Below are 143035 nucleotides of genomic sequence, written 5' to 3'. Positions count from 1 at the left end.
GTATGAGCTCACTGCCACCAGAAACTGCAGAAATGTGAGATACAAGAGTTGAGAGACCAAAAAAAGGCTCTAAGTGGATGTTAGACGACAGCCCAGAGGCATTTCAAGAATGGATAGGCTTAGGGACAGGGAGGATGCTAAGCTACATACATGAAAGTTCGAGAGGCCTCAACATGAAGAGTTGTTTGGGGGCTTAAGGCACAAAGATGGAAGCTTCTGGGCAGGAACACACTCAATTCCCTAGAACACACTTGATGAGCCATGCCAAATTCATGATCCATGACCTGGCAAAGACGGCTCTGCTTTATGTTCTGACAGAAAGAACCACAGCACTGCGCTCTTTTCCAGAGAATCACAGAAGGACTCTCGTGGCCTCAGAAGTCTCCAAAGTGAGTTGCATGAAATAATGTAAAGAATAAAGATGCAGTATAAAAAAAATAAATAAAAATTTAAAAAATTTAAAAAAAAGAATAAAGAAGCAGTGTGGAATTTCTGCACTACGTATACGATTTCTTGATGTTGGTGAAGCTCATTAGGAGTGGGAGAAACAGGGGCACCTGGGTGGCTCACTCGGTGAAGCGTGTGCCTTCGGCTCAGGTCATGATCCTGGGGGTCCTGGGATCGAGCCCCGTGTTGGGCCCTCTGCTTGGCAGGCCGGGAGCCTGCTTCTCCCTCTTCCTCTGCCCCTCCCCCTGCTCGTGCTCTCCTCACGCACCCTCGTGCCCCTCTCTCTCTCAAATAACTAAATAAAATATTTTTAAAAGAGTGAAAAAAAAAAGAGAGATTAGTCTTCAGCAGAACTGGCCCCAAAAATTCAGGCAAGAGACTCTGGGGTAGACCCGGGAAGCCAGAAGTGATGTAGGTGTGACCCATAGCCCTTGAAATTGGACCTCTGAGGCAGATGGGTAATTGTCCCCAACCTCCCCCATCCCCTTAGTAATAAAACTCCTGGTTCTTCACTGGGCTTGTGACCACCCAAGATGAGGGCTGCATTTCCCAGGCTCCTTTGCACCTAGAGATACCATGTGATTAGGTCCCAGTCAATGAAGTAAGCAAAACGCTATGTTTCCCTTCCAGAACGTGTCCTCAAACCAAGGGGACATGATCTTTTCCTCCCTCCCGCTGGCCAGAATTTAGATGTGACATTGAGAACGTAAGCAGCCATTTTATACCATGAATTGATGGAAAAGCAAGAAAAAAATGAAGCCAGGGTTCCTGATGATCACGGAGCCATTACACTAGTCCTTGGCTGCCTGCCTCTGGCCTTGTATGTGAGAGAAAAATGAACTTTGGTCTCTTCTAACGACTGGAATTATGGATAGTTTTTAGTTTTCTGTATTATGCAGTCCAAACTTAATCTGATCTGCTAAAACCCTCCACACACAAATTCCCTGAGAGTGAAAATCAGCAAATTCTCAAACCCAATTAGAAGACCCTCCAAGACTCTGCCTCGGGTCGGGAATGGACACCACGATATTACTATTACGTGTTTCAGAGGAGATGAGAGAGTCGCTCAGCCCCTTGCCCCAGGGTTAGTGACATTAACTCTGAAATGATGGGGACTGTCCCACTTTCCCTGGCTGTGGCACTGAGCAGCTTTGAGAGGCGGGCTTGCTCTCAGACTTCCCGCCCCCCTACCAGGGACTCTAACTTTGGAAGGGAGGTGGCTAACTGCTACAATGCAAGAGTTTGCATGCTTGCTCTTTGGAAATGTGCTTTCCCAGCCCCAGCATTTGTTAGAAGAGCCCCCCGCCCCGGGCTTGTCAGCACCTTCAGGGGCATCTGAGGGGGCGTGCATCTGCACAAGCAACAGAAGGGGGGGACGCCTGGGTGGCTCGGTGGGTGGCAATCTATCTGCCTTTGGCCCAGGTCATGATCCTGGGGTCCTGGGCTCGAGTCCCGCATCAGCTTCTCCCTCTGCCTATGTCTTTGCTTCCCTCTGTGTCTCTCATGAATAAATACATAAAACCTAAAAAAAAAAGTAGCAGAAAGGAACTAGAGAAGAAAGACATTAGCCCTGCAGTTCCCTAGCCTGTCCCAGCCTGTGTGCATCAGAATTACTGAAGGGCTTGTGAAAGCAGCTTGAAGCCCCAGGGGCCCAGAGCTTGTGATTCGGAAGGTCTGGGGTAGGGATTGGGGGAGGGGAACATCTGTGTTTCTAACAAGTTCTTGAACCACACTTTCAGAACCCCCACATTAGATTATATATAGAAATATAGAATAGATATAATATCCTTTCGATATTGGTCGTCTCTCTGACCAGGGGACCCGTCAGCAGACACAAATAATTAACAGGTGTCAAGGCACTCCACCCAAAAGCAGAACTGAAGAAGAGAGGGATGAATGCAAAGAGAAAGACTCCTTCAAAATGCATCTCTTTAAAAGCAAGGGGCGAGGGAGGAAAAAATAAAATAAAAGCAAGGGGAGCGGGACGGAAAAGGTCTTTGGGGGGAGCCGGGGCAGAGGCATGGCCCAAGAGACAAGGCCATCCTGGTGGAGCTGGGCCGCAGGGTGGGGAGGGGAAGGAGGCGTTTGGGGACAACGCTAAGGTGTCGCTCTGCTGCTGTGAGAGGGTGCGTAGGAATCACTGGGGGTCACTGGTTTGTTTTTTTTTTAAGAACAGTTGTGAAACTTTTAGCAGAAGCAGACACAAATCCTCTGCCATATGCAGCACTCGGGAAATTAGCACGGACACGGAGACTACCCGCATCCAACGTGCAAATAGCCTCCCCCACGGCTGAGCCTGAGGACGGCCCTGCTCTCAGGCCCGCCTCAGTTTCCCTCCTCTCCCAAGCCGCCCCCCGAGCGCTCTCCTGCATGTCCCAGCTGGGTCGGCAGGTGGAGCAGTTGACTCGCACAGTGAGCACGAGGCTCGTTCCCCCAAAGCAGCTGCCGGGGGCTGCTTCCACTGGGGTCAGGCCTACATTCCTTCTTGAATGTTCCTCGGGGGCAGGGCAACGGTCCAGGCTGGAGGCTGCAACCGCAGTTTCACTTAAACACCCCCGCAGAGCTGCCTGGGAGCCCCCCAGAGATGCAAATTCTGGTTTTTCACACCACCTGGCAGTTAAGCCAGGTGTGTGTTGCTTCCTGCAGGCAGGCCACAGAGGCACTTCCTTAGGGGCCATCTCCTTCCCACGTCAATATTCTGTGGGTAAGGAAGACTGTGAGTTGCCTGGGTTTAGGGAAGATTCTTTTTTTGTTTTTCTTTTGGAATCAAGGAGAAGGTGTTGGCTCTCCACTGCTTTGTCCGCTTGGGTGAAGGGTAGCTGATGTTCTAGGTCGGATATGAGACTAGAAGAGGGCCCGCAGAGGCAGTCCTCAGAAGTTCATGTGCTTGACTCTGGGGCCTGACTTTCCAGGAGTGGATACATACCGCCTGGTGGGCCCTGCTCCCAAAAGCTGGGTTAGCGCTGGGACAGTACAACATGTGGCAGATTCAGTCGGGGCACCTGTGTCACAGCAGCAGACTATCCAGCTCATGCACAGCCCCTGCAGTGTGTCAGAGCAGAGCCCACAGCAGTAATTATTCCAGAACACAACTGATGTCCATGGAATTGCCGTGCAGCGGAATTGCTGGGGGTTGCAAGTTCTATTTGACCAACACTTCCTGATCCCATCGGACTCAACGCCTACCCTTTTATAACAAATACTGTGCAATTTTGCCTATAGTTTCCTAGAATGAGATGTACAATTATCTACACAGATATTAATCACTCTAATGTCCTGATAATATATAACAAATAAATAAAAGAGAAGTTACCATAAATTAATATGTATTTCAACAGCGAGACGACATAAGGCAGTAAGTAGTCTGATGATTGCACCTGTTCACACACTCACCCAAATATGACAGCCACAGAGCAGAATGAGCGTTGGTGACTCAAATACCATGAGCTGCATTGTATCGGTGAATAACTCCCGGTAAAATTCCAACTAAATGTATAATGTGGATAATGTATGATCTTTCCTTAATTTACATAGAATTATAACGTAAAATTGTGCTTATATGTAAAGCAGAGTGAGGCTGTAGACTCTTCATTCCTTGTGACAGCAACCCCTTCTACACTTTCTGGAGGCACACACACACACACACACACACACACACCATACACCACACATCATTTCCTAAACAACCCCTAGGAGGCAGTATTGCCACTGTTGAGAACTACTGGAGTGGAGACCAGGCGTACCCACAAAGCAGGAGGAATGCCTCCAGCTGCCTTCGGTTACTCCTAGAAAGCATCCGGTTCTCCAGGTTGTTACCCAATGGCTATCTCAACTGCAAAATCCAAGACGTGCACACCTGGTACCAGATTTAATTACAAGGTAGAGACCTATCACAGGTCAGCCTGAGAGATGCAGGGGGAAAGGATATGAACACCTGGTCCATCCTCCTGAGCCAACTTCCACCCCACTCACCTTGCCAGGCTCCTGAGGAAGGGCCTGGAAGCTATGCCCACAGCAGCTCCTCGCAGAACAGGGTTGGCCCAGCTCTGTGCCAGCCTCTGGGATTATCTGGCAATCTGGGGTGTCAAGAAGCTCCTGGTTTGGGCTCTAGTTAATTGAGTGTTCTGGTTGCTTGATAGTTAATACACAATCCTATTTGCCTCAACGCTGTGAAAATTATCTAAAATTCATGAATTCACCCTTCACCAAAACAGCAATGGGTTAGTTAGCAGGCAAGATTCCTTCTTTCATCTCTTTTCCAATTTCCCATAATGGAATTATAATATTTCTGTACTAATAGAAATACATTCAGTAGGGCACCTGGGTGGTTCAGTTGGTTAAGCATCTGCCTTCTGCTCAGGTCATGATCCAGGGTCCAGGGTCCCCGGATAGAGTTCCATGTCAGGCTCCCTGCTCAGTGGGGAGTCTGCTTCTCCCTCTCCCTCTGGTCCTCCCCCCCTACACCTCCCGCCCTGTCTTCTCCCCTGCTCCCCCACCCTGCTTGTCCTTTCTCTCTTCCATTCTCTCTTTCTCTCTCTCAAAAATAAATAAAAATCTTGAAAAAAGGAAATGCATTCAGTAAACTCACAAGTGCAGTTTCCTAGCGTAATAAAAGTACATACTAGAGAACTGAGGTTTTAAGATTACTGCAACATCTGGGGCCCCTCTTTCCTCACCACCGATGGTACCTCTGTGGGCATCAAGGACTGTTTAACGTGGATTCAGATCGCAGGAAATATGAAGGCTTAATTGATTCTTTGTTTCAGTTGTTATATACTTTTCTACTACAGTAAATTTTTTCTACAATAAATGTAATGTGTGCTGTGTCAATTGGGGGGTCTTCTGAGACGCAGATGGAATCCGATGTGCATGGGTTCTATTGGAGGAAAGGCCTGTGCAAGACAGCGTGGAAGGAGCCAGGACTGGCTGGAAGCTGTCAGGCCATGATGCAAATGTAACCCTGAATGCCTGTTAGGGTACTGACGTAGCTGATAAAATATTGGATCTGTGAACAAGTGAGTACATAGAAAAAGAACACAAAATTGGATACTTTGAAGAGACTTGGTAAAAACAAATAATCATTAAATCATTAGCATATTTTTTATTAAAGCAGGTATCGTTAAGATTGCTATAAAAGTTTAGGGGAAGGGGCACCTGGTTGGCTTAGTTGGTAGAGCCTGCGACTCTTGATCTCGGGGTTGTGAGTTTGAGCCCCATGTTGGTCGTAGAGATCACGTAAAAATAAAGAACTTTGGGACGCCTGGGGGCTCGGCGGTTGAGCATTGCCTTTGGCCCAGGGCGTGATCCTGGAGTCTCGGAATCAAGTCCCTTGTCAGGCTTCCTGTGTGGAGCCTGCTTCTCCCTCTGCCTGTGTCTCTGCCTCTCTCTCTCTCTCTCTCTCTCTCTCTCTCTCTCTCTCTCATGAATAAATAAAATCTTTAAAAAATAAAAATAAATAAAGAACTTTAGGGGAAATGTATTAATATTTAGTAGAATTCTACACTTTTATTGTGTTACAGCATCTCTGCAATTTTAAAGAACTCAAAATTGGAAATTATGGTCAATGTGTTAAGGGTATGATTTGTGCCAAACAAATGAGAACTCTAACCAGTGGATCCTATCCAAAGAAAAGGCAGTAGGCTTTCATCTTCAGACTGGTGTGAATATACATTTCTATGTTTTAAGCTAAATGAGAATGTTTACTTTTTTAAAAGTCTGATGTGATGGGCTTTCTCTTCAACCAACTACTCCTGACCACAGAAGACTTCTCTACATTTGTTAAATACAATGCAGCTGCTTTTGCTACGAACTTTTACATGTGGGATAATAATGAAAAGAAAACAAGATGTGCCTAGGGTGGAGAGAGTTGGTGAAGGTCGATTTAGGGTCACGGTTAGGCTGTTTCATTTCAATATTTGTTAAGAATGGTGCTATAACCTTGTTGAAATCATAAATGGCCTGCTTTGATTTCACATCTGTATTTGGCAAAAATATCAATATATTATACATATATTTTATGGCTATATATATATATATATATGGCATAACTTTCTAGGCCCCAAGAGAAAAAGATCAGCCAAAGGGTTTCTCTACTGGCCCATATATTTTCTATCCAAGACATGTGAGGGAATAATGTAAGCTGTAATAATAATGTAATAATAATGTAAGCTGTCACTTACATTGTAGTTCAGCTCTCTGCTAAAGGAAGCATTGGTTTTGGGGGGTTTGTTTGGGTTTTTTAAAGATTTTATTTATTTATTTATTTATTTATTTATTTATTTATTTGAGAGAGAGAGAGTATAGGGAGAGAGCATGAGTGGAAGGGAGGGGCCGAGGGAGAGGGAGAAGCAGACTCCCTGCTGAGCAGGGAGCTGGATCCCAACCTGAGCTGAAGGCAGACACTTAACCAACTAAGCTACCCAGGCCTCCCAGAAGCATTGGTTTTAAAACTTGATTTGTCCAGACCTGTCTCCAACCCCAGGCTGTTCCAGAACTGCCTGCAAACACTTAACTGCCCCAGTCCCATCCCGTGGTATAGGGAAAGCACCTGCTCTGGAGCCACACAGGTCTCCATTTCACCTCTTCCTCCACCCACAGACATGTGATGGGAGCAAGCCCTGTGCCTCCCAGAAGCACCAGTTCCTCACCACTAAATGAAGGTCCTAATGTCTGCTCCCAGGTCTTGTCATGAGGCTCACTGGAGACAGGTCATTAAAGCTCCTGAGTTACACAGGACACCAGGAGTGGAGGTTCCCTCCTCGCTAGCTGCATCCTCACAGCACTGCAAAGTTCTGTTCTGGAAGAACCTTAGTCATTGTCCTTTGAGGACCTCTATTCTCAACACCCACCCTGCAAATACCAAATTTAATGACCTCTTTAATGACATGCAAATTATTCACCACTTTAACGTCTACAAAATCGAATGCACCTTACAAATCAAAGGCATTTTATAATTGCTGCCAACCAGGCGACAATCGTCATGTATTTACCATCACCTGTGCATCTTCCGATTATCCATAGCTGTTCCTATCATCATCACTTCCATTGAGTTATGTGCATTCTTGGTACTCACGTGCCCTTTAAGATGGCTTCATGAAAATTCCACTCTGATTCAACATTGAAACAAAATGTTATTGTGTCCACCAAGAGGCACAGAACTAGAACAACTGGATGTGAATTTGCGGTTTAGTAAAGAAAATATTCTTAACGTGGAAGTAAACCACAGTTCTATATATTTTCTTGCAAATCACTTCAAAAGATCTAAGAAATGTAGCTACCCAAGAGCAAGTGAAGCTGTGTCACCTTTTGTTTACTGAGATAGAATTGCTTACCAAGAAATGCAACAGAAGGCAGAAGAAAGGGACAAATCCTTCAGAATGGATGAAAGAAATGTCAAAGCAATGAGAGACCAGTGACATCAATTTGTGCCTTGCAAAGCACCATTGTTAACGATGGTGTCAGGGTTTAATGGGCAGTGGTTTTTCTTTTTTAGAGATACTTCAGCTAATGATGGGTCTTGTAATCTAAAGCATTTTAGGATTGGTAAGGCATAGTACTTTGCCTTTTTTAAAGAAAATGAGTGAAATCAGCGTAATGTGAGTATTGTCTCTATTCTGAGGTTGCCCTGATATCCCAAGATCACATGAGAGGCAAAGTTGTAGACCATGCTGCCTCAGGAGGAGTGGCAGGTGGAGGAGGGACCCCCGCCTTCCCTACTGGTGGCTTTGCCTTTCATGATTCCTCTTGCTTGCAAGGCCCACTGCTCCTCCAGCTCTGAGACACCCTTTCATCCTTGTATCGCTCACCCTACCTTTTTTATTTTCCTCATTGATTGGCTTCAGCTCTTACAATCATAATAGTCTTGCTAAGGCATGAGTGTTGTCTACATACCTTCACCCATTAGTCTACTCCTTCAATTTGGACTTAGTCTCTTTCTCAAGGAGTGATCATGAGCTTTACTGACTCACCCACTTCCTTGGGTGAGCTTCTAACAGACCAAGATACGCAGCTGGTGCTCCAGAGGGAGTGAGAATCTTCTGAATGAGAGATCAGTGTGCACACACTACCACAACCACCTGACTGTCCACATTGGTTGGCCTGTGATTTGGGGTAAGATAATTACATTTGGCATTTAAATAACCATTTAATATAAGGCAAAAAAAAAAAGTTGTCACAAGTGACTGAGTGTGGCATGATCTACTCAGATAAACATTCTGATTATTAGATAAATATCATACAGTCCATAAACAAAAAGACAAAGAACCATAACAGAACTCTTTATTCTGAGCTCAATTTAACTTTGCAAGACCTTACGGTTCTTTAAGTATCAACTGTCTTTATCCTATAGGGTTAAAACTCCACGTTTGATAAAGAAGTCTGATGAATAGAATCCTAAATAAACGAGCATTTCTTATCTGGGTTTGGGAGAAATTTCTGAGAAGCTAGTTATATATTCAGTGTGCCTTTCACTGGTTTCAAGTTTTATATCTCCTCTAAAAAGGATGAGGACAAAAGTAAAAAAGTCATTTCTGTTAACCTGTTCACAAAACCGAACAAGCTTAGAACACAACACCTACATCCCCCTCCTCTCTGAAGCCTGTTACCATCTTCAGGGGTGCAGGCTGCAGGCAGGATCTTCATTTCCAGGGAGTGTCCCCTGGATGCCTAACCATTATCTACAACTCCCCCCACCCCCCAAAATCAGCCAAGCTGCGGGTGCTGGGGTGCAAGCTGCTGCCCCGTCTTACTATTGGCCACTGCAATTCCAAGGGCAAGGGAGCAAGCCAGGGAATGACAGGGACTGGGGGCTCTTGGCCCAACTGCCGCTCACTGGGGGGTTTCAAAGCTTCAGGAATTAGGCTAGACCCACAGAGGAGCCTGGTGCTGGCAGGTCGGAGGATGTAAGAAAGCTGAGTGTTCTGGTGAAGCCGAAGATTGGGATTTCTGACCCTTGTATGAGGAAAGGATGTGGCTGAGTGTGGCACTGGGGCACGTTAATGCCCACATGCAGAGTGGATGTTTGAGAATTAAACCACCCATAAAGCAAGGCGTTATAAATGGGCTGTGACGGCGGCAAACATTTACTTTGAGCCACAGAGGTCCGGATTTGCTGAGCGTCACGGGTGAGTGCATGATGAGGGTCAGAGCCAGGAGGTTACGGGGACTCCTCAGTGCCCTGGAGTGTTTTCAAGTCAATAAAACCTACCCAGTGTGATCTGGTGGCTAAATAGGACAATATATATAAAAAAAAAAAAAAAACACAAAGAGACTCCAGCCTCATTCTCTTTTTAAATAAAATTGAGTGACCAGGGGCGGGGGATTCCTCTTAGGAAGTTTCATGGTACTTTCGTAGTGAATTATGAATTCCACTTTGGAACCAAACGGCACAGTTTGAACGTACCGCTTTCTGAAGCTAGGGTGACAGGCTGCCTGCCGGGGCTGGCTCTGCTCACCTCCCGAGCCAAGCCACCTACCTACTTGTGGGAGAGACAAATCACCCCTGCGGTCTTGCTGCCCTGGCTCACCCCTTGAGAACCTCCTTTTTTCCCCTTTCCTTCTTTCCTTCTTTTATGTACATTTAGTTCCCACAGGCTTCCTTTATCAATATTTCAATTGGTTGCCGCTGACCTATACTTGAATCCAAATATTTGCCCCATTCAGTGTGAATTGTGCATTCAGCCAAATGCTTGATGATGTGTGTGCTCTTTTGAGCAGACTGAATGGGCTACTTGACTAGGTGATGCCGATACAGCCTGGTCATTAGTCTATTTGTTAGAATTGACCAGATGCAACGAGGAAAGAAGGAGAGAGAAGAAGGGGTTTGTGTTTGGTTTTCCTTCCAGTGCGGCCACAGTGAAGAAAATGAAATTGTGTACTTTCCAGGGCATAATTACAAACTGTCTCTACATTCTTCAAAACAGACTCTTCATCGCGCATGAATCAAATAAGCCAGCCATCAAAGGAGATGAATACCCCTGAAGACTCACAGTTTTATTTGCTCATTGGAAAATTTACATCCCCTGTAAAATGAATACGGTATTTTTTATGGTGACTGGCATTCGTTTTTCCATTGTTCAGATGAGGACACAAAGAATGAAATAAAGCTTTTACACATCACTAGCCTTCAATTACTACCGGTCTCTACACTGCCATCTACAAGCTGACCTTTTATGAAAATCCAATGTCTCAGGACTGCACAATTTATAACTATGACCTGCTAAAGCATTATTCCTACAGTTATGGATGGGCTTACAATGCGCCCCATACTGAGTTAGGTTGTAAAAACACTTTGTGTGGAATAAAATCATGGAGTTAAAATTCTTGGCCTTGACCCAAGAGGGGAAACCAGCCCAGGTCCAAGAGGATGTTGCCAGAAACAAGAATGGCTTTGAAATAGACATGATTTTGGCCAGCACCCCAGAGCAGGAAATGGTGGTAAGAATGTACCTGTGTGTTTGCACTTGCCCTTGAGGGGTTCATAACTTATTGGAGAAGGCAAAACAAAATGTTGAATAAAAGGGCATCTTTCTTCCAGGAGTCTGTTAGAGGAGATCATTCCCAGACACAAATGAGCAGCATCCAAGGCAGACTGCTTAAAACAACAAGGCATCATGGATATTCAGAGCAGGAAGAGGTCACATCCAAGTATGCTGGGTACGACCAACCTATGTTTCTTAAAGCTTTGCTTGAAGCTCATGGCTCTGATGTACCTGCAAGCTCACACCATGCATATTTTAAATTTGTCTTAGAGTTTGCAAAATTCTTTGAGTATCTCCCACCTAGCTCGTTGATTAAAAGTGGATATGCTGGAGCCCCCTGGGTGCATCAGTAGGTGAAATTTCCCACTTTGGGTTTTGGCTCAGGTCATGGTCTCATGGGTCATGAGATGGAGCCCCACATGGGGCTCCACGCTCAGCACCAAGTCCGCTTGGGATTCTCTCCCAAGCACAAGTGCACGCAAGCGCTCTCTCTCTAAAATAAATAAATTTTTAAAGTGAATTTGCTGCCTGACTTCTCAGTTTCTATTACACTCATGCCCTGTTATACAAAAGAGGAGCAGGAAGGACGGAAATGGATATCTATTAAGCACTTACTATGTACCAGCCATTGAACTAGACACTTTCAACTTTGTTTCTCATTTATTTATGGGAAAGCTTTTCACTTACCCCATGTTTCCTGATTCTGTCAATGCTGTAAATATATGATTTCTCCTATAATTTTTGAAATGTACATATTATCTTCATTTTGACAATGAGAGATGAAAATGGCTTCCCTTCATGAGAAAGTCACCTTGACATCTGATGTTTCCCTGTGGTTGAGAACACCACAGAATAAAGGCAAGACATTGAAGTGGCCTATCCATATGATATTTTATTTGGAGGATGGGGAAGGGAGAGTGTCAGAAAAGGGCCTCAGAATTTTTTTCTTCTGGGGATCCCTGGTGGCGCAGCGGTTTGGCGCCTGCCTTTGGCCCAGGGCGCGATCCTGGAGACCCGGGATCGAATCCCACGTCGGGCTCCCGGTGCATGGAGCCTACTTCTCCCTCTGCCTGTGTCTCTGCCTCTCTCTCTCTCTCTCTCTCTCTCTCTCTCTCTCTCTCTCTCTCTCTCTCTGTGACTATCATAAATAAATAAAAATTTAAAAAAAGAATTTTTTTTCTGATAAATATCCAGAAGTGATCAAACTGTTACTGCTCGAAGATCTTTGGGAGAAAAGGATCATATGTACAAAAAACATATATAAATATTGTACAAAAGGATCATATGTACAAAAAACATATATAAATATTGTACTAATAAGAGCATATGGACATGATTTATATAATAAATCACTGTATTAGTAATACTTGCGATGACAGAAGAGTAAGGCTCATTACTTGCAATGAGGTTAAATAATCATTTCTAAGAACATTTGTATTGCACCTGTGTTCATTTCTTAGGGCTGCCAAAACAAAGTACCATTAAATGGGTGGCTTAAAATGCAGAAACATATTATCTCACAGTGCTGGAGGCAGAAGTCCAAAATCAAGGTGTTGGCAAGGCCATGCTCCCTCTGAAGGCTCTGGGGGAGGATCTGGTCCAGGTGTCTGTCCTGGTTTCAGGGGTGGCCAGCAATCTTTAGTGCCTCTGAATGTATCACCCCAATCTTCCATCTTTTTTTTCTCCAATCTTCCATCTTCACATGGGATTCTCCACACCTTCACATTGTCTTCCCTCCATGCATATCATTCCCTGTGTTCAAATTTCCCCCTTTTGATAAGGACACCAATCATAATGGATTAAGTCCACCCTGTTCCAGTACGACCTTGTCTTAACCAATTACCTCTGTAATGACCCTATTTTTAGATAAGGACCCATTTCCAGATATGGGGTGTTAGGCCTTTAAAGTATCTTTTTTTGTGGAGCACACACATCAACCCCTAACAGTACCTTATTTTCCAATGGCCTGTAAGCAGTTTGGTATCTTATGGAGAATACATCGCCAATATAATACAATATGTTTCTAATTCTAGAACTAAATTCCACTGGTGTAAATATTTATTGGTATCAGTGATGTGCCCACGGAAAGTCTTAAATGAAGAGGAAGGGCACCAAAAAGTGCTTTGCAAATCCTCCTCTTTAGGTATCAAAAGCCTGAGGTCATGTCTAAACATTGCCCTAATGGGGTAAGGGAAAGAGAGCAGCACTTCTGGACATGCCATTGTGTGGAACAACACTACATTTAATGAGGTGTGTTGTCCACGTCACTCTGCCTGACATGTCAGGAAGATAGGAAAGCTCACAATCCAAGCCAGCTGAGCGTTTAACCTTTCTCAGTATCACACACACACACACACACACACACACACACACACAGCAACCATAAATAGGGAAGGAGCAGGAAGCTGTGCTTATTTAAACAAAACAGCAGCCAACATGAAGGAAGATTTCCCTGTGAAGATCTGATGTTCCCAGCTATTCCAAACCCAAGAGTTTTATGTTTCCACATCAAAAAAAAAAAAAAAATCAAGGTCTTGATCCAAAACACACAGTGGCCATTTCAACAATGACCAAGCCTAGTGAATTATAACCAAAGGCCAGAAAAATATTGGTTCTCACATTGGCGTGATGGATTATTGGCTAAAACAATTAATATTATATTAATTAAGGGGGACACCTGAGTGACTCAGTGATTGTCTGCCTTTGGCTCGGAGTGTGATCCTGGAGTTCCAGGATCACCTCCCATATTGGGCTCCCTGCATGGAGCCTGCTTCTCCCTCTGTCTAGGTCTCTGCTTCTGTTTTTCTGTGTCTCTCGCGAATAAATAAATAAATAAATAAATAATCCTTTAAAATATTATGTTAATTAAGGGAGATATTTTGTTTTGCTGATGATTTTTTTAACAAATAATATGCTTGACTGTGACAACCAAGAAGATGTCAAATATTTGTAAATTATCTGATGGAGTTGAATGGACTTGATGTAAAAAATACATTTTCCCCATGGTCAATATTTTGTATAAGAGCAGAACTATTTGTATTTGATATTTGTTGCCAAAATATTTTGTGATCTCAAGTGTTTAGAAATGTACAAAGTATTATAATGGCATGCGTACTATCTGGTACTTTAAAAATAGTTACTACTTAAAATACTATCTTCTAAACCATAAATATTAAGCATGAATTAATACAAAAATATATGAATTGATGCATCATGAAGCTTATCCAAGACATGGAAGGCAGTTTGGTTCAATAAATGGTTATTATTTTTTTAAAGGTTTTATTTATTTATTCCTGAGAGACACAGAGAGAAAGGCAGAGACACAGGCAGAGAGAGAAACAGGCTCCACGCAGGGAGCCAGATGCGGGACTCGACCCCAGGTCCCCACTATCATGCCCTGGGCCAAAGGCAGGCGCCAAACCGCTGAGCCACCCAGGTGTCCCAATAAATGGTTATTATTAATACCATGTTTTCCTTATGATGGGGTCCAGAATAAGCTGCTGTGGCATAAAAATTATTTTAAGCTGAAAGCATTTAAGTTCTTGAAACCCCTTATCTGCCTAAAAGCAGGGTCTCCTAAAAGAACTCAGTTGTCATAAATCCTTTCCCCTCCAGCAATTCTAATCTCTTCCTGGAGAGGAAAAAACGTCTACACCACACCCAAATGAATGTACACTGCCACAAAACTATCACATCTCCTATCTATTCTCCCAAGGGCCCATTTATTATTCCAAAAAAATCATTTGTTTTTAAATGCCCTTTTCTTCCTCTTCCCCACCCTGTTTCTAAGAAGTCATTTGTTCTCCCAGAAGTGGTCCTCTGCCCCTCCCCATCTCCCATGGTATGTAATTCCAGATTTCTCCTTCTGTCACATTTTTCTGTGAATAAAAAATCTGTCTTGGGCAGCCCTGGAGCAGCGGTGTAGCACCGCCTGCAGCCCAGGGCATGATCCCGGAGACTCAGGATGGAGTCCCACGTCGGGCTCCCTGCATGGAGCCTGCTTCTCCCCCTGCCTGTGTCTCTGCTTCTCTCTCTTTCTGTGTCTCTATGAATAAATAAATAAATAAACAAATAAATAAACAAACAAATAAAATCTTTTTTAAAAAGAGAATTTCTTTAAAAAAATCTGTCTTTTCTCTTGTTAATCTATCATTCATCAATTCTATTTGCAGCCCTCAATCATAGAACCTCAGAGGGTAGACAAAAAGTATTTCCTCCCCAACACTTACTCTCTGAAACTTGCAAGACACTGTTTACACGTTTACTCTTTTCCTGTGTCATCTCATCCTCCCAAGTTGGTTTTGTGATGGAACGAATGAGGTGACTCAACTGAGAAAGCAGAAGACCTCTGTTCATAGGTAAGGAGAGATTTTTTAAAGCAGGTCTTATCTGACCCCAGGTCCCATACTCTTTCTATTGAGTTTCTATTTTGTTTTCATGGTTATGTCACATAAATTCAGGTTTTAAGAGAAGAAGCTACCCGATGTTGTTAGGATCTCTCTCTCTCTCATTGCTTAGTGACTAAACACTCCTGTGCATCCAAAGTGACCTACTCCATCCCATCCATTTGTGTTTCACAGACATATAATGAACCATGTGCTATAAATATATAACCATATAACTATAAATATATAAATATAGCACATGGTTATGATATATAGCATATTATTCATATATTATATAGTATATTATTCATCTATTACATATAATAGTATATAGTATATTAATAGTATAATATATATATATATATATATATATATATATAATCACCAGGGATAGTATTACCTGGTGATGTAGGCTTTCCTTTATATACAAATTGAGATTGAACCAATGTGTAAACACACTTGAAACTCTGGATGTCACAAAAAGGCAGCTCTGTCCTCAAACTTGGGAGTATTGTGTACTGTGTGCCCCCAACCTTGCAGTGTAGTGGCTGCTGGTCCTGCATTTGTCATTATCTGTGATTTTGTTTTTGTTTTTGTTTTGTTTTTAGTAAATGCCTCAGGCTCCCCAAACCTCCGCTTTTTCACCAGGCATATAGTATCTAAGCCTTTCTTCCCAGGATTGTTCTACCAAATGAGAAAATGTCAAGGAGAGAGGTTTTTAAAGGTTAAATCCCCACAGTGCTATAACTTTAAAAATCATTATGAAACATGTTATTAGAGTTCACGTAGCTGGGGCTGCCCTAGCCGAGGTGTTAGGTCAACCACCCTCTTGCTCCATCCATGCACTTAAGGGTTTGTTTTTCCCTAGAAACAGAGGCATGCATGGCGCCCTTCAGGACTCATGCTAGAAAGCACGGATAATAAATTATTAAGAGAACAAAGACTGAGCTCATCGAAAAGCTATTGCTCTGTGGGTAAATACAACCCCACTGTGTATTAAACAAAAATTAAACCCCATTTTCTTTTTTATAGTTAACTTGCCATCAATTCAAATAGAGAGAACAAGGCAGTGGACACAGTTAATAGTCTACAGACCGGCCAGGCCTGGCTTTGAAAGCATTTAAGCTTCCCTGAAGGGCTGCTTGTGTCCAATTATAACTCACTACTTACCATCTTCATAATTTAAATCTGTCCGCCCCTTAGGGGGGAAAATTTTTTGCTAATCAAAGCCATGAATGCACCTTTTTCCTTTTGACAGCATTAAATTAAAGCTAAATGGTCGGTTTTGAATGAGTTACTGTGAAGAATAAAGGCATTAATGAGGTAATTTCATTATGGAGACTCATCCAGGCCTATGTGAAAGCGAGGGAAATAAGTGGAGGGGAAAGCTGCGGAGGAAATTAGGGTTCCTTCCACCCTAATTAATGTTTGGGGGCATTTAGTACAGGCACCAAATTAACTGCTCCAAAGAACTCTCATTGGAAAAAAAAATACATTGTTGCCCTCCCGTGTAATTAGAAGACACTCCAAGGAGAGCCCTCTGTGAGTATAAAGCCCGGCTTTAACTAATTCGGCTGCTCCCAGAGAACTCGCCATTAGGGAGGCTGGAGTTTAGGGAAGCGCAGGGCAGACAATATAGGATTGTTTAGGTCCTCGGGGCTCCCGGGAGCTGTAAACAGGTAGCCCCTGAATAAGGAATTATGAGACTCCCGGGAGGCCTGTCTTCCCAGCAAAACAGTCTTAAATGCATCCAAAAGGAAGAAAGAAAGGTGAATAGGCCCAGCGTGGTTAGCAAAGAGAATGCTCAATGCTTGTCTTAAGTGATTACATGAGGTTGTGCCCGCCTCTCTCATTGAGTTATCTTTACACTGCTTTTGTCTGCTCTAATTGGAGCTGATGAGGTGCTAATTGGAGGCCTTTTTAAAAAGCCCACTACTTTAATCATTGGAAAATCTGGGGAGACTGAGGGAGTGAAGTTAATGAGAGCAAAAAAGAAAAAAAAGAGAGAGAACGATAAAGTGTAGCTGGACAGCAAATAAAGCTGTCATTTGTGTGTGTCCAGGAAAGGTGAAAAGGAAAGGTTTGGGGGGAGGGGGGCGGTGGCGCCACCAAGAGATTTGATTTTCCAATCTTTCCAGAGCATCTTCTCAGGTTAGCCCAGAACAGGGACCATCTGGGGTTAGTCCCTCCTTTCACTCCCACATTGGGCTGAATTCAGGCTCCAACCTTCATTTCCAACTCCCTGGCTCCCTTTCAGGACTGTGGGGAGAGACTGTATGGAGACAGGCATGCGTCATCCCGACCTTTGTCCCCCTTCTCAAGAAGAAAAAAGTTCTCATCCCTCCAGTGGGATGTGATGTGCCATTTCTTCCCACTGCGGAGAAGAGCCTTCATCAGACCCGCCCCTGCATCCCAGGCGTGCAGTGAAACGTGGTCAGGAAAAATTGCCTTCGAGGAATATGAATTGGGGAAAAGAAGATGGAATCGACTTCACCAACCTCTGAGAGTTGAATGTGTTTGGGTTTGTTTGTTTGTTTGTTTGTTTGTTTGTTTTCCTGCTTCTTCTTTAGACTTTTCTATGCTTCCAAACCTTTAGAATGAACCTGTGTAAACTTTTATCATCAGAAAAATGGCATCTGAATATCTTGGGTCAAGGTGACTGTTTAAAATTTTAAGTAGCAAAGAAGCAAGAGCGGGGTGTGTTGCAGGGAGGAGGGGTGTGCTGCGGGAAAGTGGGCTTCCAGAATCACCTTCTGGCAGGCAGGGCACCTGGCTTGTGTGCTCTTGCTGTGTAACAGGCCCGGCCAGAAAGGAGGGATGCCAGGGGGACCCGAAGATAAGCATCGAGCATGTGGGCTGCACAGGCTGCCAGTTGACGCTCCCTTCCCTGACCTCTTGGAGGATTTAGAAAGTATGCCAAGGGATTTAGCACTTTATATATTCTCTCTTATATAGTGTTGTCAAACACTCCTTGCAGGTTAATTTCCTGACACATTGTGACTTACTGTAGGGCACTGACCCTCCCATTTGTCTTCCACTCCCACCTAAATATTCAGATACTTAAGTTACCTTTCCATGCTGCCTTAATGTAAAATCCAGCCACGCCATAGCCACTGGCCCAAGAAACATGAAGTTGACATGCCACAGGTCAGCCTGTTACTATGAGCACATGACGTGTGCAAACCCTAGGGCGACTGCAGTTTATCCTTGTTGAAATGAGCTGATATGTGTCAAGTGCTTGGAACAGTGCCTGGCATGTGGTTAGGTGTCAATAATTTAAAGCCACTACAGGGAGACTACGCAAGAGACGGAAACCCGGGAAGCAAAGTCATAAAAGGCAACAATGATTGTGCAACATCAGGTCTGAAAGCTGTAAATCTAAGGAAGAGCTTGGTTTAGGCGGGGATATTTAGAATGAACAACACTTATGTCATTTGTGGGCTGAGTAGGCAGCCTGCTGGCACCCTGGCTCTGTGTCGGTGAGACACATTCCCCACGTGGACAACCTTAGCGCTAGTGCGGTGCTAGAAAGATCGCTACAGGTGCCAGTGTTGTGCAGATGAAGAAGTGGTGAGCTCACAATCACCCAGGTCACCGAGAGGGGCTGAGTGTGCACCAGACTCTAAATCTTCAACCTATCTGGTCAATGCTTTTTTTCCCTTTTTTCCCCTAATAACATGTAGCCCCACAGGACCAGAAACTGGCCAGTCTCCTCCTCTGAAGTCCCTGAGTATGTTAGATTAGAACAGGAGAGCCTTGCTGTCCATTGTATACACATGTATGCATTTGCACACGTATCCTGACACCTAGACCTACAGTGTCAGCCCCAGTTGGGGGAAAATCCTTCTTTAATCTCACATGGACAATTTGAAAATCAAGAGGAATGTCTCTGTTTGTCTGGGTGGCTCTCTATCAAACTGGTGCATTCAGTCACTCATGCAGCCATGCATTCAGCATCCAGTAAATACTATGAAGTGTCACACTCTGAGCTGAGCATGGGGCAAATGAAGGTGAACAAACCCCAGCACAATCTGCCCTCAGGGAGCTTCTTATCCAGAGTGGGAGGCAGGCATTGCACAAAGATTTACACAAGAAATGTTCTGATTCCTGACGCTGTCATAAACGCTATGGAGGAAAAGCAGTGAGTGATGCCAGGGTATGGATGTGGGAGGACCTATTTGCCAAGGTCTCCAGGTGACACTGAGGCAGGTGCTTTGAGCTAAGGTCAGCAGACAGTAAAACCTCCCCACAAGGGCTATTAAGGCAGCTTCCAATGAGTTAATGAGCAACCTGAGGATGGGGGGTGGGGGCGGGCGGCGGGTTGCGGGGAGGGAGGACACACCACAATCTGCGGAGCCTCAGCAGATGTTTCAGCAGGAGGCTGGGGAAGTTGTTTGCCAGCTGACTGCAGCTTCTGAAAGAGCAAGCAGAAGGGTCAATCAATGCGGTCTATATCAGTTCAGTGGCTATATTTTTTAATATTAAAAAAACAGAATGAGTAATCTGACAATGTTTTTGTTTTTCAGAGTTATTTGATAAAATGACTTGCACAGGCAAAAATTAAATTGCACTTAGTTATACAATTATTCAATTGACTTCATTGGAAAAATACCTTTATATGAGGTCTGAAACAGATGAGAGCCAAAAATTAAGATCTCAGCATTTTAGTGTGAGATGCAGTAATTTTTTAAATATAAATTTATTTTTTATTGGTGTTCAATTTGCCAACATATAGAATAACACCCAGTGCTCATCCCATCAAGTGCCTCCCTCAGTGCCCATCACCCAGTCACCCCCACCCCCCGACCACCTCCCCTTTCACCCCCCCCCCCAGTTTGTTTCCCAGAGTTAGGAGTCTCTCATGTTCTGTCTCCCTTTCTGATATTTCCCACTCATTTTTTTCTCCTTTCCCCTTTATTCGAGATTGGGTAATTTGAAGATTGCAGAGACACATCTCCCAAATGGACAAAGGAAGAAAGGATGATCCAGAAAGGTAAGTGACTTTCTTGCAGATCATGCCAATGGCAAGATTAGAGAACAGGGCTCCTGGATGATAAATGAAGTGGATTAAAACTCATCAAAAGCCATGAGTCCAAAACGGTACCATCAAATAGAAAAACAATGAAAGGCAACAACAAAAACATAGAGGTCACGTCTGGATGATGCCTGCGAACTAACTCTTTAGCGTGGAACTGTTTAATTGTATTGTCCAGAGGAGGAGAAGGATGTGATGCTCGTGTTAAGCAGGTTCTGAAGGGGGTGGGGGGAGGGTACATTTGATGCCAAAGGGCCTACAGATTGACCCGTGGGCATTTAGGAGGGACTAAAGCTGTTCTGGAGAAGAGAAGCTTTAAGGGCAGAGGGCAGAATTGGGAGTTCAGAGGCGATCCCAGTGCACACCGGAAGTGATGGGAAAAGCTTCTTGGAGAAGACAAAACTTGACTGAATTCACAAGGTTAATTGGTAGGCTTGGATAGACAGAGGGGACTTCCTGACATGGCCATCCAACCTCGACATCGTTTTAATATTCTTGCTTTTGATTTGTTATATTTCATTTTTCTTCTAGATTATTTTGGGAACATTTGCTTACCATATATTTGGGGTTTTCCCCAGTTTAATTTTGATCAAAGTATTTATTAAACATATTTTATGGGATCCCTGGGTGGCGCAGCGGTTTAGCGCCTGCCTTTGGCCCAGGGCACGATCCTGGAGACCCGGGATCGAATCCCACGTCGGGCTCCCGGTGCATGGAGCCTGCTTCTCCCTCTGCCTGTGTCTCTGCCTCTCTCTCTCTCTCTCACTGTGTGCCTATAATAAATAAATAAAAACAAACAAACATATTTTCTGTGCCAAAAAAAATACATCACCCATCTTATCAAACCCAATGTAATGATGGAGCAAAGAATTTTCAATTCTGGCTGCTAGAACCAGACACGATGCATCCAATAGAAGTACACATTCCTCACTGCCTATGAACTATTCTTGCCAAAAATTTTCAGGAGGCTGATGGGGCTTCCTGATGACTCAGCGTTCTCAGAGATGACCTTTGTCCAGGGCTCAGAAGTTCTCACTCTTTTGCAATAATCCCCTAACTGGTCCTCTAGCGTCCCATGGTCCTCCAGTCTCTTCATCTCAAACCCTTAGAATGATTCCATGTAAAATATGTGTTTCTTTGTATCTCTCCCCTGGTCTAATGGGCCAGGCCCTGATGTGGGTTGAATTATATCCCCGCCACCCACAACAAAAGTTCTAGCCCTGGCCATGAGAACACAGAGACTATAACTGGGGTGATGTAGCCACAGCCAAGGAATGCCAAAAATCACTGGCAACCATCAGAAGCTGGGAGGGCTAGCTTTCCTGCTCATCTGCAGGGATGACTCCCTCATACTCTCTGACCTCTGTCATATTGTCCCCTCTGGCTACAATGGCTGTTGTTCCTCTCCTGATCTACTCAGATGTCCCCCAGTCTTTGAACCCTCACATTTCCTCCCAGGCAGAACTAAAGTCCTTCTTGGCCCCCAAAGCCTTATGTGCCCACCTCTTATTTCGTGTTTGCCAGGCAGCACTGAGTGGATTCCCTACCAAATGTGGGCTCTATCATAGCTGGGAGAAGGTCTTACTCTCTCCATAATCCCAGCATCCTGCAGAGTAATGGTAGTCGCAGCTAATGGGATCAAGTGACTCAGGTTCCAAGCATTGCTCCAAGTCTTTTCCATGCATTGACTCAGTCCATTCTCATAACTCTGAATCATTATTCCCATTCTACAGATGAGAAAACAGAGGCACAAAAGGTTAAGTGACTTGCCCAGTATCATATACAATAAATGGTGCTCAAGACCACTCTAGACAGAGCTCTCACGCTTTACTGCCTCTCAGGACATGGAGTAGTAATAGGTGACCAGGAGATTGGACAAGGGTGGGGGCAAATAAATGAACGGATTTGCAAAACTTCTCTTGACAGGTGTTCATCATCTAAATCTAACCAATTCATTATTCTCCTATGCTTCCCAAGTTACCAAGCCCAGAGCTGGAAGCACAATTTGAGAATGTGTCTGGATGATGTTGAATGGCATGACAAGGGAACTGCATGGTTTCTATGCGATCTGTCATTCACCCAGACATGAATCCAGTTGCCAACACTGACTTTCTGTCCACGGCCTCTAACTCCTTGATTTTTTTTTCAAGATTTTATTTATTTATTCATGAGACACATACACACACACAGAGAGAGAGAGAGAGAGAGAGAGAGAGAGACATAGAGGGAGAAGCAGGCTCCATGCTGGGAGCCCGATGTGGGACTCTAGCTGGGGACTCCTGGATCACACCTTGGGCGGATGGCAAGCGCTAAACCGCTGAGCCACCCAGGGATTCCCAATTCCTTGATTTTTTATCTCTTGTACCTTTTGTCACTTTCCCCCTCAGCAACTATTCGTTTCCTTGGCTTGACCTTGTTGAACTGCATTCTGCTTGATTCCTACCTAATTTAGCCAAGCATATTCTCATTTTAACTTTCAACAAGGCACTATTAGGTCCATCAGCTTGATGTTTTCTCCAAGCAATTTCAAGTTTTACTATCCTAATCATTAATGAAATGTTACAAAATCAAAACAGCACTTTGCAACCACAGACCATACCCATACGTTGCCTGGAGGAAGTACTGTTTGATATGTTTTCCACTCTTGTTCTTTACAGTCCTTTTTAAAAAATGGTGGCACGTTACACATAGCATAAAATTTACCATTAGTGACATTTAGTACTTTTAAGGTGTTGTACAATCGTCACCACCATCTAGTTCTGAACATTTTCATCACCCCTAGTGGGATTCCTATACCTGGTAAGCAGCCTCTCTCCACCCTCCCACCCCTCTGACCCTGGGAGCCACTAGCCCCCTTTCTTGTGCCTCTAGATTTGCCTATTTTGAATACCTATTGCTTATTTTGAGTGACCTATTGTGTCTGGCTCCTTTAGCTTACATGTTTTCAAGGGTCCTTTGTATTGTAGCACGTATCAGCTCTTCACTCCTTTTATAGCTGAATAATATCCCATTATATGGATATAGCACATTTTTGTTTACGCTGCATCAGTTAATGGACATTTGTTGCCACCCTTCGGCTATGGTGAATAGGGCTGTTATGAGCCTTGTTGACAAGTTCTTTGAACACCTGTTTGCGCTTCTTTTGGACATGTATACTTAGGAGTGGAATTGCTAGGTCATATGATAACTTCTGTTTGAGTTATTACTGAGCAAAAGCCAAACTGGTTCCCATAACAACCGTACCATTTCGCATTCCCATTAGCAATATACAAGTGTTCCCACCTCTCCACCTCTCCACAACCTTACCAACACTTTCTTTTTTTTTTTTAATTATAATCATCTGACTAGGTGGGCCTTAGAGACTTTTCAAAGCACAAACGTGACAATAGCACTGCGTCTCAAAAGTTTCATGTGCATGTACAGCCCCTGGTGATCTTGTTAAGGTACAGATTCTGATTCCCTCAGTCTGGGGTGGGATCTAAAATCTGCATTTCTAACAAACTTCCAGATAACACTGGTGCCACTGGTCCATGAGACTGATTTAATGGCACAGATCACAGAGGAAGATGATATTAGTCACTTGCTGAAAACACTCCAGCACTTTGCATTTGTAATTCGAATAAGAATCAAACCCCTCACGATGTTCAGAAAGCCCCTGCAATCTCCCAGCATCTTCTCCTATCCCTTTCCAACACCGGACCACACCCTAGTCATTCTGGGTTTCTCTTCTGCCACAAGTCACAGCTTTCACGCCCCCAGAGACTTTGCACTTTCTGTCCCTTCTGCCCAGAACACTCTGTTCCCTGATCCTTACTTGGCTCCCTCTTGATCCCTCAATCCTCAGATCAAATGTCTCCTCATAATGAGGCCTTCCCAGAGCCCTCCACCTGCCCACCCAACCCCGCCAGTCGCTCTCAACCCCATTTCTGTTTGATTCAGGTACTGTTATTGAGTCTCTGCAGCATGTATCAAGCACCACAGTTTGAAATTTTCTTAAAAAATAAAAATCTGGGGATCCCTGGGTGGCTCAGCGGTTTAGTGCCTGCCTTCGACCCAGGGCGTGATCCTGGAGTCCCGGGATCCAGTCCCATGTCGGGCTCCCTGCATGGAGCCTGCTTCTCCCTCTGCTTGTGTCTCTTATGAGTGAATAAATAAAAATCTTTTTTAAAAAATCTGTTAATGGTTTTATTGTCTATCTCCTGTTATGAGCATGTAACGCACTATGAGACCCAGGTTTCCTCCTTCCGGCTCACTGCTCCACCCCCCCCCCCCATGCTTGGAGCACAATAAATGCGAATCAGATGAATTAATGAGTTGATTGCAGTTTGTGGCTCTTGTCATGGTTTTTAGATGTGATCATGTATATCTGAAATTTAACCCAGAGAAGACCATAAATCATGACCATAATTATAGGCACAGAGCACGTTCCTACATACTTCCAGACCATTTAAAGTCATCAAAGGGCTTTGGTTTATTTCTACCTCTCATCTGGCTTGTTCATTGTTTCTGCTCCCAAAACTACGTCCATCCCTCTCATCCCCTGTGCTTTTATATCTTTACAAATAGTCACAGAAAGGAAAATAAGAGCCCCCCTTACCTCCACCCATCCCATTGCCCTTTATAAATGTACATCGGGGGAAGGAGGTGAATATCTCAGCTGAGTTATCCTCTACGTCCCCAAGGAGCTCTCCCCAGCTCCATCTGATAAAGCAGATTTTCCGTCTCCACTGGACAAGGAAGTGTTTTCCATTTCCCTTGGTGGAGCTGGTATCTCTTTCTTCTCCTTTGCCTTTGGGCCTAAAGACTGAATTTCTTTGGACCTTCCTTGGGGCCCTGCTTCTCACTCAGCAATCTTATTTGGGTCTCAGCTCCCCAGAGTATCATGAGCTTTTATTCTATCAGGTTTCCTTTTGTCTTTCTTGTTTTTTGATCAACACTAGGCATTCGTTCCTTTATCGTGAAAGCAGTTTCCTAAATAAACACACAAGGTTCATAAATTCCATCAGCTTGCTATCTCTGTCATGTGGAAGTGAATTGTGTCTTTCCTCTTCGTGTCGTCTAAACCTGGTAAGTTTTGGATCACGTTCATCTCCCACAATACTCGAATCTGTCCTGATGATAGAATTCACTCAAAAATGTGCATATCTCAGCAGATGCTGAAAACACATCTTGCTGGGCTGATTTTCCTGGGAAGGAGGTTGTAGTAAATCTTTGCCAAAATATCTTCCTTGCTTGTTACTCTTTTCTACCTTAGCCCAGAAGTTCATCACCCTCTGCTTTTCCTCTGTCTCTTGATTTAGTGATTATGAGCTGAAATTTTCAATGCAATATTTCCTAAAATCCTTGCCTCAAGTGCTGGGTTTTGGTCTACCACCCCACTGGCCTTTGGGATAGATATCTTTCTCGCTGCTTTCTTACTACTAAGCATCTGACAATGTACAGCATCCCGTGTATGTCTGGCTGTGTTTCTCCCTTCCAGGGTTACACAACAGCTCCATTGCTCACCAGTCTCCTTCACCAGCCTGCAGATCCCTGCTATCAGACACCATATCTCATTTATCTTGGTATCTCCAGCATCCAACACAGTGCCTACCTCGTAACTGACTCTTGGTAAATGGTTATAGGATATTGCCAAACTCACAAGCAAAGAGTCCCAAAACCAAAGCAGGTGAGATGGAACATACAGTTGAGTGTGAAATGTGTTTCAGTAAGCTTTTGAAGGAGGGTTCATGGAGTTGTAGACAGCTTTGTGGAATTACTGTAAGACCCAGCCTTGGCCATTGGGGAAGACAAGGCTCCTTAAGGAGTCAGTGAGGTGCTGGAGGTCTCTACCCTGTCCAGCTCAGATTTCCTTGTGGGGCTTCCTTTGCATCACCACCTTCTCAGAGCACTTCCTCATTAGGTCCCTGGCACCCTCCCATTCCACCTTTACCAACCTGCTCAGAAATCCTCTTATGTGCTTATCTGTGCAACCTTATCTTATTTTTTAGCCCAGCATGAGCTATCAAAGCCTCTGATGGACAATGCCACCTTTGTCTCCTCTTCCAAAGGTCCCTTGGGCCAATCTCCCAGCCTGGTGTAGTTACTGAGGCTGCCCCTTTGGAGAAACTAGGCTGTGGGGTAATTAGGTCATAGGAAGCCCTGAAATCAGAGGATTCAGCTGGAGACGAGGCTAAAATTCATAAATAAAGATTGATGTAGCTTGAATTCAAGAGAAGCTAATTTTAGATCGGTAGCCTTGATCTTGCAGAACAGCGACAATTATATCCTTTCTCTAAATGTTTAGCCTGCTATAGCTTTTGAACCATTTATTTTCTATCACTAAATCATTCAATAGCAATATAATTGTTATTTCTATTTCCCTGGCTCAAATGGGCCTGGGAGCCAGTTACCATTCCCAGTTCATTAAGCGACTGGCCTTTGCATTAACAGCCCCTCCACTGGGGGTTGCCTTGGAGACAAAGCTTCCTGTGGGTAATCCAAGATTATCTAGCTCTTTATCCTGCATGTGACCCTTAATTACTTGCTAAATTAGAATGGTTTTCTGAAAATCACAAGCGGAGGTTAATATGTTCTTCCAGAGCTGGTCAAGCTAAGATGACACTGAATTCACAGGGAATTCAAGTTACATGATCCCTGAAGGCGTCTCTTTGAGTAAGAAGATGAACTCTCCCCCTGGGAGGCATTGCCCCCCCATAAAGCCCCTGTCACTCACTGTTCCTCCTCCTGCTTTTTTAGTTGTAGTTTAATCTTCTCGGGACAATTCACTATGTCAATATTGAGCAGATTCATTCTAGTGCGGAATCCTGCATCCATTTGTCTTTGATAACTAACTGCTTTAAATTTAAGTCCATGTTTTTACCATAATTGCAAGGTTTTACTCTATGCATTTCATCCGTGCAATCATCAAGCTTCATGTACCAATTTGGGACAAGCAAGGGAATGGAAGAAACTTTTTTTAAAAAAGAGAAAGTAAACATTTTTTGGGGAAAAGCTGGGGCACTATCGTGTCCTCCCTTATGAGGGCCTCAAAGGGAGATTAGTGGAAGGAGGGACCCTTAGAATGCACCTAATAAGATGCTTCTTCAGATGGTTTTTGGAAGTAAAATAGGAGTAAATGCGGTATTGAATGAGAATTATCATGACAGCATGCATTTAGCATGACTAGGTGTTTATTCATCTGGACTATAATGAAACTGTTGAGTGTAGTTCTAGAAGCTAAAAAAAAAAAAGGAAACGGTCTTAAAATTTAAAACATTATGAATAGTTCTCAACATAAAAGTAAAAAACTAGAAATAGTAGAGACCCTGAAATCTTATAGGCAGCCATCCAGGAAGCGTTTAGGAAACTGAACTGAATGGAATGTGTTAGAAATAAACACCATTGGTAATCGGACACCTCATATTATTCATGTAGACTTCTGAAGGAGTTGGTGCTAAATTGCTAAAATCCTATTCAATTGGAATGCTCACTGATGAATATAAAACTTTGTGTGTTCATGATTATATTCCTCAGCTGTATGCCACCTTTAAAAATATTTTTAAAAGATTTTATTTATTTGACAGAGAGAGAGAGAGAGAGAGAGAGAGAGAGAGAGAGAGAGAGAACAAGCAGGGGGAGGGGCAGAGGGAGAAGTAGGCTCCCTGCTAAGCAGACAGCCCAATGGGGAGCTGATCCTAGGACCCTGGGATCATGACCCAAACAAAAGGCAGATGCTTAACCAGCTGAGCCACCCGGGTGCCCCCAGAATATTTAAATATCTGTTGCATATGAGGCATCAGCAGCCCTCATTTTGTCCATCTGTAGTGGTCTAAGGAGGAATTAGTAGAGAAGTCCTACAAAAATCGTGTTATTACTGTTTGATCATAGCTTAATCATGGTATGTGTGAGACATCCAGAAATTGGCTATGGTACGCTCAGATTAGCCATCAGAGTGAACTGCTTTTAGAGAGGTTTTGTAAATCTTGGAGTGATTCCTAAACCGAATTTCTTTGATAGTGTTTCAAAGTAGTTTCATCCAACATTTCCAAAAGTGTGTTCCGCAAGACAGGAGTACTGCAGTATGTTAACAAGCGTCATGCAAAAAGGCTCCTGTGACCAAATAGCTTTAGGAAATGTGTTAAAACAAAATCAACAGGGCTTCATCACCAGAGAATTTCTATGAGATGAGCTTTTAACACTTTAATGTCCATGTGGAAGTTCAAGTCTCCTATACTCATCTGCTTATAAAACTCTTATCCTCACAGTATCTCATAGCATCTCTTGGCACCAGGGAGTTTTAAAGAGCACCACTGGGAAACACTTTTTTGTTTCTCTTACTCTGCTTTGACTAATGGGTGCAGATACAACTGATGAAAAGATTGACCAATCAAAATTCCATATTATCACACCTTCACCTATAAAAGGTACCCTAATTAAAAACCATCCTGAGAAGGATTTAAGCGAATTGCTTATGGCCCTGTCCTAGGCAATTACACACTGGCCTTATGGAGACAGTAATGACCCATATTCCAGGAGACATGATACTCTGTTCTACCCAGAGATGCAATCCAAATCTGTGTTCATCTTCCTCAGAAATCTTACATCTTGCATCTCTGTTGATTACAAAGATCTGATTATTTGAACTATGGTATAATCTTGAACTGGAAACTCTTTGTTCTTATAATCACATCCTCCTAATTTAGATCACTCTTCCACCTTGCATCCTTAATAATGTATAAAATCTATGGCATTATCATGTTCTTGCTTAAACAAGTGTAGCAGATGCTGTTGGTTGTCTTCTGATATTTCATTTCATCACTCTTCTTTCTAAACTGGACCCCAGCTTTGGTCAGATATTCACTGCTCCAACACATAGCTCATGTAGCTCAGGGGAGCCAACTCCATCTCCAGCTCCTGAGATACACCATGATTTGTCTAAGCCAGTGATTCTCAAAGTGTAGTCCCCAAACAAGCAGCATTAGCATCACCTGGAACTCATCAGCAATGTAAATGTGTGAGCCCTGGTCCTTGACCTACTAAACTATGAATGTTGGACATGGGAAATTCTGAACCACACTAAGATCTAAGGACCTCTGTTCTTAACCAAATCTAGTAATCCCATACTCTTGTCAGTAATTGATTCAGTGTGTGGTCTTCCCTTGGCTACTGTTAATGTCCTAAAGATGGACATGTAACCTAAGTTGAATAAAGAATGGAAGTTTTGGGGTGCCTGAGTGGCTTAGTCGGCTAAGTGTCCAACTCCTGGTTTCAGCTCAGGTCTTGATCTCAGGGTTCTGGAATCAGCCCAGTGTCAGGCTCCACACTCAGCACAGCATCTACTTGAGATTCTCTCCCTTTCCCTCCTTCACTGCCCTTCCCTTCTCTGTACAAGCTCTCTCACTCTCTTTCTCAAAAATAAATAAAATCTTCACCAAAAAAAAAAAGAAAGAAAAAGAAAAATGAAGAACATCTTCCAAAGTAGGAAGAGTTTTTTTTTCCTTTCTCCCGTGAAATATGACGTCTTAGAAGTTGGAGAGAGGCCTGAGGACAAAGTGAATACAAGGTAGAGCCAAGGAAATTTCAAAGATGCACAGCAGAGCTTCGTGTCTTCCTGTACCCAGTCCTACCTCTAACGTACAGTTCTGTGGAAAACTTAGTTCTCCTTATTTTTTCAGTCACTTTTTTTTAAAAGATTTTATTTATTTATTCATGAGAGATGCAGGCAGAGGGAGAAGCAAGCTCCATGCAGGGAGCCTGATGTGGGACTCGATCCCAGGTCTCCGGGATCACACCCTGGGCTGAAGGCGGCGCTAAACCACTGAGCCACCCGGGCTGCCCCTTTTCAGTCACTTTAAATTGAGTTTTTAATTTGTTTTTTTTAGCCCAAAACATTTCATTATTAAAATATGTCTAATAATTTTCTCATTGTTTAAGATTAAATCTGAATCCTCTGGGGCACTTGGGTGGCTCATGGCTGAGCATCTGCCTTTGGCTCAGCTTGTGATCCTGGGGTCCTGGGATCGAGTGCTGCATCAGGCTCCCCAGAGGGAGCATGCTTCCCCCTCTGCCTCTCTGTGTCTCTTATGAATAAATGGATAAAATCTTAAAAAAAATCTGAATTCTTTATGTAGGTTATGTTCTCCCTGTCTTGTCTCTAGTACAGTGGAGTATTCAATTATGCTTAATGAGCGAATACAAATGAACACATGCATGAATGAATGAATGATCACACTGAAGGATCAAGCAGATAATATCATCATTTTCATTACTCTTATCAAATGATTGATTTAAAGTCATTAAGAGACCCCTGAAATAGTTAATCCATTAACACAAATAATGAATTGTCGTGTAGGCTTAGTTTTAATGCTATATTTGCTGCAACTAAGTGAAATTTTTTACAGCCAGTTTAAGTGACAATGAGGGTCTATTACCAGGTAAGTGTCTCATAGACCATAGATTTTTATCCTTGATACTAGCCAATAAGAATGAGTACACTTAATTAGTGGGGAGAAGACCATGAAGAAAAGATGCCTCCCAATCTGCTCCTGGTCTTTTTCCTTTTTTTAAAAAAAATATTTTATTTATTTATTTGACAGAGAGAGAGAGAGCTCAAGCAGGGGGATGTAGCAGGCAGAGAGAAAAGGAGAGGGAGAGGGAGAAGCAGGCTCCCCACCAAGCAGAGAGTGATCCGAGGACCCTGGGATTATGACCTGAGCCAAAGGCAGATGCTCAACTGACTGAGCAACCCAGGCACCCTCTTTTTACTCATTTAAAAGCAAAGCATCACCATCGGTTTTATAAATGGGACAGTCCAGCCAGTCTCCTGGCACCTAGGACACTTTTCACTAGCATAGGAGAGGTATACAATGAGTCACTGCTCTTACCAGGAAAGTTACAAGAAGTCTGTTACCAAAGTGAGCCCCAATACTGCTACTTCATTTCTCAGCTCTGTGCTGGGCTCAGTAGCATGGCAAGGGACTTCCATAATTTATATACCCCTTCTGATTTAAAAATTGGAGTTTCATTTTTAAAAATTTCCTCAGCCATTGGCGAGTGGTAGATCTTGCCATATTTTACAAAACATATACATTAAAACACACACACACACACATGCACACACACACAAAATTCCAACATTATGGTATTGACCCAAAAGTAAAATGTCATCCTACTGTAAAGAAGCCTTTACATTTCATGACTGATTTATAATTGGGAAAAACTTGCAGAACAGCTTTTAAGACGTTCAACATGTTATTTTAGGGAAGATAGACATATAGTTTGAGAAAGAGGACTATTTCTTATAAATGAAACTACTAAGGCAAAGCTTTGATGTTAAAATGAAGATATTGGGTCAATTTCCTCCTCAATGAATGAACATATATTTATCACCCAGAACAGTGCCTGATATATAGTAGCATTCAATACATGTGAGCTATGATACCAGTTAGGATCGCAGGTAACAAAACCTGGAAAGAATAGCTTAAATGAGTGAGGGCCTTATCTCAGAAAACAGAAGTCTGGAGATAGACAGGCTCGGCCTGCCAGAGAGCTGAAAAAAATCATTAAAGATAGGGTCTCCTCTGGTTTCTTGTGCTATCATTTTTAGTGGTCACGAGGTGGCTGCTGCTCTCTAGGCATTGCATACACATGTCAGGCAGTAAGCAGTACAAATAGGAAAAAGGAAAGCCTTCATCTAGTGAGGTTTTACCTTTTTATTTGGTCTGTGACCCCCCTCCTCAGGCATTTCTGCCTACCTCTCATTAGATGTCCTGCAGGCTGGAGAAATGAGTATTTCAGCTGGACATATTGCCACCCCGAACAAAACAGTGTTCTTAACAGAACAGAAGGAGGAATGGAGTGGGTGCAGGTATTTAGTAACATCCGCCGAGGCAAACATTACTTCCACTGAAAGGCAAACCTAAGGAAATACAAGGTAGAGGGCGTGATCAGGTGTGATTAGGTGAGAAATAGGTAAAGCCTTACGTTTTGAAGTTATTCATTGTGTCAAGTTCTCTTGTCTCTTTTGTTTCTATTGCCCAACTCTGGTCTCATGGCAAGTTCTGGTCACCTCTTCTCTAACTGTTCTCTCTTAACAACGTACCTGCCCCATTCCTTTTCTCCATTAAGACCATTACAGGGGCACCTGGGTGGCTCAGTGGTTGAGCATCTGCCTTTGGCTCAGGTTGTGATCCTGGGGTCCTGGGATTGAGTCCCACATCAGGCTCCCCATGGGGAGCCTGCTTCTCCCTCTGCCGGTGTCTCTGCCTCTCTCTGTGTGTCTCTCATGAATAAATAAATAAAATCATTAAAAAAAATAATACCATTAGAAACACTTCCTATTTTCAAGGACAATATTCAAATTTCCTAGCTTAAGGTGGTGGCCTCCTGTTTGAAATGCCCTAACCTAACACAAGTTGATGGGGCTCAGTGGGCTGGGACCATCATACCACTAAACTATGCCTTGTTTCTGGAAATACTTGTTTCTGCGAAGTCCACCCGATGAAGGCCAGCTACTGAACAATCAGTATCACATCAAAAGAAATGACTTTCGGGCATCCCTGGTGGCGCAGTGGTTTAGAGTTGCAGGGTGTGATCCTGGAGGCCCCGGATCGAGTCCTACGTCGAGCTCCTTGCGTGTAGCCTGCTTCTCCCTCTGCCTGTGTCTCTGCCTTTCTCTCTCTCTCTCTCTCTCTCTGTGTCTCTCATGAATAAATAAATAAAATCTTAAAAAAAAATGACTTTTTGCTAACAAATACTGGGACGGTTTATTGCATATAGCCAGAGAGGACACAGGTGTCAGGGTTCGCGGGTTCCACCTCTAAGGCCTGTTATGAGGCGGGAGAAAGCTTCTTGCAGGCAGGCACGCGCTCTCGGGTCCCCAGAGGCGGGGAACCCTGGGGGGGGGGGGGACAGGAGACGCTAGCAGGCAGCCCCGCCCCAGGCCCCGCCCCTTCCCGCGGGGCCCCGCCCCCTCCCGCGGGGCCCCGCCCACTGATGCTTCGAGAGTTGCGGCCGCGCGGCGAGCGGAGTCCGGGGGCGGGGCTCACCCTTGCCCTCGGGGGCTCTCGGGCTCCACCAATCAGCGCGCGCCCTGTTGGCCGTCCGCGGCTCCCGCGCCCCTCCCCCTCCCGCCGGCCTCCGCTTCTCAGAATCCAAGATGGCGGGATCCAGGCGGAGGGGTCCCCGGGCCGGGGTTCGGCCTCTTCTCTGCGCCCTGCTGCTGTCGCTTAGTCGCTTCGCCGGGGGCGACGGCACAGGAGGCGGCTTTGCGGCCGCGGCCGCCGCGGGCTCCGCCGCCGCGCAGCCACACCGCCGTTTCGAGTACAAATACAGCTTCAAGGGGCCGCACCTGGTGCAGAGCGACGGGACTGTGCCCTTCTGGGCCCACGCGGGGAGTAAGCCGGGCAGGAGGGCGGGGGGCCGGGGCCGGGTCCCGGGGTCCCCTCCGCTCTGCCCTCCCCCGCTGCGCGCCCGCAGGTCGGCGCGGGCCGCCCCCTCCCCGCCCCCCCCGTCCCCCTGCCCTCCGGTCTCCGATGTCCGTTCTTTCCGTTGGGTCTGGAGGCGTTCAGTTACTTTCCTCCACTTCCAGGCGCTCCCACTCTGGCCTGAGCCGCGTTTCGCCCCAACGCCGCGTCCCCCGGCAGAGACCGGCGGCCCCATCCGCCGCCGCCGTCCCGGGATCCCGCCATCCCCACCCGGGACCTCGCCCGCTGCTCCCGGACCCTCCTCCCGGGGTTGCTGGCCACGGTCAGTGCCGCCCCGAGGGCTCCGGAGATGGCATGTGCTGGTTCCAGGGTAGATTTTATTTATTCATTCATGAGAGACGCAGAGGGAGAAGCAGGCTCCACGCAGGGAGCCCGACGCGGGACTCGATCCCGGGACCCAGGATTGCGCCCTGGGCCCAAGGCTGCGCCAAACCACTGAGCGCCCCCCCCCCTCCCCCCCCGGCCGCCCCTGCTTTCTGGGTAGTTTTAAGACTTGCTGTGTCCGAGGACGCTGTGACGCTCCGGGAACCACACCTGGCATTTGCCTCGCTCAGGGATTTGCTGTGGTCTTCGGTCTTTTCGGTTGTATGGACCCTTGGTGTGATCAGAGCCGCACTTGTCCCTTTACGTAGTAGAGGGGAGATATATATATATATGTTTTTTTTTTGGTATTTCTGCACTTGATACATGGGAATAACATGACATACGCAGCCTTTTAAAAGTCATACTTAGTTGTTTTTTTTTTTTTCTTCAAGTTGAAAGTAATCTCTCTCTGTGTGTTTGTCACTGTGAGTAGATAAGAGCAGCTTTGCTGGATCTTTACACATGTGAAAGAAAACGTCTCTGTACTTTCTAGTGCTGATGTGTCACTGCTGACTAAGGAATCAGCCCTAACACTTGGTGCGCTGTAACCTCTGTTCAGTGGCCATCGGGTGCACCCTTTGAAACAAAAGGGGTGTAAAAGCCTTTATGTGGGGTGAGAAATTCTGGCATTTTGAGTTTCATCTTTATGTGTAATAAAACAGGCGTCTATAGGAGGTTTGCATACATCCGTTTTTTACAACTCCTGGTGCTTGAAACAGAACGTTCCATTTCTAGAAAGTAATCACTGAATAGGAAACACACTTATGAGGGAGGCTCATTTCCCTGAAATTAATGTATAATTTGAAGGTATAAAATTTCAATTTGACTTAATGACCAAGTCATTAAGTATTTGAAGTAGAGTGCAATTATTTCTGTGAGTCAGGAGGCATTTACCATGTGCCAACCACCAAGCATGTATTATTGGGCTTTTTGTTATCAAGGTAACATGGTTCCTACCGCACTAAGCTGCTGCAGATGTACCGAACACAAATTTGGGGCGGGGGGTTGTTTTTTGGTTTGGAATGATGATGACGTTCTCAGTAGTGGTGGTTGGTTTGCTCACTTTTTCACTTCTGCATCTCTGCCCTCCCACGCTTGCTGGGTCTTTCACTCTTACACCACATGCATCAGCCAATTAAGACTGTTAATCAACCACTCAAATTAGCTGCCTTAACTTCTCTAAAGGTAGTTGGTCTAACTAAGCCTGTCTGTTGCAAAAATGTCAAGTCGTGGGAATCCCTAGGTGGCTCAGCCTGCCTTCGCCTCAGGGTGTGATCCTGAGGTCCGGGGATCGCGTCCTGCATCCGGCTCCCTGCATGGAGCCTGCTTCTCCCTCTGCCTGTGTCTCTGCCTCTGTCTGTGTGTCTTTCATGAATAAATAAATAAAATCTTAAAAAAAAAAAGTCAAATAGTTTCCCTGAGTAAATCAAAGTTGGATAACTAGACCAGATTTGAAATAAAGGGATGAGTGTTTTAGCCATGACTTTTTTGCATATTGACTCTGGGAACCCCTGCTATGAATACCCCTTGCTTTCATCATCACGGTAGCTTTTCAGTCTGTTTTCTTAATTCCATTGATCATTTTTTTCCCTTTCCATTTTTCCCTGAGATCCATTATTTAAGGCAGTTTTTAAAATAGAGAAATTTAAGATTTAGTTTAAACATGGATCATTGCATCCATACCCAAATGAAGACCAAATCAATGGTGTTTCTTTTCTTAACTGTCATGTCCTTTTGTACTGTTAGTACACATCCTGGGTTCATAAGGGCACAGAAATGATCAGGGCAATTTGTAACCCTTTGTAGCTCTCAGAGCTTTCACCTTTAGTCTCTGACTTGATCATTTGCAGGCAAGGCAGGTGTTAGCGGTCTTAGAGATGAAAAAACTGCTGCTCAGAAAGGTTAAGGTTCTTGGAAAGCTACATAGCTAGTGTCAGTAAAACAGAATTCACATCCAGGTCTTCTGATTCTGTGTCCGGTACTCTTTCCGTGGTACTTTTGCCCCTACCTTTACGTGCTTGAATGTGAGGGTGAGAGACGGTGATTGACCTTACTAAAGTATCTCAACTTGTCTTTTGTCAGATCATTCTAACTGTAAGGACATAATACAGTTATTCCCCAGAATGGGTGTCAGAACTAGTTAATATCCAAGAGGGTGTGTTAGAATTGTTCAAACTTTGGCCCGGTAGATGCCTTAATACCTAGTCCTATAACTGGACTAGCTAACATTGAAATACTTCTATGCACTTACATGCCTGTGAGGTTATTAGAGAAATGGAGTAAACTTGCCTACAGTCAAGTAGCTAGGAAGTGGTGGAGCTGGGATTTGAACCTAGCTTAGAGATGCAAACCACCATTTTGGAAACCACAGTTCTCTTTGAGAATCTGCTGATGCTAAAGAACTGACCCTCTCTCTAGAAGAATGTATATGTGCACAAAATTTTGCATCTAACTTTTGGGGTGTTTATGGAAGTGATCAAGCCCAGCCCCTTCATTTTACAGGTGAACATATGGTGAACCCAAGACAGTAAGAGAATTATTTGCTCAAAGTCTCACAGCTGAACTGAGACTAGGAATAAGTCTCTTGATTCTTAGTGGTATGTTCTTTTCACACTGTTTGAGCTTTCTAACATCTATAAACCTGTAGAATAGCTTGCAGTTTTTAAAAAATAATACACAAGTTTTTGAGGTACTTGAGAAAGAATATTATGGGAATCAAATAGTTGGTTTGCTTTTTAAGCCATAATTTCCTCCCTCCTGCCCCTTGAATTTTTAGTGTATGATTGCAGCTTTATTTTTTTTTTCAGTTATTTCACTGTTCAAAAGATGGGTGTAGGAGGGCAGTTAGAAAGCTCTAAAATTTTAAAGTTGAAACTGTCAACATGTCATTTTTCCTAACAAAATTATTGTACAGGTTACCAAGTTAAAATTAGATGGCTATAGGTATATGGAACAGCTTGGTGATGGTTTATTGAGTTTTACCTAATTATAACTTAAAGTTCTTTTTCCCTGATTTTTGTTCTAGATGCTATTCCAAGTTCAGATCAGATTCGAATAGCACCATCTTTAAAAAGCCAGAGAGGATCAGTGTGGACAAAAACAAAAGCAGCCTTTGAGAACTGGGAAGTTGAGGTGACGTTTCGGGTGACTGGAAGAGGTCGAATTGGAGCTGATGGCCTGGTATGATAATTTCTTTAACTTAGAAAATGTATGTCAATGCATATGCCACTAGCCTCTAAATGTCCCTTGTTGTCTATTTACAGGCAATTTGGTATACAGAAGATCAAGGCTTGGAGGGTCCTGTGTTTGGATCAGCTGATATGTGGAATGGCGTTGGAATATTTTTTGATTCTTTTGACAATGACGGAAAGGTATATTTGTTGTTGGGACTGTGACCTACTTGACTATATCTGCTAACAGAGTTAGGGTATGAGAAATACAGCTTATTAACACTTTTGACAGGTTAGTAGTTAGAGAAATCACCGAACTATATATTAAGTATGAGGATTAGTCTTTCTATAACCGAGACTTAAGAAATTAAAAGCTCTTTGCTCATGATTTGTCATACACCCAAACCTGAGGTCTCAATGAATCTCCAGCTCTGAGAACTTACCAATGACCTCCCTCCCCAGTGCCCTATATGTGCTTAGTAATTTTGGTGCATGAGCCTGAGTCATTTAGAGGTAGGCAGTGAAACCAGCAGTGTTTAGAATTATAGTTTGTTTTCATAAAAACACCCCTGTGTGTTACTGCTACTAGCTCACATGTTAATACCTTTTTGTATGTTAATCACTCCTTTTGATCCACCAATTTCTCTGATGAAATCTTTAGGAGAGCCTAAAACAGTTCAGAACAAAATGTACTTGCAAACAATTAACTTGTGCTCCTTAGCAGCCTTAGGATTGATGATCTTTGTTTCAGTTAGTAGTTTCTCTGCTGATTGTCAGAGGTCATTATTAAGAGTTTAAAGGAGAACTCGAATAACTCCTCGATGTTGAGGTGCATTAGTCTTCCTGTTACTAAGCTTCCTTGGTCCCACCCTTGTCCCACACAGTGAGCCCTCAAATATGTGTTGTAGTTGATTTTTCACGTAGATCACATCATCAGTCTTGATTGAGGTGTTGAGAGACTGTTTTTGAATGATTTTAAGAGTTTACTAAATTTTTTCTAAATAAATAGAAATCTTTTCATTATTTTAAAATTTTTGAGTCGTGGAATTTTAGAGATATAAAAGGCTTTACAGCACTTCTAGAATGATCTAGAATTGTTTGATCTAAGGACTTTAAAACAAATCATTTTTTTATTTTTAGAAAAATAATCCTGCTATAGTAATTATAGGCAACAATGGACAAATCCATTATGATCATCAAAAGTAAGTGTGTGCTTTTTGTATTATTTGATTTTAGCTTCTTTTTGGAAACGTTGTAAAAATACTGTTGCAAATCTGAGTATTTTCCAGATGAGATATTATTCTTTTTCCTGGGATGTATTTTATAACTTGGTAGAAAGGTCTTATTTTAATATGGTCCTGTTTTAAAGTTCACTTGATAGACCATCTCATATTCAAACATAAAAACGTGTTGTTTTATTTAACCTAAAGTTATGTAATATTTTGAAAGACTTATAAAATGTTCCTGGTTCTCAGTGATGCCATTGTCGTGTTTCTTTCATCTTTATCTTTCAAAAATAAAGTTGAAACTCTTGACCAAATAGCCAAGAAATTTACACCACCTTATTCATCCTTCATGTCGCTTTATTTAAAGATTTTCAATAGGCTACAAGATTTCTAAGTGTTTGGTATATTTATAATGTGAATGAATTGTGTATGTATAGTTTTTATTTTTACGGGTTTGTTTTGGGAGGAATTACCTTTGAGCCAATCAGTGAATTGTAAGAAAAATTACTCATCTGCACTTCTGTTTACTGTTTCCTGCCTTCATAATTTTTAATCATCCTGGTTCATCATGACCATTTGTGGAGCTTTTTAAACTAGAGGTGCCAAGGCTGCCTCCTTGTGAGTCTTCTTCAGTTGTTGTGAGGTGGAATCTAGGCACCTGCATTTTTAAAAGCTCTATACATATTTCATTTCTGCCCTGACATAAAGGACTGTTGCCCTCGTCTCAGGTCGAAGGGTAGAACTTTCCTCTTGCTGTCAGCACTTGGTAACATTGACTTCTGACATTATCCATAGTTCTGACAGGAATCATGGGGAAAACTTGGTGCATTAACTTTGTGTCTTTTGAATAAGTAACCTGAAATATCCCAAGACTTTGTCATCGCTTGGTTTTATTTTATCTTTCTGGACACTGATCATCTTAAATAGTGAGTTTCTAAACATTAAGAAGCATTCTTACGTTTTCTGTTTGTTTTCCCTTTCCTCATACTATAGTGATGGTGCTAATCAAGCTTTAGCAAGTTGCCAGAGGGACTTTCGTAATAAACCCTATCCTGTCCGGGCAAAGATTACATATTACCAGAAGGCACTGACAGTAAGTAACATGCACTTAGAGATGTTCAGGTGAATAGTATTCTAGTGGGACTTCTTGTTTTGAGTCTTTGATAGAAATTAAAGGCATGTAAATTTGGATATTGTTTATGTACTCAGCGTTACCAAGAGAGAACAGAAGTGACTTTAAAGAACTGGCGTACGTGGTCCTGTGTTGTAAAACCTTGCCAGTAGGTTTGCGTTTAGTCAGTACCCATTTAAGCACCCTACTTGCTATGTGCCACACATTATATACATACCCAAACCATCAGGATACAAATCTGAGTAAGACAAAGATCATTTTCTCCAAAGAACTTGAAGTCTAGTGGAGGGGAGACACTTCTGTAACATTACTGTGCTAGGTGGTATACATGCTGTGGCACACATACCACTAAGGAGTCAAGGGGTTAGAATCCTGTAACTGTGGGTGGGAGTGGGGAAGGTCAGGAGCAGTTTCTCAGAGCTGAGCTGCACCTGGAAGGGGAAGTGGAAATTTCTTAGATGGGATGCATATTACAGGAAGAGAAGAGAGGCATGGAGACTTTTTAAAATTTGAGAAAAGCATGTAATTTGAAACGGCTAGAGGGTAGAGGAGACTGTGGGTAGTGGGGTTAAGAGGTTGGGGGTGGCAAGTCACACAGGTCTTGGGTAGTTTATCCTGTAAGGAACCATTTACAGTCTTAAGCAGGAAAGTGAAATGATCTCTTTTGCAGTTTGGGAAGATGACTTGGGCAGCAGTGTTCTTATAATGGTATCTGTGAAAGGAGCCTCCTACACTTAATGGGCCCCACCCAATATTCTGTACTTTAGATGCAGTTTCTCACTTACTCTTTCCAACAGCCCTAGGGGGCAGTCATCCCCATCTTATTCTCAGGGAAATGGAATATGGGACACTTTAAGTTACTTAGTGTCATACTACAAAAGTAACGCAGTCATGATTTGAACCGGGTACTGAGTACCGTCTTCCCTGCAAGAATCCACTTGCAGTCTGAGCTAGGGAAGAGGAGAGGCAATTAGGATGGAGAGACTGTGCTTGAGGGTGGGAGGGTATGTGCAGTGGGGGAGTCAAAAGAGAGTTCCTGGATTTCTGGTCAATTGTACAACTGAGCCAGGAAGCAGTACATTTGTTTGTGTTTGAATTTGAGTGAGAAGTGGGAAGGCAGAGGGTTGGTAATGAGTTTACCTGTAGACACATTGAGTTTAGGGTATTTTTAAAGTGGGTATATCCAGCTAGCAGTTCTATGATTACTAATAATATGAACTTTGCTTATTAAATGTCATCAATACCTGGTTGTATAATACTTATAAATTAAAAATACATGTTTAAATTTTTCTTTCCTCAAAATCATGAGTTAGCCTTGTACTGGCAGACAGTTCTTCGGAAAACTTTATATTGGCTCAGCCTTAAATTCCAAACTAATTTAGAAGTATCAGAATAGAGGAGATGTCCAGTCCATTACAGTTGCCTTGCACTTAGGTTCCACTGTAATTATTACACATCCTATACTGTTTCATGAGTCATCGGGAAGTCACGCTCACCTTCACATGGCAGGACCCAGACACCAGCCACGCGGAGTGCAGACATGCATGTTAGTTCACATGTTTTAGGGGGGCTGCCTACACGACCCAACGCAGTGAACCATACCAACAATATCCAGAACAGTCGTCCTACAAAATGTCCTCCCAAAGGAGTTCCATAGTTGGAAGAGACGTGGCATGGCTATGCAGATTAGCACATTAAAGATTCTAGGAAGTCATGGACATACTTTTGCACATAATACCTGTGACTGTCCATAGAGTTAGTGTTCTGAGGAATACATTTGAGAGAGACTTGGCGGGATACACGACTGATATCATAGTTCTGGCCCTAATATGTTTGCTCAGCCTCCTCTCTTCCTGTAGTACTCTCCCCTTTTCTCTCTGTGTGGCAGAGCGATGCTTATTCTTGAACACACTAGGTCAGATCCCTGTTCCATCAGATTTCCCAAAAATCAGCTCATAATTATCTATCACTCCGAAACTCTGTTTCTTTTTCTTTAATAACATATTTGGCCTAAATAATATATGTTGTCTTGAATTATTAGTTAACTATGATTTGTTTCTTCTCATCAATATGTTCATAAACTTGTCAGTGCAGACATCATATCTGTGTTCCTGACAGTCCCTAATATTGTGCTCATTTTAGTAACAAGAAATGTTTATTGAGTTAGTACCTAAACATTTGTCTTGTCCCAATTGTTTGAACTTCAGAGGGAAAAAACAAAGGGGAGCAAGAAATACTGTAGGTAGAAGAACATAGTCAGAACAAGAGATTTTTAAATACTGCTAGTGTAGTATTTAACAACGGGTTGAAACTATAAGATGAATAAGAGATATTAGGTGAATACTGATGATCTCATGAGAAGTGTTACTGGTACTAATCAGTGGGTGTGTGCTAACTGTACAATCACATACCTAACATTCCTTCAAACTCAGAGCACAGTGAATATATTTTTCCCTCTTTTTTTTTTTTTTTTTTAAGAATTAATGCTAGACAGTAAAGACTCCTATGGATTTTCGGTTTGTTCAGGTTCAAGGAAAAAGTACTGGAATAGTTGAGAATTTTTAGTATTAGAATTAGGATGTGATTAACTTAACACCTTTGTTTTTTATCTCAAAGACAATGTCTTACTCATAGTTGATTCTGATTTGGAACACGGTAGAGGGCAGCCCCCGTGGTGCAGCGGTTTAGCGCCGCCTGCAGCCCAGGGCGTGATCCTGGAGACCCTGAATCGAGTCCTGCATCGGGCTCTCTGCACAGAGCCTGCTTCTCCCTCTGCCTGTGTCTCTGCCTCTCATTCTTTCTCTGTGTCTCTATGAATGAATAAGTAAAATCTTTAAAAAAACAAATGAAACACGGTAGAGCAGAACCATTCATAAATGTTGTAAACTGAAATAGGAGCATTACTGATTGGAGGGAACAGACTATTAATGTTAGCCAACTAATGGAAGGTGGTTTTAAAAAATTGGTAGTGAGGCATCTGGATGGCTCAGTCAGTTAAGCATCTGGTTCTTGATACTGATCAGGTCTTGATCTTAGAGTCGTGAGTTCAAGTCCCACTTGTGCTCCCCTCTGTGTGGGAGCCTACTTTAAAAAAAAAAAAAAAGAATTTGGGACACCTGGGTGGCTCAGCGGTTGAGCTTCTGCCTTTGGCTCAGGTGGTGAGCCTGGAGTCCCGGGATCGAGTCCCACATTGGGCTCCCTGCATGGACCCTGCTTCTCCCTCTGCCTGTGTCTCTGCCTCTTTGTCTCTGTGTCTCTCATGAATAGATAAATAAAATCTAAAAAAAAAAAAAAAAAAGCAAAAAAATTCGTAGGAGTTCACGTTTCTATCCTATGTTACCTGGAGATTTACCCTACATACTGATTGACAGGTATCTTGATCTCTTGCAAAAAATGTGGACAGAGTACTACTATATCACTTTACGTATGTGACTAAATCCTGTCACTCACTGACAAGTGATAGTTGCATCTGGAAGTAATAATGAGTAATAATAGCAAGTGCCTTGCTCTGGTGCCACATCCCTCCTCCTCTTCCACTCTGTCTCAGCCACTCTTACATTGGGTTGCTGGAAGTGAAAGGCTGGGCCACTGCTTGCCTGGATCAGAATAGCTGTGTGCTGGCTTCCTGTGCTACCTTGGGATTCCAGGATTCTTTTAAAGACATTTTGGGTTATTACTTCAAAAATACATTCTGCAGAATAGAAAGTTAGATGCCCTTTCAGTTTTTTTATTTTTTGCCTTTTTGTCAATATGATTTCTGTCACTTCTGCTCGCTCACTCTCTGCTAACACCCCCTCCCCAGTTGAATGAACGTCACTCCTTTCTATGGCAATCTAATTCTCAGCTACCTGTAGTCAAAACTGTAAATTCATGCTATTCATTTGAGCTATAGCACTGGGGTTTCAGAAGGAGTCTGATCCCTCTCCTCGATAAATCATTCAAAGGATATCATTGTGGTTCCCTGAGTCTTCTATTTTGGAAGATTTTCATGGAACATTATCAAAGATTTCTCTTTAAGCCTTTGACACATTGTAGGGTAAAAAACTTTAAAACGAACTATCTTGTATAATGATGTTAATAAATAAGTGAGGTTATTTCATGGACAGGGGATTATGCTTTATAATAGAGAAAACTGATAGCTTTTTGACAGTTGGTTAGTAGACCAAATATAAAGATGAATTAGTCATAAGTTGACTACTTGAAGTTCATTTTACAGTGTCTGTTGTAAAAGCTATAGCTGTGGTATGTCTTTTTAGGTAATGATCAATAATGGCTTCACACCAGATAAAAACGACTATGAATTTTGTGCCAAATTGGAAAATATGGTTATCCCTCCTCAAGGGCATTTTGGAATATCTGCTACAACTGGAGGTCTTGCCGGTAAATCTTGCTATCTTTTAATATTAAAAGTTTGTGAATTGAGTTTCATTGGTAGACTTGTTTACTTTTAACTTTTTAAGACTAGCTGTAACCTTTACATAGTTTGCAGAGCCAATCTTTTAGTATCTTGGATCTGCTAATTTTCTACTGACTTCTGTAGATATGTATACCTTTGGCTGGCGCTGCATACAGCTGTTGGTTGATATTTAAGTCAAGGCTAAAATAGGTTATTTGCCAAGTGATTTAGGATCCTGAAAGTTGTCACAGCACATTTAAATTAATTTGGTAGCCTGAGGAAATATTATTGGGGACTAAAATTTAAACAAGATATAGTTACCATATTTCCCCCATATCTGGTGATAATCTTCTCATTTGACATTAATACCATCTTGTGTTTAAAAATATATATCATCTTGGGATCCCTGGGTGGCTCAGCAGTTTAGCGCCTGCCTTCGGCCCAGGGCGTGATCCTGGAGTCCTGGGATCAAGTCCTACGTCGGGCTCCTAAATGGAGCCTGCTTCTCTCTCCGCCTGGGCCTCTGCCTCTCTCTGTGTGTCTCTCATGAATAAATAAATAAAATCTTTAAAAAATATATTTGTGTGTATAATATATATATATATATATATATATATATATCATCTTGTGTTTATGTGATACGTTGTATAATTTTTTTATTATTTTCAAATATATGATTGTTCCTTATAATATCATAGGGAAGGAGGGACAGGTTAGATTGTATTCACCCTATTTTTAGTTAAGTTTGCCAAATCTTAAAGTACGTTATAAATATTACAAGGCCAGTAATGGCCAGACCAAGGCAAGTCTTGGTTTGGATTTCTGACTCCTGGATTCAGTGCCCTATTATATACGTCTTCATCTGAAGTTATGTAACTTACACACTTAAAGTGTTAAAATTTTCTCTTTCATTTGCTGCATATCTCCATCTCCATAACAGTGGTAGAAAGCATAGAAATTGCCACTTGGAATTAATTGCTCTTGCTTTGCTGACATGACTAGCCAGGATTGATATTTTAGGTCAGCATTATGAGGTTTGATCTGCTAAGTCTGTTTTCAGCTTAAATGGCCTGAAATTAATTTGATTTTTAAAGTAATGATTTTAGATAAAGTAAAATTATTAATATCTGCTGTGTGAGGGAAATAAATATGAATGATGTATAGAGTGGTCATATTATCTACAGTGGAATGCTTTGAGAATAAAAGAAGATGCTATTAGTAATGCCAGCATGACATGGAAAAATCCACACGTCCCAGTAAGCCAGGACGAAGCAGTGTCAAGTTTAGACTAAGTAAAGCAGGCAGTGGTAAGTACTCTAAGAAAGGTTGAAAGAAAGGTGCAGAAATACATGAAGGACAGTATTTTGTCTCGTTTGGCTGGGACACAGCCTGGGAAGGAGTTTTGTGGGGAAATGTGAGAGGCTCTTGGTGTCAGGTTTAAGAGTTTTGGCTTACTTTGACCCCCTGTTTGTTCATTCTCTTATCGCTTATTTATTAAACATCTTATATAGTAAACAGTGTTAAGTATTCTGGTTTAGGATAAAAGAAAGTGAATTTTAGTTTATTTCTGATACAGATCTTTCTGGTGAATTCTTATCTTTAAGCTCATGGAAGCACTATTTGCCTTGAGAGCTAATTTTTGTTATTTTTTATATTAATTATTTTTAAAACAATAGATTTTTCTAACTTCATAACCATAAAAATTATCTCTTACGGAGTTTTTTCTGTTTTTTTTTTTTTTTTTTTTTTTTTTAACTTTGTAGATGACCACGATGTCCTTTCTTTTCTGACTTTCCAGTTGACTGAGCCTGGGAAAGAACCGGTACATATACACTTCTTTTTTTTTCCAGAAGTTTATTTTCAGTTTATTAGCATCTCCTTGTAGCCGAGAACTTGGGCAGCCCAACTTAGGTTTGGGTCTTGTTTCTACCTGTTACTGCTGTATGACCTTGTAAACATTACTTAACCTCTGTACTGCTCCATTTCTTCACTGGTAAGACTGAGACATTGGTACTAGCCACCTCATGGTGTCAGAAGCATTACCTAAGACAATGCACTCCTAGCAGGCATTGGATAAATGGTAGTGGCTAGTATTGTTATTTTGTTATAATTATTTGTAGCAAGAGTAAATTGTTATAATTTAAATAAGAAATAACATTTTTATGTTAACCTTTCTACTAGTGTAGAGTGGCTAAAATGAAGGGGAAGAAAGTATATTGAGGTTTATTTTTTCTTATCTTTGAAATTTTTTAATGATATATTCCTAAATTCCAAAAAAAAGCCTACTGCAGATAAAGAAATTTCAGAAAAAGAAAAAGAAAAGTACCAGGAGGAGTTTGAGCACTTTCAGCAAGAATTGGATAAAAAAAAGGAGGAATTCCAGAAGGGCCATCCTGACCTTCAGTGGCATCCTGGTGAGTTGGAGGAAGCTTTGCTCAGAGCTACACAGGGCTTATGGCACATGCCTTTGTCCCTTCCTTGAGCTCTTGTCTGGCATATCCAAGTAGTTTCCAGAAGCAATATGTGAATGAATCTTCTGCCTTCACAAGGCTTGGAGGTTGATGTTTCTACCAATAAGAGTGTGGCTTTAGGAAAGTATGGGGTGGGAGATCCCAGGTAATATGGATGAACAGTGATCCGCTGAAGCGCAGGCTCTCTTTCAACAGGGATTCTGTGTTTTTATTTACTGCTCTGCCCCCTAACCTAAAAAAAAACACTCAAAACCCAGAAAACTCCAATGCTCACCAGTAGACCAGTAGTTGAGACTCAGTAAATATTTGTGGAATAAAATCATCTAGGGTTTATGTCTTTCCTTTGAATGGCAGACATTACCTTATTAATGTAGAGATAATACTGGAAAAATATCAAAATTCTTGTGAAAGTAATACGAAATGATCTTCTGGCTCTCCTCCTCTTACTGTTTGACACAACTCCAGACTTTAAAATTTACAAATTTTAAAATAATTGGTTTAAGCCAGTGTTGAACTCAAGTGTGCTATGTGTCAAAAATAAAATGAAAAGTCCAAATTGAGTGGCTTATATTATCTGCTTTTATTTAACGTTCCCATCAGCACACATGATCCAAGCTGTATTTAATAAAGCCTATAGCTAGTTTTTGTCCTCTCGGTAGTATATGATCTCCTAAATATTCAATAATATGAAACAGACTTAATGAAGATAAAAATGAAAAATTTAGGGATGCCTGGCTGGCTCAGCAGTTGAGTGTCTGCTTTCACCTCAGGGCGTGATCCCAGGGTCCTGGGACCAAGTCCTACATTGGGCTCCCTGCGAGGAGCCGGCTTCTCCCTCTGCCTGCGTCTCTACCTCTCTCTCTGTGCCTCATGAATGGATAAATTAAATCTTAAAAAAAAAAAAAAAAAAAGGGATCCCTGGGTGGCGCAGCGGTTTGGCGCCTGCCTTTGGTCCAGGGCGCGATCCTGGAGACCCGGGATCGAATCCCACATCAGGCTCCCGGTGCATGGAGCCTGCTTCTCCCTCTGCCTGTGTCTCTGCCTCTCTCTCTCTCTCTCTCTGTGACTATCATAAATAAATAAAAAATAAATTAATTAAAAAAAAAAAGAAAGAAATTTAATTCTTTTCTTGGATTTGTTTTAAATATCACATGATTTGTGAGTATATCCTGAAGCTTATTTATAGAAAGTGTTTGAAATCTTGTTTTTAGCATAGTCAGCTTTAAAAGGAAAATCATATGGTCACAACTTCATTTTTAAATTTATTACATAAATAAAATGCACAGATTTTAAGAGTATAGTTTGATGAATTTTGACAAATGTGTTTCATCATCATTCAAGTCAATACATAGAATATTTTGATCACCCCAAGATGTTTCCTCATGCCTCTTTCAAGTCGGCCTCCCTCCACAGAGGCAACTACTATTCCTGATTTCTAGTAATGCAGATTAGTTTTGTCCTTTTATATAAATAGAATCATATTTGAAAGAAAATTATTTTTAGGTGAAAAAATTCAGAACTAATCTATAATAAGTGTTCAGCCACCAGAGACAGCAAAAAACAAATAGTAATTTTGTCATGATTGAATCAATTATCTGCATGTTTACTATTGGGGAGGTCTTACTACTAGAGTGGATCATATTGGTGATACTCTAATTTTAGCATATGTTGATACTTCAGTCACTTATGAATTTTCAGAAACTACACATGTTGGTGGTTTTGATCATTTTGATTTGCAATTTCCATTTCAGCAGATGAAGTATTTGAGAGTGTAGGAGACCGTGAACTGAGACAAATCTTTGAAGGACAAAATCGTATCCATCTTGAAATCAAGCAGCTGAACCGACAGTTAGATATGATTCTTGATGAGCAGAGAAGATATGTCTCTTCCTTGACAGAAGAGATCTCTAAAAGAGGAGCAGGGATCCCAGGGCATCAGGGACAGGTAAGCTTTACAAATTTGCATGTGTGCCCTAGGTAGCCTCTGATGGAGGGGAAGGAGGAGGGAAGGAAAGAAAGACTACTCTGTCGTCTGTTCCTACAAAACTTGGTTCTTCCATTTTTCCTCCAGGTCACTCAACAAGACCTGGATACCATTGTGAACACTCAGCATGAGATCCTGAGACAAGTAAATGAAGTGAAGTAAGTCTACAGAAGTAAAATCTGTTAGGTGATACATTTATCCAGAATTCCTGATGTCTGTCTGTCTATCTCTCTCTCTCTCTTTTTCTATGCAAGCCCGTTATTATTGTAAGGATTCTGGATAAGGATAAGAATCACTTTTCTAGATTCATTTTATAAATTGGGGAGTGGCAAGTGCAGGAACCTTTGGTATTCAAAAACTGCCAACAGGCCTAAAGTTTTGTTTTGTTTTGTTTTAATTTTTTTTAAATTTTTATTTATGATAGAGAGAGAGAGAGAGAATGGCAGAGACACAGGCAGAGGGAGAAGCAGGCTCCAGGCACCAGGAGCCCGACGTGGGATTCGATCCCAGGTCTCCAGGATCGCGCCCTGGGCCAAAGGCAGGCGCCAAACCGCTGCGCCACCCAGGGATCCCTGGCCTAAAGTTTTGAATTGTGCCAAGCCAGAAGAGAAAAAATGTTTTAGCATCTCTTAAAAAAGTACATTTGTCACGCAGCTACTTGACATCCAGGAGTATTCATACATTTCTAAAATAAAAAGAATATATGTAATAGCTAACAATTCTGTGAAAAATCCTAGAAGAGTAAGGGTAGCATTATAGGACTGTAATTACAAGCATGCCTGATGCAGGAACTTCTTTCTGATGAAACAAAACCATTTTCAAGGAAACATGCTGCGTGACTACCTCTCTTTCATTCGGTCTTGTACTCTGAGACTGAACAAGGAGTTGGAGCAGAGAGGAGGTATTGTGTCCTTGGAACTTTGATAAGTTTCTAAAAAGTATTCACTTAAGCAGATAATTAACAGCTTTCAATGCCTAGAGTAGAGAAACAGCCAAAATGTTACATTTTATAAGCCAGCACTTCAGAGCACTGCACCAACCAATACAGTCCTTGACAAACAAGAATGTCAAAGTGAGTTCTTTAACATTGGAAAATTAAACAGTACTAGGTTAAACAGGAGGTAATAATATCTACATAGAGAGATTAAAGGCAACTCCACTTATAACTGCAAATTTGTACTTCTTTCACTTGTCTGGCATTTTAAAAAATCTTTAAGTTGTAAACTCATGATTAAAATATTTATAATCCTAAATAGTTTAATTCTTTCAGAAATAGACTGGATAATGTAACATTTAAAAATTTTTTTATTTTGATCTAATTTCGGCTTCAGACTTGCAAAAATAGTAGTTTCCATGTATCCCTCACTCATCTTCCCCTAATGTGCAGATCTTACATAAACATAGCACAGTTGTCAGAGCCCAAAAATTAACACCAGTACAGTACTATTTTTTTAAATTCTTTTAAAAGATTTTATTCATGAGAGAGAGAGGCAGAGACGTAGGCAGAAGGAAAAGCAGGCTCTCTGTGGGGAGCCTGATGGTGGATTCGGTTCTAGGACCCTGAGATCATGACCTGAGCCAAAGGCAGCTGCTCAACCACTGAGCCGCCCAGGTGTCCCCCCACTGGTAACAGTATTATTAACTAAACTAATGATCTTATTCAAATTTCGCCCATTTTTCATGCATACCTTTTCTTCCATTCCAGGATCCTATCCAACAACACACATCTCATTTAGCTCTATCTCTTTGGACTTCTACAGTCTGAAATAGTTCATCCTCCCTTGTCTTTCATGACCGTGACAGCTTCTGCATTGAGCAGTTATTTGGTCCATTGTCTCACAATTTGGGTCTGTCTGGTGTTTACTTGTGATTGGATGGAGGTTCTGCATTTTTGACAACAATACAACACTGTATCATGTTCATGACATTGGCCGTGATCACTTGGTTGTGGTGGTTTCTTTGTGCTTTCCCTATTTTAAAGTTACTATCTTTCCCTCGGTGATTAATTATATTTTGGGAAAGATACTTTGAGACCATGTAAATATATAAATATCCTGTTTCAGTTTAAACTTTTGCTTGCTAATTGTAGCATCCATTGATGTCTTGCCTGAAACAAGAATGAGATGTTTCCCAAATGCTGATTTTTTTTTCTATTTTCATCATTCCTTCCCATGTTTTATTGGAATTCTGTAAGGACCAGCTCTCTTCTGCTCCATTTATTTATTTAATCAATTATTTATATCATACGGACTCATGGGTATGTATTCTATGGTCACAGTCCTACCCTATCATTATTTATTGCTCAAATTATTCAGCTCTGGTAATTAAGAACTCCTCCAGATTGGCTTCTGTGTTCTTTGAACAAGTTCCCATCTTTTTTTTTTTTTTAAAGAGTTTATTTATTTATTCATGAGAGACAGAGGAGTGGGGGTGGGCAGAGGGAGAAGCAAGCTCCTTGCAGGGAGCCTGATGCGGACTCGATCCCAGATCTTCAGGATCACGCTCTGGGCCGAAGGCAGTGCTAAACCGCTGAGCCACCCGGGCTGCCCAAGTTCCCATCTTTTTTAAAAGCATTTCTTTACCTTCTGGTGCTACACTGTGTCTTAGTCTCATTTTGTATTTTCTCTGCCCCAGCTCTAGAATCAACCACTTCTCCAGTGAGCCTTGGTTCCTTTTATTGAAGAAAGGTATTTAGAAACCCAAGATCTGGACAGTTGGGTGTGCTCATTACCTCTGCAGTGCTGCTGCTTCTAGGCCCTCTCAGTAGACAGAGAGAGCTAGGGAATATATGAATGTATACTAACCCACAAATATACACATCTTTATTTTTGTACCCATCACTCTACATTTGCATTTAAAAACCCTGAGAGTGGGCAGCCCGGGTGGCGTAGCAGTTTGGCGTCGCCTACAGCCTAGGGTATGATCCTGGAGACCCGGGATCGAGTCTCACATCAGGCTCCCTGCATGGAGCCTGCTTCTCCCTCTGTCTGTGTCTCTGCCTCTCTCTCTCTTTCTATGAATAAATAAATAAAATTAAAAAAAAAAAAAAACCTGAGATATCCAGGCACCTTGGATTCTGATTGGACTCAACTAGGCTGAATGTCATAGAATCTATTTTCACCTTCTTTCCTTATTTAAAAATTCTTCCTCCAGGAGGGAGAAATTTGGTCTTTATTATCTATAATATATTTACTTATTTTAGTGTACACAAAATGTACCCATAAAGTGGTATTAAATTGGTAACTTGTATCCCTGTGAGAAATATATTCACTGATGGATTTATGTAAAGGTCCTTCTGTGTCTAACCGTCCAGTTTGTAATGCAGACACTATTTTCCAATTACTTAGTACGGTTCTCTCCCCACCCTTTTCAGTATGGTTGTGATATGCATTTATAATGGAGTTAGGTTCTTTGTTAGTGTTTGTATTCTTCCTATATCCTGGTTGATTTTAATTGTGTGTTTTTGGGGTATATGAAGGATATGCGAAAATGGTAGTTCTGAGAGACTCTTAAGACGAAATTTGTATGTTCAGTACCCCTCTTCATCACTACCACCTCACTCCCATTTCCCCCCCTTCCTAGCCTTTTCCCACCACCCCCTGTTGGTAACTTATCCCATTAATTTCTAGTTTGTTCTTCCTGTATTTCTCCTGCACATGTGTATTTTCTTAGATTCTCTTCTTTCTTACATGAATGGTAGTATATTCTAGACACTCTTTTGTGCTTTGCCTACTTCACTTAACAGTGGTACTAGAACGTCTTAAGATTCAATTAGTGGTTAGTAAATCCTAGTCATCTGGCTGTTTTATCCATGAAAACACTTACTTAGAGTCGTTAGCACTCCTCATAAACTCCCACCCGTTGAGAACAAATGTCATGCATACCATAAGTTAAGGTAAAAACTGAACTCAGATTTCTGAATTTGTCCTCTAGAGCTTTTTTCCTTCTGGATAGGCTTCAGAAACTGTAAAGAGAGAGGAAATATTTGCCTTTTATGGAGAGAGTGGTGTATGTCTATGGGTTTTCATATACCAAGAATCATAAAATTTTTTTAACAGTATGTAATACAGTACCCTTCAGTTTACAGAAAAAGAAAACAAGGCTCTGACTGTTAAAGGGTCACAATATAAGAGTCAGAATTAGTTTTATTATCTCTTCACTTTGAAATGCTATTTCTAGCATACCAGAACACCTTACCAATTTTTATTTTCATTTTAGACATTTTCAAACATACAAAGAAGTTGAGCATAAAAGCCATCCGTCAGGGATCCCTGGGTGGCGCAGCGGTTTGGCGCCTGCCTTTGGCCCAGGGCGCGATCCTGGAGACCCAGGATCGAATCCCACGTCGGGCTCCCGGTGCATGGAGCCTGCTTCTCCCTCTGCCTGTGTCTCTGCCTCTCTCTCTCTCTCTATGACTATCATAAATAAATAAAAAAAATTAAAAAAAAAAAAAAAAGCCATCCGTCATACCCCATCCCCCAGTTGGAACAGTTGTTAATGACTGGATGTTGTCAGCCTGCGCAGTTCATCCTGAAGTACCCCATCAACCCCTCCAAATTTTAGTGGCAGTCATGGCCATACCCTGAATCCCTCATCTCCTGAGAGAGCGAAGGGTGGCACTCTCACTCTAAAGCCCCATCTCCGTTTGTTTTTGTTTTGTTTTGTTTTCTTTTCTTTTCTTTTAAATTTGTTTCTTTGAGAGAGGCAGAACATAAGCAGGAGGAGGGGCTGAGGGAAAGGGTGAAGCAGGCTCCCTGTTGAACAGGGAGCCCTCTTCTGGGCTTGATACCAGAATCCTGGGATCATGACCTGAGCTGAAGGCAGACATGTAATCAACTGAGCCACCCAGGTGCCCCATAAACTGTAGTTTTATAAATTATTTTCCAATCCTGAATACAATTGAATATTCCTAAATATTAATTTTTTAAAAATCTAACTTATTGGGCTTAAAAGTATATCTAAACTTTTATAGTATATGACTAAAAAAAAATCATTTTTCTAGCAATTCCCTTGTCTAAAGGGATTTTCTGTTTTAGGAATTCCATGAGTGATACTGTCAGACTGGTCAGCGGCATACAGCATCCTGGATCTGCAGGGGGAGTTTATGAGTCAACTCAACACTTCAATGACATCAAAGAGCATCTTCACATTGTGAAGCGGGACATCGATAACTTAGTGCAGCGAAATATGGTAAGCTCTTGCCTTCTACTTTTATAATTACCAGTCTTCCTTAGTTAGAAAAGGAAGAGTACATATTCTACTGAAAATATTTTAATGTTTTACTTAATACTAATGTTTATTTTTAGTATTCAAGGTAGAATTATTCCATATGATTCAAATGTCTTTATGTTCCATGCTTCCTTACTCTGTTGAATAGAATTTTTTAAAAAGTACTTTGCTTTTCCTATCATTGGAGCTGTCACAGTCTCAGACTTCTGTTTTCTAGATTCTTTGTGTAAATTTTCTTTTAAAAAAAAAATGGTTCTTGTTATCAGTAATGCTATCTTTAAACAGCTTAAAAATGGTGAACATCTCTTGACCCTTTGCTGAGACAGACTGATGCTGGATACCTCCTACTTCTCTGGTCTGGGCAATGAGGAAGCCCAGATCTGAGACTGGCTGACTGGTAGCGTCATTCTTTAAGACTCTTCTCTTTTCCAGCAACTTTTCCTTTCTGACTTGAATCACTTTTTTTTTTTTTTTAAGATTTTATTTATTTATTCATGAGAGACAGAGAGAGAGAGAGAGAGGCAGAGACACAGGCAGAGGGAGAAGCAGGCTCCATGCAGGGAGCCCGACGTGGGACTCGATCCCAGGTCTCCAGGATCAGGCCCTGGGCTGAAGGCGGCGCTAAACCACTGAGCCACTAAAAACCAGTGGCTGGTTTTTAAAAAAAAAAAAAAAAAAAAAAAAAAAAAACCACTAAAACTTTTTTTGTTCGTTTGGTTTTGTTTTATTAGGCCTTTTTTTTTTTTTTAAATGTAAGCCCCGTCTATATTTTTAGAGATTGGCCATAAATATTAAAAATAGGTAATGTGTTTTCAAAGTTTAATATGCATAAGAAATAGTATTAGACAATAGACCTGTGGTACTTACAAGTTTTTTCTGTTTTAAGTTTTTCCTTAACTTACTACTGGCTTTCAAAACCTTTATGAAATTTACAAATGTTTGTAGTATTTGCCTCTTCCCCTTCCAGTACAATCTTCTTGAAATGATCAACATTAAAAATTTGATGGGGAACAACTCAGCACAAAAAGGGACTGGAGAAATGAACAGAGTGTTCTTGGGAAAAGCTTGTACGATATATGAGCAGATGCTCAGGCTACTTAAATAATAAGAGAAATGAAAAATAAATAAAACTTTCCTGTGATACCACACCTGTTTGACAAAAAGCCAAAGTCTGACAACATGTTCTGTTGCGAAGACTTGAGGAAAACAGAGTAGCACATTGCTTGAGGGGATACGAAATGGCATAGCCCTTAGGAGATTTGCCTATTTAACCCAGCATTTTCACAGCTATTCTGGCAATAAAACAGGTATGTAGGGGCACCTGGGTGGCTCAGTTGGTTAAGCATCCAGCTCTTGATTTCAGCTCAGGTCATGATCTCAGGGGTGTGAAGTGGAGCCCTATTTTGGGCGCTGTGCTCAGCAGGGAGTCTGCCTGGGGATTCTCTCCCTCTGCTCCTCCCCTGACTGTTGCATGCTCTCTCACTCTTTATCTCAAATAAATCTTAAAAAAAAAAAAAAAAAAAAAGAAAATCCCTAGTATGCTCAAATCTGTTCTTACAGGAGTATTTCGAATAGCTCTAAAAGACTGGGGACATGGGATCCCTGGGTGGCGCAGCGGTTTAGCGCCTGCCTTTGGCCCAGGGCGCGATCCTGGAGACCTGGGATCGAATCCCACATCGGGCTCCCAGTGCATGGAGCCTGCTTCTCCCTCTACCTATGTCTCTGCCTCTCTCTCTCTCTCTGTGACTATCATAAATAAATAAAAATTTAAAAAAAATAAGTAAAAAATAAAAGACTGGGGACAGATTGAAGAAGTGAAAAGTAACAAGATGGCAATTATGAACGAGATTGTACTGATAATTATACTCAATGTAAATTTCCTGTAAATTTGGATCTAGACTAAAGTTCAGATGGTTTCTCACATCTACAGAGTAAGATAGAATTCAAAGAAGTCTAACTTTTACACTTGTACTTTTTATTTCATCCCTGTAAGGAACAACTGAGTAACTGGGTGGGTGGGTGGGTGGGTGGGGTTATAGTTCCTCTGTCCACCGTTTCTTTGCTTTTGTAATATAAGCAGAAACTGTGATGAAATCTTCCCCCTTTTTACAGATAGTAGCATACTGTAAATAGTTGTCTTCCTGCTTTCTTTCACTTACCAGTGTGCCTGTAGTGATGCACAGATGTTCCTTATTCCTCTCACAGCTGTCTGAACCCCATTATGTGACGATCACAGTTTATAATTTCTACTGAGAAGTCAGTCTTATTTTCTTTGTATGTATTTTTTCTCTGCTTTTAAGATTTTTTTTTTCTGATACTGAGCTTCAGCAGTTCGATTATGATATGCTTTGCTTTTGTTTTCTTTGTGCTTCGGGTTTAATATCTTGATTCTATGAGTTTATAGTTGCTGTTAAATTTGGAAAATCTTTAGCCATATTTCTTTCCATTGTCTTGCTAGACTTTTTCTAGTCATGGGTCACCTCTGTTGCTGTGCCTTCAGGTGTATCAATGTTTTGCTCTGCAGTGTCTAATGTGTTGTTCAGCTCCTTCAAAGTATTTTTCTGTGTGTTAATCTCTGGAAAGTCCATGTAGGTCCCTTTTTGATATCTGCCATTTCCTCATCATGTCTATATTTTTCTCTACAGTCGAAGCCCAGATATCAATTTATAGTATGTTTTAATGTCTTTCTTGGGTAATTCCATCATCTGTGTCATTTCTGGGTCTATTTTTACCAATTAATTTTTCTCCTAAGACTGGGCCAAATTTTCTTCTTTGTGTACCTGGTAATTTTTCATTGGTGGCTGAACATTTCTGCCTTTACATTATTGGTTGTTGGGTTTTATTGTATTCCTTTAACTAGCATTCAGCTCTGTTGTGCTCTACAATTAAGTTTTGGGAATTAGTTGGCTTCCTTCAGGGTGTGCTTTTTAAGTTTTGTTAGAATGGGTCTATTAAGGTTTCTCAGTCCCAGCACCATTGATATTTTTGTACCAGATACTTGTGTTTTGTGGGAAGCTATTTTGTGTATTGTTGGCCTCTACCCATTGGAACAAAGAGCCCTTCCCGTGAGCTCTGGGAATTGTTTGGTTTTAGGTGGTTCTTTCCTAGCCTTGTGGACTTTCATACCATACACGTGCAGATTAGATTCAGCCAAAGATTTGAAGGGCTCTTCTGCAAACTTCCAAAGCTTTCTCTGCCATTATCCCTTTTCATGTTGTGTCACACCGCCACCTGGACTTCCCTCAGCTGTAGTCTCTGACTTCTCAGTTCAGCAGGACCACTCAGTTTTCTCTGGGGGCCCTCCCTGGACTGCAGAATCTGCCTCCAGGCATTAAGCTGCATCTGCCATGGGTCCCAGCTTGCCTGACTCCTTTTTCTTGGCTGTCACAGTTGTAGAGGCCTTCACTGCCTGTGACCAATGTTTGATAACAGTTGTTTCATATATCTTGTTTTCTAGTCCTAGGTGGAAGAGCTGTTCCTAATCAGCCCTTCGGAGGTGGAAGCAGAAATTGCTTCTCCTATCCCATGATTTTCGTTAAATATTTATATTAATCCTTCAATAAGCATTTTTTCTTCCTAATTTTCTTTTTTCTTTTTTTTTTTTTTTTTTTAAAGATTAATTGATTTATAGCTGGGCACCCGGATGGCTCGGTCAGTTGAGTGTGGGAACTCTTGGTTTTGACTCAGGTCATGATTTCATGGGTGGTGGGACCCTGAGCTCAGTGCAAAAAGTCTGTGTGGATTCTCTTCCTCTACCCTTTCCCCAGCTCTTGCATGCACACACACACACACCTTCTTTCTCTCTCTCTCTCTCTCTCTCTCTCTCTCTCTCTCTAAGATAAATCTCTTTTTTTAAGATTTATTTCTTTTAGGGATGTCTGAGCAGCTCAGTGGTTGAGCATCTGCCTTTGGCTCAGGGCGTGACCCCAGGTTCGGGGATCGAGTCCCACATCAGGCTCCCTCTGCCTATGTATCTGCTTCTCTCTCTGTCTCTCATGAATAAATAAATAAAATCTTAAAAAAAAAAAAAGATTTCTTTCTTTTAGACAGCATGTGTGAGCAGGAGGAGGGGCAGAGAAAGAAGGAAAAGAATCCCAAGCCGACTCCTCACTGAGTGCAGCCTGCCCCATAGCTCCATCCCACAACCCTGAGATCACGACCTGAGCTGAAACCAAGAATCTGATGCTCACCGACTGAGGCACCCAGGCGCCCCTTTTAATTTCCGTTTTAATTTCTTTTCTGATTCATGGGTTTAAAGTGGTCTTTCTTTGGCCTCCGCGCCACCAAATGATGATCCCATAATTTCTTGCTATCTAGTTCACTGCCTTTGCCTTCAGACGGGTGTTATTTTAGACTGGATTTGTTTCTAGATCTGCTAGTCATCTTCTGCAAGGTGGTTGATCCATATTACCCAGTCTACCTTCCCAGAAGTCCTAATACCTTATATGTTATGTGGAGCTTTCTGTCGTTAAAAGTTTTTTTTATTTTAAATACCTGTTGTCGTTTAGGAAAGAAAGTTTATATGTTAAATAACTTTCCTGAGGTCACTAGCTAGTAAGTGATAGAAGGGAAGAACTTAGATCTTTAATATGTAATCTTCTCTCCTTTATATTTTTGGATACTGCCTTTCTTACCTATATTTTATATATGTCTTAGATATTCGTATTTTTCAAATATGACTTAAGAGTTTTCTTAATGACCATTACCTCTCATCCAGAGTGTTGTTGTCTATTCCCTTAGTTCTGTTTGAGGTTACTTTCTACCAACTATAGCCTGTGTTGCAGTGTCCAGGTTGATGCTGTGAGTGGTACATATATGCACTGAAGAGCGTTGTCCCACAGATATAAACATACTGAGAACAATTAATCCTAGAAACTGTTCTGTCCGGATACCTCGAGTAAATCTTTGTTCCTGGCATGTAATTACTCCCTTAAAGTAGAAGGAATACCCATGGACATAGGGAAAGAAACATTTTTCAGAATACTAATTAGTACTGTTGACTGCTAGGAGTTTGGGGAGGATGAGGGCTAAGAAAAAGCCATTATATTTGTCAGGCAGCTTATGGAGGGCGGGGGTGACCATGTCATTGCCTGAACTAGAAATAATTACTCTAGTACAGCAAGTATAAACTGGGTGTGTCCAGGGAATTCATGGTCTGTGACCATCAAGAACACAAAAAATCATCATCACTGTGCTGAAGATTCAAGCCAGATGGCAGTGCGTTAGTGACTGGATCGTGAAGGCAGAGGCCTTCCAATGTTGACTACTCTTCCCGAAAGTTAGGTGGTAGGGGTTCCCGGCTGGCTCTGTCAGAGCACGCAACTCTTGATCTCGGGGTCATGAGTTTCAGCCCCACATAGGGCATAGAGATTACTTAAAATTAATAAATTGAATAAGCTTTATTTTTTAAAATATTAAGTGGTAAAAGTTAAGGGAGCAGAAATGTTTATGGGACAAAGAAATGAAAATCTTGAGTTTATGTAGTTAACCATGAATTTTATAAAGCTTTTGCATTTATTTCTGTTTCTAAAATACCAATTTGACTAATTATAATAGTTCTTTGCCTTACAGCCATTGAATGAAAGACCAAAATGCCCAGAACTACCACCATTTCCATCATGCTTATCTACGATGCACTTCGTTATATTTGTAATGGTACAAACGGTGTTATTCATTGGTTATATTATGTATAGGTAAGTCTCTAAAATTTGACTCAACGTTTTTCTGTATTTGTTTAATTTTAAATACTCAAAGTTATCTGTGCACCTAACAGAACTTTCAGTACTTGTAAAATTTGGTTTAACACAAAGAAAGTATTATTTGTAGTCTATCTCAGTCACGTGGAGTGCATGTATAGAATATATGCTTATCTTAATGCATTTTATACTTCAAAAGGCAATGTGCATTTCAATTTTAAGGAATCCTATTTCTTTCTGAAGTAAAATATATAGAACTCTCAGTTTTTTTCTTTCTCCTCTTCCTTAGGACTCAGCAAGAAGCAGCTGCCAAAAAATTCTTTTGACCACCATTTTCATATGTGTACATCATGTATGTATGTACAAAATGTCTTTTTGAGGGAATTTAAGTATTTAAATTGCTTCATAGTCTAAATTATTAAATTTTGTATAAAATGACTGTTTAAGCATTGATTTGCATTAAGAATAAACATTAAAGACAACCACATGTAAATTTGTGCATAGTACATAAATCTATTTAAATTTCAGTGAATTTCTGGCCAGTAGAGTATAGCCACTGAAAAGAATATTGATAAGATGGTACATAATAGAAAATAGGGCACCCCCCCCCGATGTGAAACTTACCCCTGTCTCCAGAGTTGGAAATTTCTTTATTTTACATAAATACACACTTTCCCTCCTTCCCCCTAGACTATGTGGTCTAAGAGCTCCCCACCATTTTATTTTATAACCAGAGTCTTTTTAGAGGTCAGGATTAGGATTTCCTACTCCAAGACCCAGTCCTGCAGTTCTTGAATCTAATATAATCTCCTTTGAAATCAAAGAATATTTTGTCTGAGAGCTTTAGGATCTAGAAGATAAGCTTCAGAATGTTGAAGTATCTTTCTGATTATCAATAACACATTCCACTTTTAAAGGAAATTTGGGGAGGACAATTAATAGCTGCTCTTTGCCTGAAAAACCATTTACGTGAAAACGTTTCTCTGTTAATGGTCTCTGTTTGTCTTCCCCCTGCTGATGTGCTCAGTTCAGGACTGCTCACACTCGGGAATGTCTCCATGCCAGCAGTATCAGGTCAATAGTAGGAAAATGATTGGATTTATTTAGGAATTTATTTATAAATTTATTTATTTAGGAATATGGATTTATGTTTGTAATCTAGGGAACTTATTTCTCCCATTTTGTATGGTATATAAATTCAGCTCAGATTGCATGTCCTGAGGATATTTTAAGTTCACGAAAAAATCTGCTATGTTTTGGTTTATGTCACTTTGTACGATCTGGTGTCGACTTGGTGTCCTTTAAATCCAGGAGGCTGCGGTAGAAGCAGTGTTAAGACTCCTGAAGGCAAAATTTAAAAAATAGAATTAATACTTCTGACTTCTTTTTCTTAATGCCCGAAGTAAGGATATCGTGAAACACTTGTTAGGAAGCTTAACCTTGAAATGTCAGACTGGGAAGGGCAGTTGTAGTCTTTGTACATAACTGTTCTAGGCATTACAGAAACAGTCTGTAAAGGACATTTTAAAATGTAAACTTAATGTTTTCACAGCTGATGTAGACCTGGTTTTTTGGTGGCTTGAAAATACTTTTTACCTCTTTTAGCTAAATCGTTAATCTTTCATTTGTCATAGAATACAAAATAAAAAATAATGCTGTTTTATAAAACAGTACCATTTCATTCTTCCAGACTTCATAAATTTGTTCTCAAATGTCATTTACAGATTGGGCTAACTGCCTAAAATCTATACAAAGACTATGAGGAAGCCTGCATTATAGCAGTACCTACTTCGTACTATGTACGCAAACAGTCCTAGCACTACTTTTTCTATTAGCATTTATCCTGGAACGCTGAATGAGAACATTCTAATGGCGACTCACTCTACTTTCAGTCGCTTTAACAGAGAAAATGCTTTTCTGATATTTCTCCTTTGTAGTATTCACCTTTTGAAATTCATGTTCCAGAGACATCATCACAGAATTTGCTCTTAAATCTGTGAAAGAAAAAAAAAAAAAAGAAAAAAGAAAACCTTCAGAAGAATATTGATGTTGTGGGCTGTGAAAGTTGGGAAATCCGGCAAAGTATCCAGAGTTAGAACATCCATGGTCACATGTGCCTGAACGCACCAAGGGAGCACCAGGCGTCTGTGTGCCTGGTGCATTTATCAGGCTGCGGTGCAGGAGGAAGTGTGCTGACCATTACTAATTCAAGTGCAGACAGCTATTAGGAGAGCGCATGAATCTTTCTTTTTTACTTAGTAATTTACTAGAAAATCAGTAAAGCAGTTCACACACAGGCTGTTCATCATATTATTTGAAATTCGGTCTATTTTCCTCAAAGTCATGGACTTTATGTGGCTCATTTCTGAAGAAAAATGTTTGCTCTGTGGGAAAATCAGTCACTGCCAGGATTCTTTCATTTCTGTACTATTTTGTATAATTAAATTTGTTAACTTCTCTCTCACCAGCAAGTATTTTACAGGTGCCTTGGATTAAAACAAAATTGATCTTAAAATTTTAGTGTAAGTCATTGTGCTTGTGATACCACTTTTAAAAAGAAATCCAATTACATAACGGCTAATACTTTTATTTCATGTACCTGTTTGTCTTCTAATTGTTTGAATGTTTTATTCAGCTTGAAACTTTACTAAGAAGCCACAAACGATAAACAATGTTTTGTTATGTATTAAAGGAACATCAGTGTTTCTCAAAGTGTAGTCCATGGACCGTGTGGGTCATGGCGTGCTTGTGAAGCATACAGATTGCAGGGCTCCATTCTAAACCACCTGAATCAAAATTCAGGGGCGGGCTTCAGAGTATCACTTTGCAACAAGCACCGCAGGTAACTCTGAGCACATTAGTGTCTGAGAACCACTAAGATGGGGAGTGGGGAAAAAAATAAGTACTTTGTTTTGTTGGTTTAAAGCTGAGCTGAGAGCATAATATGCCATTTTCATTGCTGATAACATTAGCAAATGTGCAGATTCTTTTATACTTACAATGTTCTTTTTACTAAAATTCTTGATTTATTAACAACCACAAACTAAACCCAGATTGTCGCCTGTAGCTCTTGGTACTTTGGTTGTTGGCTTTTAAACTTACAGAATCATCAGATCATGGTCAAGCCATGTAAACTCCCATCTCACAGTCTGCCTGCTAAAGCTTTTTGCGTTCCTGATTGCGATTTTTGTGACATTTTATCTAGGACAATTGTACTAGGGAAAACAAATTACTTGAATAAGGGATCGCCTGACCCGATGTGTTGCAGAGATACAATCTTTGTAAAGAACTTAAATAACACTTGTGAATATTAAAATGTGATTATCCTTTTCCTTTTCCTTGTCCGTGTGCTTATTAAGCAGGGAGATAGTGAACAAACGATTATGTGGGGGATTTTTTTATTTATAAGAGCTAATGTAAAATCACCACTTGCAACTTTTTAGATCTGTATGTTGCCTGTTTAATATATTTCTTTTAAACTTTAAAAGGGTTTTCTATCCACTGTTAATTTCAATTGGATAACATTTTGTCAAGTGTTTTTTTTCTGATTGTTACTTGATGCTAGCTGGAATTCAAGAAATGACATTGACCTTATTCAAATAAAGAAATATTTTAGTAAATTTACTTCTTCCTTTATTGATCTTGGTTAATAAGTAGTCATTTATTTTCAGGTAGGCCTGGGTTGTGATCCTGACTCCTTTATCATCTGCCATTTGCTTAACACTATGCCCTAGGTGACCCACCACATGCAGCTTCAACATCAACACATGGAATCAGAACAAGAGAAGTAGAAATGAGAATGGGTATAGCTTTTCCTTGCTGGTAATGACAAACACCAACCAATTAAAACTGTCTTTGATGTTTTCACCTTTAAAAAAACCAAATACTGATAAAAGTGTAGTTAAGCTGGAACTCTTAATCATTACTATTGGCAGCTTTAAAAAGTACTTAAATCTTCTTGGCCAGCACTAGTGATTTAACCAAGTACATCCACTTTTGAGAGCCCATGCAGTATTGAAAGGAGGACTTTGGTGTCAGACAAAAATGGGTTTAAATCTTGGCTCTGCCATATACTAAACATCATCTTAAGTTTCCTTACAATATTTATCTCACAGGATTGGTAGCGCTGTAAAAGAGTCTTTTAAGGTGGTTTCAGAAAATGGTAGATCAAGGTAATGGACTCTCTTCTGCTGTAACAAATACTGCATAGAATAAATAAAACCTTTAAGTAAATTAGATGGGTTTGAAAGGCATCAGAGGAAATGACATAATGCCTGATGAGCGAGCCTGCTGGGGGAGGGTGGGGTGGGCGGAAACTAGACTATGCACAGGTAAACCCTCACACTGGTCAGAGGTTATGCAGTTCACTTGGACATTGGAGATGTGCCTTGCCCGCCCTGCCATAATAGAGATTTGGTACATTCAGCTGTGATGAGAAGCCTTTGGAGGGGGTACGCCTGGTTGTCCCATGTCATAAAGCTTGGGATATTTATTTTCCTTTCCTGGAGCACTAAAAGATTCTACACATAGCAGATAGTTTATTGGATGTCTCAAATGGAAAGGCTGTTGTAATAAATTGAGGAATAAAGAGATTTTAAAGACACTCCATTTTCAATGGAATCACCTATTGAGGAGACCATGAGAGATTTGACTTCATGAAAACGGTGGTGGTGGGGGGTGGGGGTAATCAGCTGCCACACCCGCGTGCCTGTAATGCCTGATTACCCCCTCCCCCGCATCCATACGGAAAAGTGTAACTTGAAGGGTTTCACTTTCGGACCAGCACGATTAACATAGGTCAGATCTTCAGCAGATTGTCCTCTTCCTGGGAAATAAAGGTGGTTTTCAATCTCATGAAACACTGCAGTGTTCCCTAAAGGAGGGTCGTGCTGAACTGAGCAAACAACCCCAGGCGGTGGCTTTCACCCTGTCAGCTGAAGGGAGGAAGCCTAGTGGGTTAGAAATGGAGACGGAGCGACAATGGACTGAGCGCATGAAGTTCCAAGCGGTGTGCCAGGAAGAGTGAAAGCGGAGCCGGTGTGAATGTGCGTTCCGGGTTGGAGCACTCCGTTCGGCTCCGATCCCATCCCGAACCTTGGTCTCTCTTCACAGTGAGACCAGTATAGCAACATCTTTAAGTAGGGAATTATTAACCAGGACACAGCCCCGGCCATCTGAGGGCCCCGTTTCCCGAGAGGGCTCGTGCTTCCAGACAGAATCCTAAGCACGGGTTACAAAGAGCCTACATCCCTTTCTGCGCCCACCCGCTCTTGGAGGGCTTTAACTAGAAAGCTACTAACAGATGAAAGTCTCAGCCATACTCAATTCCTCCCTCGACCTGAAGAAAGCCGTTGAGAATCGGCTGCGTGTTGGAAAACGTTGTCCAAAGCTTGATGGGAGCACCCCGGTGAGCCCAGCAGAGCGCTCGGGCAGGGCCCCGGGGGGAAGGGGGCACGAGAAGATGACCCTGTTACACGCGGATGGTTTGGCCCACGTTGTGCTGACCCTCTGGGTTCGAGCACCGAGGGTGGTGCATCCTTCCCAAGCAGAGATGTGCCATTTCGGCGCAGGAGGGGCCAGGGTGATCTTCCAGATGCAGAGCGAAGGCTTGCCCTTCAGACTCGCCTCAGCTGAGTAGTATTTGCGTACATATGGGCCCCAGTAACCACGGAAGCAGTGCAGAATTCAAGCACACCAAAAGGCAAATCCTTGCCTAGGACTTAAGAGCCCAATGAGATAAAATGATGGATCAAAGGATTATTTTTGCCTAATGAAGCATTTTGGGTTTTGAGTCTCACTGGACTCTGTTTTCAACAGGATGTTGTGCTCAGGGCTGGAATTTGGACATTCCGTTACAGGCCTGTAATCAGTCAGCTCTGATTAATTGAACCCAGACTCTTGATGAAGCCCTGCTGCGCTTATGATTTCAAATTTAGAATGGGTAGGGAGAGGAGTAGATAATGTGAGGGATTTTGTTTTTGGGTTTTTGGTTTTTTGGGTTTTTTTTGTTTTTGTTTTTGCCTCTGAAATTAGCTTAGTGTACTAATTCAGAAAGCAGTGGGTTGCATCTGATTGTATGCCTTAGTAATCTGAACCATCTGCCTCCCTATATTAAGGGAGTTCATCTCTTTAATCCAGCTTACGGCCCGCAAACCACTCTTCTCTGTCATCATGCCCTTGAGTAGAAGAGGCCACACAAAGTCCTTTGCTCTTAAATGCTTTGCTGTCGTTGAGGATATTTAGAAATTGATCTTTCTTTCTTTCTTTCTTTCTTTCTTTCTTTCTTTCTTTCTTTCTTTCTTCACATTTTGTCTGAGCTTTGGTTTTATTTTTCTGGGGCCAGAAACCATGGCTTTCTTTGTGAAATCGATGATAAGTAACCAGGTAAAGAATTTGGGATTCGGTGGTGGGTCTGAAGAAAAGAAAGAAGAAGGAGGCACATCTGATCCTGCAGCAGCTCAAGGGATGACTAGAGAGGAGTATGAGGAGTATCAGAAGCAAATGATTGAGGAGAAGTGAGTACACACGATTCCCTTTCCCTCTCCGAGCCAAAAGATATGCATTGTGGCCCTAGCTTCTTGGGCTCCCCGACCTCTTCCGCTTTGCTCTTTAGATGCTGCCCCTGTGCTGTGTGCCCCTGACCTTCGGAGCGTGTGTTCTGCTCCAGGAACCATCTCTCGCCTCAGCAGTTACTATGTCCTGCCTGTGGGGATGGTGGCAAGCCATAATAAACGAATCTATATGTCCTTCTCAAAGCAGCTTAACACTTTTTCCGGTCTAGGTTCATTTTAATTAAGCTCGGTTGAAGTGCTCAGATGAACTAGAGTGAGCCTGTCTCTGCGGTCTTCCCCAAACTCACCCTCCTAGCACGTAGAAAGCTTGCACACCTGCACACCGAAGGCTTTGTACCTGGAAGAGAGCCTTGAAGCGCACACGGTGCAATCTTTCTTCTCTTATGTGTGCGAAAGCCCTAGAAAGCACAACACGAGGATTGTGTCCTAAGATTCGGCTTCTCGAAAACTGTGAATAAGTTTGTGGACTGTTTATTATGGAAATTGTAAAGGTACAGAAAAGTAGAACACCCATATAAACCTATGAATAAGGTCACAGTTAACATTGTGTTGTACTGGCTTACAGGTGATTAGTTGGATAGATAGATAGATGATAGATAGTAGATAGAAGCAGTTTTAAAGTAAATTGCTGACATCATGATACTTCACCCCTAAATACTTCAGCCATGTACCTCCAAAAATTAAGGACATCCTCCTGGCTACATGAGGACATTCTCCTGGCTATATAAAATAAAAATAAAAATAAAACAGTAGTAACATTTTAATTGAACATTATGAAATGTGAGTATCACCAACAATTTTTCACTGCTGCAGACTGCTCTTTAAGTATAATCTGTGTGTAATTTTTTGCATTTTAAGGTAGAATAAGAGTCTTTTAGTAACAATGAAGAATTGAAGCCTCACTCCTGAGCTTAAATGTTCATCTTTTTTTTTTTTTTAATTGTTTAGTAAAAGTATTTCTCTGGGCACCTGGATGGCTTAGTTGGTAGAGCACTTGATTCTTGATCTCGGGGTTGTGAGTTCAAGCCCCTCATTGGGCATGGAGCCTACTTAAAAAAAAAAAAAGATTTCTCATTTAATAAGAGTATTTCTTTTTGCCATCATGGCTCTTTTGCTAATTATCAATTACATAAGAGTTGCTTAAATCCTTTTGCTAAGATGATTATAGGTGAGAGGTTAATGACCTGGAGGAAACGAAGAAAGTACAAAAGCCTACATTTAATGGAAAGTCTGTCTATTGTATTTTTTTCTGAAAGAAACTGTAGCTCATAAGCTACCTAGCATGTATTATACTTGGCTCTGCAGTCAGTTAAAGTCAATTAAAAAAAAAAAAACGCAACTGCAAACACTATGTCGGTGTTAAGATAAAGCTTAGGCAAAAGAAACAGCAATTGCTTGCATATATATAGGCTACTTTTGCCTATGGCATGTAAACAAAGAAACAAAAAGCAAGCATGATGAAGAAACAGAAGCAGAACAATAGCACCAAACATTCTCAGCTCAAGGGAGCCAATAAAAAGAAACTGGCCAGAAATTTAGACTATACATCTGATTGTGTAAAATATCATCCAACTGGTCCAAGCAATAAATCTGGTCACAGATATGGCATCTGTTTGATTAACTAATGTCCTAGTTTTCCCTAAATTCATATCTGGATAGATCAAAGGGCAGAATGCCGAATCGTGTGGTCAATCAGCGGATTGGGTTATTTGCCAACTACTTGGCTGTGTGTGTGGTGTGGTGTGTGTGTGTGAATGTTATCAATTGTTGTAGTCATCCAATTTAAGAAATAATAGCAGGGCAATGGGGCCAGCCCGCTTCTCTCTGGCAAGAGGCATGACTTCTAGTTTGTTGCTTGAGTTTTCGATAGCTTCATCACCTAGAATGCAACAATAGTCCACTTACCCCTCCATTTCTCTCAGTAATAGTAAAGTGTCCCTTTACCTGGTTATTGTACAGTAATTGCTGTGGTATTTCTTACCTGAACTTTGATAGGTATCACAGAACTGAACATAAAAGCTAAAATTTTAAAGTATTTAGAGAAAAATAGTATCTTTGCAACTTGAAGGTAGGCCAAGATTTCTTAAACATTTCTTAAACTCTGAAAACAATAACCATAAAAATGTTAAAATAATGCAGACTTTATCAAAATTGAAAAATCTTGTATGTCAAAAAACACCATTAAGAAAATATTTCTTAAAAAAAGAAAAGAAAATATTTATAGGGGCGCCTGGGTGGCTCAGTCAGTTACGTGTCTGCCTTTGGCTCAGTCATGATCTCCGGGTCCTAGGATCATGCCCCGCATCTCTCTTTCTGCCCCGGGGTCGGAGGGGAAGCCTGCTTCTCTCTCTCTCTCTCTCTCTCCCTCTCTCTGCCCCTCCCATCACTCATTCTCTCTAATAAATAAATAAAATCTTAAAAAAAAGAAAATATTTATAGGCAAGTCACAGACTTGAGAGAAAATATTTGCAAAAACATATCTGACAAAAGATTGGGATCTAGAATATATAAAGAATTTCTACAACTCAACAATAAAAGCAAAAAAAAAATGGGCAAAAGAGTTGAACAAATACTTCACAAAGGTGCACAAATGGCCAATTAGTACATTTAAAAAAAAACCCATCTGATATCTTCAGTCATCATGGAAATGAGAATTAAAATCACACAAAGGTACCACTACACTCACCAGAATGGCTAAAATTAAAAAGACAACAATACCAAATGTTGGCCAAAATATGGAACAACATAGAATGTGTATTCTGTTTGATGAGATGTGAGATGGTATAGCCACTTGGGAAAAAGTCAGATAGCTTCTTATAAAACTAAACTCACTCAACCAAAGTACCCTGCAACTCAGTGATGCCATGCCTAGATATTTACCTAAGAAAAACTAACATATATGACCACAAAAAGACTTGTACAAAAATGTTCACAGCAACTTCATTTACACTAGCCCCCAAGGGGCAATAGTCTAAGTCCATCCGGGGGAGAATGAATAAACCAGCATGATATATTCACACAGGACGATGCACTCAGTAACAAAAAGGAACAAACCACCGATAAATAACACCACCTGGGTCAATCCCAAAAGTTTCTTATGCTGAGTCAAAGAAGCCTCATACAAAAGAGTGTGTAGTATATGGTTCCATTTGTAGAAAGTTCTAGGACAGGCACAAGCAATCTATGGTGGGTAAAGGACAGTGACTGGGGAAGCAGCTGTTAACTGGGCATGGAGAAGAGAGAAATTTCTCAGGTGATAGCAATGCTTTTCATATCTTAGTAGAGTTTTGGGTTATGCACAGAAACGGAATCAATAGGAGAAACGGACATGCATACGTGCATAGGTGTCCAGAGGATTGATTCTAAGGATTGGCTCACGCGATTATGGAGGCTGGGAAGTCCCGCCATCTGTTGTCTGCAGGCTGGAGAGCCAGGAAGGTTGCTGGTGTCGATCTCAACTGGAAGACCGATGGGTATGAGTCCTAGGTAAGGCCAGGGGAAGACTGAGATCCCAGCCCAAGCAGACAGGCAACAGGAGAGAGAGGGAATATGCTCCCTTCCTCTGCCTTTTCGTGTTAGACCCTCAATGGTTGGATGCTGCCCATGCACACCGATGAGGGCAACTGGCTTCATTCAGCCCATCAGTTCGAGAGCTAATCTCACGGAGAAACACCCTCCCAGACACACCCAGAAATCATGTTTAATCTGACCACCCTGTGTCCCCATCAAGCCAAAAACAAAATTAACAGGCACAGCACAAGTAAACTCTGTGCACTTAATTGTACACAGATCTTACCCAAAAGAAAAAAAGAGAAAAGAACTGCAAACCAATACAAGGCTGTAGTTAAAGGGATATGTGTTGAAGTGTTTGGGGGAGAGAGTACTGGCGTCTACAACTTCGAAATGCATCAAAAAATAAGACGGATAATGAATGGGTAGAGAGAGAAGTATGTGATCAAACATGTACAGCAAGATGCTAATTTTAGAATCCAGGTGGTGAGTGTATGGGTTTCACTGTAAAATTCTTCCAACTTTTCTGTATGTTTAAAATTTTTCTTAGCAAAATATTGGGGAGAATGGATCTGCTTCTGCCCAAGCCCCAGGTCACTGATCCCTTAGGCAAGTCACTTACTCTGTCTCCCTCTCCAAAGCCAGAAGATGGAAGCCAGTGTGGGTGCGTGTTCTGGGCCTGACCTGCGGAGGGACGGCCCGCGCCCAGGGCCCCGTGGTCAGTAGGCCAACCCGACTGCTCAGATCAGCCCTTCCTTCAGACCACGTGGTGGTGAAGATGATTTCAAAACGTGAAGTTAAGAAATAGAAACCAGGGTGGTCACCTGAAAAGGAAAGCAGAATTTATTTTAGTGCAAATAATGCTTCATGCAAAGATGCTTCACCAAACCCCTGGGCAAGGAACCCCACCAGGCCAGACGCCTGGGTGGCTCAGTCGGCCAAGCGTCGGGCTCTTGATTTCAGCTCAGAGCCTGATCCCAGGGTCCTGAGATCCAGCCCCAAGTCAGGCTCGGCACCCAGCTTGGAGTTTGCTTGAGATTCTCTCTCCCTCTGCCCCTCCCCCACTTGCACTCCTTCTCCATAAATAAATAAATAATTTAAGTATTTAAAAAGAGAGAGAGAGAGAGAGAGAGAGAGATCCCACCAGGCCCCACACGGACCTAACCTAGGAACCAGGGTAAGTCCAGCCGTGAGCTCCTTCCTGGCTCTTGCCTTGCCCCTGTCCCCCGTTCGGCTGCTCTGCTCCTGCCTCTCAGCTGTCCTGGCTGTGCCACCCCGACGGCGTGGCCCTGGGGGGAAATGGCAGTGAACTGCTCCCACCAAGGTCTGTCTTTCCCAGTCCTGATCCCAAACTCCCAGAGAAAGGGCTTCCTTTGCCCAGCTTGGGCCAGTCCGATCCAACCAGAGGGCAGGACCACAGGTAGAGACTTGAAAGGTACCCCTATGGGCAGCTGGGAGGGGTGGCGGTCACCGTGGGCCCCCCAGACAGCCCCAAATCTGTCAGCTCCCGCCCAGGACATCGTGAGCAAGGGGTCGGTTGCAAACCAGCCTGATCCTAAGTCCTATTAGGTCGGAGCAGTGTGGAGACCTACCCTACCTCGTTCGGGGATCCCCCTTCCAAACAGGGAATGGAACACTGCACAAAAATGGGGTCCAGAGGGGGTGACAGTGAAGGGAAACCACTTTCTATACATTCCTCAAGACTATATGCCTCTAAAGGCCCCCCCAGCCCTGGAAGCTGTGACCCCATTTCACTGACCAAGAATCATTCAGGAAGCTTGTTAAAAACATAGCTTCCGCTCATCTGCCCCCAGGGATTCTGATGAGTCAGTCTGAGCTCACACCCAGGAAGCTGCGCTCTTAACCAGCACCCAGGTGGCTGTGGTGTTTGAGGTCCCAAGTCCTACTGAGAGCAACCCTGAGGGGTCAGCTATACACTAGGAATAACCACTCTGCCCCCCTCCGGGCTGCATCCTAAAGAGAGTCCGGGAGACGTTTGGGGACCAGGAAGGTTTAGCCCAGCGGAGGCTCCTCTGTGCAGGGGTTGGGCTGTCCTTAGCTCAATATGTCCTTTGATCCTTTATTCTATTCTTTTACTTTTAGGATGGAAAGAGATGCTGCATTTACACAAAAAAAGGCGGAGAGGGCATGCCTCAGAGTTCATCTCAGAGAAAAATACAGACTCCCAAAGGTGAGACGCTCTTAACGCAGTAGACATCCTATTTAATTTCTTAAATAATAGAAAATGGAGAATGTTTGATGATCAGCAAAGGGTCACATTCATGGATACACACACACCACATGCACACACATACAGACATACACATACACACATGCACACTGCACACAGAGAGACATACACAAGCACACATGCACACATGATGCACACACATGCATACACATGCACACACAAAGACGTGCACAAGCACACACACCCCATGCACACATGCATGCACACACATACAGACATACATCCACGCACATGCACAAGCACACACACCACATGCACACACGCATACATGCACATACATACACACATGCACACAGAGACATACACTAGCACACATATACACACTACATGCACACGCATACAGACACATGCACACGCAGAGACATATGCATACATAAGCACACATACACATACCACATGTACACACATGCGTACACATACATACACACATGGACACACGTGCACAGAGACATGCACAAGCACACATACGCACACCCCATGTACACACGCATGCACATACATACACACATGCATACACATGCACACACAAAGATGTGCACAAGCACACACAACCCATGCACACATGCATGCACACACATAGACACACACATCCACACACATGCACATAAGCAAACATGCACACACATACATGCACATATATACACACATGCACACAAGACATACACACATCCACACACATGCACACATGCACACATGCATACATGCACATATATACACACATGCACACACAGACATACACAAGCACACATATATACACTACATGCACACACAAACACATGCACACACAGAAATGTACGCATACACAAGCACACATACGCACACCACATGTACACACAGGCATACACATACATACACACATACATACACACATGCAGAGACATGCACAAGCACACATACACACAGAGACATGCAGAAGCACACATACACACACCCCATGCACACACACATGCACACACAGACACATGCACACACAAAAACAGACACAAGCACACATGCACCACATGCACACACATACACATACCACACACATGTACACACATATATATTTGTTTTCATCTTAACTGAGGCATTTGATGTAGTGAAAAGAGCATTGAACTAGTTCATAAAAACTAGATTCCAGTCGTTCAACCTCTATGAACTTCCATTTTCTCTCAACAAAATGAAGTTAACACTTGTAAGTGGCATTTTACTGTAAATTTCTGTAAAGCCTGTACAACTTCTATACGTAACTACACAAGGAGAAAGTAATCACAGCTGGCACCTCGTGTCCCGTGCCAGGCACTGTTCTAAGAGCTTGGACCTAGCAATTCATGTAATCCTTCCCTACAGTCCCCTGGGCCGGGTGGGGGGAGGTGGGGGGGGTGGGGGAGGAAGCAGAGGCCAGGAAGGGCAGAGCGCAGGGTTTTACTTCCACCATGCTCTGCCTGTGGCTCAGGAGCAGTCTGTTCCTTCTCAGTGGAGACCATAGAGTGGTGACTGGCACGATCCATCCGGCCATCTGGCTGCTGGCAGAGAGCACGAAACACCTGTAGGCTCTGGTCAAGCAGTGGGTTGGCTGATGGGAAGAGGAGGGGTTGACATGTGACGTCAGGATTCAGAAGCTCCACTCCTGTGTGTCCCCTGCGGGTCCCCCAAGAGCTGACTTGGGAGCCTCGAGCCCTAAACAAAGGGAGAGAGCCCTGCTGTCCCTGCAAGGTCAGTGCTAAGGTCACCAAGTGGTTAACTAGCCCCAGCCTGTCAGGGGAGACTCACCCCAAAGGTGCCCCAGGAGCTGGGTTCTGCTCTCAGAGAGGGGAGGAAAACCCACAGTGAAATTTAACCATTTTCATTGTGACCAATGGGTTTTGAAAAGAGGGGCTTTGCTTTTTGCCTCCTTTATCTGGGGTTTAATGCACTTTCCCCACTGTGCTTGCGTTTTTGGAAGCGGGGGCGCCTGGGGACACGGTCCCCTCCCGTTGTCTGGTGGATTCCCCGAAGCTCCCTGGGATGGTACTGGCTGTCTTTAGGAAAACTGGGTTTCAATTCTGCTGCAGCCTCAGATGGCTCTTTAACCCATCTGAGTCTTGGTTTCCTCTTCTGTAAAATGGAGACAGTGACACCTGTGCCACCAAGTCTTTGTGCGAAGTAACATGACATCCAGAACCCAGTACAGTGCCTGACTGATGGCAGGAGCTCAAGAGATGTCAGCTCTTATCTTTCCTGTGGTCTCCTCCGTGCCCAGAAGTCTCCTTCCTTCACTCTAGCCCCGGGGGTCTCGGAGACCTTGACCAAGCACCCTGTGGGTATAAACAAGGCAACAACTCAGGTCAAGAGTCCGAACTTCTGATGGTTTTCTCCCTCATGAGGGCGCCCCGGTCTTGCTCCTTTCTGGAGCCTCCGGGATGAGCCCCTCAAAGCTCTGCTGCAGGGCTTTGATAATCTTCAGAGAAAAAAGAATCCCCACATCTCTGAGTCAGGCTATCCTTTGGGACAAGAGCCTTTCCAACAGAAGCTATCAAGGAGAGGAAAGAGGGGCGCCTGGGGTGCTCAGCAGGTTGGGCCTCTGCCTTCGGCTCAGGTTGTGATCTCAGGGTCCTGGGATTGAGCCCCACATGGAGCTCCCTGCTCGGCGGGGAGTCTGCTTGTCCTTCTCCTTCTGCCTCTGCCACGCACCCCCTCTTGCGCTCCCTCTGGCACATGCTCTGCTCTATCTTAAATAAATAAAATCATAAAAAAGAGAGAGAGGAAAGAATTGCAGCCATGAGATGTGCACATTCATTCAGATCCTCCCTGGAGAGGACCAGGCCCAGAGGAAGGACAGTGACTACGTCTGCACAGGCTACTGCTCCTTAAAGCCAGTCTGGGGTGGGGATGGAGGGAGCGTGGAAAAGTCGACAGATTGTTAAGAGTGGAGCCCAGGATCTCTCACTGCCTGACTTACCTGTGCTCAGAAACCCCTCTCCCCAGCGCTGCTTCAAATGTCTAATGCATGTGAGGCCTCACCTGATTTTCTCTTGGACCCTGAAAAAGAACTTGGGAGTCCAGCTAAGAACCTCATGCCACTGCCTCTTTTTGGACATGAGGAAACCACAGCCTGACAGGTTAGGGAGCTTTGCAGAAACCCACAGCTGGTGACCGATAGAACCAGGGTGGGATTGCTGGCCTCTCAACCAGGAAAAAGTGAGACTTCCCCAGAAAGGATTTGAACACGGCTCCCCCTCTGACCCCGAGGTGTCTGTGGTTTCTCAGTGTTTGAGGGGTCCCAAAAATTTTCGTGTGGTGTTGAGCTCTTTGTGGCTTCAGGCTGCAGGAAGGCTTTGGGGACAACCTGCACTGCACCGTGTTCCAGTGTCACGGTGCGGAACCCGCCCTGAAGCCCCCGCAGGCTCGGGGCTTTTCCTGCTCCCGGCAGCCCGGCAGCCCGACGGCTGGACCCCAGACCCGGGGGCTGCTGCTGAGTTCCAGACACAAGCTAGACCAGTAATTGAGATGATGGCCGGAAAGCGCTCTTGATCCCTAGGTGCACGCGGTTTGCTTTCAGGCGGAGGCCTCCCCACGGTTCTTTCCCGTAACTGGCTGCGTTTGGTAAAAATGGATTGAGTCCACGCGGTGCTTCGAGGATCTGCCCGTGGTGTGAAAAATAGTGAAACTACTAACAGTACCGTGGCCCGCTTTTCATACAGCACGTGCAAAGTCTAACCTAGTTGTGCTTCCACAAAATGGCAATTCATAGAAAGTATATCATGAAAAACGAATGGGTTCCCATTCCACGGTGTCCACGTGTCACCAGATGTGGCTAACGGCCCAGCCTCAGGGCAGCACCTTGCCAACCCTGGGGCACCCCCCTCCGCTGCACCGCCCCCCAGGGCTGTTGCAGGGGACGTGTGAGCCTCCCACCCACCTTGTCTAGGCTTAGGAGCCCCCAGGCCTAGAAGGGAGCGCCGGGCGGGGGGGGGGGTTGGGGGGCGGGGGACAGATGCAGTTCCCAGGCGGAGATCACCCCGGCCCCGCGACTTCTTGTCCGTGCAGAGTGGCCACTCCTGGCCTGGCTCCGCTGTGCAGCAGCGCCGGGCTGCCACCGGGCAGGGGCAGGCTCGGGTCCCTCGCGCCCCCTGGTGTCCCTAACAGGGTGCACTGCGGCCCCAGGGAAGTGCAGCCCGCAGAGTCTGCCCGCCAGGCTTCTCAGTTGGGGCATGGGGACTGTGGGTCATAGCAGGGACAGTTATGGTGGGGACAGAAATAATATCTGCACGAGATCGAGTGTGTGTGTGTGTGTGAGTGTGTGTGTGTGTGTGTGTGTGTGTGTGTGTGAAGTCTATTCGTTGGCTCCCGAGGACAGGTTGTGCCTTGGGTTTTTTTTTGTGTTTTTTTTTTTTAAGTGAGGGTCTCAACTCTTCTTTTTTTTTAATTTTTATTTATTTATGATAGTCACACACACACACAGAGAGAGAGAGAGAGAGAGAGAGAGGCAGAGAAGCAGGCTCCATGCACCGGGAGCCGGACGTGGGATTCGATCCCGGGTCTCCAGGATCGCGCCCTGGGCTAAAGTCAGGTGCTAAACCGCTGCGCCACCCAGGGATCCCCAGGTTGTGCCTTGTATTGTAAAGCAGTTGCGGTGGCGAGGCTGGGAGGGCCTGGTGGGCACAGGCCGGGAGGGGAGCGTGGGAGCCTCCCCTGGGGGCGGGGGTGGGGTGGGGGTGGCTTGCTCTCTCCACAGCAAGAGGGATGGAGGGGGATGGTTTGAAATGCGGGTAATTGAGGTGAAGGCATTGGAGAATCCGGCCCCAGAGGGGATGACTGGGGAAAGGATCACAGTGGGGACAGTCACTCCCTGGGCCTTGGAAGGCAGGCTTTTTCTCGTGCTGTACCAAGCAGCTCACCTGGAGCGGCCGCGCTGCCGGCTGCACGGAACTGCGTGTAACTGCGTGTAACTTGGGCTGCAGAAGGACGCCTCGCAGTGAGTCCTTAGAAGGCCCTCCGAAATCCACACGGGCCCCCCACCCCCCCAATGGTAGTTTTCATCTCCTGCATGCTCCCCTAAGGAGCAAGGAGGCCAGGGGGGGGTGGTCAGGCCATGCCCAGGGCCATCACTGTGATTGGGAAAGCTCGAGGCCATGGCCGTATGTCCAGAGGATCCAGGGAAAGGCATGAGGGGCCAGGCCAGTCCTACACCCCTGGAGTAGAAGGGAGGGGGACGGGGGCTCAGGCCAGCCGGGAACTGCCAGGCTGGAGATGGGGCAACACATCCCAAATCATTACCTACATCCTCTTCGTGGGGCTCGGCGTCTCGATTACCTCACTTCATTGATAACTTATTTGATTACTGTCGTTGAAGATGGTCATCCTGGTGTGCAAGTGTGTGTGTGTGTGTGTGGTGTGTGTGATTCAACCATAAAAAAGGGAAATCTTGCCATTTGCAACAATGTAGATAGACCTTAGGGGCATCATCCCAAGTGGAATAAGTCAGACAGAGAAAGACAATACTGCATGATTTCACTTGTATGTGGAATCTTAAAAAGAAGAAGAAGTCAGACGCAGGGAAGAGACTGGTGGTTGCCAGAGGTGGGGGTGGGGGTGGGGGTAGGAGGGTGAAATGAGTGAAGGGGACAAAATTCCAGATATAAGATAAATAAGTCCTAGGGCTATAATGTGAAGGTTGGTGACTATTAAAAACAGTCATCAAAAGACACTGGTAGGAAAAATCATCTTGTCATGACCCATAAGCAATCACCAGGGGCAGGCGGGGTCGTCTGAGGAGCACACCCAGTGTCCAGGCTCTCCTCCTAGGGCAGGGGTGGGTTCCTGGGCTGCCCCAGGACTGTAGCTCCTCCACCCCAGCTATGTATATATATATATGGTATTTCTATTTTTATTAAACTTATTCTTTATATATTGAAAAAGCACATCAGTAGGTAATCATAAAACTCATTGAAAACCCATGAAACTCAAGTCAAGGAACTTGCCCAAGGTCACAAAGCTTACTGTGCCAGAGGGGCCTCCAGCCTCCCGAGTGTCCACCGGGTACTTTCTGAGCCTCACTGTCCCCTACACACCCTCCCTGAACCGTGTCTCCATCCAGGATGGTAGACTTGAGAAGGAACACGACCCTCTAACCCGAAAACAGCGCTGGGCAGAAAGCAAGGGTCACCGGGACCTTCCTGGGCTCCTAATAACCTCCTTTCCCTTGAGGTTTGGAGTCTTGAGGTTTGCAGACTTCTAAGCCCTCTGTTGTCTTATAAAGTCCACATTGGGTAAGCAGCCGTACTAATAGTATTAGCAGCCCACAGGGAGCTGGACACATTCACCGTGTCCTCCAGCTAACGAGGGATGACCCCCTGGGTGCCTCATTCACAATTCTCCAGGGTCACCGGCACAGCAGCCACACAACCAGCAGGAGGCGGTTCTGGGCCTTTCCCCTAACCAAGGCCCAACGGAGAGCAGATTTGAGGAAAATGTCTTCCCGGGAGCTGTCAGGTCTAATGAGGATAACTATGTCGCATTTTGGAATGAGAACTGTATTTTCTAAAGAAATTATTTGGCTGCTGTTCCCCGTGAAAGGGTTTCACTGATTGCTGAGCGGGGGAAGGAAATCTGGACTCGGGGAAGGACAATTTGCGGCCCAGCCCCCTAGGGAACAGCAAAAGCCTCCTCTCCCAGATTGTCCTTCCCTGTTCGCGACAACCCCGTGTATTGTACCCTGTGTCTTTGGGTGACCCCTTTTAATTGCAGTGATCACATAAGGAAGGAGTCCAATAAGTGCAGCAGTCGAACGCAACCATCCAGAGCATATAGGGACAGCACACGTGTCCACGCAGCGTGCATTTCCTCCGGCTTTGAAGCCACGGGGGTACTCGGGGGACATCAGGCACCTCAAGGATTGGGTCTCGCTCTGCCGTGATCAGCCCCTGTGCTGGGTCTTCACCTTCCCCTCCCTGCCATCCCACCTTTGTAAAGGTCAAATCTCTCCCAGGGAAAACAAGCAAATAGCACTTGGGGAGTAACCGTGCCTTTCCAGGTGCCTCCCCCCAGGGACGGGCTCCCACTGCTCCGCTGAAGGCTTCCTCCTTCCCATGCTGGGTAGTCTGGCTCCACACAGAGGACGGTCACCTCCTCCCCGAGTCCCCTCTCTCCTCATCCTCCCCAAACTGCCTCTCCTGTGTCTTGGTCATGGCCTACCCTCCCTCTGCCTGCTGCCCCCCGATTTTGGAATAGGAATATCGCAGGTCTGTCCTTTGTCCTCCCGAATTGCACATTCTCCCCGGGGATCCTGCTGTCGCTTTCGGCTGCCACCAGTGTGTGGATGACTCTCAGACCTACACCTGCAGCCCGCTCGCAGTCTTCTCCCTCGGGGTCCCTGCCGCGGCTGCCTCTGCTTGGACACCTCCGAGCTCTTCCCCAGAACAGATCTGGCTCGTTTTCCCCCAAACCCACTCCTCCTGTGGGCCCCATCTCAGTGTTGCCCGTGCCCCGCCCCCCCCATCCCCAGCCAGCCCTGGTCCCCAGGGCCTACATCCGGAAGTCAGCTTTGACTCTTCCCTCCTCCTCCAGACTCACATCCAGTAAATTATCAAGTCACCCTAATGTCACCTCCTACATAATTCTCAACTCATCCCCAAGGGCAGGGCTCATCATATCTCACTTCTGACCACAACAGCTTATCGGTGGCTTTTCCACTTTGAGTCTTGCTCCCCACAAAATTACAGAGTGAGGTTTCCAAAATGCAAATCTGGTCCTGTTTATCTCCTGTTAAAAAAAAAAAAAAAAAAGGTTATCACAACTTCTGAGAACAGAGTCCCAATCCCTTGCCCTGTTGGCCATGACGTGGCTCCTGTCTTTCTGGTCCCAGCTCTTGCTACTCCCTGCTTGGACTGTACCTTCCTTCTGCTGTTTCCTACACTCTGCTCTCCGTGGCCCCTTTTCTTCCCGTGAGGCTTTCGTCTAGGGCCACTTCTTACAGAGCCTCCTGTGCCCCCTTCTCCCCGCCGCCCTTCATGCTCCCGTAATACAGGAGTGCGTGTCTCTTATGTTATCTTACCACCGTGAATATTCTCACCCGCTGGACTCTGCTCTTTAACAAAGGGGTTGAGTTGTCCACCTTTGTCTTGCATGCCTGGCAGGATGTCTGACATGTAGAAAGTGTGCACAGGTGTTTGTACACACACGCGCACAAAACGTTTGCTGAATGTTGGATGTCGCTGGGAAAAAGGAGAAAAAAAAAATGCATCCAGAGAGCAAAGTATCAAAAACAGCAGAAAGAATTTACCTGCTGTGAAAATTTTAGGAAAATAAATTTTCATGAGAAGAACAGGTCTGGATTAGACATTTTAACTTTGTATACCCGAAAGTTAACGTTTTAAATAAGGCCCCGAGATTCTTTCTAGAAACAAATGTGCCCCTCTCCCTCGCCAATTCAAAATGTATATGTAAGTCAAGCCAAATTAATAAGAGAAAACAGTTCCACAATGAACCCTAATCCTATTAAGGGAATTGTCAATCTAGGTTAGTCATTGAAAAATAATGTTGTGCCCCCTGCTGAGCTATATGATTTAGTTACACCTGGTGTTTGTCTGCTGTATTAAGGGCATCATTCACTTTGAATAAAGATGAAGAGAGAAGGAGATCTACCAGTGGAGCTGTCTTGAAATGTGTCACATTGAAAGCTCCCTTAGAACAGAATTTAAAATTTGCCTCTTAACAAAGAGGATATGATGCTGTGGACCTTTCTCTGCCCGCCCCCTTCAGATTCCGAGCTCTTGGGCTGCCCAGCAGGGCCCCAGACACTGAAACCTCCTGCTCCTGAGCAGCTGTTTCTGGTGGCAGGGCGTCAGGCCATCGGGGCGGGGGGGGGGGGTGTCGGTGGCCACGAGGGACCTTCCCTTCCTTCCTTCTCCTCATCCTGTCCCAAAGCAGTTTGCTCCTTCTACTCATGCCCCTGAACGAGCCACAGACTGACTGTCCGGACGGGACATGGGGAAGGGGAGAGAGAGCCCTAGGACGCTGGTGCCATGGGAATGCAAGTGAAGTACTTAGCCACGCTGGCAATCCCACTGAATCCTCACAACCGCCCCATAAGGTAGGTGGATAGTATTTCCCCTTCGAAGAAACTGCCATGAGAACACTGGCTGGGAAAGGAGAGGAAGCGGGGCTTCCCAAGGTCATGCCTGCCTGTGAATGGCTAAGCAAGACAAGACCCCAAGCCCATCTGACCCCACTGGCCATATTTTCCTACTAGCCCTGGTGGCGGTGCTGGCCCCTCAGCCCTAAACAAGCTGAATGACATTTATGCAAGTCTCAGGACCTTGACTTCCCCCTCTGTAACATGAGAGGCTTGGATAGTGACCCCCGTGAGCCTCTTGAGCCCCTCGGCCATGTCTTTGTGAAGGGAAGAAGTGGGAGATGTACACAGCTGGAATCTAGAAATCCTCATTCCTGATGGGCCCTACACATTGCACACTCTCAGCCCAAGAAGTCCGATCCACATCCTCTGTCCAAGTAGCTGATGAGGGAAGAGCAATGAGGTATATAGCAAGCAGACGTTGCAGGTGGCCGGCCCCAGACAAGGGTCTCCACAGTGCTCAGCACTAGAATCACCTGGAAAGCTTTTAAAAAATTTATATTGCCTAGGCCCCTGCCACATATCCCTGGAGCCAATCCTCTGGGGTGGGCACTAGCCATTTTTCTAGACTTCACAAGGGAGGCGGGGGCCCAGAGAGGGTGGAGAACCACAGTCCCAGAGGGATAGGACATAAAGTTGGCTCTGTCCTTCAGTGGCAAGTGTTCAGAATGAGGATGAGTGGGTCTGCTGGAGCCTGGGCCCCAGGGCCTCACGCCTCCCTCCTGCTCTGGCCCCAATACATCCCTTCACTCCTTGCAAAGCAGGCCATGCTCACTTTGACTTGCCGTGGAGGATTTTGTTGACGGGCTGTGTTCTTTCCACTCTACCCCAATGTCTCACAAGTTCCCCCCTCATACCTGGGATGAAGACCACCGACTGTGGACCACCACTGTGATCCTCACAAATATGGAAGCATCCAATGTCAGGTCAAGTGGTCAAAGTCAAAGACAGCCATTAATCTCGCTGTCTGGTATCCTGTAGACCAAAAATACTTAAACAACCCAAAAACCCCAAACAAAATCTGCCTAGAATCAAGCCGGTATTTGCTATACACCAAGGTCAACTGGGACTCTAACACGTGGTGAACGCTCAGCTCTTGGGCAACATAACCGTCTGAGATACGGTAGCTTTTCCACGTATCTCAAGGTGGATGCAAGATGAAGGCCAGTTTATCAAAATCTAGGGCTCAGACAGTGTGAATCCAGGGTTGTGCTTACCCTTCAGAGAAAGGTCAGAAATCAGTCACAGGGAATAACGAGAGCAGGATGTGGGGCTATTTAAATAATGGGGCATTCAGCGCCGGCAATTAAGATTATAAATCTGGTTAAAAACCAAGAGATTAAAACTGATTCTGGTCAGCCGGCATAAAAATAATTAGCTCTTAACTGCATTAAACAATATCCCAAATTGATAAGATTTCTAGAAACGAGAAGGCCTCTCAGAGCCTCTAAGAACAGAGAGCAGCTTGTCGGGCCCCTAACCGGACGCCGGCTCGCCTCCCTCCCTGACTCTCGCTTCCACTCGTTCACACCAAGCTTCTGGGGTGGCGGCGGTGGGGGCTAAGCCCCTGCCTCCTGCCTCCCTGCCTCCCTGGAGCTGATTCGTGTTGTCTGCAACTGCGTTTGTATCTGGGCAAGTGCTGAGGCATCACTGCCTTTCCTGGATGTGTGATGTGTCCAAACATCCCCGGTCCCCCGGCCTGACTTGTCAGTGGGCAGTGGAAAATCTGTGCGGGACATTTGCTGCGTGGATGGCAGACAAGGTCTCCTGGGCAGGGAGGTCGGTGAGGCCAGGGGACAAGGCCATGCAGAGGCCACTGCATACGCTCCACGGATTCTTTTTCATGGCTTGCTCTGTCCTGGATTTTTGCCTTCAGGGCCGATGCTCTCCCACCCACCCTCTATGCCTTTTTTTTTTTTTTTTAAGATTTATTTTTGGTTCACGCCCTGAGCCAGAGGCAGACGCTCAACCACGGAGCCACCCAGGTGCCCCAAGAGCTCTGTTTTAACAGCCGCTGACTTATTTGTCTCGCCCCTCCTGTTGGACGCTGGGAGGCCCAGCGTTGGCGTGAGAATCTGATTGCCTGAGCAGGAAGGTTACCTCCACCGCTTACAGGCTGTGTGACCCTGGACACCTGATACAGCCTCTCTGAGCTTTATTTCCTTATCTATAAGCTGGGATTCTCTTACTTGCCTTACAGTCGTAGAGGATTAATTAGATGACGCCTGAATTATTTGGAGTAGATTAAGCAGTCAACCCCCAGAGGCTTCTCATAAGTAGAATAACCCTCAGTGGTGGGCTGGAGATGTGCAATGGACAATTGTGACTCCTGCACACGGTGGTCAGCCTTATCAGAGGCCTTGCTCTCCTTGTACCCTTACCCCTGGCCTCGAAATGGCCCCCGCTTTCACCTAAAAGTCACATTTCTGGCAGGATTCATTTCCCTTTGAGGCACCAGGTCCTCAATTCTGGGACAAAGCTACCAGGCTTTCCTCAGCTTTTGTCAGACCCATGTGCATGTTTGTGGGACCCAGAGGACGACTTCTGACAGAGGTTCCAGGCTCACTGCCAGCCCCCTCATTTCCCCCATCCCTGGACCTCTCCCTCCCTGGCAACCTTATGTATACAGACCCCCTGCCGTCCTCCTGAGGCTCAGCAGGACTCAGGCCAGCAGATCACTGAACTCTCAGGGGCACCGGCCTGGTGAAGGGGTCTGAGCAGTCTCCAGGATACAGTTAGGTGGGGAATTCGGGGTCCCAGGCAGCCAGAGTGTGGTCTAAAAGGGCTTGTGGGCTCTGCGCAGGCCTGTCCCTTTGGCCCTGTGACCTTTCCACCCTGTGTGAAGGAGTGTGGCCCAAGGGACAGAAGAGCCCTCTAAAGCATGGGGCCTCGGCAGGTGGCTCCAGTTGTCCAGTCTAAAGGCAGCATTCAGTGTTGTCACTGGCTATGGTCAGAGTCCTACAGTCTCCGCCCTTCTAGAAGGATGACAGGGATAGTGGAGTAATGGTTCCCTAGCACCAGAATCTATTTCCCTGGGCTGCAGCCCATGCTGTGGATACCTGACAACTAAGGGAGGACACCCAGACAGGGCCAGTGGGTGGCTAGACGACAAAAGGGGGACCAAACCTGGGCCTCAGCCTCATTAGCACTGAGTCCTAACCACATGAGCTGGCCCCAGGCCTAGGACAGGCCAAGGGTGAGGGTCCTGCTTGTAAAAAGGGGTCCGGGCTTTTTGCAGGCTTCTGCAGCTGACACTCCGCAGAGGTGGCATGCAGCGATCAGAGCCCCAGGTTCGAGTCTGAGCTTTGTCATTTGCCCGCTGCATGACCTTTGGCAAGTCACCTTACACCTCTGATGCCCTGTGGAAGGGCGCTTAGAGGATTACCTAGCAGATGGAAGGGGGTGTGCTTCAAGATGGTCTTGTAAGCTCCTAAGCCTGTGGGACAAGCGTGCCTATGGCTATTCGTATTTTTGAGAAAAAAAGTCAGATCACTGTCACACCCCTACTGAAAGAGTCCCTATGATTAAGAAGGCACAGAGGGGGGCATCTGGGTGGCTCAGTGGTTGAGCATCTGCCTTCAGCCCAGGACGTGACCCCCATAGTCCTGGGATCGAGTCCCCCATCGGGCTCCCTGCGTGGAGCCTGCTTCTCCCTCTGCCTGTATCTCTGCCTCTCTCTCTCTTTCTCTCTCTCTCTCTCTCTCTGTCTCTTATGAATAAATAAATAAGATCTTTAAAAAAAAGAGAAAAGAGCCCTTCGAAAAGCAGATCTGCACATGTAAGGATGGTTAAGGCTATTGCCCTTGACGGCAGGCTCATCGAATCATTCAGTGAACATCTACTGTCTGGGTCTGCGTGCCAGACACTGCTGGCTTCTGAGGCTTGGAGATGAGTAAGCAACGGTCCTGTCTTCAGGGATAGTGGAGTAATGGTTCTTAAACTTTAGCACGACCCAGAATCACCAGGAGGCCTTGCTAAGCTGAAGATTGCTAAGAAATCTTCAACTTCGGAGTCAGCAGCTCTGGGTGACCCCGAGGACGTGCATTTCTAACAAAGTGCCAGGAGGTGCCAATGCTGCGGGGCTGGGGACCCCCCTCAGAGACACACTTTGGTAGAAGTGCCGATCCAGAGCCCCTCTGTGAGCTGTAAGGCAAAGTGGAAGCCCACAGCTCTCCCTTCCCAGGCAAACGGAAAGAGGGGGAAATAAACCTGAAGGTCCTCCTTGAAGGAGGAACCCAATCTGAAGCTCCCCCAGACGCAGCCCGCCCCGGACCCGCCGCCCTCATGAGTGGCCCACCTCTGAGCACCTGCTGGCTGGCTCACCACTCTCTGGCCCCTCTAGCTGCCTGTCCCTCCAGGCTACTCCTTCTGGGTTTGACGCTGGTGACATCCACAAAGATCTTATTACCAACTAGAGGGAGGGGAAAGGGTATCAGAATTCCCAGGAATGTCTTTTCAAATCATTATGTATTCCGGGGTGCCTAAGAGAGGGGAGATGTCCTGCACTTACAGGACTGCCAGGTGGAAGTCCTGCCTTTCCTCTCTTCCCTGCAAAAGTGCCCAGAGGATGATCAGCAAGGAAGGCAACCTCTAGGGCAGGTAAATAAAAAATAAATAGAAATGGAGGCTTGGCTGGGAGCCCCTGCGGATTAACTAACTAATTAATCCCCACAACAGTTTGACGAGGAACTAATTAATCCACTAAGCACTTTGAAGGGCCAAGGCCTAGCCAAGTGCAGGGACTGGCTTCTGTCCCTGGGGAGGCTGCGGTGGAGACTGGCCCTTCCCGGAGGGCGTGTGTGAGGACCGTACCCCCCAAAGGGGAGCATCTCTGCCCTGCAAGTCAGCCTCTCACAGGTCTCTGCGGAGGGCTGGCTGTCACCCTGTGGGGTGACAAAGGAAGGAGCTGTGGGGGAGCCACGGGGCCCTAGAGCTGGAGCCGGCCCGGGAGATCCACTTCACAGATGCAGACTAGAGGGTGTGTACGCCTTGCCCTGGCTCGTTCTTTGGACACAGAGACACCGATGTTCCCCTAGAGTCACTTCCTCCCATCACCCGGGCAAGAGGAATTCATATTTTCCTGTAGGTGTCCACTTGAACTCCACCTGGGAACTCAGCAGGGGTCAGCATCTTTCTAAAGTCCAATCAGTGAGGGTTTGATGAGGACTAAGTAAATGTCGTACCTTTAATGTGAATTTTCATGCACTTGGTCACAGGACATCGAGGAGGGTGAGCCCCAAGGTCGGCTGACATCTTTCCTACCTTTTGCTTTTCTGATGCTCTGTAATCTTCCAGGCCCTTGGAGCCCCATTTGCCTCGTTACAACCTGATCTCAGAAATCATTGGGTACAGCCATCTGGGAATATAAACTACCCTTAGCTTTCCCAGATAATTTTTTTTTTTTTTTAAGAAAAGGAGGAGCAGAAGGGACAGGGAGACAGATTTTTTTTTAATATTTATCTATTCATGAGAGACACACACACAGAGGCAGAGACATAGGCAGAGGGAGAAGCAGGCTCCCTGCAGGAAGCCCGATGTAGGACTCGATCCCAGGACCCCAGGATCATGCCCTGAGCCAAAGGCCAGATGCTCAACCGCTGAGCCCCCCAGGAGATAGAGAATTTTAAGCAGGCCCCACGTCCAGCTCGGAGCCCCATGTGGGGCTTGATCTCAGATCATCAGATCATGACCTGAGCCAAAATCAAGAGTCAGATGCTTAACTGACTGAGCCACCAAGGTGCCCGTCCCAGAGAAACTTCTTTAGATTCTTCTCTCTTATTAAGAAACAAAGGCCCTGCAGCCAAATGGGGCAAAGGAATCTCTAAGACCAGGCAGCAGGTACTACGAAATTCTGGAACAGACACTCTCAGGATCATAAAATGGAATCTGTGAGAGGCAAACTGTGATGTTAGCAGCAGCAGCACAGGAGGTTGCTGAGGAGCAGCCATGCCACCCACGAGTCGCTTAAGAAACAAAGAGCTTTGTGCCAGAACCACTTCCAGGTGCGAAGGGTGTATGTAAGGTTGAATTTGACGTGATTCTGTGCCCCCAAGGAGCCCCGGTCTAGTAGAGAGGAGGGAAGGGGCAAGGAGCCCCGGTCTAGTAGAAAGGAGGGAAGGGGCAAAGGTTAAGCAGAAGTTGCCATGGCCACTGAGAGCCCAACCACACCCTCCAGGGAGGGATCAGCCAGGGCCACTGAGGCACATCCTGGGGCTGATAGACTGCAAAGCTTGCAAAAGCTGCCCTGAGGCGGAGCCTACAGTGTGTTTCTCAAGCTTTGCGGGGGCAGCCGCAGGACAAGGGACGGCTTCTTGAAACCCACATTGCTGGGCTCCACCCAGGAGTTTCTGATTCCCTTGGTCTGGGGTGGGGCCCAAGGATTTGCCTTTTCTAAAGTATCCCTAGATGTGCTAATGCTGCTGGGCCCAGGGACCACACTTTGAGAACCACTGTTGTAAAAAGTTCTGATCAGCCCAAGGTGCAGCGGAAGGGGAGCATGTCAACCAGGACCTCCAGCCTCCGCAATGGCTCCGCAGAGGGATGGCCGAGCTCGCCGTCCCCATCATTCACCCCAACGGAGGACTTTGCTGCTGCTTTGACTATCTCCTTGGAGGCTGGTTGTCTGAGAGTGGCTTATCTCTTCCGTGTTTGTGTTTTGCACAGAGTGAAATGGACGAGAACCAAATCCAGATGGCCGGAGACGATGTGGATTTGCCCGAAGATCTCCGGAAAATGGTAGATGAAGATCAAGAAGAGGAAGAAGACAAGGATTCCATTCTTGGGCATTTACAGAACCTGCAAAACATGGACTTGGATACCATAAAGGAAAAAGCCCAGGCCACCTTCACGGAAATGAAGCAGACCGCTGAGCAGAAGTGCGCTGTGATGTGAGGGCCAGGACGCGCAGAGGAGGGAACCGAGTCCAGGTGGAGGTGACCACTCTGCACGGAGCGTTTCCAGCAGCGTGTCCTTAAACATGGCAAACACACAAACACCACGACGGTGAAGCTCTCCACAAACTCGTAGACAACGACTTGATGTTCTAAATGTCCCCGTAGAGTGCTCAGCCAGCACCTTGCAGTAGGACACACACTTTCCTTGTAGTTATAAATGTGGCTCAGTGCGAGATTTCATCTGGGAGTGACGCGGAACACATCTGCTTGAAGATCTTCAGGACAGCCCCGAAGAGACAAGAGCAGATGGCATTTCCCCTCCGACTTGTTTTCTTCCAGGGCAAGGTCTCATCCTCTTCATCCGTTAGCATAACTCCAGGTCCTTTGGAGAAAAGATGTGGGAGGTCAGGGAGCCCCCTGGGAACCCCGGCTGCAGGCTCAAGGGCAAGCAAAGAGCACACCGCCTCTCACTCCCAGGGACCTTGACACTGTTGCTGCTCCTCATCGCGGATGGATGAGGACCTGGATGGTTCCAGGCCCAGGGGACAGTGGCGGGATGGGACAAGCAATGAAGAAGAGAAATGAAGACAGAGAATGGACTTCACTAGCTCTTTGCATCATGCTAGAGGCTATATGAAGAATGGACTTGAGGGGCGACACTAGAGGCAGGGGGCGACTAGGAAGGCTATGGCTGGTTCCACGTTCGGCATCATCACCGGTTGTCTGTTGGTGACTGCAGTGGGAACAGAGCAGATGGACAAATAAAGAGCACTGAGAAGTTAAGTGAATCTCACTGCGTGTGTGTGTGTGTGTGTGTGTGTCTTCTCTCCCCCCTTTCTCTCTCATCATCTTCTCCCCATCCTGCCTCTGCGACCTCTCCTTGGTTTCCCTCCTCCCCATCCCTCTGCTGCAGACTAGCTTCCAGTAAATCATGCTGTCCTTATTCTGCACCACAGTCTTCCAGGGGACACACGGATTTCCTCAACACTTGCTCTCTTTCAAAGAGAATTGCTCAAAAGACCTAGAATATTTCCCTCGGAAACATCTAGAGCTATCTAAAGCCAACCAAACCAAAGCAAAATACTAGCCTTTCAGTGAATCTGTTCATTGAAGAAATAATGCTCAAAGATAGCTTCTTCTTTTTAAAGATTTATTTATTTACTTGAGAGAAGGTGCACGCATGCACATGTGCTCACTTGCAAGAATGGGGGTGGGAAGGGCGGAGGGAGAAGGAGAGAGAGAGTCTCAAGCAGACTCCCCGCTGAGCGTGGAGCCCACCATGGGGCTCGATTTCAAGACCCCGAGATCATGACCTGAGCCAAAATCAAAGAGTTGGGTGCTTTGCCGACTGAAGCACGCAGGTGCCCCCAAAGACAGCTTTTACCAAGAAGAAACCGCTCAGAGGAAAGAACTAAGATCAAAAGCCTAGGGGTGAACCTGTCCTAGTACCAGAGTTCCTGAATGTGCTGTAGAAGGAAAGGTTTCATGTTGTGAAAATATGCAAATAAAACAACTCATTAGGAGTCTAGGACCTATGGTTTTTGGAAAAGTTTAGCACTCGTGGAAGTCCCTGGGAAAATACTGGAGCAATGCTGGCAGCTAATGAGTCTTCAAGTCCACTACAGAGTCCATCCTGGCTGCTATAATAAGACACTACGGACTGGGTGACTATAAACCAAAAAAATGCTTATTTCTCATTGTGTGGGAGGCTGGAAGGCTGAGGTCAGGGTGCCAAGGCAGCCGGGTGAGGGCCCTTTATCCTCACACCATGGAAGGGGCAAGGGAGCTCTGTGGGGCCTCTTTTATAAGAGCGCTCATCCCATTCATGGGGGCTCTGCTCTCATGACCTAATCACACCTCCCAAAGACCCCACCTCAGCGGTTAGAATCCAGCATATGAACTTTGAGGAGACACACATTCAGGCCACAGTATCCATGAGCAAATCCTGACAGAAGTTAAACAGAATAACCCTAGGTTTATTGAAAAGTCATCCCCCAAAGAAGACAAATTAAATGGACTCTCCAGGGTGCCCGGGTGGCTCAGCTATTTAGGCGTCTGCCTTCGGCTCAGTCTGTGATCTTGGGGTCCCAGAATTGAGCCCTGAGTCGGGCTCCCCGTTCAGCAGGGAGTCTGCTTCTCCCTCTCCTTTTGCCCTGCCCCTCCTTTCGTTTGCTCTCACTCTCTCTCTCTCTCTCAAATAAAAAAAAATTGAAATCTTTAAGAAAAACAAATGGGCTTTCCAATTTTGCCTAGAACTACTCAGGTCTCCATTAGCTAGACGCCCATACAGAAGAAGGAAACAGGGATTCTTCTTTGGAAAGAGTATTGGCAGAGCAAACTCCGTTATTCAGAGGCCAGGTAATCCAGTTTGTGAGTTGCAGAAGCACTTCTGTTCCACTCCTGGCGCTAGAAATCCGGCCAAATCGCCTCCTACGAGACAGGGAGAGGAGTGAGATTAAAAATGAACAAACTGGGCTTGCAGTTTCTGATAAGGATTAGCTCCCAGGATTAACCCTCCTGCAGATAACAACTTTAAAAACAACTTTAAACTCTTGACAAATACAAAGGAAACAACAGCCCGAAGGCACCAGAGAGCAGCCAAAAGCAGGTTCATGCTGGAGGGAAATTGAATTTACACTTGGAAGAAGGAAGAAGCACCAGTGAATTTTCCTTTGTTTACCAGTTTCATCTGAGGGCAGACCCCAGTCAAGCCAAGACCATTAAAACTCAGAAAACCTGCAGCCCTATTGGCTCAAAGAGCCAGCAGAGTTTTGGAAGACCGGAGTAGCCATAAAGTGAAAGAGCAGTTTCCAGAAGAGACAGAGCCAGAGGAGGATGGTCCTAATTCTGTGTACAAAGTCTGTTCAAGATCCTGGCTAATCCCTGACCTGTGTGCACATCACGCAGACCCAAGCAGCCCAGTTAAGGTCAGCAACTGAACTCTGTTGCTGCCCATCCAGGGGAGACAGTCGAGGGTTGATACCTAGCCAAGTTTGCAGACTGCTAAACAAACACACCAAAATACTCCCCGTAAAAACATAACACAGCAACGCAAGGAGAAGGGAGGAAAAAATAAATATAAGAGCCCAAATCAATGAAAATGGAAAGTAAACAAACATTTTTTTTAAAAGCCCCAAAGTTAGTTCTTTAAGAGGATCGACAAAATGGACAGGTGCTAGATCAGTCCAGAAAAGCAAAGACCAAGAACACAAAATAGCAACATCAAAAACAAAAGACAGCGCTCACTGCAGATCCTACAGCTGTTAACATTCTAGGAAGGGGACGTTTCGGAGAACTTTAGGCCAATACAGTTGACAACTTAGTTGTCTCAATTTGAACTTGATAAATTCTTTTTTTTTTAAGATTGCATTTATTTATTCATGAGAGTAATAACCCCAGGTTTATTGAAAAGAAATAATTCTCGGGATCCCTGGGTGGCGCAGCGGTTTGGCGCCTGCCTTTGGCCCAGGGCGCGATCCTGGAGACCTGGGATCGAATCCCACGTCGGGCTCCCGGTGCATGGAGCCTGCTCCCTCTGCCTGTGTCTCTGCCTCTCTCTCTCTCTCTCTCTCTCTCTCTGTGTGTGTGTGTGTGTGTGACTATCATAAATAAAAAAAAAAAAGAAAGAATTCTCAAAATCTTATCCACAAAGAAAAAATATCAATTTATATTTTATATATCCCCATTCCAGTCTTTTGTTAGATATAAATATATCTATAACTTACATAAAGATATTTTTAAGACTCTTACAACCCAATAATAAAAAATGTTTAAAACAATACAAAAAGAAAGGGAAAGGATGTGAGCTGACACTTTTTTTTGTTTTGTTTTGTTTTGTTTTGTTTTTTTGAGCTGACACTTAATGAAGGAAGACACACAAACAGCCAAGCATATGAGAGGGCGCTCAGTGTGATTGTCAGGGAAGTGAACATTAAAAGCGATTAGAATAGGATCCTACCACAGACCCACTAGATGGTCCAACGTTTGTAAAAACTGACAAGGGCCGGGGAGGATGTGGAGCAATTGGAGCTCTCCTATGCAACTGGATGAGTGTGAAATAGTACAACCAGTTTTAGAAAGTGCTCTGGCAGTTTCATATGCGAGTAACAGACGAAACCACACTATCCCTGACCTAGCATTCATTGCATGCTTAGGATTTGAAAGTACATGTTCTCAAATTGTCCAAGAATGTTCACAGCAGCTGTATTCATAATACCCAGGAAGTGGAAGTAGTCCAGGTGTCCATCAACAGGTGAATAAACAAAGATGGAATATTCATACAATGAAATACTAAGCAGTAAAAACAAATGATACACCAAACAACATGGATGAATCATTGAGTGAAAGAAGTTTTACACAAAAGAGTACGTGTTGTATGATTCCATTCATAAGAAATTCTTGAACAGGTAAACCAGTGTCTGGTGAAAAATACCACAAGAGTATCTGCCTCAATGGTGGTGAGCCCTGGCTGGGAAAGGGTGGGGGGGTATGTATGAATTTTCTGAGATGATAGTAATGCACCATGTCTTTTCTTTTCTTTTTTAAGATTTTATTTATTTATTTGAGAGAGAGAGAGAAAGAGAGACAGCATGAGAGAGAGAGAGAGAGAGAGAGAGAGAGAGAGAATGAGAGCACAAGCAGGGGAAAAGAGGCAGAGGGAGAGGGAGAGGAAGCAGGTTGGATGCAGGGAGCTCGATGCAGGGCTCGATCCCAGGATCCTAGGATCATGACCTGAGCTGAAGGCAGATGCTTAATGGACCGAACCACCCAGGCACCCCAGTAATGCACCGGGTCTTGATAGGGATTTGCTATAAAACAGCATATTAAGGTACACAGTTTTGTCAAACTCATTAAATGGTGTGTTAAGATGCATGTATGTGTCTATTTACCGAAAAAGAGAATCCTTAAAAAATATTGAACTCTAGCTAAGGATGTGCATGCATTTGTGCACTTGGAGGTGAAATGCCCCAAAATTTGCTACTTAATTTAAGAAGTATAAAAAAGGGGACACCTGGACGGCTCAGTAGTTGAGCATCTGTCTTTGGCTCACAGTGTGATCCCAGGGTCCTGGGATCCAGTTCCGCATCGGGCTCCCTAGAGGAAGCCTGCTTCTCCCTCTGCCTGTGTCTCTATTTATCTCTCTGTGTCTCTCATGAATAAATAAATAATAACATCTTAAAAAAAAGAAGTACTAAAAAATACAAGAGACTGACGGATAGAGAAATAGATGAATAAATAGATATATTAGAACAATATGGCAAAATACTAATTTTAAAGTCTAGGGGATGGATACATGGTGCTTATAATTCTTTCAACTTTATTGTATATTTTTAAGTGTCCCTTTTAATTTTTTAATTTTTATTTATTTTTTAAAGATTTTATTTATTTATTCATGAGAGACAGAGGGAGAAGTAGGCTGACGTGGGATCCCGGGTCTCCAGGATCACACCCTGGGCTGAAGGCGGCACTAAACTGCTGAGCCACCCGGGCTGCCCTAAATTTTTTTTATTTTTAAGTGTTCTTAACGCATGTTTTATATTTTATCATTAAATATTGGGGGCAGAATGAACAAACTCTTCCAGTTGTTAGTAGCTCTAGTGAAAGAGGTACTATAGGAAGAAAGGATGAAACCAATGGATGAAATTAAGTTTGGAGTTCTCCATGCATTTTATTTATTTATTTTAATGAAATTTTTAAAAGATTTTATGTATCTTATTTTATTCAAAGTTGTTTTTTTTTTGTTTTGTTTTGTTTTAAAGATTTTACTTATTTATTTGACAGAGAGCGAGCAAGAGAGCACAAGAAGAGACAGAGGGAGAAGCAGACTCCCGCTGAGCAGGGAGCCCAGAATGAGGATCAATCCCAGGACCCTGAGATCATGACCTGAGCCAAAATCAAGAGTCAGATACTTAATAGACTGAGCCACCCAGGTGCCCCAATAATGTAATTCTTAAAATTTTAATTCCAGTGTAGTTAACATTTAGCGTTATATTACTTTCAGGTGTGCAATGTAGTGATTCAACAGTTACGTATATTACTCAGTGCTCATCAAGATAGAATCCTCTTATCCCCTTCCCCTATTTCTCGCATGCATTTTAGGCTCTCGTTTTCTTCTCTGCTCAGTAGTTTAAATAACGGACAGGTACTTGGTTCATATTCTTGTGTTCATGTGTAGAATTTTCATGTAAGAATTCAAAGCACTAAGCAACGTTGAACAAGAAGAATTCAAAGCATTAAACAGTATATAAATATCACTCCCACAAAAACTAAACATTTCGACAAAAACGTCACATTTCGTAATGCAATGAAGAAAATAAAATGAAATAAATATGCTCACCGTCTAACCACAGGAATTCTGGAGGACCAATTTGTGTCTCGTTCTCATAGGCATTTTAAAAAGTGGTGTTCCCAGGCGTTCAAGTCAAAAATAGTGTTTTGTGTGGATTTCCAGGCCCAACACCATGCTAAACCCAGAATGCTCTGCTGCTCATGGGCTTGGGGCCACTGGGGTCTTTCTGTCTCCCTCTTCCTTTTCCTCATCTCCGTGGCCAGTCCATGTTTTGATCACAAGCTCTATCAACAGATGTTACATCCAGATATTAGAGACATAAAACATATCCCCATACGGTCACAGCATCCATCCCTAGAAAACCTGGGAAAAATTCCTTCCCCAAGATTATAATGTCACTCCTTCAAATAACAATTGGGGGAAAAAAAAGAATGCAAACAGACTTTGAGGGGTTTGCTGCAGTAGAGCAAGGACTCTCTACATTTGGGTTTTTATTCTTTCTTTTTTAATTAATTAATTTATTTTTTCTTTATTTTTCTTTCTTTTTTTTTAAAAGAAAGTCTTACTGTTATTTCTTGGTTGTGGTAAAATACACAAATAAAATTTACCACTTTCATTATTTTTTAAAGATTTGTTTATTCTTTTTTTTATTTTAAGATTTTTATGTATTTATTCATGAGAGACACAACAGAGAGAGGCAGACACAGGCAAAGGGTGAAGCAGGCTCCCTATGGGGAGCCCGATGTGGGACTCGATCCTAGGGCCCCGGGATCATGACCTGAACCAAAGGCAGACGCTCAACCACTGAGCCACCCAGGTGCCCCTATTTATTCATTTTAGAGAGAGAGAAAAAGAGGGAGAGCATGTGAGTGGGGAGAGAGGGAGAGGGAAAGAGAATCCTCAAGCAGACTCCCGGCTGAGCTCAGAGCCCTACGCAGGGCTCAATCTCACGACCCTGCGATCATGACCTGAGTCGAAATCAAGAGTCTGACCCCCAACTGACTGTGCCATCTAGGCACCCGCCACATTCCCCATTTATGTGACATGAAGTGCACTCATGCTGAACAATGATCACCACCTTCCAGCTCCAGAACTTTTCCACCTTCCCCAGCTGAAACTCTGAACCCGTTAGACATGATCTCCCCATTGTACCCCACCCCTCTGGCAGCCACCTTTCTACTTTTAGTCAAACCTCATATGAATAGATGACACGATCCTTCTCCTTTCGTGACTGGCTACATTCACTCAGCGCCACGCCCTCACTTGTCACCTATGCTGTAGCAAATGTCAGAATTGCTCTCCTTTTTCGAGGCAAAATCATATTCCATTGTATGTATAGACTATATTTTGTTTATGCATTCCTCCATCCATGGACACTTGGGTTGATTCTGCTTTTCTGGCTACCTTATAGCTGCTGCCTCACGCTTTTTTCCAATGAAATTGGGAGCAGTGCCACCTGGAAGTGGAATGTCTAGATCATCCTTCGATTTTCATCTATGTTAGAAATAGCAGTTTGTAGAGCTACAAAAATGATGCTTTCAGGATGCAATAAAATTTGATGTACAAATGAAATTCAGATTCAGAATCTTGGATTTTCTTTTGTGGAAAAAAATTTATTAGGGAAAGTTTTCAAACCCCACCAAAAGTAGCACAGCGAGGATAACAATTGCACACGTACCCAAATTCAGCTTCTTTACCTTACTCTGAAGCACTGTTCTCCTGGGAAAACTGTTGTCAGCTCTCCCCATAAAACAGACATCGTTCTTAGATGGTGTCTAATTCCTAGAGCTATAGAGAGATAGCATAAACGCACAAAGTGATGCCTGCTTGTTTTCTCAAGCCATCTCAGAAAACTTTAAGGATTTCCAAGTTGTGTTTCTTTAAAGCTTATTCCTCGGACTTACAATGCACACACCCCGCGGTAAGTGCCGTAAGCTCCCGACATCTGAATGAAGACACTTCTCGGGAGCATCTTGAAAACCCTATTGAAAACATCTGGTGGTTAAAAGGAGCTAATTAGATTGGTCAGGATATATAAGATCAGCATTTTTAGGGCTTAAGGGGTCAAAGGAGAAAGTACAATAAAAATGGACACACCAATGTCTATGAAATTGCAGTCAGTTGTAAAAGTAAGCCAATAGTAAGCCAATAGTCCCGCAGTAGAGTTGCAGGAGCCACTTTGTAAAAAGAATGGCATTCCCTAGGATGGTGCACCCCGCTAAGAGAGAAGCCGGCTGGGGTGGGTTCTGAGCATGGTGGCTGCTGCATCACCCGGCTCCTCACATCAAAGACCAGAGAGGAAACCCCAGACAGCCCTGATGCTAACAAGACTGGAGTGGCCTGAACTGACTTTTGAAAGCGATCAAATGGTTTCTGTCGACTATGTAGGAGGGAGAGCAAAGCAGTTTGACGTTTTCCAACACCTGGGAAATAACTGATATTTAGAGGAACTGCAGATGACTGATTATAAGGCTGTGCAAAAAATATGTACTTGTGCTAATTAATAGCTGTGTGGAATTAGACAAGTTTCTTAACCTGTTTCCTCAACTGGAAAGTACAGTTCCTTGCTGTTATTCATTAAATCAACCGCCACCATGTGTAGCACATGTCCTGGAGGCTAGGGATCCAATAGACAAGGTGCCTGGTCTCATGCAGCTTAGATTCTAATGAGAGGAGACAGGTAACAAACCATTAAGCAAACAATAAATAAGATAGCTTTGGAGACTGGAAAGTGCTATGAGAAAAATAAAATGACAAGAAGGATTATGTGGACATTTATGGGAGACCATTTCGGGCAGTGAGACTAGTCGGTGCAAGGGTCCTGAGGCAGGAAGGGGCTTGGAGGATTTCAAGGAGGGAGAAAGACCAGTGTGGCTGTGGCCAATTTGTGAGCAAGTTGGAGCAGAGAGGAGAGTGTCTAAGTGTTCAATCAGGTCATGAAAGGAATGGGGAAGGGTTAAATCTTGACCTCACAGATGCTGTAAAAATGAAATAAGAATTGACTCCCTGGGGGATCCCTGGGTGGCTCAGCAGTTTAGCGCCTGCCTTCGGCCCAGGGCATGATCCTGGAGTCCCAAGATCAAGTCCCACATCAGGCTCCCCACATGGAGCCTGCCTCTCCCTCTGCCTACATCTTTGCCTCTGTGTGTGTGTGTGTGTGTGTGTGTGTGTGTCTCTCTCATGAATGAATAAATAAAATCTTTAAAAAAAAAAAAAGAATTGACTCCCTGATAACTGTCCTTTCAAAACAAGAGAGGAGGAGACTCCTGGAGATGGCCAGACTCTGAGTGGGGGGTGGGTCTGGGCTGCTGCAGAATGGGCATCCTCGGATTTGCCTTCTTAGCACTCTAAAGAGGATTGATGGGCTTCAAGACCATCATCTCCTTGAGATGAATGTCTCTTGTGCTTCCCCTAGACACTCTGAATTCAATTAGTTTAATTAGAAAACAAGTAAAGAGGAATTATCTTAATATAGCTTTGTGTCTAACAACTAAAAAAAAAGAAAGAAAAAGGCCATTTCTTTGGCAGAAATCCAAGTTTCCCTCTTTTTACATATTCTCAGATAATGATGCAAAGTTCCTTTTTGTTGGCAAAAAAGGTGGACATGACTCAGTAGGTCATATTTTAGCTTCTGATTTCTTCACTCTTTAATGAAATAAGAATATTGGTATGCTGGTGATTATTTTTAAACTGCTAACAGGATTAAGGGGAGAAAAGAGGAAGAATGCCCTGATTTTCAGCATTTGCTGGTATCTGTGGCGAAAATATTCCCACTATGACTCGTTTCAAGCCACTAATGTGACATCGGTGAACTCAGAGCTGGGGAGGGATGTTAACCATCGGCTCTCACAAGCCACTAAAGAGCTAATTCCAGCACATCAGTTGTTTGCCCAAATGCCCTGCGAATCTATTGCCAAGGGAATTCTTTTCTCTTACGTGGAGGCTACTTGGATTGACATCAGCTGCAGAAGCCAGCTCAGGACCAAGGCCAAGGTACCTGGGTTGGTACATGCTTTGGGGAGTAGCATGAGGAGTAACTTCATTGTGTTTGTCCCCAGTATCCACAAACACACTTACTCCAACTACAAGCTTAAGTCTCCCCTTCCAAGGGTAAGACCCCTAGAGCCCAGCATGGCAGTGGTGAAGCCCAGTGTCCCTACAGACTCAGTCCGTTAAGCATCTGTCTTTGGCTCAGGTCTTGATCTCAGGGTCTTGGGATCCAGCCCCACTGTGGGCTTCCCCTTCAGCAGGGGGTTTGCTTCTCCCTCTCCCACTGCCCCTCCCCCTGCTCATGCTCTCTTTCTCTCTCTCAAGTAAGTAAGTAAATAAATAAATAAAATCTTAAAAATATGAAATATCAGAAAAGTAAATCGGAGGCTAGTTTTAAGTGATTCCTAAAAATATTTACTGTAAAATATACTGTAATTGGGAAACACCAGGAATGCCAAAAGAGGACAGACATCTTGCTAATTAATGGATGATCTGCAGAAAGCTGTGGTCTCTGTTCTTACACAAAAGGAAGCCTCCCAAACAGTGTGAAACTCAACAGCTCCCAACTGCCCTTGGTTTCATCTTGTGATTAGGTCAAATGTCTGTTTCTATCTGTCCAATTATTATTCACCCCACCTGAGAGACTCTCAACTCAACCAGAAATGCCTATATGATGCCCATCTCTTTGCTGGTCGCTGTGTTTTAGCCACAATTAAGTGATGGGGTGAATAATAATTCACCGCGGTATCCTTTAATCAACATCTACTCCAACTTAGTCTGAAAATACTAGAAAATATTCAGATTGCCATATTGAGTAGTAAACTGATGTATAGAAAGTGTGTTTATCACTTGTGCTAATTTGATGGAAGTGGCCAACAATATTCATTATTGGTTGTCTACTTGTAAGAATGGGTTTTCTGATAAGCATCTCTAAGAACATTTTCCTGACCTTCCTTCTGCTGTGCTTGAAGTACGAAAATATTTCATTGATTAGGAAGATTTGGTAGCGAGAGACAAACAAGCACTGTGTGTTTCATCTCTGACTCCATGGGTCAGAATTAAAGACAGTTTAGCGATGTTTTTATTTACAATGGTCAAGCAGCTTGTATATTGTGCCCATGACATGACATGCAATTTAGTATCAGGGACACTTCATAGCATCAAAGGCAGACAAAGTAAAAGACACAAGGCTGATGCTTAAAAATAAAACTGGGTGGCTCAGTCAGTTAAGCCTCCAGCTCTTTATGTTGGCTTGGGTCATGATCTCGGGGTCCTGGGATCTAGCCCTGCACCAGGCTCTGAGCTCAGCATGGAGTCTGCTTGTCCCTCTCCCTCTGCTCTTTTTCCTGCTCTTGTTCACTCGCTCTCAAATAAAGAAATCAATATTTAAATATATATATATTTATATATATAAGTATATATAAATATACAAATAAATATATATAGGATAGATAGATAGATGATAGATAGTTCACGAACAACTGTGAACAAACTGGAGCTCTGGGAACAGAGAGAAGATTCCCTGAACTTTATGGGACAGGCTTGGGAAGTTGAATGGTATACTTTATTAAATTTTTAAAGCATCTCTGTCATCATTATAATTGACCAAATAAATTGTAAACTGCCCAGCACAATTTTTTCACATCACCCAGACTCTGAACCATAGTATTCCTATATCCTTTGATTCCCAGATGTTCTTATCTGCTAGTTCTCTCACAGCCAAGAGAAAATTCACGATGTGTAGCACGTAAACACACCGTATTTATTGGGAGGTAGTACACATGGTAGTTAGACAGACATGTTCCTAAAAAAACACCTATTTCCTGATTCCACCTAAAACCACCTGTACAACCTTGGCAAGTGATTTAACCTGTGTTTCAGATTCCTTGTCTATAAAATGAATATTGACTATGTCGGAGGGTTACGGTGAAGACTAATTAGGTAATCCACATAAAGTGTTCAGAAGTGTGCCCACTGGCATAGTGGAAGCATTCAGGAAATATATTTAACCCTTGAAACTGAAATTGTTGAACTTCACTGTGTACGTGTGTTTTATGTTTATATGGGTTTTGGCTACAACTAAAGTTGCCTTCCCTTGAAGAACACATATGAGCTAGGAGGAGCGTGATCTGAAACAGGTGGAGTTATTCCAGGATAAAAATCTGTTAAAGGGAAGCGTCTACATGCAGATGACAGAGTTGGTTTTACACACTTTATGACGTGGTAACACATAGGCCCTTAAAGAAACACTTTTTGCCAAAACCTAAAACATCGCCTCAAGGTGAAATGACTAGAAGCCATGGTCAAACGCAAAAGTTTAGTTTGTGAACAGGCCACCCGCTCACCCAGGGTGCAAGGCACTCACTCTGCAAGTGCCCCCATTTCTTGCAAGAGTGTTCTGGAGGAAGCAGTCCCCCTAGAACGCTTCCAGAAATGGGACTTCCCGAATCCATCCAAGACAACAGAGCCACTTTACATTACAGCTTTCCATAACTGCTGGTGACATTTAGATTTCATTTCTTCATACCAGCCTGTCTCTATTCCCTTTCTCCTCAAAATCTTCCCTCCACCCCACCCCACTTCAATTACTCTTTGATATCGTCCTTCCCACATCACGTGGAACCTCCCACCCTGCAGACCGTCCCAAGCCGTGACCACCCTGCTCTCCGCCCTTCTGGAAATGTGTCTCTAAGCCATGCCAAACTTAAGGGGGCTTTAGCTATGTCTAGGTTCAGCCTGCATGTGGGGGCTGGGAGGAGGGATTTTTCTTTGATCCACCTAATGAATTAATGAATTAAACAGAGGTGGAGTTCAGAAGGCAGGCTCCTTACTGTTGCTGAAGTTGGGCTGATTATGAGCTGGCGTCACTGCTAGAAAAATGCGGCTTCATGCTAGAATTAGGGACATGGCCGAGTCCATTCATCTTCCCTAATCGAGTTCTTGGGAAATACACATGTAGATTAGCCCCTAACAATGACCCCCGGCTGATTGCTTGGAGTACCCTCCACCGTGCCCACAATGGCATTGACTAGCTCTTTATGTCCCGCACAAAGGAAGCCCCAACCTCCCCTTGTCCCTCTTTGCCCTGTTTCCCTCCTCCCTACCCCAAGTCCCTCATCAGTGGCTGTTGAAGTCTTTTCTGCTTTTCTCTCAAGACTCTGAAATAAACAGTAAATAAAAGCTAACCTCACCTGGACCTATTAGGGAGAGCTGGGCAGTCCCAGAGGGAATTAACTTTAGAAAACAAGGCTCTAAGCCCCTTAGCGTGTGGGCAGAAGCTTAAGAAAACACTGCCAATCTTTGTTTAGCAGTGATTATGGAGATCAATTTAATATTGGGGAAGTTTACATAAAAAGCATTCTTGGTCAAGGGGGAAACAGCAAACACCAATCAGCTATCTCTATGGCTGCCCTCTGGTCACCAAGGCATTAGCATCTCAGCCAGCAGGTCTGTGCAACTCGCATTTGGGACATGGTGGGGATCCCACCAGACAGTGGTATTGCAGGGACAGTGCCTCTGACAGCCTAGAAAGCCTCAGGGTCCCAGGCACAGGCTTTGCTTGGACTGTGGGGGGAAGCTCCCAAGGATTTGTTCCGTGTTCCCAGACACCAGCGCCCCAAAGGCCACTGTCTACAGGCTCGGACTTCATTTCTTGGGGAAGCTAAGCTGCCATTATCTCAGCCTCTTAGATGCGGCCTCCAGTCTCCAGGAAGGATTAAGGATGGACTGCAGGCTAAGATGTGCTTTTATTCTTTTCTAAAACATCAGGCTCTACAACACTTATTACCAACGAGCCGTAGACAGAAGACGCTGAACAAGGAGTCCTGTGGTCTGGGTTCTAGTCCTGACCCCTCCGCTTTACATCATACAGAGCCTCAGTTTCCTCTTCCATAAAATGGGGACAAATATTGCCCTGCTCACCTCACAGAATTGTGAGGATCCTGTGATGGGAAGAGTGTGAAAGGATAATGCAAAAACCATAAAGTGCATATCGATTATCATTATTGTAGCTTTTTCTTAAAGTAAAACATAACTTCTGGGGCACCTGGGTGACTCAGTCAGTTCAGCATCCGACTCTTGATTTTGGCCCAGGTCATGATCTCAGTGTCCTGGGATGCAGCCAGTGACCAGCTCCTAGCTCAGTCTACTTGAGTTTCCCTCTCTCCCTCTCCCTCTGCACTGCTCCCCCTCCACCATGCTCAGGCTTTCTCTCTCTCAAATAAAAACAAACAAATCTTTAAAATAAAATGTAACTTCTCAACTTGAATCAGCGGCTCAAATTCTATCTACTGCAAAGCCTCCTGCTAGCTATTTTAATTTATCCCTTTATAGGTCTACTAAACAATAGAATGATTTGTGTAATGACCACTCCCATTTGCCTGTCACAGAAAATCGATCATTCTGCGATCCTTAATGTAGCCACATGTCCTTTGGAATGTGCCCAACACCAATTTAAAGATGAGGATTGGGGGCACCTGGCTGGCTCAGTCCCAAAAGCATGCAGCACTTGATCTCATGAGGTTGTGAGTTCCAGCCCCACGTTGGGTATAGAGATTATTTAAATAAATAAACTTTAAAAAAAATTAAATAAAGGCCAGGCTTGGAAGATAAGGGTTTTTGTCTTGTTTCTTCCTTTGTCTTATCTCCCAGGCTGGACGTTAAACTCCTCAAGGCCAGCGCCCAGCCTTTCTTTTCTTTTGTGGTGCTAGCATGGTCCACATGAGTGCAGGACCCTCAGAAGGGAGGCAGTAAATCCTTGTCTGAATGCAAGCAGAAATAAACTGATGGGGTGGGGTGGGGTGGGGTGGGAGAGATGTCCCAGTGCTGAGAGCTGAGATCAGAGCTTCTGCAGGGGACATTTTAAAAAATCTCTATTTTGTATCTGTGTGAGATGGTGGATGTACACTTAGTGTGGTAATTATTTCACCACACATATGAGCCAAATCATTATACTATACGTCTTAAGCTTACCCAGCGCTGTATGTCAATTATATCACAATAAGATTGGGGGGGAGGGGAAGAAGCCTGTAGGTCCTCAGACTCTTAGGGGGGCATTTTGGTTCCCGGTTCCCGCTAATAGTTTAGTGAGGGTGGACCGGGGGCCTCGGGTCTCTGGCTTCAGGTTTGAGAGCCCATCACAGCGCTGGCAGTGGTGAAAAAACACTTGCCTGCACTAACCATCATTCCACCTGGCCTGTGACTCCCCCTGCAACACGGAAGCCTCGTGGGGCTCCCAAAGTGGAAAGAAATGCAAGCAGATTAGGCTTATAGCACCACCCCCCCCAACACACACATCCTGGAAAAGTGCGAGGCCTTCACCCGAGACCGAGACCGAGGTCCTTGCACAGTCAGCCTGAGGCTGGGACATCTCCTGGGCCTGGAGACTCTGGTGGGGAGTCGGTTCCTGCGCAACGTGAGCTCAGGGACCCCAGGAGGGTGTGCCCCACGCCCCCACCCCAGAGCCCGAAGTCCGACTGGGGCCTCCCAGTCTCCCGCCAGCGGTCGGGTGAGGGGGCTGCGGCGCGCGAGGACGGGGGGGGGGGGGAGCAGTCAAAAATACCTAGACAAACAAAATAAACCCGAAGTCCCAGGCTTCAGCCTACGGAGCCCAAAGAGGAGCGCCCTTGGAGGTTAAGCGGGGGACGGTAGGGAGGGTCAAACCGGGAAGGAGCGCGCGTGGCCCGGCTTCCCAGGGCCTAGCGCCGGGGGCCGTCCGTGCGGAGCAGGCGAGCCCGAGGGCAGAGGCGGTCGGGGGTGGGAGAGCGATGGGGGAGGCGGCCCGACACGGGGGAAGCCCAGGGGTCCCGGGGGGGGGGGTGAGACCGAGGGCGTGGGCCCCCGAGGCCGGACGGAGGACGCAGGCCCGGAGCCGGTCCCAGGCCGGCCGGACCCCCCGCCGCTCTCCCCGGACGCGCTAGGAGCGGATCGGGAGGCGGAAGGTGGGAAGTTCGGGGCGGACCGGGCCCCCGAGGCTGGGACGGAAAGACCCGCCCCGCAGCCGGGGGAGGGGCCGCGGGAGGGGGCTGGGCCCGGCCGAGGGGAGGAGCCGGGGCTCGCGGGCTCGCCGCCTTTAGCCCCCCGCGCCCCGGCTGCCCCGAGTCCCCCCTCCAGGCTCCGCAGACGCAGGCCGCAGCGGCCCGAGCGCTCGCCCGCCTCCGCCTCCGCCTCCGCCTCCGCCCCCGCCTCCCGGTGCGCGCAGCCCCGGCCCGCGCCCCCCGCGAAGCTTGACCCGGGGTCGGACCCCGCGGGTGGGGCGGCGGGACCCGGGCCGCGCCGGCTCTTCTCTGGGTCCCGGAGCGGGCCGCGCCCTCCCGCCGGCCGGCGCTCCCCATGCACCTGCCGGGCTGCGCCCCCGCCATGGCCGACGGCAGCTTCTCGCTGGCCGGCCACCTGCTCCGCAGCCCGGGAGGGAGCAGCTCGCGGCTGCACAGCATCGAGGCTATCCTGGGATTTACCAAGGATGACGGGATCCTCGGCTCCTTCTCGCCGGAGCCGGGCGCCCGGGGCGCGAAGGAGCGGGAGAGGAGGCCGGGCGCGCGGGCCGCCTGCCCCAAGGCGCCCGGGGGCAGCGGCGAGCCCTCCCCGCAGCCGGCCCCGGCGCCGGCCCCGGAGTACGAAGGTGAGTGCGCATCCCTGGCGGCTGCGGGGCCCCGAGGGGCGCCCAGACTTGGGAGCTCCGCAAGGGGAATAAGCCCCTGCCTTACCTTCCAGGAAGGGGTTTGGACGCGGAGTCGGGGTTAGGGTGCAGTTTGCGGTGGGAGAAGTCTTGGGGGCCCCGCACGGCCTTCCCCCGACCTCCTGGCCCGGCCCCCGGGAGGAGCGCGTGTCCCGCTGCCGGCGCGCACGACGGGCGCAGTGGGCCCAGGAATGCTCCGGAGTGACTCTGACCGCCTGGGGCCCCTTGGTCCCAGCCCCTCGGCCCTATTGCCCCAAGGAGCCCGGCGAGGCACGGCCGAGCCCCGGGCTGCCGGTCGGGCCCGCCACCGGTGACGCGAAGCTGTCGGAGGAGGAGCAGCCCAAGAAGAAGCACCGGCGGAACCGCACGACCTTCACCACGTACCAGCTGCACGAGCTGGAACGCGCGTTCGAGAAGTCTCACTACCCCGACGTGTACAGCCGCGAGGAGCTGGCCGGCAAGGTCAACCTACCCGAAGTCCGGGTCCAGGTAAAGCGCCCACATGGGTCCCCGGGAAGGCCCGAGGCCCGCGCTGCAGCCAGTGCTCCCTGGGTCCCCGGGCGTCCACGCGTGTACCGTGGCACCCTTCCCACCCATCCGTCTGCCTCGACCCGGCTCGCCCAGAGCCGCGGAGGAGCGTCAGCCACCTTGCGCGCGCCCCAGCACCGCCCTCTTGGACATTCTGTCCCAATGCCCCCGTTGGAACAGAAAGGGGGTCTCCTTTTTCTTAACTAAAGAGGAGACTCAGAAATGGCTGGAAAGATGAAGAGCGACGGCTCGTTAGACACAGCCGGACGGGATGTAGGCAGCCTCCGGGATTGGGGCCCCAAATGCCACCCTAGTCGCTAACTGCGCCCATCCTGTCGAGAAACGAAAACCCAGTCTTCTTGCAAGGGCCCTGGCGCCTGCAGTTGCAAATTTTGGTGGATTTGCTTAAGAAATTGACTTTTGCTTCTTTGGTGCACATCCAACCAAACTTCCCGCTGCAGCAGAGAGGCCTTTTCTCTTCTCTTCTTTTCGTTCTTTCTTCTTCTTCTTCTTCTTCTTCTTCTTCTTCTTCTTCTTCTTCTTTTCTGTAAAGGGGTTTTCTCTTTAATTAAAGCTGAATTATCTTTAATCCCTGATCATTAAAATATTTGAAAGCCTTAAATATTTGCTAGTCATCTGTGAAAAATCTGGGAGGATTTCCAAATTAGGAGAGTTTACAGAGGCCTGAAAGGGAGTCATTGGGAACAAATTTCATTGCATCTGAAAGGCGGTGGAACGAAGATGGGATTTTTGTGCGTGTCTAATGAATTATATTTCCAGGAAGTGAAGATATTCAGATGTTTGGGGACTTTTTAGCCTTACCTTAAAGGTAAAAGGGGAGACAAACTTTTGCCTTTTGTCTCTTCTGCTTATTAAAGTAATAAGGGGTTTAAAGTAATGAGTAAATGTCGTAGTTTTAACGTATAGTTCCATAATGTAACTCAGGATTAATTTGCAAGGACAGTTCAATTTCTCTGACTTTGGGGCAGTAGAACTGCAATGGTTGCATTGAAGGTGCGGACATTTTAGTACCTGCTTTTCAAGGGGAGAGGATGGAGTACGGAGTAAGAAAAGAACACCAGTGAAAGATGAAGGGAGAGGAGAGACAAAGCCTCCCGGTGCCCCTACAGAATACAGGCACAGCCAGGGCAGGGGCTGCCGTCACACTTCTTACCACCTCCGTCCTATGTTCCTTCCTCCCTCTTTATTTGTTTAGGGATTTTGGCTCCTCCTCTACGTTGTCAGCTTCTTGAGAACAGTGTATGTTACTTCTCTGTGACCACAGGGCCAGCACAGTGCCCAGCATATGGCGGGTTCTTAACACATGGCTATGATGTAATCAGACGGGGTGGAGGGGTCTACTGTGGACCTCCAACTGTGTAGAGGGCAGCAGTACAGCCCGTAAGAGCGGACTATCCCAGTCTTTAACTCTCTGACTTTGAATACTGGGTGGAAGACTCTGGCCAGTATTTTGGGGGCCGGATGGGGCATGCAGGGAATTGGAGGAAGCAGTGGGATGGGAGCCTTTTCCAAGCTAATATTTCTCTTTTCTCTATTATCGGCAGATATCTAATGTTTCTGGGGGAAATTGGGGTCTCGGCTATGGGGATGAATCCTTTGTGGCAAGGTGGGCAGGGTATTCACTTTTTTGTTCTCTGTTTCCCCCAAATCCTAGCCTTACACACACTTGCCCTGCTCTGCCCAGGCGCTGGGAGATCCGTCCCCACCCCCCCACCCCCACTCAAAACTGCCTTCTCCCTCCTAAGGTCTCAGCTACTCCCCTATTTCCTTCCATTTGTCTAACACTGAAGCCACCAGTTTGGTCAAAGTTCTTTTAGATTTTCTGCTAAACTAGACCGGTTCTGTTTCCAAGGGTGATAACTTGGTCACCACCTTAATCACACCTTTTTTCTTGTGCTTTTACCAAATCAGTAATGGACGTTTTCATCATTAAGAGACCAGACTTCACTCTTGGTGCAGACTTTCTATGTGTAAAGAAAAGAAAAAGAAAAACTCGAACTCATTGAACTAATCTTAATGTCAAAATTGACTCCAAAAAAACTCAACGTAAATATAATAAACTTGAACTCCTCTACTCACTGAGAACCATTTATAAGAAATATCAGAAATACTAAAGGACTTTTAAAAAGGGGGGGAGGATATCTGGTTGGCTCAGCGGTTGAGCCTCTGCCTTCAGCTCAGGGTGCGATCCCTGGGTCCCAGATGGAGCCCCCAATCAGGCCCCCTGCTTCTCCCTCTATGTCTCTGCCTCTCTCTGTGTCTCTCATGAATAAATTTCTTTAAAAATCACTTTAAAAAAAGGAAATACCAAAGGGATATCAATAAAAGAAGAAGGAAGATCTTATGAAAGCAGCAGCTCAAATAAGCTTGGAATAAAATAAACCCACTTTTTTTTTTTCCTACTAGTTCTCATACCCAGTAATTCCTGGAAATCGCTGTATGTTACCATCCAGTGCTGCCAGTCAGGGTTCTTAGAGTATTTGTCTATACCTATGTCTATGTTTATCATAGAGACAAAAACAGGTAAAGCACAGAAAGTCTGAGCCAAAATCACAGCCAGCGAGAGCTGAGCCATACAGGGAGGAAGTGGCTCGGGGCCACTAACCCGAAGTGCCGGAGCCCAGCCAGCAGGTCCCCGAAATTTGGTGAGGCCTGCTTTCCAAAATGCTAGTTCGATTCCCAAAGTTAGCTTCATTTTTAAATTTCATCTATTTATTTGTTTGTTTTCGGAGCGCCCGCTGGGTGCCAGGAGTCAAAGTAGAGAACAACCGCAGCTGCGGGTGAGGTGTGCAGGGGCGGGGGGGGGGGGGGGGGACGAAGAAGATGGGAGAAAGGGACTCCGAGGAAACGAGAGCAGGCAAGGGGCAACAAGGTGGAAACGGGGTGGAAAGGGAAGGGGAGCGTGGGGGGGGGAGTCGCCGCGGCCCGGCCGGGCTGCCCGGGAGCAGGGCGGGGTGCGCCCCGAGCTCGGCCGCAGCCCGACGGCCGCCTTGCTGCCCTCCGCAGGTGTGGTTCCAGAACCGACGGGCCAAGTGGCGGCGGCAGGAGAAGCTGGAGGTGTCGTCCATGAAGCTGCAGGACTCGCCGCTGCTCTCGTTCAGCCGCTCCCCGCCGTCGGCGGCTCTGGCGCCCCTCGGGGCGGGCCCGGGCGGCGGCGGCGGCGGCGGCGGCGGGCCGGCGGGGGGCGCGCTGCCGCTCGAGTCGTGGCTCGGGGCGCCGCTGCCGGGCGGGGGCGCCACGGCGCTGCAGAGCCTGCCGGGCTTCGGGCCGCCGGCGCAGAGCCTGCCCGCCAGCTACACGCCGCCGCCGCCGCCGCCCTTCCTGAACTCTCCGCCGCTCGGCCCCGGCCTGCAGCCCCTCGCGCCGCCGCCGCCGCCGCCGCCGCCCGCCTACCCGTGCGCGCTCGGCTTCGGGGACAAGTTCCCGCTGGACGAGGCGGACCCGCGCAACAGCAGCATCGCGGCCCTGCGCCTGAAGGCCAAGGAGCACATCCAGGCCATCGGGAAGCCGTGGCAGGCCCTCTAGGGGGCTCCGGGGACCCGATGGGACCGGGCGGCGGCCCTCCCCACCTCCGGCTCCCGCGCGGCCGCCCTCCCGAGCCGTCTGAGCTGCAGCTGGCTCGCCGGGCAGGACCAGCCGTGCGGAGACCCTGCGGCCACCCCTGCGTCCCCGCGGCCCGCGGCCCTGCTGCTGCGGGGGGGTGGGGGGCGAGCGGCCCGGGCCCTCGGGCTTCGGGGGACCTAAAGGAGGAGGGGGAGGCCGAGGAATAGAGTTCGAGGCGCTGTGTATGCGTAGTTTGAAGCACTAGGGAGGAGAATTAAACATTGCCTTGTTCTGGTTTGACTCCGGTGAAGGGCGCCCCGGACTGCGCTGGCCCGTGTGCGGATGGGGGTCCGGGAGGGGCTGCGGCGACGCCCGGGGCGCGTCAGAGAAAGCCGAGGGTCGTGCAGGAGCCGGGCCCCCCCTGCGGATCCTCCTGCCGCGGAGACTCCACCCGCGCGCCCTCCCCTGGCGCGTGCCCGAGCGGCGACCGTGCGGGGCTCCAGGGGCCCCAAGCCCCAGGCTCAGCGGCCTGCGCGTTCCCAGGCCCTCTGCATCCCGCTAGTCAAGCTTGCGGCCGCTCCTTCGAAGGATTGACCCCGATAGGAAGCGTCGGCACCCCCTTGCCCCGGGGAAGAGCTGTGGCTCCTCCTCCCCGTCTGCAGCCCGCCGCTGCCCCAGGGCCCCCCGGATCACCGTCCAGGGCGCGGGCTGGGTGCCAGCGCCTGCTACCCAGGACTGATGACTTAGTCCTCCGAGGACTCGGGCAGGTCGACTGTTCCTCTTCTGGTCCCCGAGCGTCTCTCGCTTCCCCCCAGCTCGCCGCTGACCCCCCAGCCCCGCGGTTCCGTTCAGTGCCGGCCAGGTTTGCTGCTGCGCCCTGGGGCCGTGTCCTGGAGTTGTCTGCGCCGCGACCCCGGGGGACACGTGCTTGCGGCGCGTGGTGGACAGTTTCCGCTGCTCTTTGGCGCGGGCTCTGGGGCGGGAGGGAGCCCGGAGGTCCCCCGCCGGCTCTCGGGGCGTCCCACCCTGGGCAGCGCGGTCTCTGCAGCGGGTCCTGGATGTAACCCGGGTTCCCGCCGCGCAGGTTCTCTGGCCTCGTGGCTTAGAGTGCGCCGGGAAAGACGCGGCCCGCGCCTTAGCATCATCCACCCACTGCGGCTTGTCGTGCCTTAGCACGTTAGTGGGCCGCTCCAGCCCCCTTTCCTTATCTAAACGAACCCAAGGACGCCACGCGAGGCAACGCAGATTGTGATCCCGCCTCTCCCATCCCACGGTATTCCAGTCCACCTGCTCTTGGGTTCCTGAAACCTACCTGGGCCAAGGAGGAGTATCCCGAGGCTGGGGTAGAGGAAGTGTCATCACAGGATTCAAGCCTTGCCATCAGGGCCTTGAGATGCTACAGCATGACCGGGGTGTGTGCCCCTAAACCCTCACGTGGCGCCTTGTATAGAGCAGGCTGGCCAGTAAGGGTTTCCTGGATCTGTTATTTCCCTCAAGAGGTAGCAAGTGATACTGTCACTTTCCCTCACAAGGACGTTCGTTGGGAAATGGATGGATTGGCCAAGAGATACTAGCCGTTGGCGTGGGGGAAAATAGGCAAACAGGGTGGATGTGTAAGTAAATTTCCTTCAGTTTGCACTATCCCCTTTCATCCTTTAATGCCCTCCCTTTACTGGGATTTATTCCGAGAACTTCCAACTTCACTGGTGAGTACTCGCTCTGCCTTCCTTCTCCTTCCCACAGTCCTGGGCACCTCTGACTTGCCCAGCCCACCGTCAGCATCTTCTTTGCTTCCTTTAGATCATTTCCATGACTACTCATTTTGCCTCGTTATGCCATTTTTCTTTGTATTCTTTATCACCTGCAGCTTTCCATCCCTTCTTTCTCCTCTCTTACTACTTAGTCTGAGAATGAATATTCTAAACCATCTCCTTAGAAACCAGCAGGGTGGGTCATACCTGAATTTCAGGGACAAATACTTGAAAAATGATCAAAATACTAACAGCTAATGATCTTTGAGTTTATTATGTGCCAGCACTCTTCCAAGCAGTTTACACCTGCTGATTCATTTAAGCCTCACAAGGCCCATGCCAGGAAAATACGATTAGCCTCATTTTACAAATGGGGAAACTGAGGCACAGGGAGGTTGCCTCAAATAAAACCTCTTGCAAGCCTTGGAGCTGGAGTAGCCAGAAGCTCTGGTCAGTTCGCAAGCATAGCGCAGTGTTTGGGAAACACTTGCTGAATAATGCTCCTATTTCAACTCTGAGGGATAACTCATTATGCCACATTGGGAATTAAGATCCCGAGGGATGGATGGCAGCGGTGTTTCCTGGGCTTCCATCAGCCCCAGCGCCCCTCTCCCCCCACTCCTAGGGGCTGCCTAACAGAGCAGCTCTAAGAGCTCCAGGAGTAGAGACGCAGGAGAGCCCAGAAGTCAGGACATAACTCCGGCTGGAGGTGAGAAGGCCGCGCTGCAGAGCATTACAGCCCCAGAGGACCCTGAAACGCGGGGGTGGGGGGGGTGGGGGTGGGGTGGGGGGGGGAGTGGGGATGCCGCTCAAGCTCAGGGCTACAGAAAGCACTTTGCAGAGGCGCCGGCCAAGGTGGTCGCAGCTTCCGAGAAACTAGACTGTGCTGGCTATGACTTGGGGCGGCCACGAGTCTTCCAGGGACTCCGGGAGTGGAGGGGGGGGCAGGTCTCCCCAGTAAGCCTGCATCACTTAGTTCTCGAGTCCTCCATAGGGAGATTGCGGGCTTGGCTCAGGCGACCCTCCCGGGGTGCACCGAAGAGGAGGAAGGACCAGTTGGGAGTGGTTCAACACGGTTGGGGAGAAAAGACACCGAGGCCCAAGCACAGCGACCTGGGTCTCGAGGCAGGCACCGATTCGGGTTGACCGGATTCAGTCAGGAGGGAGGCCTAGGGAGCCTCCTCCCCAGAGGACGACACATGCTCCGTCCGACCTGCGGCGGGAGGAAAGCGGGTGAGCCTGGGGCTGGATGGCTCCGTCGGGCTCCTGGGTACCAGCCGGGGAGCCGCGCGGGGCGGGGCTCCAGGGCCGAGGGGCGGGGCTCCAGGGCCGAGGGGCGGGGCTCCAGGGCGGGAAAGGCCGCCTCGGATTGGGCCACTCCGAGAGGGGGCGGAGCCAGGCGCGGGCCGGGCGGCCGGGGCGCCCCGCGGCAGGTGCGGCGCGCACACCACGGGCCCATCCCCAGGTCCGGGAGCGCAGAGCCGAGCCCCCCGGGCCGCAGCCCCCGCGTTGTGGGGAGCTGTTTCCGTTTTCGCGTTTTCCTCATTTTGAAGGAGTCTCTTCTTGCCCACGGGGGTGTCGTGATCACAGTGCGCGCCACGGCTCCGGATCCGCGGTGGGGCTATTTCTCTCCCGCAGGGACGCGGGGGGACTCAGGGTTCCGCCTCTCGGGTCCAGGGGCCGCTCCGACCTGCGGGGCCTCCTTGCTCCGTGTCCTGGGGCCCGCGCTGCGGCCTCAGGCCCGCCCAGGCCGTGCATCCGGATGGGCCGTCTGGCTTTCGAAGCCCAGCTCTGGGCCTGGCGGGTCTGAGCTCCCGCCCCAGCTGCCCGGGAGGGTGATGGGGCTGGAATGGGCGACACCGGGAGGGTGGGAGGAGCAGGCTTTGGCCAGCAACGGCCTGGGGTGGCCCGCGTGTATTTAAACAGAGCCCCTTGTTTAGGAGATGGGAACTGTCAAAGCAGGGGAGACAGTCCCTGCCCGACCCCCACTCCCACCTCCAGCTAATCCAGAATCCGAAGAGCGGAGCCAGGGGATCCCAATCCTCCCCTCTCTCAGCCAAGTTCATCGGTGAATTGAAAGTCGTTGCTGCGGGATTCTGGAAGCGGGGACGCCCAGGACTCCGCGTCAGCCCCGCGGGGGTGTCCGGTGGGGACCTCGGGGCCTAACGTCGGGAGTCGTGCGTCCCGGCTCCCGCCACCCTCCCGCCCCCGCCGCGCCCCGCAGCCTCGCCGCACGCCCTTCTCCGCCTCCCCAAAGTGCTCCTAGAACCTTACTGCACCCATAGAATTCAGGCCTCCAGGAGGAAAAGATTTCCCGGGAAGATAAAATTAGTGAAAAAGCCGGCACTTCCTCTCTGCGCGGCCAGCCCGAGCTCTGCACCGGCCCGAGCTCCGCACCGCCTCGGGCTCCACCCGCGTCCTAACTCGCCTGGGAAAGAGGCGGCCCCGCAGCGCCCCACTGGCGCCCCCACCCTCCAAGGGGCGGATGGTGTGCTTTGCGGCCTATGCCGGCCCCTTAATTGGGAACCGGCTCCAATAATCTGGCCTCAGCTTGTTAACTGTACAATAGTGGGCAGAGTTAATGACTCATTAGTGATTAATTCTTTAACTGTGCCTTAATTGCTCACTGTAAACCCCCTTTGGCAAAACTGGATTAAATCGTCTAGATCCTTGGCCGCGTCTCTCACAGCCCTGGAGAACTCTCAGAGAATGCCAAGTTCCCCTCAACTTCCAGCAGGTGCAGCTGGGACGCCTGGGTGGCTCAGTGGTTGAGCATCTGTCTTGGCTCAGGTCCTGATCCCGGGGTCCTGGGATCGAGTCCCAATTCTGGCTCTCTGCAAGGAGCCTGCTTCCCTCTCTGCCTATGTCTCTGCCTCTCTGTGTGTTTCTCATGAATAAATAAATAAAATCTAAAAAAAAAAAAAAAAGCAGGTGCAGCAGTGCCCCTCAGCCTGGAAGTAGGGAGATCTGTGGCCAGCAGAGCTGTGACACTGCCTGCTGGTGACTTGCAGTAGCCGCATCCCCCACCACACACACCAAAGTTGGATCTCCAAGATCTCCCCTCTTCCCTCATCGCCCGCACCAAAGTCACCTGGAATGTAACACCCCATTTTAGAAGCAGCTTTCCTCTGCTCTGTACTTAACATGGGTGTGTGTTCACAGTAGATTCTGAATGAGGTATATACTAGGGTGCCTTCCTGTCAAAAGTTACCTGAGAAAGTTCTTTCCAGTGCTGACACCAGCTGGGGTCTATATCTAGTCTCTCCATGTGTACTTAAAGAAAAAAAATTAGCCCTTAGTTGTTATTGTTATTTTCACTTTCTTAACTTACCTGCAATCTTTATCCATTCTGGACATCTGTAAGGCGTGATGGACATGTAATAGTAAGAATCTCCACCCTCAAGGAACATGGTGTAAGTAGAGGAAATGACCCATTTCTATATATTCTATATATTTCTATATATGTTTTCAAATTTGTGTCCCATAGGCTGCCCAAAATAGACATGTTCAAAACAAAACTTACTCATCTCTACTCTGTGGCTTCCTATAAACTTCCTTAAAACTCCTCCTTCTTTCTTCAGCCATAGCCACCCAATGGATATGAGAGTCATTCTTGGTGCCTCTTACTGCTCAGCCATAGAGCTTCCAGATCTTAGCTGTCCAGAACAAAGACACCTGCCAAACTCCCATCAATTAGATATGACTAAATATCTACTAATGTCTTGGAAGGGAAAACACTTCGAGGAAGTAAGTTCTTACACGTCACTGGCGTGCCCTGCCCGTGTCCCTTTCCCCATAGTCCACCCCCTACAAGGAGGGTGTGATGCTGGTGCTGGAGCACCCATCTGGGACCACGTCATGAAGCCATGTGTTGAGAATGTTGAGTAATAGGATAGAAGGGACCATATGTGAGCGCTGTACTGGCTCTGGACTGCTGTCTGGGCTCTCTGTTTCAAGTCCATTTGTCACCATCAGCCAAACCTAGCCCTAAATTAGTCATTCCTTTCAACAACTAATGCAGTTCATTACTTAACCGCATCGCTTTTACTTCAGAACATGTCTAAGCTCACCTATCCTTGATTTTCTCTTCCAGATCTCCCCCGTATGGCACTTATCACAGACACTCCTGCTTTACGGTTGCTTCTTCATTGATTCATTCGCAACCATGTATTGAGTCTCTCTCTCTCTCTCTCTCTCTCTCTGGAGCTATAAAGACATGGCCTCCACATGGATCTGCATGTCACTCAATCCTCAATCTATCCTTCATACTATAGCCAGAATTAGGTATCTCAAACAATTCCTCTGCTTAAAACAATTCTTGTGGCCTAAGCAACCAAATCTAAGCTCCTCCTAGTCAGTATGGCATCTGGGGCTCTTCTGAATCAGACCCGACCCATATTTCCAGGCTTGTGTCTGGCATACTTCCTCTTTCCCTCTTTCTTTCCTTGCCTTCTGTTCAAGTGACACCAAGGCACCCTGCATCTCACTGGTCTACCATGTGCTTTTCACTTTGTGGCTTTGAGCATAAATGTTCCTTCTGCCTAGAAGGACTTCCCAGCGTCCTGCTCCTGGTGGACTCCTTCAGGACCTGGCCCAGGTGGCTCCGCCCCTCCATGAAGCTTGGCTGCATTGCGGCAGCATCAGTTCCTTGTCCTCCCCTACCCCAGTGCCTACTGTCCCCAGGAGCACTTCACTGCTGTCCACTCGGGGGCTATTCCAGCACATACCCCACAGTGTCACCTATGGTCCCCAGGGGGACTGTAGGATCCTTAAAGGCCCTAGTCTGATCCTTCAGTGCCTGACCTCATGGAAGCACCCAGTAATTGATGGGCAGTAACCAGCACAAGGGGTGGGTGATTCCCAGAGAAAGCACCACATTCTGTAACAGCGTATAACAAAGAAACCTGCCTTAGCCTGTGAAGTCATGAAGTCCTGGACGACTTCCCTGAGGCTGAGCCCTGAAGGAAAAACGGAAGAATGAAACAGGGAAAAGTTGAGGGGGAGGTCACCAACTTCCTTCCTGCAAAGGAAGAAGGAACAGGGCTTGTCTGAGGCTCCCAAACTAGACTGGTCCCACAGGAGCCAAAGGACAAGTTAAGGAAACAAGAGTCTATGTGTGGCCACAAACAATGCAGGAGGTAGGCTCTGTATCCAATCAGGAGTCGGAAGGAGGGGAATTCTCCAACATGGGAAGGGTGTTCCGCTGCTGGACAGCCAAAAATTAACTGTCACTACAGGTGGTGGTGACAGGATCACTTCAAATAGATTATCGCGCATGTGGTATGCAGAAGAGCTTGGGAGGAGGAAGGAGAGCGTTCTAAGAAGGTTATGGATTTCAGATCTTTCCTGTTTTTTTAATATGGGCACTTGCTGCTAAAAATCCTTCTAAGCACTGCTTTAGCTGCATGCCAGAAGTTTATGTTGCACCCTCCTCCATCTTAAAGCATTTTCTGTGGGGGAAAGATATTCCAGAGCTTGGGCGAAGGCATAGGGGTGGGAACGCTCAGGGCAAGTTCAGTAGAGAGCCGAGTTCGGCAAGAGCAGAGGGTGTGCGCAGAGGAGAGAGTGATGGAGAGAAGTCAGTTGGAGTCACAGTGTGCAAAGGACTAAGAAGTTTACACTGAATGGGTTTCAGATCATCAGTTACCACTTCTAGGACCCCTGTGTTGTTTCACTTTCTTCCTAGATGTGGAATGAGAGAAGTGGAAGTGCTGTCACTCCTCTGGTCCCTCCAACACTGTCCACTAAATGCTGGCATTTCGCAAGGCATCCTCTTCTCCCTCCACTCCCTCCCCCGCGGCACCCCCCTCTATGCCCACGGCTTCTATTATCTTCTGTACACTGATCTCAGAGCTCGGATTCTTTCCCTGAGCTCCTTTTGATACTTGTAAAAATTCCCTCTCCTAAAGCTGCATATTAACCTTCCCTTTAATAAAGCACTACTGCGATGTGAGGACCTGTACGGGGACAGCCTGGTTGCGTCTGCGGGCTCCCAAGCAGGTGCTGTGATGAAATGCTTGTAAATGAGTTGGAGCCCACTGTGGCTCCTAGACCTGATGTGGGTGTGTATAAACTTACTGTCCAGCCCTGAAAACAAACAAACAAACAACTCAATAGCTTCACTCAAATGCATTTGATCAAAACTGAACTAAAAAAAAAATGTTTCTCAGCCTTTTGGCTAAGATCAAGTATAATATCTGTTCTTATCAGTTTACTATCTGACATGTCCTGTATCTGAAGACAACATATTACATGGATTTTTGGAGCAGGGAGGTGGAAAAGGAGCTGGCTCTGTCCACTTCACTCATCAACCTGTATCGCAGTACTTCTAGGATGGTGCACCCTCTCGGGGCAGCCGCAACATCAAAAATCTCCTCACTCACCCTCAAACCTGGCCACCTTGCCACTACAGGAGGCTAAGCCTTCATTTTCCTTCAGGACCTGCAACAGCCTTCTAACTTGCTAATTCAGCTAACACATAGTCGGTGCCTACTGTCCTAGGCACAGAGGTACATCCACACACTTCCAGTTTCAGATCTCAACTCCTCTTTCTGCATGCCTTACTCACCCATTTCCCCTCCCATTGACCTTCTGGGTGATAATAGAGACTCTCTGCTTTAAACAAGCAACCTGGACAGCATCTTCCTCTCGGTAATTTCTTCCCCATACTATTTCTCAGGGTGAGCAGTACCCTCTCACCCAAAATGACAGACTGGCCTAAAATCCCACTTCTCCTGGGAAAGAGCAATCACTTAAAATCACCATGTGATGTTGAAGCTTGGCTGGAGGGAAATTTCTCTGCCAGTGATAGTTCAGAAAGGTGGGGATGGGGCTGGTGGGGGCGTCCTATGAGGAGCAAGCATGAAAAGAGGGAGGCCCGAGGCTCAAGGGAAGCTGGGCTCACATGCCATTTGCACAGGGCTAGCCCTGCTTCAAGGTGGGCTTGTTCCTGCTTTTTTTTCCACCTGGTTCATACTAACCATCCTGTGTCTGTCTCCTTTTCTCCTCTCCTTGCCTCTAACCCTAGTTCAAAGCTCATCTCCTCCAGGGATCTCTCTGGTTTCCCTGGTTGCAGTCTTCCTACTTCCCCAGGATCTTGTGTCTATGAATTCCCCTCTTTTGTCCTCCCCCACTCCTTTTTATTGTTTATTTTTTTATTTAAAAAATTCTTTATTTAGGGGATCCCTGGGTGGTTCAGCGGTTTGGCGCCTGCCTTTGCCCCAGGGCACGATCCTGGAGTCCCGGGATCAAGTCCCACGTCGGGCTCCCGGCCTGGAGCCTGCTTCTCCCTCTGCCTGTGTCTCTCCCTGACTCTCTCTCTCTCTCTCTCTGTCTATCATAAATAAATAAATAAATAAATAAATAAATAAATAAATAAATCTTTAAAAATTCTTTATTTAAATTCAATTTAGTTGACATAGTGTTTTATTAGTTTCAGGAATTTAGTGATTCATCAGTTGCATGTGACACCCAGTGCTCATCCCTTCAGGTACCCTCCTTAATACCCGTCACACAGTGACCTCACCCCCTGCTCCCCTCCCCTCGGGCAACCCTCAGTTTGTTTCCTAGAGTTCAGCATCTGTTATGGCTTGCCTTCCTTTCTATTTTCATATTATTTCATTTTTCCTTCCCTTCTCCTATGCTCATCTGTTTTGTTTCTTAGATTTCACATATGAGTGAAATCATATGGTACTTGTCTTTCTCTGATTGACTTATTTCACTTAACATAATACCCTCCAGTTCCATCCACATTGTAAATGTCAAGATTTCCTTCTTTTTGATGGCTGAGTAATATTCCTATACACATATATAAATATATATATATATACATACATACACATAGCACATCTTCTTTATCGTTCATCTGTGGATGGACATCTGGGATCTTTATATATTTTGGCCGTTGTGGGGGACATTGTTGCCATAAACACTGGGGTGCAAACAAAAGCAAACATGAACTACTTGGACTTCCTCGAGATAAAAAGCTTTTGCACAGTAAAGGAAACAGTCAATAAAACTAAAAGGCAGCCTATGGAATAGGAGAAGGTATTTCAAATGTCTTGCAGGATAAAGGACTAGTATCCTCCTCCATCCCTTTTTATTTTTTTTTTCTCCATCCCTTTTTAAAGCAAATAAGCCCTTGGTAAATGTGACTGCCTAGCATTTAACAAAAATCTGGTGCTCGCTTCGGCAGCACATATATTAACAAAAATCTGCTGGAGGCTCAAGGTTTGGCCTGCAAGGCTTTGTACTCAAGCTCACACGACTATGTGAGTATTCAAACAGGCCTGCTCTGTCTTTTCTATCCTTTATTTCATTTTGTTTGAGGTGAGGAGCACTCCTTTCAGGTTCCCATTATAGAGAGATGACCGGACTTCTTGGCAGGAGGTCGCGGGACCCCCAGCTCTGCCACCGACTTGATGATGTGTGGCTTCAGGCTGCGTAGGCTCGGTCTGGCTGGAGTTCCTGGGCTGCAAAACCAAAGGGCCAGACCCGGGGCCTCCACTACCTTCCCTGCTGCGCAATTGGCTCCGGCGAACACACGAGCTTCGGTAATTTGGCGGAGGCTGCCATCTGATGGCCATTTTGAGAACTACACCTGCTGCCGGCGCCCTAGAAGCTGTCCTAGTGGAAGGCTTGCTTCCCTGCGAGAAGGGCCTTCCAGCAGCCAAGCAATGACCCTCCTGAGTTCTTCCAAGTCCATGGCCTCCATGCTTCCCCTTAGGTGGAAAGGCCCGCCTTCTCCACTCAGGTTCCCGCCCGGGCAGGGACCCAGCCCCGTGGATCCCTACATCATTAAAGCCACCCTAAGAGAAACCAGGAGGCCAAGCAAGCTGTGATTTCATGTTCTCATGCCCCCCACCCCCTCCCCACTTCAAGTTAGGAATGAATGGGTTCTAAGGTAATTTGTGCAAAGCAGGTGTGACTTAACCCCTTAAAATTTTCATGAGGCACTATTTGCATTTTTTAATAAAATGAGCCCTGAAGTAGGGCAGTTCTTTTTTTCTTTTTAATTGAATGCATTTGACATATCACATTGGGCGAATTTAAGGTGTACATGTTAATGTGATACATTTCTATATTGCTATATGATTTCTGTTGTCGCAACATTTAGCACCTCTATCACATTACGTAATTATCCTCTTTTTAGTGGTTGTGATAATAAAGTTTCCGTCTCAGCAAGTTTGATGATCATAGTACAATATTGTCTGTATTGAAGTAGGGCAATTCTTAATTTAAATTCAATTAATTAAAAATCATGCTGGGGGGAGAATTTTAGATGTCTGTGAAGTGAATACATTTGATACAGAGTGTCCCCATCCTGGTATCCTTCAAATCACAGCAAATAGGTAATAAATTCAGTCCTACCAGTAGACATTATCTACTATAGGATTTCCATTCAGGTTAATCTCTAATACCTGGTGTTTCATAACAATGTATTAGGAACACAAATATCTTAATACGCCACCCCACTTAGAAATACATACATTTTAAGAGACAATCTGAGGTGTACAATGACTGATGCAAAGAATCAATGGTGGGATGTAGGTGTGTAAGAAATACGGTGGGGAGATATTTTGAAGCTTGGGGACCACCCTTCAATGACTGAGGTGTTGACGATTCTCAAGGCTCATCTGTGGGAAAGGATACTGAGAATGGTCTATTCGTTTACTTGCTTCCTAGAGGAACAGACATTGTCCCAGGAATGGAATTACCTTGACTCCGAGGTATTTGTAGGAGACAACTGCGGTAGAGTAAACTAGAACTTGCCTTTCCCCTCTGCCCTGTTTTTCCTATTTACAAGCCAGGTGTCCTTGAGTCAGTTCTTAACTTACATACTTCAGGTTACTACTCTGTATGATTTGCATAATGTCATCTATGTTAAGGGTTGTTCTGAAACACTGAACAAGATAATCTATTTGGAATTTCCAGGTATGGCTTCTATTCATGCTAAAGTGGTGTCCGATCCCCCGTTATAGGAAAAGGCACATCCTTTTATTTTTTTTAAGGGTCACATAGCAGAGGCTTTCAGAATGAGCACAGTATTTGTGAATGTATCTTCCCATTTCCTCAATCTAGATATTATGCAAAAGATGCGAGACCCTCGAACACCAATGTCAGTGACACTAGAAGGTAGTCATGATTTGAGGAAGAAAGTGTGTAAATGCTGCTCCACATCACTGAGATTGCCATAGAAACCATGCAGAACAACTCAGTATTTTTTAGGTACTCAGGAAAGGATTTTGTGTCCAGATGGAGCTGACAAATAGTTGCGAATAAGCAGGAATCTAAAGGGTATTATTCCTTCTTAAGCCCATTTCAAAGTAACTATTAGAGAGGCATCTGGCTGGCTCAGTCGATGGACTTTTGATCTCAGGATTGTGAGTTCAAGGCCCATGCTGGGTGTAGAGATTGCCTAAAAAATAAAATCTTTTAAAAAATAACTCTTAAGGAATGGATTTCAGGTAATCAGGAGATAATGAAGGCAACCACAGCCAAGGAATTGTGGATGAGCATTGAACACGTGCTGTCTACAGAACCATGGTGAAACGAATGAGGGACGTGTTGAGGCATGAATATTATGGAACTGATGCAACTGACAAAAAAAAAAAAGGAAAAAAGAAAAACATCAGAACTAGAGTAAATTTGTTAATGCCATATGTATAATAGCTAGAACTCTAATAATATCACTTAAAACTGAAAAGTATATGTATATTTAATCGTACAAAGCTAAATACAAAAAAGGTAACTTTATTGACTAATATGGGAGAGGGCAAAGGGAAGGAGGGAGGAGAAACATCGTTTGGAGTAGGGAATGAATAGATACTGCCAATAAAAACAGATGTCTGGGACGCCGGGGTGGCTCAATGGTTGAGCATCTGCCTTTGGCTCAGGACGTGATCCTGGGGTCCTGGGATCGAGTCCTGCGTCAGGCTCCCCACGTGGAGCCTGCTTCTCCCTCTGCCTGTGTCTCTATGAAAAGTATAGAGATAATAGCACCAGGGACTTGCTATAGTTACATATATTTATACTTTTGCCAGTACAGAGCAGTATGGAGACATGAGGCCGGGTGGTATCTAATAACCACCCCAAGATGATTTGGCCCTGAGCAGGAGCCAGTGGTGCAAAAATCTGGGTTGTACTGGACAAACGGGGTATGGAGCTGAGGGCTGCCATTTGAGTGGAGGGGCTCTAATTTGGAAACTTAGGTTCACATAAAAGCCTACACAAGAATGCTGATAGCAGCTCTAACCTGGAGTCTGCCCAGATAATCCTTCCACAGATGAGTGGCTAACCAGACTGCGGCCCACAAGCCACAGGATACTACTTAGCAATTGAAAGAGTGACGTCTTGGTAGATGCAGCCATGTGAATGCATTTCCAGGGAACCATGCCGAGGAAGAAAGCTAATTCCAAAAGATGTGTGTTCTCTATGGTTCCACTTATATAGTACTTTTGAAAGGACAAATTTGAAAAACAGAGGACAGGTTAGTGCTTGCCAGGGTGAGGGGTGATGGCCGGATGGAGAGTGGGTTATAGAAGGACAACAAGAGGGACCTCACAGCGTTGAAACTGGTCGGTATCTTGACTGCTGGTGGATACATGAACCCACATGGGTGATAAAAGAGTATGGAACCCAAAACACACACACACACAAACACACACACACACAAATGGTTACAAGTGTAACTGGGAAATCTGAATTAAAAAATTAGAAGATCATTTCAATGCCAACATCCTGGTTGTGCTGCAAAATATTATCATTAAGAGAAATGGGGCAAAGTGTACAAAGCATCTGTATTATTTCTTACAACTACATGTGAATCTATAATTACCTCACGTTTCAGTTAAAAAAAGGAAGAGTTTAACCTACTTGGGAGGATGGTGATGAAAGGGATGGGTTGGTGAGGAAATGACAGGCCCAGACATGGAGGTACAAAGGGGGCAGCAGAATGGGCAAAGGCCCTGAAGCAGCAGAGAGCTTGGTGAATCCATGAAACTAAAGAAGTCCAGTGAGACCCAAGTGGGGAGAGGTGAGGTTGGAGGCCACAGCCAGACCAGGCAGGGCAACAGACAACTCTAGAGATTTGGCCTTCTGCCTGAGAATGAAGAGAGACCATGTTCTAAGCGGCAGAAGTCCATGATTTCTTCCAAATTTGGAAAAGCTCACCCAGGGTGTGTGGATCATGGGTTGGAAGGCAGCAAGGAAGTGTGTAGAGAGACCATTTGGGCCATGTGGCCACAGGAAAACTATTTCAACATCCACCAAGAAGGAGATTCAAGATGATAAGGTTCATTGTGGACTTGCGAGAGGGCACGAGCAGAGGAGTGCTACGTCTCACACTTGGACTTTTTTTTTTTTCGAGATTTTATTTATTTATTCATGAAAGACACACAGAGGCAGAGACACAGGCAGAGGGAGAAGCAGGCTCCCTGCAGGGAGCCCAATGCGGGACTCGATCCCAGGACCCTGGGATCACACCGTGGGCTGAAGGCAGGCGCTCAACCACTGAGCCACCCAGGCACCCCTCACACTTGGACTTATTAATGAATAAAGGACTTGTTTTGAGTGTCGGCCGTATATAAAGCCAGCTGATGGATCCTGGTTGAGGTCTACTAGGAACTAAATCCATCAGTCACCTCAGCAACCACGTAATGCCATAGGTTTCCTTCCCTCCATGACTCTCTGGAAACCACGTGCTTCCCCAGCAGGGCCAGAAATGCACAGCTCGGAGTCACTCCGGGGACACATCAGGACCACAGGTGGCATCTTCCGGCCACCTGACGTGGCTAGTCTGCCTGTAACACAGTTCCTTGAACTTTAAACTAATGAACCGCTTCTTGTTTAAACAGCAGATGGTTGGGATCACATTTTTTGCTTCTGGCCAACCCAAAATGTAGAAAGTCAGCCCACGTACTCCAGAGGAGAGGGAATAAGTCAGATGTGGTGCCCAGGCCCCTCCTCTCAGCAACGGAGGAGGGATGGAGGGAAGCCTCGGCCCTCCACTGCCCCACCAGGGTCGAGACTGGACATTTACTGACATCTTCAAATAGGACAGAGGTTCTTGCTTCATATGACTCTCTCTCTTTTAATCTCTCTTTCTCTCTTTTCTCTTCTTCTTCTTCTTTTTTTTTTGTTTTTTTTGTTTAAAACATGCTCCCTGACATCATGTGCCTTCCTTAATGCTCATCACCCAGTTACCCTTCCCCTGATCCCCCTGCCCTCCAGTGACCCACAGTTTATTTCCTATGATTAAGAGTTTCTTATGGTTTGTCTCCCTCTCTGATTTTGTCTTGTTTTATTTTTTCCTCTCTTCCCCTATGATCCTCTGTTTTGTTTCTTAAATTCCACATATGAGTGAAATCATATAATTGTCTTTCTCTGACTTATTTTGCTTAGCATAATGCTTTCTAGTTCCATTCATGTTGTTGCAGATGACAAGGTTTCATTTTTTTGGATGGCCGAGCAATATTCCATTGCATATATACACCACATCTTTTTTTATCCATTGGACTCTTTCCATAGTTTGGCTCTTGTGGACATTGCTGCTATAAACATTGGGGTACAGATGCCCCCACTATTTATATTTTGGGGATAAAAATACCCAGTAGTGCAATTGCTGGGTCATAGGATAGCTCTATTTTCAGCTTTCTGAGGAAACCCCATGCTGTTTTCCAGAGTGGCTGCACCATTTTGTGTTTCCACTAACAGTGCACGAGTGTTCCCCTTTCTCCACATCCTTGCCAACATTTGTCATTTCCGACTTGTTAATTTTATCCATTCTGACAGGTGTAAGGTGATATCTCCTTGTGGTTTTGATTTGTATTTCCTTGATGCCGAGTAATGTTGAGCATATTTTCATGTGTCTGTTGGCTGTTTGTATGTCTTCTTTGGAGAAATGTCTTGTTCTGTTCATGTCTTCTGTCCATTTCTTGATTGGATTATTTGTTCTTTGGGTGTTGAGTTTGATAAGTTCTATAAAGATTTTGGATACTAGCCCTTTATCTGATAAGACATTTGCAAATATCTTCTCCCATTCTGTCTGTTATCTTTTTTTTGGGGGGGGGGGTGTATCTTTTGGTTTTGTCAACTGTTTCCTTTGCCGTGCAAAAGCTTTCTATCTTGATGAAGTCCCAATAGTTCATTTTTACCTTTGTTTCCCTTGCCTTTGGAGATGTGTCTAGCAAGAAGTTGCTGTGGCTGAGGTCACGGAGGTTGCTGCCTGTGTTCTCCTCTAGGATTTTGATGGATTCCAGTCTCATATTTAGGTCTTTCATCCATTTAGAGTCTATTTTTGCATATGGTATAAGAAAATGGTACAGTTTCATTCTTCTGCATGCAGTTGTACGACTTTCCCAACACCATTTGTTAAAGAGACTGTCCTTTGTCCATTGGATATTCTTTCCTGCTTTGTGGAAGATGAGTTGAACATAGAGTTGAGGATCCATTTCTGGGTTCTCTATTCTGCTCCATTGATCTGTGTGTCTACTTTTGTGCCAGTCTCACACTGTCTTGATGATCACAGCTTTGTAATAGAGCTTGAAGTCTAGAACTGTGATGCCACCGGCTTTGGTTTTCTTTTTCAACATTCCTTTGGCTATTTTTTTTTTTTCTGGTTGCAAAAAAATTTTAGGATTATTTGTTCCAGCTCTGTGAGTAAAGTTGGTGGTATTCTGATAGGGATTGCATTGAATGTATAGATTGCTCTAGGTAGCATAGACATTTTAACAATATTTGTCCTTCCAATCCATCAATATGGAACATTTTTCCATTTCTTTTTTTTTAAGATTTTATTTATTTATTCATGAGAGACACGGGGGTGGGGAGCGGGAGAGAGAGAGGCAGAGACACAGGCACAGGGAGAAGCAGGCTCCATGCAGGGAGCCCAACGTGGGACTCGATCCCAGGACCCCAGGATCATGCCCTGGGCCGAAGGCAGGCACTTAACCACTGAGCCACCCAGGGATCCCCCATTTTTCCATTTCTTATTGTCTTCTTCCATTTCTTTCATGAGTGTTCCATAGTTTTCTGACTACAGATCCTTTACCTCTTTGGTTAGGTTTACTCCTAGGTATCTTAGGGTTTTTTGGTGCAATTGTAAATGGAATTGACTCCTTAATTTTTCTTCTGTCTCATTGTTAATGTATAGAAACACAACTGCTTTCTGTGTATTGATTTTATATCCTGCCAAGTTGCTGAATTCCTGAATGAGTTACAGCAGTTTTGGGGGGGAGTCTTTGGGTTTTCCACATAGAGTGTCATATCATTTGTGAAGAGTGAGATTTTGACTTCTTTGCTGATTTGGATGCCTTTTATTTCTTTTTGTTGTCTGATTGCTGAAGCTAGGACTTCTAGTACTATGTTGAACAGTGGTGGTATAGTGGACATCCCTGTCATGTTGCTGACTTTAGGGGAAAAGCTCTCATTTTTCCCCCATTGAGAATGATATTCACTATGGGCTTTTTGTAGATGGCTTTTACAATATTGAGGTATGCTCCCTCCATCCCTATACTGTGGAGAGTTTTAATCAAGAAAGGGTGCTGTACTTTGTCAAATGCTTTTTCTGCATCTATTGAGAGGATCACATGGCTTTTGTCCTTTCTTTTATTTATGTGGTATATTGCACTTATTGATTTGTTGATATTGAACCACCCTTCCAGCCCAGGAATAAATCCCCCTTGGTATGGTGAATAATCATTTTAATGCAGTGTTGGATCCTATTGGTTAATATCGTGGTGAGAATTTTGGCATCCATGTTCATCAGGGATATTGGTCTGTAATTCTCCTTTTTTGGTGGGGTCTTTGTCTGCTTTTGGGATCAAGGTAATGATGGCCTCATAGAAAGAGTTTGGAAGTTTTCCTTCCATTTTGATTTTTTGAAATAGCTTCAAAAGAATAGGAATTAATTATTTAATTTTTAAAGTTTTTAAAAGATTTTATTTATTTATTCATGAGAGACACACACACACACGGGGGGGCGGGTCAGAGACACAGGCAGAGGGAGAAGCAGGTTCCATGCAGGGACCCTGATGTGGGACTTGATCCTGGGTCTCCAGATGCTCAACCGCTGAGCCACCTGGTCTGCCCAGTATTAATTCTTTAAATATTTGGTGGAATTCCCCTGGTAAGCAGTCTGACCCTGGACTCTTATTTGTCAGGAGATTTTTTTTATTATTACTGCTTCAATCTCCTTGCCAGTTATGGGTCTGTTCAGGTTTTTTATTTCTCCTGTTTCTGTTTTGGTAGTTTCTACATCTTTAGGAACACATCCATTTCTTTCAGATTGCCTAATTTGTGGGCATATAGTTGCTCATAATATGTTCTTATGATTGCATTTATTCAATATTGTGATCTCTCCTCTTTCATTCAAGATTCTATTTATTTGGGTCCTTTCTCTTTTCTTTTTGATAACTCTGGCCAGGGGTTTATCGATCTAATTAATTATTTCAAAGAACCAGCTCCTAGTTTCATTGATCTGTTCTAACTGCACTTTTGGTTTCTATTTCATTGATTTCTGCTCTACTTTTTATTAACTATCTTCTCCTATTGGGTTTAGGCTTTATTTGCTGTTCTTTTTCTGGCTCCTTTAGGTGTAAGGTTAAGTTGTATATTTGAGACCTTTCTTGTTTCTTGAGAAAGGCTTGTATTGCTACATACTTCCCTCTTAGAACTGCGTTTGCTGCATCCCAAAGGTTTTGAATAGTTGTGCTTTCATTTTTATTTTTTCCATGAATTTTTAAAATTCTTCTTTAATTTACTGGTTGACACATTCATTCTTTAGCAGGATGCTCTTTAGCCTCCATGTATTTGAATTCCTTCCAAATTTCCTCTTGTGATTGAGTTCAAGTTTCAAAGCATTGTGGTCTGAAAATATTCAGGGAATGATCCCATTCTTTGGTGCTGGTTGAGACCTGATCTATGATCCAGTATGTGATCTATTCTGGAGAATGTTCCATGTGCACTTGAGAAGAATGTGTATTCTGTTCCTGTTCTGTTCTAGATATATCTGTGAAGTCCATCTGGTCCAGTGTGTCATTCAATGCCCTTGTTTCCTTGTTAGTCATCTGCTTAGATGATCTATCTGTTGTGTGAGTGGGGTATTAAAATCTCCTACTATTATTGTATTATTATCAATGTGTTTCTTTAATTTTGTTATTAATTGGTTTATATAATTGGCTATTCCCATGTTAGGGACATAAATATTTACAACTGTTAGATCTTCTCGTTGTATAGATCTTTCAATTATGATTTTTATTCATCTTTTATTAGGCTTTGTTTTAAATTCTAATTTGTCTGATATAAGTGTTGCCACCCAGCTTTCTTTTGATGTTCATTAGCAGTATAAATGGTTTTCCATCTCCTCATGTTCAATCTGGAGGTGTTTTTGAGTCTAAAAGGAGTCTCTTGCAGACTATATATTGATGGGTCTTGCTTTTATATCCACTCTGATACTCTTGTCTTTGGGGCATTTAGTCAATTTACATTTTTTTAAGATTTTATTTATTTATTCATGAGAGACAGACAGAGAGAGAGAGAGAGAGCGAGAGAGAGAGAGGCAGAGACACAGGTAGAGGGAGAAGCAGGCTCCATGCAGGGAGCTTGACATGGGACTCAATCCCAGGTCTCTAGGATCAGGCCCTGGGCTGAAGGTGGTGCTAAACCAGGCTGCCCCCCCATTTACATTTAGAGTAACTATTAAAAGATATTAATTTAGTGCCATTTTATTACCTGTAAAGTCACTGTGTCTGTATATTGTCTCTGTTCCTTTCTGGTCTATGTTACTTTGGGGCTCTCTCTTTGCTTAAAGGATCCCTTTTAATATTTCTTGTAGAGCTGGTTAAATAATCACAAAGTCTTTTAGTTTCTGTTTGTCTTGGAAGCTATTTATCTCTCCTTCTATTTTGAATGAAAGCCTAGCTGCATAAAGTATTCTTGGTTGCATATTTTTCTCATTTAGCACCCTGAATATATCATGTCAGTCCTTTGGCCTGTCAGGTCTCTGTGGATAGGTCTGCTGCCAGTCTAATGTTTCTACCCTTGTAGGTTACCAGTCTCTCATTCTGATCTGCTTTCAGGGTTTTCTCTTTGTCTCTGAGATTTGCAATTTCACTATCATGTGCCAGGGTGCCTATTTTTACTGATTTTGAAGGGGATTCTCTGCACCTCCTGGACTTGAATGCGTGTTTCCGTCCCCAGATTAGGGAAGTTCTCTGCTATAATTTGCTCCAATATAACTTCTGTCCCTTGCCTCCCTCTTTCCTCTTCCTCTGGGATCCCAATTATTCTAATATTGTTTCTCTTTTTTAAAATTTTTATTTATTTATGATAGTCACAGAGAGAGAGAGAGAGAGAGAGAGAGAGGGGCAGAGACATAGGCAGAGGGAGAAGCAGGCTCCATGCACTAGGAGCCCGATGTGGGATTCGATCCCGGATCTCCAGGATCACCCCCTGGGCCAAAGGCAGGCGCCAAATCGCTGTGCCACCCAGGGATCCCATATTGTTTCTCTTTATGGTATCTCTTATCTCTCAGATTCTCCCCTTGTGATCCAGTAATTGTTTATCTCTCTTTTTTCTCAGCTTCTTTATTCTCCATTATTTTGTCTTGTATATCACCAATTATTTCTTCTGCTTCATTTATCCTAGCAGTTAGAGCCTCTATTTTTATGGCATCTTATAAATAGCCTTTTTAAATCTCAACTTGTTTAGATTTTAGTTCTTTTATTTCTCCAGAAAGGTATTCTCTAGTGTCTTCTCTGCTTTTTGCAAGCCCAGCTAGTATCATTATAATCGTTATTCTGAGCTCTAGTACTGACATCTTACTTATGTCCGTACTGACTAGGTCACTGACAGTCATTACTGCCTCTTGTTCTCTTTTTTGAGGTGAGTTTTTCTATCTTGTCTTTCTGCCAGAGTAGAATGATGAACAAGAGAAGAAAATACTAAAATGGCTACAATGACCACAGACAAGTATACACTAAACAAAGCAGAAGAGACCCAAAACAAAAATAAATAAATAAATAAATAAATAAATAAATAAATAAATAAATAATAAAAATTAAAGAACAAAAAAAGAATATAATCAGACAGGTGAACAGAACAGAACAATACACTAGATCCCAATGTGTATTTTGGTCTTTTAGAAAACTAGATCCCAAGATTGTAAAGAAAGAAAAATTTACATATGTACAAAAACAAAATTAAATACAATGAAAGGATAGAATATAATGTAAAAATCAAAATTAAAAGACAACAAAAAAAGAAGGAATATAAACAGACAGGTGAACAGAACAGAGCAAAACATTATACCTTGAGTATCTTTTACTCTGTTTGTTAGAAGAAACTGGCTCCCAAAATTGTAAAGAAAGAAAAACATATATATACAAAAACAAAATTAAATACAACAAAAGGATAGAATGTAACTGTTAAAATGAAAATTAAAAAAAAATTTAAAGAGTTGATAAAATAAGAAATTGGTTGCAAAAAGAAAGAAAGAAGAAAATTAGAATAGAAAGACTAAAGAATTATGGGGGGAAAAAACTCATGAATTCTATATGCTGTTTCCCCCTAGTGCGGGAGTTTTGCAGTTCTCAGTGATCCCTAAACTTGGTCTTGGCTGGATGTTCTTGCCAACCTTCTGGGGGAGGCGCCTGTTGCTCTGAGTCTCAGGGGTCTTTGCCCCCAGCAGAATTGCACCGGCCTTGCTCAGATTGCTCTAGGTGGCTTTTGCTCCCCGAAGGCTTTCCTCGCAGCTTTAGAAGATGAAAGTGAGAATGGAGACCTCCCAGTCTCCAGCCCTGGAGCTGAAAGCTGGGTGGGGGTCACTCCTCAGTGTGCCCTCAGGGAAAAGCAGTCAGTCACCCCTGTCTCCCCGGTCTCTGATGGGACTCTGTGCTCACCCAGCCTGTGACCAAGGTTTCTATCTCGGGAATCCCCAAACCCTGTTGACCTCTGCAGTGCATGTGTGTGCTGCTCCCCCCAGGGGAGGGGGTTCTCCATGGGGTTCTGCTGCTTGCTGGGCCCCTACTCGCAGAGCAGTCACCCACCGTGCAGTGGTTCGTGGTCTATGCCACCCAGAGCTGAGTGTCCACTCCTGGGCTCACTGATGGCAGCCATTTCCCCTCCAGGGCCTGGGAACTCTGCTACACCCAGGCACCTTGGTCTCCCGGTGACCTGGGGGGATCCTGAGACCCTACTGTCCTGCCTGGGATTCTTCTCTCGGATTCACTTCTCCATACCTCCCACCTTGTAGAAAGTGGTCACTTTTCTATTTGCAGAGTTGCAGCTATTCTTTCCTTAGATCCCGAGTTGAGTTCTCAGGCGTTCAGGTGATTTCATGGCTATCCTGCTGAATTCCTGGGACCACGTGAGACTCAGGTCTCCTACTCCTCTGCCATCTGGGACTCCCTTCTTTTACCACCTCGCCTGTCAAAATCATAAGGAATCTCTGGAAGTCTTTGTGCAAATTCAATCTCTCGTTCTCACTGTCCAAGAACAGGAAAATGTCCTGTTTGTGGCATTAAAGTCTCTAAGTAATGGTTGTTGGTTCTGTGAGAACTGTGGTCTCCATCTCTCACAAATGCATTAAGTGCCACAAGATTAGGTGAAGCAGGGAGAGGTCAGGTGGGGTGTGTGCTGCACAGAGCACAGTTATTCATCTAGATTCCACGCAGGGCCTGCTCTTTGTTTCCAGATCCAGTAAGAGCCTCAGCAAACGAATCTCTGGAAATAAATGGTCTGGTTGTTAAGTTCTCCACACGATCTGATTCCAGCTCTGTTCACTTATCAGGGATGTCTGACCAGTAGCACTTCAGAGTGGATGGCATTGCCTAGCAATTTTGTCTCTTCTTAAACAGGCTTTCTAACTTATTCCAGCCACCAGCTGGGAAGGGAGTGAATGAATCTTCAGAATCAGCCGGGAGAGCAGATATTATGCAGTAAACATCTTTTCAAAACATTGCACACACAACCAGAGAATCACAAGCAGGGACAGGAATTTAAACAATATTGTCCAACAAGCATGGATACTCCCCTTACCTCTAACATACCTAATAGTTAAACCAAGAGCATAGACTCAATGCCTCACATGGGCAGACAGGTAATATAAATAAATTAAGCAGGAAGGGGTGGACACTAGGGTGTGATGGGGACTGTGGCAAAGTGGACAAAGTGAGTCCCGTCCATAGGGGCAGCACCAGGCACTGCCTGTCTTCAGGGAGAGCAGGATTTTGCAAGAGCTTGCAACCTGGATTGATACGTGAAATCCCTTGATTTTTAAATATGTGTGACAAATTCTAATTTTTAAGACACCATCCAGGCAAACAGCATGTCTATTTTAGCATCTGACCAGCAGCCTGCCTATTCCTGACTACTAAGACAAATTGCTTTTTATGCTATCCACTTTTCTTTTCTCCACCCAACCCTAGGAATTAAGTGGGAAGAAAGGCACCCTCTCTACAATCTGGACTGGGCTTTTTTTTTTTTTTTTTTTTTTGAATTCAAGATCAACCCCCAGCCTGCCCATTTAGTCTGCTTCTCACTTGAGGTATCATGGGAAATTGCCAGGCGGTGGGACCACAATTTGAAGCTCCCTATTTCCTTTTCATTTCTGTTTATTTCAGTGGTGGAGTCAGAGGAGCAATTACGTTGCTACAGTGATGGCCATTTGTCTTGCCAGGCAAAGAAAGCAGTAAAGGCTGAGGGAGGCCCAGACAAAAACCAGGAGCAGCCTGTCAACTGCAATCACATCAGTGCTTTGAGGAAGAGAAATAGACTATTGCTTGCTCTTTGGGACTCATGGTTTTAAAACTACTGGAAGGACTTTACACGAACATCTGAGAATAGAATAAAACCCAACAAGTTTATACTTACTAGCAGTGGCTACATTTTGAAATTGGTATACTGACGAAACCAGGGTGTGAGGTCATGAGAAATGAGGTTCATGCTTATTGCAGATGCTGTTGGAAGTCCGTCTCAAATCACTTCCACTTCCTTCTTCACTGAGAGAGTCTTGATTTTGTTTATGTTCTTGTCCCTCCTGCCACATGACTCATTGGTAAATCCTAATCAGGGGAGATCAGTTCAAGCGATCAGATTCCCTTCGTTAATGGCTGGGTTAGGGCAAGCATGTGACCCAGCTGGTCATGGAGGTGAGGAGTGGGTTAGAGATCTCCAGGAAAGGATTTATCACTATTAATAATGGGGAGCCTAAAAAGAGATGGCCTCTTTTCTTCGTTTGAATATGGTCATGTCTGGATGTGACACCCGGAACTCCAGCAGCCATCCTGTGACCGTGAGAGAATCTGAACTGCCAGTGGCAGAGTGGTGAGATGGAAAAGCCCACATCTTTGGACTATAATGTGAGTCCCTGAATAAAGCTGAACTAAACAACTTTGAATCCCATCTCCTGGTGAGAAAATAAATCTTTTTATCTTTTATGCAAATTTGAATTAAGGGTTTTCTGTTACCAACAGCCAAAGTGTCCTAACTGGTATGATGTTCATTCTTAAAAGTCTACAGTAAATCTCTTTTCCAGCTAGAGTCGGGTGGAATCATTCACTCATCAGCCATTGATGAGCTCATGAGTCTGATCACAGGGCAGGAAAGCACGGCCACAGTTAGAACTCCCTCATGTTCCAGCGATCTCACCTCTGGGTCCCCACAGGAAACAAAGTCAGTGTCTTGAAGAGATACCTTCATTCTCATGTTGGTTGCGGCATTACTCACAATCGCCGAGATGTGGGAACTACTTAAACGTCTGTCGATGGATGAATGGAGAAAGAAAATGTAGTGTTCAGAGGCCGTGGAATATTACTCAGCCTTAGAAAGAAGGAAACCCTGTCATTTGTGATGACGTGAATGAAACTGGAGGTCTGTATGCTAAGTGAAATAAGCCAGACACAGAACGACAACAGCTGCATGGTGTCACTTATAAGTAGAACCCAAAAAAGTTGACTCAAAGAAGCAGAATAGAATGGTGGTTCAGGGCTCAGGGTTGGGGGAGAGGGGAAATATTGGTCAAAGGGCACCCAGTTTCAGTTATGCAGGATGAATAAAATCTGGGGATCTAATGCACAGCATGGTGACTATAGTTAATAATACTGTATTGTAAACTTGAAATTTGCTAAGAAAAAAAACTCTTTGCATAGAAAGAAAGAAAGAAAGAAAGAGAGAGAGAGAGAAAGAGAGAAAGAGAAAGAGAAAGAAAGAGAAAAAGAAAGAAAGAGAGAGAAAGAAAGAAAAAAAGTGACATGTAAAGTGATGCATTTATTAACTAGCTTGGTTGTGGTAAACATTTCTCAATGCATATGTATATCAAAACATCATATTGTACACCTTAAATATACACAATTTTTATTTGTCAATGATACCTCACTAAAACTGAAAAAAAAAAAAAAAAAACAGACTACCAAACAGACAAAAGCAAGGCTATAGGCTCCCTTCCTCCAGCTTGTTTGCCAAGTCCTTCTGTTCCTAAAGAAATGTGGGCAGAAGAATGCAAATATAGCTCCCACACATACAAATAAATACACACATCCTTCTATAAAGACAGGTGTGACACAGCACCATGGGGGCTTTTCTATGCCACTAGGCATTTGGAAAGTATCCTGAGTTTACTTTTTTTAGTAATAAAAATGACTTCCAATCAACAAAGCGTGATGTTATTATTGTCCTTTGTTGTTGTTTTTTATTTTTTCATTTTATTTTTTTATTTATTATTTATGATAGTTATAGAGAGAGAGAGAGAGGGAGAGAGAGAGAGGCAGAGACACAGGCAGAGGGAGAAGCAGGCTCCATGCACCGGGAGCCTGACGTGGGATTCGATCCAGGTGTACAATATGATGTTTTGATATACATATGCATTGAGAAATGTTTACCACAACCAAGCTAGTTAATAAATCCATCACTTTACATGTCACTTTGTTTCTTTCTCTCTTTCTTTCTTTCGATCCCGGGTCTCCAGGATCGCGCCCTGGGCCAAAGGCAGGCGCCAAACCGCTGCGCCACCCAGGGATCCCTGTTGTTGTTTTTTAAAATTTTAATGTATTTATTTGATGGAGAACAATAGAGTTTAAGTGGGGGGAGAAGCCGAGGTACAAGGAGAAGCAGAGAGAGACAGAGGCAGAGGGAGAGGGAGAAGCAGGTTCCCCTGAGCAGGGAGCCTGATGTGGGACTCAATCCCAGGACCCCAGGATCGTGACCTTATCTGAAAGCAGATGCTTAACCGATGAGCCACTCGGGCCCTCCAGTCCCTTGTTTTCAAAGATGAAGGATAGGTGGAGCCACAGAGAAAACATACTGTCTGGAAACCATGGTTTTCTGACATTTAATGTTCAGGAGAGACACAGGGCAGAGCAACTTCTCATTAAACCAGAAGACCTGTTGTCTAGGAGTCTTCTGGTCAGGTCAGCATCAAGACCCACTACTACCAGCTAGGTTCCTTCCAGAGATTCGATCTTCTAATAGCCAACACGGCCAACAGTGCCTATCCAACATCCATCCTCTTCTCGTCCTTGTTAATATTAAGGTAAATGCTACTTACAGGGTGAGGGAAGGGCAGGTGGCAGCAATGTCCCCAGCTGGAAAAACTACATTTCTCAGCCTCCTTTGCAGTTCTGACCAAAGGCAAAGGCTGAAGATTTCAAATAACAGAGCTTATATGTTTTGTGCCCAAATATCACAGCCTCTGCAGATGTGTTCAAGAATGGTGTCTGTTTCCCCAAGGTGGGAGAGCACAGCCCCATCCAATGAGGAGAGGCCACCCCTGGGGGTCTCTGGAGACAGAGCTGGGGAGGACCACCAGAATCTTGATTGGTGGAGAAGTGGGGCAAGAGCAGGGCATGATTGAAAGGACCAAGAGCATTCTCATTCTCTCCTTAGAGACTCTCTCAATCCATCCGTGGCTAGAGCCACCTCGCTTGTCAATCAGGTGATATGTTCTATAAATTATGTGGGCTGGGGAGAATGGAAGGAAAACCAGAGGGGAAATAGAGAGATGTTTCTGTGTTTTATCTGGGTCTAATTAAGGAAGTGATTAATTGGAAAACACAAAGTCCCAAGAGGCAAAGCTAGGAGCCCTTTCAGTGCACGTGATGACCACCGTCCTTCTGCTTTGGGAATTTGCAATCATTCATTGTTGTGGGTTTCCCTCAAAGAGCTATTTTACAGTGTCTGATTGAAGCAGCCTGTGGCTGAGAAAATGAATAATGCAAATCCCACAATTTACTTAGATTACTCCCTCCACATCTGAGCTGAGTTAAAAAGCTTTGTGATGATCAAATGTCCCCAGTGGGAACTGAAAGGTGGGCATTGTGGGGCTAGAAACTGTACTGCACTGCTTGAAATGCCTATTTAGTGTGTTACTGAACCTCTGATCATAAGCAAAGACTGCCAAATTGCCCTGAGCAATCCACCCTGTAACACTTAAAAAGAGAGAGAGAGAGAAAGATCGTTTTTAAAAGAACAAATTTGAAGATTATTGCTTGCTTCCCTTCTGGATTCTTCCTACTGGTTATCCTGCTTTGCTGCAAGGACTTCTAAATATTGTCACCTCTTAAATGCAGTCTTCTCTTCTTGCTCTCTGCATGCACATCTGGCCTTGTGCTGTGGAAAACAGCCACCAGGCTCCTGCTATCCCAGAATCCCAGGCTGGATGTTAACTACCCTCTAGAAGAGCAATGGGCAGAAATCAAAGAGGAAGTTTGTTTGTTTGTTTGTTTGTTTGTTTGAGGAAAAAGGAGAAAAGCATATGTTATCTGTCTCTGACCATATGATTTGAATACACACTTTTTTTTCTTTTGATGGGGTCCCACAGTTTTTTATTATTATTATTATTATTTATGATAGTCACAGAGAGAGAGAGAGAGAGAGAGAGAGAGGCAGAGACACAGGCAGATGGAGAAGCAGGCTCCATGCACCGGGAGCCCGACGTGGGATTCAATCCCGGGTCTACAGGATCGCGCCCTGGGCCAAAGGCAGGCGCCAAACCGCTGCGCCACCCAGGGATCCCTGGGGTCCCACAGTTTTAATCCCATATTCCCAAAATAGAATCCTTAAAGCTACATTTCCCAGTTTCCCTTGCAGCTAGATCCAGCCATGTGAGCTAGGTTCCACCAATTAGACACAGACATTCGAAACTCTGCTTTGGAAGTCAGCCAAGGTTGAGGAAGTTTTGGAGAGGAGGGACATACCACTTCCCACATAAGTGGAGACAGAGGCTGTAGAAAACAGTGCCAAGTGTGGCAGTTCTGCAGAATGATTTGGGGACAGCAGGGTATGCACTAACCATCTCATCAACCCCATCAGGGGCGTGACTTGGGTCATGGAACCTGCTAGTTTAGCCTTGAGCCCATTTCTCTCACCTCCTGCTTCCTATCTTCCCAGAAGATTTCCTTTCCTACCAAAACAAGTCAAGGAGGATGCTGCTATTCGCAGCTGAAAATTACCCCGCCTGGGAGACACACACTGTGATATGTGATAGGACTGCACTTGCAAAGGACGGTTCAAGAAAGCTCTTCTAGGAGGGAAAACTGTTTCTCTCAAATACACAGATTGGTACAGAGGAGCCCTGCAAGGATCAGGAGATTTGAGGGAGCTGTTCCTGTCTCTCAGAACACATAGAAAAAAAAAATAATTGCAGCTAAAACACAGCATCACATCTACTCTTATGACATAAGCAAAGAAGTGACCATCTAGATGGGGTGTTTCTAAGAGTATTGCCTTTCTGTCCCTGCCTGAAGTGTCAGCATTCAAGAAAGTTTCCCCTGGGTCTGGAACACCCTTTTCATCTTCATGAAATGAAGGGAATTGCTCATTAGCTTCGTGGTAGACTTTCCCCGGCACAGCCCAGGATCAAGTTTTTGGGGAAGACACCAGATGAGTCCCAGGAAAAGGACGGTGGCAGGACACTGGCGACACACTTCATGTATCTCCCCAGGTCTGGCTATGTGAGGGTTGTGAGTCAACACAGTTTTAAAAGAAATTTGAAAGAAAACATCCCATCTTCTGTGGTTCTTTGACAATCAAAACAAGAGCAAGATAAATCTCTTTACTGTTTCAAATCTGATTTCCCCAAACGAAGGAAATCTAAACGTATGGCAAGAAGCTTTAAATCTGTTCCTGTGTGAATGTCATGATAAATTTGGAACTGGTAAGTGCTACCAACCGCCAGGCCACATTCTCTGGAAATGGCAGGGAACCTCTCGAATTCATCTCCTTTTGTTGTGGAGCTGACTAAATCTGTCTGTGGGGACCACTTTCCTCCAAGATTGGCAATGAAATTTTGAAGAAAAAGTGCTACTTGCTGGGCTTAAATATACTGACAGGGAGGTTAAAAGCAAGGTAACATGGACAATGTTAAATGCTGCCGAACCTCTGGTGATTTGGACGTTTGAATTGAAGTTCCATCTGCTATGTGACCTTGGCCAAGTCACTTGACCTCTCTAATGCTGTTTCCTCGTCTATTAAGTGAGAATGTTCATTCTTGGCTTATAAAGCTGTTATGAGGAGAATATTGATAACATTGGCAAAATACCTGGTCATGGTAAGGGCTAAAGAAATGACAATTATTAAGTGACGCGTAAGCCTCTACCTTCAGCCTAGCTCATGCGATGGTAAGGATAAGAGAATATGAGCTTCTAGTTGAAGCCTCCAGAAAGGCTGTATGTCACTACCCGGATTCAGTAAGTGGCCTTCACAAGGAGAGTTAAGGGGCGCCTGGGTGGCTCAGTGGGTCAAGCATTCGACTTCAGTTCAGGTCATGATCTCAGGGTCCTGGGACTGAGCCCCATGTCGGGCTCCCTGCTCAGTAGGGAGCCTGCTTCTCTCTCTCTCCCTTTCCCCTCACTCATGCTCTCTCTCACTCTCACTCTCAAATATATAAATAAAATGTCTTAAAAATTAATTCCCCCCAAAAATGAAGGGAGAGTTAAAAATCCAGTCTATCTTCATCAGTGAGCACACAAGTTCATTATCAAGCTGTTTTGTTTGTTATCTCTGCTGCATCATTTCATTTGGAATTGAAATAAGAGAACTATCTGCCCTTTGGATAAGGTGCTTGGGTTTTTTATTGTGAATGGTAACAGGTTGGGGGCTGGAGTCTAATGGACAAATAGCTTAGATGTAAAGAGCATTGATTGGAAGACTCTTTATGGACAATTATTCACGGCAAACAAGTTCAAAGCAGAAGATGCTGCTTGAAAATCATGGATTTGGTTGAAAGATACAAGAATAGTTAAGTGTTTTGCACAAAGGGAATCTTGTTGATGATCCAGTAGAATCGATGACTGTAGAACATAGTCTCTTAAGGGTTTTGCTTTGCTTCTTTGAGAGAGGCCATTGCTGTCCGTGTTAATTCAGCGGGGGGTTTCTTCCCTCAGGTTGAGAACCTGAAGCAGAGAGTCCGCCAACTTAAAAAATATTAAAAAGAGGAAAGCAAACAGTTAGCGATACTTAAGTCTCATGCTAAAGGCAAATACATTCCCCCACAAACCATCAGCATCACTTGGGAGCTTATTAGAAAAGCAAATTCTTAGGTCTGCCCCCGACCTACTGAGTTAGAAACTCTGGGTGGGGGGAGCCCAGCGATCTGGCCTTTCAGAAGTCTTCCAGGTGATTCTGAGTCTGTTCATGCTGGAGAACCACAGTTGTCTAACGAGAGACGGAAAGAGAGAGACAGAGAGACAGAGAGACAGAAACAAACTGACTTCCTCTTTTTTCTGGAGCTGCTCTATGTTTGGCTCTTTTTGTTTTATTAGCTGAACTTGTATCCTGATAGGACTATTCAGATATATATATATATATATATATATATATATATATATATATATATATATTAAATATTTCATCCATTTATTCATGAGAGACAGAGAGAAAGAGAGAGAGGCAGAGACACAGGCAGAGGGAGAAGCAGACCCCCGCTGAGCAGGGAGCCCGATGTGGGACTCGATCCAGGACCCTGGGATCATGCCCTGAGCTGAAGGCAGACACTCAACCACTGAGCCACCCAGGCGCCCCTCATTCAGGTATATTTTGACCACAGTTGGAAATTAAATGTATGATCACCGGGAATTTGTTACTCAAGTATCAGCTTGGTAGGGGGGCCCTTAGCGAATATGGAATCTTAATTCTTACTTTGTTTAGTTTGGCAACGCCTCATTGCACAAATCAAAGCTAGTTTATGAATCACAGGATGACACATTATGAAGCTCGGACTGTAAGTGGTAGTAGCATGCAACTTGGGAACAGGAGCTAATTTGGATTTCCGCCAGTTGTAAATTTATTGTGGCTTGCTTGTTATGGCTTCTGCTCAAATTCAGACTGAAGAAAGAATGAGTAGTTGTAATGTTAAAATATGTCTTTGTTCCCCATATAGCACCCTTTCTATGGGGAGATGAGAAAATGCTTTTCAACCAGACTGGAGCTTATTACACTTTCCAAGGTTCTCTGGCAATTCAGGTTCCCCAATGGCCAGACACGCCATTTGTTTCTAATAAAGGAGTTACTTATAGTCTCAGGCGAGTTATTACCTGCTCTGTGACTCAACTGCTTTGGCAAGGTGCTAATAAGGCCAGGGACTGAAGCTCAATTCCCACACAGACTAATTAGTTTTGCTTTTCTCCATGTAACCTGGGCTGCACTATTAAGGGTCACCAGCCTGCCTGAAGATGCTTCCATCCATCTTGCAATATAGGCCAGTGCTCATAAAAGGGGCCAGTGGAGGATGTGGGCAAGGATCCGTGAAGCCCCTACACTGGCTCAAAATATTGAATCTGAGCTGTTTGGCTCTAGGGAATGGAAGTAAAGCTACAAGGAAAAAGTAAAGGTAACCGAGGAAGATCAAGGAGCCAGAGGCAAGAGGGAGGGGTCCGTTATGGTGGGGGGAGCTATATTGGAGGTGGGGGTGACTTCACTCTGATCCTTCAGAGGAAATGTCAGGGTGATCGGAGACTTTTTAGTTATTCTCGATTACATATTGCTGTTTTTCCTACATTTGGAACTTCCTCTGGAGTGTTTCACACATGAAGAAATAAAACCTTTCTATTCTCAATGCTGATTTGACGGGACAGTGGGAGCCATCCCTTAAAAGTGAGGGGAAACTTGTATTTTTACTTCCTTCCTGTAAAACCCTCTGCAATGTACTCCCTAGGCCCCTTTCTTCTTGTCCACTGAATAACAGAAAACACACACACACACACACACACACACACACACACACACACGCTGCAAAGAACAATGCTCTAAATTACAAAAGGAACCCAAAGGTCAACTTCAAGCTTCCTTGAAACTCAGGACAATCCATAGCCACATCTAGGATTATGTTTTCAGTACTGGGGCTGACCTAAACACTGTTTCATGTACTAGAAACCATAGGGTAAAAGTTCCATTAATTTTTTGTGATAAGGGTACAGTTAAAAGATTAGGTTAACCTTGAAAATGATTGGCCATAATTGCTAATAAAGTTCTGGAGCTCGTCTTCCATGATTATAGTAGTCTAGTTTCAGTGCACATTTACACAAATCTTTCCTGAATTAAGTAAATATCTTTGTCACCAAAACATGAAGATGCTCAGAGTTTCTGACTACAGCTCTGGGAGATCTGGTGACAGGACTTCATGTTTTATGACTAAAATGCGAGAGGAGAGCATATGTGCAAAGTTTTTAATTTTAAGAAAAGTCCTTCAGCCTTTGAAAATTCCTGCTGCTACTTCTGGCAATGCTCAGCTAAGTTATTAAACCTCGTCCTAACATTGAGCAATATATGGATTTCTAATAGAACCATTCTCTTGTTATTCCCTCTTTGTGAATAAGAAAACTAGAAGATGGGGATCCCTGGGTGGCACAGCGGTTTGGCGCCTGCCTTTGGCCCAGGGCACGATCCTGGAGACCCGGGATCAAGTCCCACGTCAGGCTCCCGGTGCATGGAGCCTGCTTCTCCCTCTGCCTGTGTCTCTGCCTCTCTCTCTCTCTGTATGACTATCGTAAATAAATAATAAATAAATAAATAAATAAATAAATAAATAAATAAAAGAAAAAAAAAAGAAAACTAGAAGATGGTTTCAATTTGCATGTCAACATTGTTTCACTAAGATGGAGTTTCCAAACAAAAAGAGTGATAAACCCTTTCCATCTGTGCAACAACTATACAATGGTTGAATTTTTTTCATATTGCTGGGAAATATATCCAAAAGAACGGTACCAATGTGTGCAATAGTTAATTATTTGACTTGAGATGGAACATAACGTGGGAGATCGGGGTGGCTCAGTCAGTTGGGCACCCAACTCTTGGTTTCCACTCAGCTCATGATCACAGCCTGACAAGGGGTTCATGCTCAGTGAAGTCTCTTTCCCCTCTCATTCTGACCCTCATGCTGCTCATGTGAACTCTCTCTCTCAAATAAATAAAATAAAATCTAAAAAAAAAAAAAGGAATAAAATGGGATGGGTCATCAAAGCTTATAGAAGGAACAAAAACAAAACATAAAAAGATAGAGTAGAAAATTGAGGCCTGATTATTAAAAGATTTATTAAAAGATAGCTTTTTCCCCCCTGCATCACATGAAAACAGAAACACTATCCCCTTGAAACACTCACTCTTTGTGACTGCCCACTCAGGCCACCTCACACTACGACCACTCAGTGATTGTTTTGGAGCTATTCTTTCATACTTGGCTTCTCAGCTTACAGAATATTCTTCTGAATATGACAGGAAAATTTTGATTTTTAAGGAAGGAGCTGAATTTTTTAAAAAGACCTATTTATTTATTTGAGCAAGAGACAGAGAAGCAGAGGGAGAGAGAATCTCAAGTAGACTCCCCGCTGAGTGCAGAGCCTGATGTGGCTCTTGAGCCCAGGACCCTGACATCATGACCTGAACTGAAATTAAGAGTCAGATGCTTAACCAACTGAGCTACTCAGGTGCCCCGGGAGCTGAATTTTTTTCAGTCTCAAATTTATGCAGATCCAGGGTTAGAGGAATAAAGTAACTCAAAATGGATATTGCAGTTTCATTCAAATAGGAATGAGTTAGGGATGCCTGAGTGGCTCAGTGGTAGTGCATCTGCCTTTGGCTCAGATCATGATCCTGGGGTCCTGGGATTGAGTTCCACATCGGGCTCCCCTCAGGGAGCCTACTTCTCCCTCCCCCCATGTCTGTGCCTTTCTCTGTGTGTCTGTCATGAATAAATAAATAAAAGCTTTTTTTTTTAAAAAAAAGGAATGAGTGATGAGCGTAAAGTCCATTTTGGTGTTTATAAAATTGCCTTAGGGAGTTTTGTGGCAGTGATCATTGTTAGTCCTCAGACAAAGGAGAAGGCACTGCTGTTGGACATCCACGCAGTAAGTCCATAAAGTCACCTGATCAAGAAAAGGCTTCAGTCAGGGGCTGGGAAGTCAATCCTAAATTCCCAGAGCCCTCAGAGCCCTGTAATCCACCAACAAAGAA

At 44.9% G+C, this 143035-nt stretch overlaps 4 protein-coding genes and 1 non-coding gene across 8 annotated transcripts in view; 4 read left to right on the top strand and 1 right to left on the bottom strand.

The window, feature by feature from the left end:
- Nucleotides 1-33470: 33470 nt before the first annotated feature.
- LOC129495537 (protein ERGIC-53) lies at nucleotides 33471-63098 on the top strand. Of its 3 annotated transcripts, XM_055303125.1 has the most exons (14): nucleotides 33471-33721; nucleotides 37200-37354; nucleotides 37438-37545; nucleotides 38485-38546; nucleotides 39564-39663; nucleotides 43959-44082; nucleotides 45862-45920; nucleotides 46380-46512; nucleotides 48321-48514; nucleotides 48641-48711; nucleotides 53590-53743; nucleotides 59354-59475; nucleotides 59768-59830; nucleotides 61444-63098. In XM_055303125.1, the coding sequence occupies exons 1-13, from the start codon at nucleotides 33484-33486 to the stop codon at nucleotides 59802-59804; spliced, it is 1557 nt and encodes a 518-aa protein (XP_055159100.1). In that variant the 5' UTR covers nucleotides 33471-33483; the 3' UTR covers nucleotides 59805-59830; nucleotides 61444-63098. The 3 variants fall into 3 exon arrangements, with proteins under 3 accessions (XP_055159100.1, XP_055159101.1, XP_055159099.1); XM_055303126.1 differs by having other exon boundaries at nucleotides 48324-48514; nucleotides 59768-63098; XM_055303124.1 differs by having other exon boundaries at nucleotides 59768-63098.
- Nucleotides 63099-65826: 2728 nt separating this feature from the next.
- On the top strand, nucleotides 65827-87796 carry LOC129495393 (complexin-4). The gene is made up of 3 exons (XM_055302845.1): nucleotides 65827-65993; nucleotides 71664-71751; nucleotides 87569-87796. The coding sequence occupies exons 1-3, from the start codon at nucleotides 65827-65829 to the stop codon at nucleotides 87794-87796; spliced, it is 483 nt and encodes a 160-aa protein (XP_055158820.1).
- Nucleotides 87797-104407: 16611 nt separating this feature from the next.
- On the top strand, nucleotides 104408-108827 carry LOC129495410 (retinal homeobox protein Rx). Its single transcript, XM_055302886.1, has 3 exons — nucleotides 104408-104696; nucleotides 104989-105242; nucleotides 108309-108827. The coding sequence occupies exons 1-3, from the start codon at nucleotides 104408-104410 to the stop codon at nucleotides 108825-108827; spliced, it is 1062 nt and encodes a 353-aa protein (XP_055158861.1).
- Nucleotides 108828-116754: 7927 nt separating this feature from the next.
- Nucleotides 116755-116943, top strand: LOC129495640 (U2 spliceosomal RNA). The gene has a single exon (XR_008661578.1). It is a non-coding gene; the product is annotated as a U2 spliceosomal RNA (small nuclear RNA).
- Nucleotides 116944-138655: 21712 nt separating this feature from the next.
- LOC129495567 (gastrin-releasing peptide) overlaps nucleotides 138656-143035 on the bottom strand; it is a 13051-nt gene continuing 8671 nt past the window's right edge. The window contains exons 3-4 of one of the 2 annotated variants that reach the window (XM_055303214.1): nucleotides 140705-140707; nucleotides 138656-139002 (exon numbers count right to left, since the gene is read on the bottom strand). In XM_055303214.1, coding sequence (XP_055159189.1) covers nucleotides 138949-139002; nucleotides 140705-140707 — 57 coding nt within the window. In that variant the 3' untranslated portion in view covers nucleotides 138656-138948. The remainder of the gene's footprint in view (nucleotides 139003-140704; nucleotides 140708-143035) is intronic. The other variant, XM_055303213.1, reaches the window with a different exon arrangement.

The sequence above is a fragment of the Nyctereutes procyonoides genome, unplaced genomic scaffold (genome assembly GCF_905146905.1).
Source record: "Nyctereutes procyonoides isolate TBG_1078 unplaced genomic scaffold, NYPRO_anot_genome, whole genome shotgun sequence".
NCBI classification, from domain to species: Eukaryota; Metazoa; Chordata; class Mammalia; order Carnivora; family Canidae; genus Nyctereutes; species Nyctereutes procyonoides.
Note: the sequence above shows the minus strand (reverse complement) of the source record. Positions and strands in the feature narration are given on the sequence as shown.

Excerpts from the sequence above, each read along its gene's own strand:
- LOC129495537 (XM_055303125.1), top strand. The coding sequence starts at position 33,484 with ATGGCGGGATCCAGGCGGAGGGGTCCCCGGGCCGGGGTTCGGCCTCTT. Across the intron at positions 37,355-37,437 it reads GAATTGGAGCTGATGGCCTG|GCAATTTGGTATACAGAAGA; the intron begins GTATGATAATTT and ends GTCTATTTACAG. Across the intron at positions 59,476-59,767 it reads ATTGGTTATATTATGTATAG|GACTCAGCAAGAAGCAGCTG; the intron begins GTAAGTCTCTAA and ends CCTCTTCCTTAG.
- LOC129495393 (XM_055302845.1), top strand. The coding sequence starts at position 65,827 with ATGGCTTTCTTTGTGAAATCGATGATAAGTAACCAGGTAAAGAATTTG. Across the intron at positions 65,994-71,663 it reads AAGCAAATGATTGAGGAGAA|GATGGAAAGAGATGCTGCAT; the intron begins GTGAGTACACAC and ends TTTTACTTTTAG. Across the intron at positions 71,752-87,568 it reads AAAAATACAGACTCCCAAAG|AGTGAAATGGACGAGAACCA; the intron begins GTGAGACGCTCT and ends TGTTTTGCACAG.
- LOC129495410 (XM_055302886.1), top strand. The coding sequence starts at position 104,408 with ATGCACCTGCCGGGCTGCGCCCCCGCCATGGCCGACGGCAGCTTCTCG. Across the intron at positions 104,697-104,988 it reads GCCGGCCCCGGAGTACGAAG|CCCCTCGGCCCTATTGCCCC; the intron begins GTGAGTGCGCAT and ends CCTTGGTCCCAG. Across the intron at positions 105,243-108,308 it reads TACCCGAAGTCCGGGTCCAG|GTGTGGTTCCAGAACCGACG; the intron begins GTAAAGCGCCCA and ends TGCCCTCCGCAG.